Here is a 113,314-nt window from a genome sequence, read left to right as displayed (position 1 = left end):
GGACTGCAGCAGTTGAAGAAGGCAGCTCACCACCAACTTCTCAAGGGAAATTGGGGATGGGCAATAAATGCTGGCCTAGCCAGCAATGCCCACGCCCGATGAATGAAAAGAAAGAAACCTCCACCAACGTACAAACTTTTAATAGCATAAGTGGAGCAATGTTGAAATATTTAACAATGCTATGAGAACATGTGCTGACCCAAAATATGTTTAGGTATATATCCCACACTCATTGCACGCAGAAAACTAAATGTTCAATTTCTTAACTTTTATCACCAGCCAATGAAGATGCCAGGTGCCCATGAACAGGGTGGTCAAGATCCTTCTAGACCAGTCCAAATTTAGAGTTTGTTGTTTCTAATTTAAAAGGTTGGCTGCAAATGCATTAAAGCTGGTGCACAAAGTAGTAGAATCTGACTTGGAGTCTCTATATCTATGCAATGAATCCTCAAGCTAACTTGGATTCAGAGAGGAAAGCCACAACATTGAAGCTGGCCAACACCACACAGGAGGGAAAGCGGAAAAGCCATCCAGGCTTGTTAACTGCAACGGTGTATGAGCATATGATCTGCTCACATAAACCAGAGTGTGGTGTTTGTAATGTGAGAGCTAGGAATAGAGGGAACAACATTATGTGCGCCAGAAATTTGAATTTAATTAAGTCTAAACAATTATGATGCAAAATAGAAAGTATTCACCCCACTTCTTGGTAGTTTGAAGTTAAAATCAGGATCAACTTGCCACCCATTCAGCTCCCTTTTTTGTCATATTACTGGAATAGACTGGAGTGCAACTTTGAATAGATTGCTGGGAGTTGGGTGAATTAGGGGAAGGAGGATCTCCTTGGTTTTTACTAACATTTTAACCCTGTATAAATTGATTCCTACTCTACTACAGAGGAAGAATCTAGCTGTTTGGTGAGTATCTGGTAATAGTATACAAACTGGTGGTAAGGTTTAATAAAATATTTAAAAAAAGGAAAATAATTAATTGAATAAATTAATTAAGTAGTTCATTAAAACATTAAAGATGGCAGGACAGGTGATGTCACGGCTGCAGCATGTGGGCGCTCCTGTATGCCATTGTGATCCAGGATAACCACGTTTGCATTAAGTGGTTAGAGCTCGAGGAGCTTGGGCTCAGAGTCATTGAGCTGGAGGCTGAACTGCAGACACTGCAATGCAGCATGGAAGGGGAGCATTACCTAGACACTTTGTACCAGGAGGCGGTCACACCTCCTTAGGCTAGAGTCTTCTAATTTGGTCAATGTTCAGAGATAAGAGGGCGTGACTGCAAGTAAGGCAGGTAAGGGGATCCAGAGGGCAAGAGTTCAGGAGCACCGGCCTCTGCAATTGTCTGACAGGTTTGAGGTTCTTTCAGCTTGTTTGGATGAGGGTGGATGAGCTGCCTGACCATGGCACGTTGGTACAGGAAACCATTCATGTGGCTGGAGCAAAAAGGGATGTAATGATAGTAGTGGACAGAATAGTGAGGGGTTCTCTGCAGCAAAGAGCAAGAGTCCAGAAAGCTGTATTGCCTGCCTGGTGCCAGGATTTGGGACATCTGCTCAGGGCTGGAGATGAACTTGCAGTGGGAGGGGGAGGATGCAGTTGTCATGGTCCATGTAGGTACCAACGACGTAGGCAGGACAAGGAAAAAGGTTCTGCATAGTCAGGATGAGGAGCTAGGCAATAAATTAAGAAGCAGAAAATAAAAGGCAATAATCACTGAATTATTAGCTAAGCCACATGCAAATTGGCATAGGGCAAATAAGATTAGAGAAATTAATGCGTGAATCAAAGACTGGTGTGGGAGAAGTAGGTTCTAGTTTGTGGGGCACTGGCACTAGTACTGGGGAAATTGGCGGCTGTACACCTGTGGAGACCAGTATTCTAGTGAGCCACTTAACTAGGGATGTAGAGGGTTTTAAGCAAAATAGTGGGGGCAAGGCATCAAATTTGAGCAGATATGGTAAATCAAAGAGTAAAGACAAGAGAGAAAGTTACTAATATGGGGAATGATGAACAGACTGTGACAGAAAGGGATAGAGAGTACAAATCTAAGGGTAAATCAGCAGATAAGGTTTGAGGTTACAAAAATAATAAAAGGGCAAAACTAAAGGCTCTATCTGAATTCATGTAGCATTGGAAACAAAACAAATGAACTGATAGTGCAAATAAAAATAAATAAATATGATCTGATAGCCATTACACAGAGTTGGCTGCAGGATGACATAGATTGGGAACTGAATATTAAAGGATACATGAGATTTAGGAAGGACAGACAGCTAGGAAAAGGTGGTGGGGTGGCTTTGTTAATTAATTATGGTATTAGCACAATAGAGAGGGATGTAAAGGCAAAAAAGTCACTTGTGGAGTGGTGTACAGGCCCCCTAACAATACCCATATGGTAGGATGGAGTTATAAAGGATGTAATAATGGGAGCTTGTCAGAAAGGTACAGTGATAATCATATGGGCTTTTAATCTACATATAGGGGCATAGCTTTCCGGTTGGTGGGACATTCCAGCCCTCCCTCCTCAGAGGAGGTATCTCCAGTGGAGAGTTCAATTCCCATTCCCAGCCTAAGAGAAGGCTTCCTGAAACCTGCAGGCCCAAAAAAGGTTCTTCACTACAGAGTGCTGACCTGAAGGCTGTGAATCCAGACCAAGCAGTTGGTATGTATTTTGAAGTATTGCAGATCACACAGGCAAGTGTGATATGCAAGCCTACGTGTAAAATGACATGCAATGACATCAGGCAAGTGTCCCAACACCACCACACACCATCATGATATTTCATTGGGCGGGCACACAATGCTCTCCAATGTGCACCTGCCATTAATTAGCAGGCCACTTAAGGCCCTTGAGGTGCCAATTGATGGCAATTTTTTGGTGTCTGTACGATCTTCAGGTCGTCACATGGGCACAACGGGCAGGTGGGTAGGACACATTTGTATAAACCTCATTCACAGGCAGGATAAGAGGGCTCAATGGGGTCACGAGTGTGCTCTGTCAAATATTAATTTTTCAAAGTTACTGATACTTGCCTGTGTGATCTGCAATACTTCAAAACGCATACCTGCTGCTTGGTCTGGACTCTCAGCCTTCAGGTCAGCACGCTGCAGTGAAGAATCTTTTTTGGGCCTGCGGGTTTCAGGAAGCCTTCCCTTAGCGTGGGAATGGGAGTTGAACTCTCCACTGGAGATACCTCCTCTGAGAAGGAAGGGAGGGCTGGAAGGGGGAGGAGGCCAGGAGTGCACATTCAGCTTCCAGGGGAGCCAGCTTTGGGAGGACAGGCGCAGGCACAAAGGGTGCAGGGCCAAGAGGTAGTCCAAGGCGGAAGGGCCCGCAGAAGACATCACTATCCTGCTGCCAGGGTATACAGGTGGCGAAGCAGCTACCTCAATATGACTGAAGTGCAGTGCCAAAGGAGGCTCTGTCTCTCAAGGGAGACATTCAAATATATCTGTCAGATGATTGGGCCTGAGATCTCCCCTAACTGTGTGGGTAGACACCCCATGCCGTCAACTTCTATGGGGCCTCTGGTTCCTTCCAGGGGTCGGTGGGTGATCTTTGTGGTGTCTCCCAATCAGCTGTCCACACTTGTGTCAAGCAGGTTACAGAGGCTCTGTCCAGGCGTGCATTGACCTTCATCTACTACCGTTGAGACCAGGCAAGCCAGACACAGCAAGCCAGAGGCTTTGCGGCCATTGCTGGCTTCCCCCACGTCCAGGGTGCAATAGACTGTACACATGTGGCCATCAAGGCGCCAGCAGGTGAGCCCAGTGTCTTCGTCAACAGGAAGGGATTTCACTCCATGAACGTGCAGATAGTGTGTGATTACAGGATGCTGATTCTACAAGTCTGTGCAAGGTACCCAGGCAGTTCCCATGACGCCTACATCCTCAGACACTCCCAGTGCCGGGGCTCTTCAGTGCTCCAGCCCAGATTGATGGATGGCTGCTGGGTGACAAGGGCTATCTCCTTGGAAGGCGGCTCATGAGGCCTCTCTGCCATCCAAGAACAGAAGCTGAGCAGCCGTATAATAGGAGCCACGCCTCCACAAAGGCTGTGGTGGAGAGAGCCATTGGTCTTCTCAAAATGCACTTCCGATGCTTGGACCATTCATGGGGCGCACTCCAGTACCCCTAGATTGTGTGCCAGTGATAGTGGTCGCATGCTGCACTCTCCACAATCTTGCGCTGGAAAGGGGGGACACAGTGGACGATAAGATGTAGACAGTAAGACGTAGACACAGTGGCTGCGGCTGCACACGATGAGTCCAGCAGTGATTCTGAGGATGAGCACGCACAGGGAAACGCTGAGGGGGTACACGCTGACCCAGGCATATTCTAGGGAGGCAGGGACACCCGGCAGTCTTTAATCCAATGAACCTTCAGCTAGCGCACCACACATGGACCTCCAGGACAAGCCTGGGCTGCAGGATCAAAACTCGATACCCGAGTGCAAAATCTGCCTGGATAGGAACATTAACTAAGGGCCTTGTCAATAAAGCTGAATGTCCCACAAATCATTCATAACAAAAGAGGCGCCCTCAGCCATGGTGACATGCCTGAATTTAATATTGTAACAAAAGGAACTTATGAAAACAAAGTGACAAAGGTGTTCAATATCATACCAACTCATAAAGACCTCATTGCAGGCAAACATAAAAGCACCAAATAAACCCGCGGTGTGCCTTATGTTTACTTTTTCGGGTGCTACGTCTTGGTGCTGACTCCTCACTGGGAGTGGCATCTAAGACAGTCTGCTCACTCTGCTCACTCTGCTGTCCTGTTGACCTCACTGACCTTGGCGGCTGTCCTCTGGCCCATGGAGCCTGTACTGGCCCCACCTGGGAGGGAGCGGCCAGTTCCACAGCTGGCATCTCCCCAGTCATTGCAGCCTCTCTGGATGCAATGGTCACTGGCAGAGGGGCGGAGGAGCTGTCAACCCTATCCAGAGCACCCAGAGAGGTGCCCGCAGAGACAAGTGGCAGCTGCTGCACTGACGTGAGGTCACATCGGACCTCCCTGCTCGCCATGGGTGGATGGGCACCAAGTTGGCAAACTTGATGCCCAGACCATCTCCCACACTGGCACTGACCAGCTGAGGTCAATGCTGATTGCATCAGCAATAGTCCACATAGACTCCTCCACCACGGACACCAAGCCAAGTTAAGCCTCACGTATGTCCAGCAGATGCTCCCGCACACTCGGCCGCATTTCCTGCATTTGCTGCATCGCGGATGATTCCAGAGACACATCATCAGCCATGACTGAGCATATGCTTGGTCCCCTGCAGTCCTCCGACTGCCGGCACCATGGGCACTGTCTGTCTCTGCCAGCTCCTCCAGCGACTGTGAAGTGCTCTCACCGCTGTGCCCCGGGGCACAGTATCTGAGCTGGTGCCTGCCTGACAGAGATAGTGTGATACTGGTGAGTCTGAGACGTCAGGGCCTTCAGGTGTGAGAGGGGGCCTCAGCTGCTCCTCCTCCTGGTCCTGCTCCACTGATGCTGAAAGGAAGAACAAGGACATTGTCTCCAAGTAAACTGATCAAATGTCAATGTGCATCCCTGTCCCCCAAATCATTATGCACTCATCCTTCCATAAACAATGGTCAAGCCATGTTGCAAACTTCAATCACTGAACATTTTGCACTGCCATAGCTGTTGGGAGAACAATGGTGACCTCACTGCTGGGCAAACATACCTGACCGTGGCACCCCAGCCTCACCGACACCGGTGGACCTGGGCACATGGCGCCTCTCCAAATCTAGGGCCTCCTGCTCGAACCGGCTAAGCATCGCCTCCTGAGCCTGCCCTCTGCTGGTCCTCACCCACTCGGCGGCATCATGTGCATTCTTCTCCTGAAAAGGAGAGAAGAACATTGATTAGTGCTTCTTGTACCTGGATTGTCTTTGTGGATGGCCCACCCCAACCAGAGTGGTACATTGCAGGGCTCCAGTGTCTCCTAACCCCACTGATGCCGAACATTCATACAAAGATGCTCGGCCTGTCCCCCCCAGTCCTCACCTCCTTGGCTAAATGCTGCCTACATCACATTCGGTACCACACGGTCCAACCTTCCATAGCAAGGAGGCACACGGACGTGGAGCATAGAGGGCAGCGGTTCGATCAGTGCCCCGCCACCTTGAAGCTCCCCTCCTAGCATCTCATCACCCTGACTTGGACATGTCCTGGAGTTCCAGCACTGCGCCCAGGTGCAGCTCCTCCAGGTTACCCCCAAAACAGTGATGTGGGTCTCGGTGTACCACATGCTGCGGGGGCAGAACCCATCTCATCACCACCCTCTCAGGGTGACCTCGGCATGGGCAATATCTGCTGGCCCGCCCAGCGAAGGACACATGCTGTCAATGATTCAATGCAGTCACTACACTAGGGGGTTGGTGGAGGGGGGGGGTGGTACCAGGGGGGAAAGCCTACCTGCTGGGTTAAGTGACCAATGCCAACATGGCACTCGCCCTTCCCGAGCGCAAGAGGTCATTGAAGCGCTTGCGGCACTGGATCCAGGTGCGCCGCACCACGTCGCAGGAGCTCACCACCCCCGCCTCCTCCTCCCAGGCACGTTTGGTTATGTTGGGGGTTGGGGTGGGAATGACTCCTCCTCTCAAGGAGGGCAGCAAGGGAATCATCAGAAAAACGAGGGCCACAGTGCCCCTCCTGCCCTACCCTCCTGCCTGGCCTGCTCACCAGCAGCGCTCTGGGGAGCCATGTTTGACAGCCTTTGAAAGGCTGCAGCAGCTTTTTAAAACAAGCCACCGGTGGTGGGGGGCGGTGTGGGGGGGGGCGGGGGTGGGGGGAGGTGGGGGGTGGGATCACCGTTGGACCCGGCGGCCATTGCAGTCCCGCCGCCGCCCGGTCACTCCCGCTGTCCTCGGGAGCCACGTTTCACGCTGGGCGAGCCTTAATTGGCCCACCCGTGTAAAATGGTGGCGTGGACCAATCAAGGGCAGCGATTGCTCTCGCAGTGCCCACCCTCCAGCCAGAAAATTCTGCCCATAGACTGTAAAAATTAGATGGGCAAAGGCAGCCTAGCTGAGGGGTTGATTGAATGTTTTCGGAATAGTTTCTTAGAACAGCAGGTTCTGAAGCCAACCAGACAGCAGGAAAGACCAGGCCTGGTATTGTGTAGCAAGATAATGACCTCATGGTGAAGGTAATCTTAGGTGGCAGCGATGATAATATGATTGAAGTTTACATTCAGTTTGCGGGAGAGAATTTGGTGTCCAAGACTATTTTAAACTGATAAAAAGGCAATCCTAAGGGCATGAAAGCAGAGCTACCTAAAGTGAATTGGCAAATTATGTTACAGGATCAGTCAATAGAGATGCAGGGGCAGACGTTTAAAGGGGTATTTCCGATTACACAGAATAGATACATCCCAACAAGAAAGAAACATTCCAAGGGGAGGACCCACCATCCGTGATTAACCAAAAAAGTTAAAGATGGTATCAAAATTAAAGAAAAAGCATATAATTGCACAAAGGTGGGTGGCAGGTCAGAAGATTGGACAGAATATAAAAACCAGCAAAGAATGACTAAAAGGTTAATAAGGAGGGAAAAATTAGAGTACGAGAGAAAGCTAGCCAGAACAGATAGTAAGAACTTCTATGGATATTTTAAAAAGAAAAGGGTTAGCAAAGTGAGTGATGGTCCTATAGAAAGTGAGTCTGGGGAATTAATAATGGAAAATAAGGAGATGGCAGATGAATTGAACAGGTTTTGCACTGGTGTTATGGCACAGCCAACACTGAGGTGTTCAAATCCCAGAGGGAAGCTTGAGCCAGCAAAGAGAACTGTGATGCTGTGTATTAAAAATACCTTGATGACCACACCTCCACCCCCGCCCCCAGCAGCCCCCCCAGCCCCCACCACCACCACCACAGCAAAATTTGACAATGAGGGGATGGGTTTTATTGGGTAAGGAAAAGGCTTTTGCAGCATTTTTCCTCCAGGGTTAACCTAACGCCATCAAAATGGCAGCTGCTCGCAACTTTCCCAAAGCTGCTGTTTTGCGGGAGAGCCGTTCAATGGTGATAGCGTGGAGAATTGATGGTGCTTTCGGAGTTTTTGTCTGCCCCTCAACCTGAGGCAGTCCATGTCCAAATGCAGCAAGACCTTGTTGCAAAGGCTGTGGGCCCTGACAATATTCCGGCAATAGTGCTGAAGACTTGTGCTCCAGAACTTGCCATGCCCCAGCCAAGCTGTTCCAGTACAGCTACAACACTGGCATCTACCTGGCTATGTTGAAAATTGTCCAGGTATGTCCTGTACACAAAAAGCAGGACAAATCCAACCCGACCAATTACCACCCCATTAGTTTACTCTCCATCATCAGTAAAGTAATGGAAGGGTTCATCAACAATGCTATCAAGCGGCACTTATTTAGCAATAACCCGCTCACTGATGGCCAGTTTGGGTTCCACCAGGGCCACTCAGCTCCTGACCGCATTACAGTCTTGGTTCAAACATGGACAAATGAGCTGAACTCCTGAGGTGAGGTAAGAGTGACTGCCCTTGACATCAAGGCAGCATTTGACCAAGTGTGGCATCAAGGATCCCTAGCAAAACTGGAGTCAATGGGAATCAGGGGGAAAACTCTCCGCTGGTTAGAGTCATACCTAGCACAAAGGAAGATGATTGTGGTTACTGGAGGTCAATCATCTCAGCTCCAGGACATCACTGCCTCAGGCTAGTGTCCTAGGCCTAATCATCTTCAGCAGCTTTGTCATTAACCTTCCTTCCATCACAAGGTCAGAAATGGGGATGTTCATTGATGATTGCATAATCTTCAGCACCATTCGCGACTCCTCAGATACTGAAGCAGTCCATGCCCAAATGCAGCAAGACCTAGACAAAATGCAGGCTTGGGCTGACAAGTGGCAAGTGACATTCCCACCACACAAGTGTCAGGCAATTACCATCTCCAACAAGAGAAAATCCAACCATCGCCCCTTAATGTTCAATGGCATTACCATCACTGAATTCCCCCACTATCAACATCCTGGGGGTTACTGTTGACCAGAATCTGAACTGGACTAGCCATATAAATACTGTGGCTACAAGAGCAGGTCAGTGGCTAGGAATCGTGCGATGAGTAACTCACCTCCTGACTCCCCAAAGCCTGTACACAATCTATAAGGCACAAGTCAGGAGTGTGATGGAATACTCCCCACTTGCCTGGATGAGTGTAGCTCCTTCAACACTGAAGAAGCTTGACATCATCCAGGACAAAGCAGTCCGCTTGATTAGCACCATCCACAAACACTCACTGTCTCCACCACTGACGCACAGTAGCAGCAGTGTGTTCCATCTACAAGATGCACTGCAGGAATTCACCAAAGCTCCTTAGACAGCAACTTCCAAACCCACGACTACTACCACCTAGAAGGACAAGGGCAGGAGATCGATGGGAACACCACCACCTGGAAGTTCCTCTCCAAGTCACTCACCACCCTGACTTGGAAATATATCGCCGTTCCTTCACTGATGCTGGGTCAAAATCCTGGAACTCTCTTCCCAACAGCACTGTGGGTGTACCTACACCACCTGGACTGCAGCAGTTCAAGAAGGCAGCTCACCACAACTTTCTCAAGAGCAATTAGGGATGGGCAGCGAAGCCCACGCCCCATGAATGGATAATGAAAAAATATCCAGGCTTGGTCTGACAAGTAGCAAGTAACATTCACACCAGACAAATGCCAAGCAATGACCATTTCCCACAAGAGGGAGTCTAACCATCACCCCTTTACATTCAATGGTATTACCATCACAGAATCTCCCACTATTAACATCCTGGGGGCTGACTGGTAATCCAGAGACCCAGGATAATCCTCTGGGGACCTGGGTTCAAATCCTACCATGGCAGATGGTGGAATTTGAATTCAATAAATACCTGGAATTAAAAGTCTAATGATGACCACAAACCATTGTTGATTGTCGTGAAAACCCATCTGGTTCACTAATTTCCTTTAGGGAAGGAAATGTGCTGTCCTCACCTGATCTGGCCTACATGTGACTCCAGACATATAGCAATGTGGTTGACTCTTAAAAATGCCCTCTGAACAAGGGCAATTAGAGATGGGCAATAAATGCTGCCCCAGCCAGCGATGCCCACACCCCATGAATGAAGTAGAAAAAACTGCCACAACTATTTTTTCAATTTCTATGTTTCGACATGCGTGCCTTGAATTCAATAGTAATAAGACCACTGAGCCTTATAGGATTTTACAAAACTAGATTAAACATTTAGTAATAAGAGAAATGATTTTAAGCACATACATAAGTCTACAAATTGCTACTATAATAACTTCTAAATTCCCTAACTCCCAATTACACTTTTGTTAGGACAATAGTGAGATGCATAGAGTTTAAAAGACACAGGCAAAGAAACATGAACAATCCAATTCAAAGCGAGTTTCTTTAACTTCAGTTCTTTGAAATAGCAGCTTGAGGCATAGATGCTGAATGCTTTTCACACTTGTTAGATCCTAAAATGCTTACCTTTGCACACAGCCTTCACTCCTTTATACGTATTTTCCCCTTTGAATACAAATTCCCATTGTTTCACTATGTCTTTGGACTTTACCTTTCTAATAATAAAAATCTATCATAATATTAATTTTACCAGTAATATTTAGGAAAAATAAGCACACTGTTTCTGAACTTCACCTGGCTAGGGACACGTCACCCCTCCTTTGAAAACAAGCTAGTATGGTTTATTTAAAAATGCAAATGCTCCCTTGACACTTACGTTTACCTACTTAACATTTCAAACCTAGCTTACCTTATAACAGATCAAAGCTTTCAGACCAGCTGCCTTTAATTCAATTAAGTCTCTCTCCCTCTCTTTCTCACACAGACACATATATAGACACAGATACCATTATTTTATAATAAATTCCAATAACATTATTATATCTTTCTGACAATCAGTCTTCATGATAGAGGATACAAGTAACATCCCAGAAATAGCTGTAAATCAGGAAATGGAAGGGAGGGATGAACTCAGGAAAATTACATTCATTAGTTGTTTGGTCGTACAGAATTTGAGTATTGCTGAAAAAAGAAGTTTTTTCGAAAATTTTTGTCTTGCACTCATCCGGACAATCGTAAGAATACCAATGTCAGGGGAAGCAACAACTTTATACTGTATGAGAAGAGAGAGTGCTGATTGGTTGGAAAGTGGACTCTGGTAGAGGTGTTACCTTGGAGAATGTACCAGATAATGATGACTGAAAGTTAACTGCCAAGCATTGTTCGAAATTTTAAACCAGGCAGCTTGACTCTGGTCAAGGCATTGCCCCAAGGAATGAACCAGTGGATGGCTAAGACATATTTTGTTTAGCTGAAACAGGCATGATATGTGTACTTTTCTTTCTGTGTATTAATATATTAAGCTTCCAGTACACGCAAATGTGCCACATTGCAAACCCAGCTGACCATCTTAAATTGGTTGTCAGATTAATTTTTACAATTACAACTGCCAGGGAAGTGGTGCTGAGCAAATTGTCGGAGCTCTAGGCTGACAAGTCCTCGGGTCTTGATGGACTTCACCCTAGGGTCTTAAAAGAAGTGGCTAATGAGATAGTTGATGCATTTGGTTTTAATATTCCAAAATTCCTAAACTCAGGGAAGTTTCCATTAGATTGGAAAATAACAAATGTAACTCTTTTATTTAAAAAGGGAGAGAAAGCAGGAAAGTATAGGCGAGCTAGCTTAACATCTGTCATAGGGAAAATGTTAGAAGCTATTTTTAAAGACATTATAACAGGACCTCCATCCTCCACCAGGATGGTCTGACGGCTCTCCCCTTCTTCCTTGAACAGTGGCCTGAATAATCCCCACCCACCACCAATCTCCTCCGTCTGGCTGAACTTGTTCTCTCGCTGAACAATTTCTCCTTAAACTTGTCTCACTTCCTCCAAATAAAAGGTGTGGCTATGGGTACCCGCATGGGCCCCAGTTATGCCGGTCTTTTTGAGGATTATGTGAGACATTACTTGTTCCAGTCTTCCAAAGGGTCCCCTCCCACAACTCTTTCTTTTGGTACATCAATGACTCTATTAGTGCTGCTTCATGCTCTCGTCTTGACCTGAAAAAATTTATCGAATTTTGCTTTCAATTTCCACCCCTCTCTTGCCTTCACATGGTCTATTTCCAACAATTCCCTTCCATTCCTTGACCTCTCAGTCTTATCACCAGAAATGGAGACAATCTACCAATATTCATTATACCAATATTACCAACTCCCAAAGCTACTTCAGTGACAGCTTCTCATGCCCTGCTCCCCACACTCCATCCCATTCTCCCAATTCCTCCACCTCTGTTGTACCTATTCCGATGATGCTACCTTCCAAAATGGTGCTTATGACATGTCTACCTTTATTCTTAACCAAGGGTCTCCTCTCCACCTCCCCCACCACTGTGGTTGACAGAGCCCTCAACTGTGCCCAACACATCTCCTGCATCTCTGCCCTCACCTTTCCCCTCCCTACTAGAAATATGAAACGGCCCCCCCGTATCCTCACTTTTCACTCCACCAGCGTCCATATTCAAAAGATCATCCTCCACCGTTTCCGCCAACTCCAGCATGATGTCACCACCAAACACGTCTATGCCTCACCCCCCTGTGTCAGCATTCCATAGGGACCATTCCCTCCGGGACACCCTGGTCCACTCCTCCATCAGCTCCAACACCTCATCCCCTTCAACGTACCTTCCCATGGAATCACCCCTTTACCTCTTCCTTCCTCACTGTTCAAGGTCCCAAACACTCCTTTCAGGTGAAACTGCTTCACTTGCATCTTCTTCAATTTGGTCTACTGTACTCGCTGCTCCCAATGCTGATTCCTCTAGACTAGGGAGACTAAACGCAGACCGCTTTGCAGAACAGTCTGCAAGCATGACCCAGACCTTCCTGTCGTTTGCCATTTCAACACACCATCCTGCTCTCATGCCTGTTCATCCTTGGCCTGCCTCAATGTTCCAGTGAAGCCCAACGCAAACTGGAGGAACAGCACCTCATCTTCCGACTAGGTACTTTACAGCCTTCCGGACTTAACATTGAGTTCAACAACTTCAGACCACGACCTCTCTCCTCCATCTTTACCCCTTTTCTAATCCAAATTTTTATTTATTTATTCTGTTTTTTCCCTTTTTTATCCTTTTCCCCCAACAGCCTGCCTCTCACCACCCCACCCCCCCAGGACAGGGCCATCATCATTTATTTTTGTTTTAGTTTCACAGAGTGCTGACCCTTGTTCTGCTATTAATGCATTCTGCTACTTACCTTTGTGCCACCATCAGCATGTCCTTTATTCTTTAACACTACCATTAACACTCCCTTTGTCCTGTGTCCATGACATCTTTGCCAATTTCTCCTTAGCTCTCACCTATCCCTGACCTTTTATTTTGCTCTGCCTGCTCTACCCCATCTTAGATAGTATAAAATCCATCACATTTCTACTACTCTTTAGCTCTGAAGAAGAGTCATATGGACTTGACGGTAAATCTGTTTTCCTCTCCACAGATGCTGCCAGACCTGCTGAGATTTTCCAGCATTTTCTGTTTTTATTTCTGATTTCCAGCATTTACAGTGTTTTGCTTTTATTATAGCAGGGCACTTAGATAAACTCAAGGTAATCCGGCAGAGTCGACAGGGTTTTGTGAAAGGGAAATCATATTTAACCAATTTATTGGTGTTCTTTGAAGAAGCAACATGTGCTATGCATAAAGGGGAACCAGTAGATGTACAGTACAGAGATTTCCAGAAGGCATTTCATAAGGTGCCACATCAAAGGTTATTGCAGGAAATAAAAGCTCATGCTGTAACATATTGGCATGGATAGAAGTTTGGCTAGCTAACAGGTAACAGAGAGTAGGCATAAATGGGTCATTTTCTGGTCGGCAAGAGGTAATGAGTGATGTGCCACCTGGGATCAGAGCTGGACCTCAATTTTTTACAATTTATGTAAATGACTTGGATGAATGGTCCGAAGGTATGGTTGCCAAATTTGCTGACAATACAAAGATAAGTAGGAAACTAAGTTGTGAAGAGGATATAAGGAGGCTACAAAATGACATAGGTTAAGTGAATGGGAAAAGATCTGGCAAATGGAGTATAATGTGGGAAAATGTGAAACTTTCCATTTTGGCAAGAAGAATAAAAAAGAAGCATTTAATCTAAATGTTGAGAGACTGCAAAGCACTGAGATGAAGAAGGATCTGGGTATCCTATTGCATGAATCGCAAAAGGTTAGTATGCATGTACAGCAAGTAATTAGGAAAGCTAATGGAATGGTACTGTTTATTGTGAGGGCAATTGAATACAAAGTAGAGAGGTTATACTTCTGTTATACAGGGCATTGATGAGACCACATCTGGAATACTGTGTACAGTATTGGTCTCTTTATTTAAGGAAGGATATAAATGCACTGGAAGCGGTTCAGAGAAGGTTTACTAGACTAATACCAGGAATGGGCGGGTTGTCTTATAAGGAAAGGTTAGACAGGTTAGGCTTGTATCCACTGGAGTTTAGAAGAGTAAGAGGTGACTTAATTAACCTTTAAGATCCTGAGGGGTCTTGACAAGATGGATGTGGAAAGCATATTTCCTCTTGTGGGAAAATCTAGAACCAAGGATCACTGTTTAAAAATAAGGGTAGCCGATTTAAGACAGAGATGAGGAAATATTTTTTCTCTGAGGGTTGTGAGTCTTTGGAACTCTCTTTCCCTCAAAGGACAGTGGGAGCAGAGTCTTTGAATACTTTTAAGGCAAAACTATAAGACCATAAGACGTAGGAGCATAAGTAGGCCATTTGGCCCATCGAGCCTGCTCTGCAATTCAATGAAATTATGGCTGATCTGATAATCTTCAACTCCACTTTCCTGCCTTTTCCCCATAACCTTTGATTTCCTTAATGTTAGAAATCTGTCTATCTCAGCCCTGAATATATTTAACGACCCAGCCTTTACAGCCCTCTGTGGTAAAGAATTCCATAGATTAACCACCCTCCGAGATAAGAAATTCCTCCTCATCTCTGTTTTAAATAGACAACCCCTTACTCTGAGATTATGCCCTTTGGTCCTAGACCAGAAAAAAAGGCATGGAGCTGCCTCAGGCACATTGAAGCACCGTGTAAAAAGAAAGAAAATAAATATTTAATAAAACATGTCCCCTCATGTGACTCTGTCACATGAGCTGGGACATGTTTTTAATTTGAAAATAAAGTTTTCATTTAATGTTTATTTGCTTTAGGAAACCTCATCCCGCTCGTGGATGAGGTTTCCTAAAAAATGTAAAGGCTGCTTGGCCTTTTCCTCTGCCCGCCAACCTTTAGGTTGGATGGGCAGCGTAAATTTGAATTTAATTAGATTGTTAATGGCCTTAATAGGCCTTTTAATTATCAGCGGGCACGAGGCAACGCCAACGTGAAATATCGCGAGACTGCGCGATGACATTGGGATGCATGCCCGACGTCATCGTGTATCGTTTTAGACTCGGGCGTGTCGGGTGTGCGCCCGCACGCCAAGCATAATACTCTGCCCTATGTGCCTGTGTGAGACTTAATTGAATTAGAGGCAGCTAGTCTGGGTGATTTATGTAAGGAGAGAAGTTAGGTTTGAAATGTTAATGAGGTAAACATGGGGAAGTTTTAGAATGTGAAGTGTAAAGGGGGCAATATGCATTTTTAAACAAGCTAGTGTGGCTTGAATTCAAAAGTGAGGTGTAATGTATGCCTAGGAGTAGTAGGAAATAGCCTGTTTGTTTATTTTTCCCAAAGATTACTGGTAAAACTTAGTGCTATGAGAGATTTTTATCATCAAGATAAAGTCCAAAGACATAGTGAAACAATGGGTATTTGCATTCAAAGGGGAAAATATGTATAAAGGAGCAAAGGCTGTGTGTAAGGGTGGGCAGTTTAAGATCCAACAATTATGAAACGCCTTCAGCCTGTATGTACCAAACTGCTGCCTCCAGGGACTGAAGCTAAGAGAACTCACTTTGAATTCGACTGTTCAGGATATTGTTTACTTTGCCTGGGTCTTTTTAAATATATGTGTCTTACTGTCGCCTTAACAGAAGTGTAACTGGGAGTCAGGTTAAGTAGGGGATTTAGAAATTATCATAGTAGTAATTTGTAGATCTATGTATGTATTTAAAGTAATTTCTTCTATTAGCAAATCCAGTTTTGTAATAGGCTATAAGACTTGGTGGTCTTATTACTGCTGAATTCAAGACACGCATCTTGAAATTTATACAAATTGCAAAACGAGTTGTGGCAGTTGTTTCAAGTTTCCATTTGGGATTTGAACAACTCAGCCATTACCATCGTCTGTGCCATAACGGATACTATCCTTAACTTTTTTTACAACAGTATTGATCTTATACTTAACAATCTATTTTTATGAAAAAGATAGAAAAGACTAGGGACCTAAACACAAACTAAAGACCTTACTTTTACTTTAAAGACTAGAAATACTCACCAATCCTACTCGCCAATCAGCTGCTTTCCCTGCACTCGTGTCACGTTGTGGTTCGTGACGTCACTCGGCCAGTGGTCTCACTGCAGGTAGGTCTCTCAATTCGCGCCTTTTATTCTCTCCTGCTAGCCTCTCACTCAAAATATACTATTTTGAGCCTAACTACTGCATGCATTCAGGTTCTCGTGCACGCAGTCCTGAGCATGTGCTCAGTTTCCCCGCTCTCCACGCTCTTTTTTAAATGAAGGCCCCCCGCTCTCCACACTCTTTTTAAAATGAATTCTCCTTGCTAAAGTGGATAGATTCTTGTTCAGCAAGGGGTTGAAAGGTTATAGGGGGTAGGTGGGAATGTGGGGTTGAGGTTACAATCAGATCAGCCATGATCTTATTGAATGGCAGAGCGGGCTCGAGGGGCCGAATGGCCTACTCCTGCTCCTAATTCATGTGTACGTATAACCCGATGTGATTGTTTAAAATTTGGCATTCTGGTGGTTGTCCTGATGGGTGCAAGATGAAAAGCTTCCGCAACATGTCTCTCTTTTCAGCAGTATCCAAGTTCTGTGCTACCAAGTGACTGTTTTATCCCTGAGACAGAGGTACAATGGGGACAAAATTCGAGATGTCAACAATGAAGTTAAAATATTCTACTGTGATTTCCGAGTTTCAATTTCAACTAAAGTGAAGTGTGGTTTCTCTCTTTACCTTTTGTCTGTCACTCAGTCAAATACTTTTTGATACTAAAGATGTAGGTAAATAGAACCAAGTCTAGGCAAACATGCAACATACCCAAACAATCAAAAGCAATTGACTTGCATTACATTGTATAAATTTCCAATTTGACAACCCCTTCCTCATTTACTTCCATTGTACTGAGTTCCAAAAAGAACAAAACTTTGTTCCAGTGAAGGTTTCCCATTCACTCACTTTGCTGAGAATTCTAATGGATGAAAACACCAAGATGGAGAACGGATCCGAAAGGCCAATAGGATTTGTCTCCAGAACCCTCTCTGCAGCCGAGAAGGGTTAATCACAACTTGAAAATGAAGGCTTATCTGTAATATATGGAGTAAAGAAGTTCCATCAATATTTGCATGATCGACATTTCACCATAGTGTCAGATCACAAGCCGCTGTTGGGTTTATTTAGTGAAGATAAAGCAATCCTGCCGATAGCCTCTGCTAGAATTCAAAGATGGGCTTTGATCTTGTGAGCATATGAGTACACTTTTATGCACCGCCTGGGTGTGCATATAGCAAATGCAGACTCCCTACGTCGTCTTCTGATGCTTAGATAGCATCATACATGCTCCAGTGCCTCAAGAAGTTGTACATGTGTTGAATTTCCAGGACTACTCAACGGTCTGTGCGAAGCAGATAAAGAATTAGGCAAACAGAGATCCAATTTTATCAAGAGTCCGAGAACAGGTATTGCAAGGATAGTCAAATGCACAAATCTCTGAAGAGTTCAAACCATTCTATGCCCGTAAATCTGAATTAAGTTGTCAATTTGATATCTTATTGTGGAGACCAAGAGTTGTCATCCCTTCGCAAGGAAGAGAACCACTTCTGACAGAGCTTCATAGTGCGCATCCAGGCATTTCGAAGATGAAGACGTTTGTGCAAAGCTTTGCCAGGTGGCCAGGTGTAGACAGTGATATAAAAAAAGGTCAAACACTGCCTCCAGTGTCAGCAATAGCATAAGCTGCCAATTTCAGCCCTACTGCAATCATGGAAGTGGCCTGGTCGACCCTGGTTTAGACTATATATAGATTATGTAGGTCCATTTTTTGGTACCATATTTTTAGTGATCATCGACACACATTCTAAGTGGATGGATGTGTATGAAGTGAGGTCACTGACGTCGTGTACAACCATTGAGAAGCTGCACCAATATTTTAGTATACAAGATCCACCAGAAGTCATTGTTTCAGATAATGGTGCTGTCTTCACTAGTACAGACTTCCAGAGATTCATGAGCTTAAATGGAATTAAACATATTAAAACAGCACCAAATCACCCAATGGGGTAGCAGAAAGAGCAGTACAAACTTTTAAAACAAGCATGAAGAAACTATCCAAAGGAACATTAGAAATACGAGTTTCAAGCTTTCTTCTCAACTATCGCATGACTCCTCATGTAGCTATGGGTTCAACACCATCGGAATTACTAATGAAATGCTGCCTTCGTACAAGATTGAGTCTAGTATTCCCTAACTTAGAAGGGAAGGTGGAGAAGAAACAGAGCAGTTGGAAAGTGAACCATGGTGTTCACTGTAAAGATCAAAGATTTACTGTGGGAGAGACCAATTTTGTGCGAAAATTTGGAACTGGACCAAGATTGATTCCTGGTATAATCGTATCTGAAACAGCACCTTTGTCATGCCAAGTGGAAGTGGAAAACTGGATTGTTAGGAAACATGTGGATCATCTCAGAAGTAGAGAGATATTCTAACAACCAGTTACTCTACTTGAATTTGAAATCAAACCTTTGATCCCTGAGGTGCCAGATCAACATAGAATAAACATACCCGATGTCTCTGTCGAAGTAAATAATTCTGAGCTGCCATTGTCTAAGGATGTCCCTGATGCTGCAGTTCCTGGTTAAGTCGATCCAGTGGTAGAATCTCAAGTCATAGAGTTGCATCGCTCTACCCAAATCAGAAAACCATCTCAAAGACTAAATCTATAATTACATGAACTTTGTATATGTTATGGGTTAAGATAGTCTTGTAAATAAGAGAAGTGAAACAATATTAAAGGGTGAGGAGTATAATGATTGCAAGTAAAACCTTTCATACTGTTTTGTGGATCATGTGACTGTACAGATGAATCAGCCCTAAGCGCGGGTAATTTTGGGGGTGGAATTTTCTAGCCTTGGTTTTGTTTCAAGCATGAAGCTTCATCAGGAGCCCTGGAAATAAATTTTACTGTTTCTAACAAGAAACCTGTCTGGTACACCAAGTTTATTACACCCACCTTACCGCTGGCCTGGTAGGTAGAGACCTGCCCATGATCCCTCCACTAAAAGTGATGTGGCGCTGCCTGCGAAGCCTGGCACTGATGACCATGAGTACTGCCTGAAGTGAGGTTGGCAAATAAACCTCGAAGTCCCAAGTGAAGTACAGCTCGTCAGGCCCACATCGCTTAAGTTCAGTTGTGAAACACGTTCGCCTGCAATTACGCCCACATGCCTGGATGATCCAGCATGGGGGGATGATCCCGGTGGACAGGGATTATAATTATATGTAGATGTATTAAAATGATGTTACCGATGTCTCACAGTGGGAAACGCAGCCCGCCATTGGCGAGTGGAGTGACAATTGCAAACTGGTTTCACGACATGGTGAAACCGATTTTTGGCCTTCTTGCCACTTTGTCCACCCAGGCCCGCCATGATGCCTGATGCCAATGGGGTGAAAAATTCCAGTCATAGATCTGGACCATGGTACAATCTTAAAGAGGGTGCAAGGGCAGAGAGAGACCCGAGGATATTTGTTTACAAATCTTCTAAGGTGACAGGACATATGCAATTCTTGATTTATAAATAGAAGTTATAACTAGGGGAACAGAGTTCAAACGTCAGGAAGTTATGCTAAGCCTACATAAAATACAAGAGCAATCCCAGCTGAAGTACTGAGCAGAATCTTGTGAAGGTGACCGGTACCTCAACTTCAGGCTCAAGAGCCAGTGAGACCTCGCATCGTCTCTTTTCGGGAAGCTCACCGTATCTTGTGCAACTCAGGCGCTTACCAGGCGTGTGATGGGCTTTCCCCCGAGATCAAGGACTGGGGTGGAAGTCATGCCCACCAAGAGCTGCCATCCAATCAGAGGCCAATCGGGTCAGTCTTCTGTACTCAGCTGCCCCACTGGGGAAGGGATGGCTGCAGCCAGTACAGCACCCACCCAAGGCTTAGGCTGGAGGAGGAAGAGGTGAGTGGCGGGAGGAGGGGTTTCATGGGGTGGGGCACAGCGGCAAGGGCAGGAATTGACTCCCGGCTGGCCCCACGCTACCCTATGCCAGGTCCCTCAATCGGGCACCAAGTGCCTTTGAAAATTTGACTGTGCAGTGTTAGGGTGTTCAGGGCTGAAAGGGTTAATGTGCAGGACTGGAGAAACAGTGCCACCCACATGATGATGTAAGAGAGAGACACATGACCAAGAGTTGAGGAGGAGAAAGCTCATGGCTTAGACAGAGTCTAAGACCAGTAGTCTTGTATATCTGTATATAGTTATGTTCATCCAGTAGACCAATTATTGTTCAGATATATTCATGACTCTGCAATCATTCCTTGACCAGTCACAACCAACATACAACAAGGTCTCAGAGTTGGGATCTTGCAACAGACCTCTTCCTCAGAAGCCTACAAGCAGCCCTGCACGGGATTGCTTGTCATGCTCCCCACATAGCCAGCATCCCCTACCACCCACTTCTGGATAAATACCAGTGGCAGCAGGATGAGGCCCTTTATTGAGCATTAATTGTCTATTTATGAGCCTCAGTTGGTGGTGGAGCAGGAAGACCTTCCATGGGCCTTCCCGCCACTGACTAAATTGGAATGGAAATGGCAATAATTCAGGGTCCCCACCCACCATCCTCCCATCTCATTAAAGGCCCCCTCACCACCAAACTCTCCAGAGGGGAGGGCACTACATTCCACTATTGTGCCCAACTCTGGACTGCATAGTTTAGGGAGCAGGTGAAGGCTTTGGAGAGGGTAAGGAAATATTTAATAGAACGGTTCCAGTGATAAAGGAGTACAGTTACACAGTTAGAATGCAGACATTGAAGTTGGTATCCTCACAGCCAAGAATACTAAAAGAATATTTGATAGTAGTACTCAAAATCATTAAGGGTTTAGGTGGAGGGAAGAGAGAGAAACTGTTTCCAATGTTTGAAGTGTCAATAAGCAGAGGAAACAGGTTGAAGGTGATTGGCAAAAGAACCAGAGGTGACATGAGTGAAAAGTATTTTACACAGCAAGTGGTCAGGACATTGAATACACTGCCTAATGGGCGGAGAGGGTAGATGCAGATTCAATAAGGACCTTCAAAAGGGAATTGGATAAATACTTGAAAGAGTCAAACAATTAAAAGGATTTGGAGAAAGAGTGAAATTGGGACTGACTCAGTTGCTCTCTGAAATAATTGGTGCAGACTCAATGAGCCAAATAACCTCTTATGTGCCATACGATGACTCTATAATCATTCTGATTTTACATATCAGAGGAAGGAAGTGAGATATATTGCAATTTCTTTGAAATTAGAGAGTGAGATACTATAGATCAACAGGAATACAAAAAGACTATATTTCAGGTGCAAATTTGCATAAATAAAACCAAAGTATTCATCAATAACATGTTATGCTAAAACCATGCTGCTTATCAGTATGGAACACACATTTCTCAGTGACACTGATAAAAGTCCTGAACTCCTCCACTCCCTCACTGACTGGCCACAAGCCAGCAAGGCTAGAACATCAAGCAAACACTATTAGTTAAATGTTATCAACTGTGATGGAAGTTATAACTATTGTAATTACTATTTGATGATTGCAATGCAAATTAGCCCCCATAACAAGCAGCAAGCTGTAAAGGGAGGAGCTAATGAGTTTTGTAGGATCTTTCAGTATAAGGAGCTATTGGTGAGTCATTATAGCTGTGTCGGAGGTCCAGGCACACATAGAAATGTATTTAAAGACCGTAACCATATCTCACATTAGAAGCAACTGATACAAACTTATTTCTCCGTGGAAGACAGAGATTGGAAGAATGAACAACTCAATGCAAGAGGCCTTTAATGATGTTGGTCAGACTCTCTTACTGAGGAAAATTAGAAGTTTGATACCTGTAAACTTCTGGAAGGAAGTAAAAGATCTTTTCCAATTGGCCGGGCCTGTGGTAAGTTTACCTTTCAAAAACATGTTACTTTAAAAGTTTGTATGATCTGCTTCTCGAGAGAAAGAAAGTATTCCAATTGTGATGGCAATATTGTCAATGATCATACCTTAGTGGTAGTTTTTCCTCCCCCACCCCATTCCACTCCCCAAAATTAAACCTGTCAAATATAATGGTCAGAGAAGCAGAGAAAATAACAAAAAGCACTAGTTAAAACCTCTTCAATTCAAAAACAGGTATTGCAAGACAAATATGCTGAAATTGAATAATTTGCTTCGGTTACCTCACAGCCACATACTACCAATTAAATCATCTGTAAGGAATGTTTGAATTATCCATGCATTGCTCCCAACTTTCTGTGGAATTTTTGTCTGACTCTCTCTTCCAGTGAACTACCATTCTTTGATTTATTACCTGGTGTGCCCCTTCTCCCCTCCATCTCCCTCTCCCTCTCCCATGCCTTTAAGGCAGAAAGCAGAAAGGTGTGAACATAGGGGACTGGAGGAGGCCATTCAGCCCCTTGAGCCTGTTCTGCCATTCAATTAGGTCATCGCTGACCTGTGTCTTCACTCCCATCTACCCGCCTTGGGCTCTGTAACCCTTAATACCCTAGCTTATAACATCATGTGAACTCAGTCTCCAAGTACCCTGAACTGTCTCATTGTCCAATTATCCAGTAGGTTAATTTGATGGGGCCAATATGTTAATATTCAACAAAAAAGAACACCTAAAATACAAAAAGCTAACATTCCACATAAGCAGAAGTTAAAATGCAGTTTCTTTTCACATTTATTCAGGCATTTAAAATGACAAAAAAATATTTTGAACAATAGATAACTGAGTAGGAATTAGTTGCCCATAATTCCTGGAGGTTTTATCAAATATCGTCTTGCCTCCCCCCTTCCAAACTCCAATACCTTTATAACTAATAGATAAAAGTGTTCAAGCAAAATGAAAAGAAATACTTCTTTTTAAATGCTCCAATGATTTTTCTGCTAGGTTTTGCTCACAGCAGTGTCAGAGGGTTCAGACATTTATTCCCAGGAATCCCAGGACTACCCTAGAGGCTGGGCAGCCTTGGCAGCATTGTTAATGTATTTTCGAATGCTCCATGGACGCCACATTTTCTGCAGTTGCCTGTACCTGCTTTGGAGCAACACGGGACTGTCAGTGCTAAAGCTGTACTGCAAGCTCTGCATCAATGTCCAGCTGGCGAATGAAGTGTTAACTGTCAGGTGTAGCTCCACCCACCAATGTCCAAATCCGGTTATATTTTTAATATTAAGCAAGAGCTGATGGGGTAATCCTTTCCCAGTATGACAGGATGAAAAATTAGCCTTAACAGCGTTTTGACCAGCAGTGTGAGGAACCTGAACCAGTGCCTCCTTGACACCGTGTTACACTGCAGCCAAAATTTGATACAATATTTCAGATACTTCATCCACGTTGGCCTCAGATTTTTGCCTCTCGGCAGTGTGCATTCTGGTAGCCTTAGATTGCATGATTTGTGTGAATGCTGACAGTTATGGGGAGCAAAGCAGTGGGATCAGACTAGATGGCTGACAAAAAAAAGTGCAGACATGATGATGGGCTGAATGGCCCTAAATATACCCTTTTGACCAAACTTTTAGTCATCTGGCCTAATGTCTCCTTATGTGACTCGGTATCATTTTTTCATTTTATAACACTCCTGTCAACTGCCTGGAGTTGTTGTAGTGGCTGCCTTTTATCTCGTAAGATGACAGTTTACACTGTGGTGATTAAGTATGTGTTAGACATCGCCTGGTGTGGGTCAGGAACCCCACCCTGACAGTGGGTTGAGAAGGTGCAGGATTCGCTGGCCTCTGTTTTCTCGGGATCACCTTCTTGGCATGATGAGCTTTTCAGTCTCGCTTACCTCTTCCAATGCCCTTCCAAACATGAGCCTCCAGAGGTCACAGCCATCAGTGACTGTCTCCCAGTTGTCTGTGTCAAAGTCTGCCATCTTTGTATCTCACTTGTAGGTGTCCTTGTAGCAGAGTTATGAATGCCCAGTGACCCAATGTCCAGTTCGACGTACAGAATGTCTTTGGGTACATGGCCATCATCCATTCGATGAATGTGACCTAGCAAACACAGAATATGCTGATTTAGCAATGAGTGGAGTGAATGGTGATGGAATTGGCTCCCTCCAGGACCTCTGAGTTGGTGACCTTGCCCTGCCAAGAGATGCCGAAGATACCTCCGAGCAGCAAAGGTGGAAACTCTTCAGCCTTTTCTCCTACCTGGTATATGTTGTTGTAGTGAACTGATTTGTAATACGCCTTTGAGACCAGTATTATAATGTAAGATCACATGATCGTAATACCCAATAGCAGAGTAGCTTGGGCTACCTGTATGTGAGAGAGTCTTGAGTTAGTCACTGATGAGTGTAGACAGAGTTTTATGTTGTGAGCAGACAAGTATAGTTGTAGAGTTAGTTTGTAAATAAACAGTATATGTTTATTTTAACAATGATCTCCCGATGTTCTGTGCCTCTGTACCGACTCAGTCATTCCGAACAAAGTGTGCAATCAGGATCCTTTAGCCCCAAAAAACCAAGGGCACTGGATTCAACAAAATGGTGACAAGAAAATGAGGTAAAAAGCGAGCAAAACAAAGGGAATCAGAAGAACCGAAATCGGACCAACCTCACATGGTAATTGTAGGTAAAAGAAACTTTCCTTCTAAGCGTCGAAGCAATCCCCTCAGAGCATGCTGCAATTTGGAAGAGTGGAGCCTTCAATCCAACCTCGGACAACTGGTCTCACTATGTTGAACGCCTCGCATTCTTCTTCCAGGTGAAGGATATTGCAGTGGAGGAGAAGAGGTGTGTGATCCTTCTGTCCACATGTGGGAGTAAGACATATGGACTAATTCAATTTAGTGAACCTCATAAAGAATCATTATCAGCCCAAGCCATTGGTGACCATACAACAGTTTAGATTCAACTCCAGAATTAAAGCTGCGGGAGAGTCAGTTGCTTCCTATGTGGCGAGTCTGAAGCAATTGACTGAATATCGCGAGTTTGGTGCTTCTATTAATGATATGCTTAGAGATCGGTTGGTGTGTGGTATGAATGAAAATATGAATCAGAAGGGATTGTTGGCTGAAACAAATTTTGATTTTCAGAAGGTGTTGGAAATTGGTTTTGCAATGGAAGGTGCAGTGCGAGATTCAGAAGCCATACGAGGAGTGCAAAATGGCATTGTCCTCAATGTTAGGCAGAGAGCTTCAACCAAAGAAGCATGAAAGTGCAGAGCTTTGTTCCGAAGCAGGAAGCAGCCACAACTAGCAGACAAGTTAAAAGGGAAAACTTAGCAGCAAAAACATGGCATAATAGTGACAGAGATGGAAGTAGACAGCCCTGTGATGAAACACAGTTTTAAAAGTTCAAATGTTTCTTCTGCCATCAATATGGACACCTCATGAGAAATTGTAAAAATAGAATCAGGCAGACTGTCAGACAAAGGCAAAAACCCAACGAGATAAACAGCATTGAAAAGCCTCAAGTAATAGATGTTGATATCTATTCACTATATAACTTAAAGGTAGGAAGAACAGAGCCTATCTATGTAACCATGAGAGTGAATGAGAAGCCTGTCAGACTGAAGGTGGATACTGGTGCAGCTACTATGGTGATTGGTGAGCATACTTTTAAATACCTGAATCATGTAGATCGTAATCTGAACTTAGAAGAAACTAATGAAAAATTAAAGACTTACACAGGAGAAGACATACAAGTCAAGGGCATATGTGAAGTCACAGTAAGCTATGGAGGTCAAACAGTGAGATTACCCTTGATGATGGTAGTAGGCAAGGGACTTAGTCTCCTCGGTCAAAACTGGCTGAAAGGAATTGAATTGGAATGGAATGAAATCTTCCAATTAAAAACTAATGGATTTTCACAGCTACTACAAAAGTATGCCTCAGCTTTCAAGGAAGAACTTGGAAAAATTGAAGGGCTACAAGCAAAAATTCATGTAGATCTAGAGGCAACACCAAGATTCATGGAGGCAAGACCAGTACCTTATGCAATGGGGGATAAGGTAGATGCAGAACTGGACAGATTAGAAAAACTGGGAGTGGTACAACCAGTACAATTTTCAGAGTGGGCGGCACCAATTGTACCTGTTGTCAAACCTGACCGAAGCATTAGAAAATGTGGGGACTACAAATAGTCAGTCAATAAAGTTGCAAAATTGTACAGACACCCCATACCTAAAATTGAAGATTTATACACTAAACTGGCAGGTGCAAAAGGCTTACACAAGGTTAGATTTGAGTCATGCCTACCAACAATTGAAATGAGAGCAGGCATCCCAAAGGTTTGTCATCATAAATACACATAAGAGATTGCATCAATACACCAATTACCATTTGGATTACCTTCTGCTTGCGCCATATTCCAAAGAACCATGGAAAGTTTGTTACAGGGGCTGCCCCACGTTGTAGTGACTGGACTCACAGAAAAGGAACTTTTGATTAAGTTGGAAGAAGTTCTGAAACATTTTTCGCAAGTTGGAGTGAGATTGAGAAATGAAAAGTGCGCATTCCAAGCAAAAGAAGTAACTTACCTAGGTCACAAGGTCGATTCACAAGGCCTACATCCAATTGAAGAAAAAGTGAAAGCAATTAAAGAAGAAGCCACAGAGCCGAATTGAAATCATTCTTGGGGCTGATAAATTACTATGAATGCTTCTTGCCTAATTTATCGACAAAACTGGCATTACTGTATTGTTTGCTCAAGAAAAAACAAAGATGGTCTTGGCAAACACCTCAAGAAGAAGCTTTCACAAAAGTGAAAAAGTTGTCATGGCCATCTACACTTCTGGTGCATTTTTTGATCCAAAGAAAGAGGTGATATTAATGTGTGACACATCGCCTTATGGAGTGGGAGCAGTGCTTTCCCATCAAATGAATAATGGATCAGAATGACCGATAGGTTATGTGTTGAGAACACTTTAGTGCTGCAGAGAAAAAGTACTCTCAAATTGAAAAGGAAGGCCTGGGGCTGCATTTTCTGGATGGCGAGCAGCAGCGGGGCCCGCTCACCGACGCATAAAATGATGTGGGGTGACGCCGGGCATGCGTCCCAACATCACCGTAGGTCACTCCGATCTTTAGTTCGGCGGGCACGCACTGGAGTTGGCTGTGCGCCCACCAAACTCTTAACGGCCACTTAATGTCTTTTAAAAAAAAGTAACTAACCCATTTAATGGACCTGCCTGTTTAACCTTAAAGTTGGCAGGCAGGCAAAGAGCCTAGGCGGCCTTCAGAAAAAAACATGAAACCTCATCCACAGGTGGTATGGGTTTCCATGAGTGATTTAAAAGGTGTTTAAGATTTTTTTAAAAAAAGTAATTGACACGTCCCTGCTTATGTGTCAGTATCACCATGAGAGGACACGTCAGGAATATTTTTTTCTCCCTTTTAATAAAGTTTTCAAACTTGAGCCGAGCTCCCTGAGGCAGCACTTTGCCTCGGGGAGATCTGTGCGCTCCTTCATGCTCATGCACGAAAGAGTGCACTCCTGGCTCAGGGAATCCCACCCCTCCCGCAGAGGGACTGCATAGCGCTTCCGGGAGGACGTCACGCTGGGTGGGCCTTAATTGGCCTGCCCATGTAAAATAGCAGCGTGCCCCCAGCTGTGGATGCCAATTGGGAACCCCGCCCACAGCCTCACCCACACCCGCACCTGGACCCGCGCAATCCCCCAGCAGGGGGAAAATGCTGCTCCTGGTGATCATTTTTGGTGTTAAAAACCTTCATCAATATTTCTAGGATCATCATTTTACTATCATGATAGGTCACAAGCCATTATTAGAACTATTTGGTGAAGACAAGTCTATACCCCTATAGCCTCAGCAAGAGTATAAAGATGGGCATGCATCATGGCAACGTATGAGTATACGTTAATTCATAGACCCGGAAGTCAAATTGCAAATGCAGATGGACTCAGTTTTTTACCCTTGCAGGTAAAAGATGAGCTTGTTCCAATTCCTCAGGAAAACGTCTTGTTATTGAACTTCCTGGACTCGTCACTAATACGTGCTAAACAAATTAAAGGTTGGACCAAGGTAAGAAATCAAGTTCTTCGTGGCTGGTCACAGAAACAAAAATCTGATGAAATGAAACCGTACTTCCAGAGAAGATACAAGATAACCAGCCAAGAAGGTATTTTATTGTGGGGAGCTCCTGTGATTGTTCCTCCAAAAGGACGAAAGCCATTGTTATCTGAACTTCACAGTGCACGTCCCGGAATTTATAAAAAGGAAGCCAATAGCACGTAGCTATATGTGGTGGCCGGGGATGGATGGAGAAATAGAAAACTTAAGTGGGAAGTTATATGCAATGTCAAGTACAAAGATTACCTGCAGTGAAGCTCCCCTGGGAGTAGCCAGGAAGACCATGGGTATGAGTACACATTGATTATGTGGGATCTTTTATGGGAAAAATGTTTCTCCTTATCCTAGACGCTCATTTGAAATGGATGGATATTTACGAAGTAAGGTCACCCACATCTTCAGCGACAATAGACAAGCTACAATAGAGCTTCACTATAAATGGATTACCTGAAGAGCTGGTATTAGGTGATTGAACAGTATCCACAATTGCTGAATTTAACTGATTTACAAGCGTCATGGTATTGTTCATGTGAAAACATATCCATACCATCCTTTTTCAAACGAACTTGCCGAGGGACCAGTTCAGATGTTCAAATCTGGTGGGAATAAATTGTCTGGAGATTCGTTAGTGACTAAATTAGCACGATTTCTCTTCCATTATCGAACCACCCCTCATTTGGCAACAGGTGTCACACCTGCTGAACTGTAAATGAAACACCGTCTTCAATCGAGACTGAGCCTAATTATGACAAACTTTGGGTGGGGGGAAGGTAGAAAGAAGGCTGGACAATCAGAAAATGGGACATGATTGTCACAGTCGGGACAGGACATTCAATGTAGGAGAGAAGGTATTTGTGAAAAATCTTAGAGAAGGAGCACCATGGCTGTTCGGTGAAATAAGTACAGTAATGGGACATCTTTCCTACCAAGTTAAAGTCAAAGATTGAATAATAAGAAGACATTGGATCACATATGGAGCGGAGAAACCAAATATTCAGAAGTGATCCCAACAGTGCTCGAGAGTGAATCACATTTCCTGTTGAAAGAACTCAATCAAGTGCAAATATATTTGTAGGGCCGATTGTACCAGAAAGAGTCGAAGAAACAAATTTACAAGCACCTGCTGTAGAGCCTGATGCTCAGAAGACTTCAGTAAGGAAGACTCCAAAGCAAACGTCAGAAGCTGTAAAGCTGAGACATTCTACACACAAAAGGAAACCCCCAGAGAGACTGACTTTGTAAATAATTGAACTGTGTAAATAACTTGATATATTGAAAAAATGTAAAATGTACTTTTCAGTAAAGGGGGAGGGATGTAGTAACCTGATTTGTAATACACCTTTAAGACAAGGATTGTAATGCAAGATCATATGATCTTAATACCCACAAAGCAGAATAGCGTGGGCCACCTCCTATGTGAGAGAGTCTTGAGTTAATCACTGATGAGTGTAAACAGAGTTTTATGTTGTGAGCACACAATTATAGTTGTAGAGTTTAATTTGTAAATAAACAGCATGTGTATATTCTAACAACTATCTCCGGATGTCCTCCGTCTCTGTGCTGACTTGATCACTCGAGTGCACAAAGCGCGCATCCTGGATCCTTTAGCCCCAACAAACCAAGGGCATTAGATCCAGCAGTTGCCCAGGTCTCATCACTGTGGATGAGTGTGCTGAGGATGCAGGCTTGGTAGGCTTGCAGTTTGGTGTTCTCATGTCAGGTTTCTGTTGTGCCATACTCTCTTACTCAGCTTGGACATAACAGCAGCAGCTTTTGTGATGCACGTGTTGGTTTCAGCATCAAGTGACAGATTGCTGGTGATTGTGGAGTGTAAATGTGTGAAGCTATCAACCACATTTTCAATGCTGATAGATGGCAGCGTGCCAACAACCCAGACTCTGACATTTGTTTCCCTGATCGATACCAGGGACCACCTTCAGCAGCAAATGAACAGACTCTCTCAAGCCTGCAAGGAGTTTGGTCTGGCCACCAGCATCAGGAAGACAAATGTCATGGTCCAGGGTGTTGCCATACCTCCAGTTGTTTATTATGTTAAACACAGTTTATCAGAACAAGTTGTTGTTAATGTTCATAATGGCTTAAGTAGACATATCCTTAGAGGAAAGAAATCGGATGCAACATCTGTCTTTTAAACAAGCCTAAAAATAACCAATACAGGAGGAGGCATCAAAAACTTTGATAAGAGTGGGAGAAAGGATGAGGTAAATCAGGAACTATGATGAATGACGACAAAAATAGGTTTTAATAGCCATTATTGGCAAGTAGAAAGTAAGGGATGCCGCATCTTTTGTTTCCTGGGAAACAATGCAGAAATTATGCCATAATTCTAGTTCGATGCGATTTTAAAATTTCTTTTTATTTGTTCATGGGTTGTGGGCATCGCTGGCTGGGCCAGCATTTTTATTGCCCGCCTCTAATTGCCCTTGAGAAGGTGTTGGTGAGCTGCCTTCTTGAACTGCTGCAGTCCCTGTGATGTAGGTACACCCACAGTGCTGTTAGGGAGGGAGTTCCAGGATTTTGACCCAGCGACAGTGAAGGAACGGTGATATATTTCCAAGTCAGGATGGTGAGTGACTTGGAGGGGAACCTCCAGGTAGTGGTGTTCCCATCTATCTGTTGCCCTGTTCCTTCTCAGTGGTAGTGGTTGTGGGTTCGGAAGGTGCTGTCTAAGAAGCCTTGGTGAGTTGCTGCAGTGCATCTTGTAGATGGTGCACACTGCTGCTACTGTGCCTCGGTGGTAGAGGGAGCAAATGTTTCTTCCCCTTGCTTCAAAAGAAACTGTCCTGGAAAAGTCATCTTTTAGTGGCACAGCCGCTGATATAGTTTGACTGCAAGATTCAGAACTCAGTAGCTAAAAAAAGATAAGCTTAAAGCAGCAGTTTCCAGAAAGTTTTGGACAAGTCCCAACAAAAAATGCGTAGAACAGCTGTGCTCCTCCGTATCACTGTCCTCTTGAAATTGTTTGGTAAGGCAGACGCCTAATCAACAGTTGACCACATTTGCAACTCTGCTCTCTTGAACAAAAATAAAAGTCAAAAGATAGCAAATATTGTTTACATCATGTCAAGCACTACCATCAAAACATGCTCAAACTGGAAGCAGAAGAGTTTGCATTAAAACTCCTTTTAGTTGTGGCAACGTTTGCTCCTCCTCCCCCTCCTCTCCTGAGGGTGTCATCCTGCCATCTAGCTCCAGGCTGAATACCACACTGTGCCCTGTATTTATCCATCCAGGCACTGGCGGAGTTGTTGGGGTGAGGTCAGGTGGTGAGGGGTGGCTCAGGGAGGAGGACAATCTGGCTGTGTTTTTTTTCTAGGTTGGTTGAGGCAGCTGATGGTGACCTCCACTGCGAGAGAGCAGGGGAGCGTGAATGAAAGGGCATAAGTCAGCAAAGACCTGCCCACAATAAAGAAAGGACACTCAACCTATAAGACCATAAGACATAGGAGCAGAAGGAGGCCATCTGATATTTATATGAAGGCATTTTCAGCGAGAAATATAAACTGATACGTTTCACTTTTTTTCAAAAAGAGTAGCAGTCAAGTTTAAATGGTTTGATTTTGTAATATTTTAAATTTAATTTCCCTTTTTATATGCAGGTTTTGTCACAGCTGATGGTTTTTCTCATCGGTATTGTCAGCTCCATATTCTGTGGCCACTTAGGAAAAATTGAGTTAGATGCTGTTTGTCTGGCCACTGCAGTAAGTATGCTTGAAATTAGATTTTACTTATTGTAATGTACCTTTAGCAAAATAAAGACAGGCCAGACCCCCAAGTAGGGATGGCAGATTTCCTTCCCTAAAGGCCGTTAGCGAACCAGATGGGTTTTTACAACAATCGATGATAGCTTTGTGGTCGTCATTGTCAATCCCAGGGGCAGAATTTCACCCCATATCAGGCAGGCTCGACCGGGGCGGCCGGGAAGCTGACCACTACCCGCAATTGGCACCGGAAGGCGATTTCACCCTGGCGGGTCAGTTAAGGCTCACCCAGCGGGAAACGCGAGGGGCAGTGCTCAGCGCTGCCTGCGCAGGGGGAGAATGAGGGCGAGCTGGGCAAGCGCAACCTCCGCGCATACGTGTGACCGCGCGTTTCACAATCTCCCTCCTCAGGGAGGTGAGGAGATATGAAAAATGTAATCTTAAAAAATAAAAATGCAATGAAACACGTCCGCTCATGTGACACTGTCGACATGAGCAGTGACGTGCTATTAATGAAAAATCAAAGTTTTTATTTGCCTTTGGAAACCTCATCCCGCCCGTGGATGAGGTTTCCAAAAAAAAAGTGCAAAGGGCGCCCGGCCTATTCGCCTGCCCGCCAGCCATGAGATTGGACGGGCAGCAAAAAAATTGATTTTAATTAACTTTTTAATGGCCTTAACGACGGGCCTTTTAATTGTCGGCGGGCGAGCGAAATATCGCGCAAGTGCACGGTGACGTCGGGACGCTTGCCCGATGTCATCGTGTGTCATTTGACGCTCAGTCGGGTCAGGCACCTGCCCGGCAGTCCAATGAAAAGTTCTATCCCAGATTCTTTATTTTTTTTTAAAAAATGAAATAATTAAATTTTAACTCCACCAGCTGCCATGGCAGGATTTGAACCCACGCCCCCAGAATGCTAGCCTGGGCCTCTGGGATACTAGCCCAGTGACAGAAGTACTAAGTCACTGTCTTCCTTAAGACATCGTCTGGAGGTATGGGGCAGGGTTTTCCCGCCCTGGAGCGGGCACGGCGGGCAGGAGGGCCCCGGAGCGGCCAGGAAACAGTCTGCCGCCCGCGATTGGCACCCCCCCTCTTTCCCCCCCCCCCACCCCGGACGTGATTTCATACTCGCCGGCCAATTAACAGCCCAGCCAGCCAGCGTGAAACACGCGCTAAGTGCCTCAGTACTGCCGGGGGTGGGGGAGGGGGCAGGAGTGTGAGCGCAGGAGCTTGTGCAAATGTGGAGGGGGGGGGTGGGGAGCGCGCACTGAAAGCTCCCCAAAGGCAGGGAGCTGCCTCAGGGAGCTGAAGATTTGTAGAAACGGAAAGAAAGATTTTTAAGAACGAGAGAAACGTGTCCCCATGTAAGACTCTGCCACATGAACAGGGCCATATTTAAAAATGGTGTCTAAATATTTTTACTGTTTTTAAATAACGTTGGAAGCCTCATCCTGCCCGTGGATAAGGTTTTATAAAAAAATCCAAGGCCCCCTGGCCGATTTTCTCCGCCCGCCAGCTGTAAAGTTGGATGGGCAGCAAAAAGTTACTTCAAGTTAATTGATTAGGGGCCTTAATAGGCCTCTTAAATGTTGGCGAGGGCGCTGCCGACTCTTGTGCGCCCCCAACTGACCAATATGTCGTGTGAGCGCTTGATGGCGTTGGGATGCTCGCTCGCGCCATTACGCGTTATTTTACCCCCGAACGGGTCCAGTGCGCGCCCGCCCACGGGACATTAAAATCCTGTCCCTGGGTTCAAATCTCACCACAGCAGCTAGGGAATTTAAATTCAATTAGTAAACCTGGAGCAAAATGCTATTAATTTCATCAATAATAATCATGAAACTACCAGATTTTCATTAAAAACGGTTCACTAATTCCCCATCCAGGGAATGAGATTTTCTGTCCTTAACCGGTCTGGACTATAGTGACTCCAGACTAACATCAATGTGGTAGACTCTTAACCGCCCTCTGAAATGGCCTAGCATTACACTTAGTGCAAGGGCAATTAGGGATGGGCAATAAATTCTGGTCTTACTGGTGCCACTCACATGCCATGAAACAATAGCCATTTGGATAAGATACCTGAGAGCTTCAACTAACTGAGCAGCTGTATCTCAGCACAGGTTGGCACCTTCAAGGGGAAAAACAAAGACAATTTTTAAAAACCCAAATATCTATAAGAATACTGGTCTGAACCAGTCTTGTATACCTTAAAATGGAACACCAGTAAAACTGGAAAGTAAGGGTACTGGTCCAAAATGTTTTTCCTTCTGGGTAACCAGGCACCCAGTTATATCAAACAGCTTCAAGAAGTTGGCCAATGACCAACCATCTCAGGATAATGAGGGATTAGCTGTGAATACATCAGAGATGCCCAACACCCTGAAAATGAAATTTAAAAACTTTTGAAGGCATTTGGTCCACATGTAAGCATCTGTCCACATCATATTACTTTGGTAACATGGCAGTGCTTGCTGTTGTGGGATCACTTTTAAGAGACTGTTAGTGAAGAGCCACTGAAGGAAGTGATGCCATGGATTATATGATCTGAGAGTTGTGGGTGTAGACAGTCAGAGTAAGAGGTTTGTAAATATGCTTCTATGCTCATGGTGTGTATACATGATCCAGCTCAAGTTACAAACAGATAACCTATGTATTTGGTGTTTATTGTTTGCATTCTGTTCACTCCTACATCAGTCACACACTAAAGCAACAAATAATATAACTGTATCTGTAATTGGATTATTAAATGCTTTCTTAATTTTCTTCATTACCCCTGCACAGGTGATAAATGTGTCAGGTATCTCCGTAGGTGCTGGATTAGCTTCAGCGTGTGATACGCTCATATCGCAGGTAGGTGCAGAAAAACCCCAAACTGTTGTCCTTTAATAACCAGCTGGCAATCTTATTTTGTTACATCGGAGAAGAATGAATCTTTTAACATCGGTACTTAATAAATTTGCTGCTCATTGTGACGAGGTGTGGATTTCAGCTGCAAACGCCATTGGTACTTTGGGGCCGGGCAAGGAGAAGTCAGCTAGGGTTCCCATTCCTGATTAATATCCAGTGACTCGGCCCCAGATAGAGAGTATGAGCATTGGGTTGGAACAAAGTTGGACATCTATGTGTAACACCCCTTTTGGTAAATAGCCTGCTGATACTTGTGAAGCAATTTTAACCTAGGCCACGGAGTGAATGTAATGCTGATTTTACTGCTCATCTGATTTTACCGTCCATTTAGATAGGGAGAAAGACTGGATGGGGTGAAAATTTAGTGTTTCGCTACAGCCTATGGGTCTTTCACTGGATGTGTTAGGTTAAAATTACTCTCTTAATGCCAAAAAGAGGCTTGCATTTGTATAGCTTTTCATGACCAAAGAACATCCCAAAGTCCTTTGGAGCCAATGAAGCACTTTTGAAGTGTAGTTGTCATTGTAATGCAGGAAATTCAGCAACCAAATTGCACACAACAAGCTCCCACAAACAGTAATGTAATAAGAATCTGATAATCTGTTTTCATGATGTTAATTGAGATATAAATATTGGCCAAGACAACGGGTAGAAATCCCCTGCCCTGAGTCAAAATAGTGTTGGTGAGATCCTTTATATGCACCTGAGAGGGCAGGCAGGGCCTTGGTCTAACACCTCGCCTGAAAGACGGCATCCCCAACAGGACAGCACTCCCTCAGCGCTGCACTGGGGTGTCAGCCTGTATCTTTGTGCTCAAGATTTTTGAACCCAGAACCTTTCAGTCTCGCACGTTCAGAGTGGCCAATTGGGGAAGGTGTTGGGCAACACCAAACTCCCAGCAACAGTTAGCACTGTCAGGAATGGGGTAGAGAGAAGGGGAAAAGCTGTTTGAAAATAAAAGTTTTTTGCAATGGAACCAAGTATGTTGATGCCTTCGATTTACTGCATGTTGAGTTTCCTGACTTAAGTTGTATGTGCTACCTAAATACCTCACCATAGATGAAGGGGGCAGGGAGGGAGAGAAAGCTAAAGGGCCAGAATCCTGGGATAATCTTGCATAGTTGGAAGCGGATTGAGAAGCAACAGCAACAAAAATTTGCCTTTATATAGTGGCCTTTAACATTGTAATATGTCCCAGGTGCCTCACAGGCGCTTAACCAGACAAAAATTGGACACAGAGCCCCAGACTTTCGCTCCTGAGTTGGATAGTGCAAGTCGGGAAATCTCCCGGCTTGATGCACCCGCCCTGGGTAAAAGTGCCCCAAATAGCGTAATTTCTGCTCTGGGTGGAGCAGGCGAGGAATGGAGTTGGGCCAGGCACTCTGAGGTGCAGATCAGAGGTGGCCACAGGGAGCTACCAAGTGCTAGAATGGGCTGTTTAAAAGGCCTGCCTAGTTCTCTGAAACTTTGTCTCAGTTGTTTTGTTAAATATCAGGCCCTGTAGCTCTTCCCTCTTACACCCCATGACACCCCCATGTGCACTTAATGCCAGCTCATGCATACATCACATGGCCCCTCATTCCCTCCATGCTAATTTAATGTCAGCCTATGCCCCCATGGCCTCTTATAGGTCCATGCCAACTTAATGCTAAATGAGTGCCCCACCACCCTTTTTCCTTACATCATCCCGGTCAACTCATCCAGTATCCACCATAGAAAGACCTCAGGAGCCATGCTGAGATGAAATAAAATAATGATCTAAATATCCATTACAACTTTCACTATAACTTCATTCATGAAATTCCATTGAAAGCATTTAACTACCCTCAAGCACTTAATCCCATACAAAAACAATTATATTCATAACTCCACATCTAAGACAGCTAATCCTTTAATAACCTCTTTGATCTGTCAATCAAACTGTGAACTTACAGCCCAGTATGAAAATGGTGATCAGTTGTAGAAAGCAGCAAAGCATTAATAATGAGATAATGATAGCCCTTGGGATAATGTCAACAAACCGTTAGATTAGTTCTTTTCGAATCTACTGACAGGCAACCTACCTTTTAAAAGAAATAAAGGGCTGGAGACTTACATAACTTGACAGCTTGAGGTCTTTTTTTTACCTCTCACTGACACAGGCAGGCCTTTTTTTATTTTTAAAGTGCTAAGTTCAAATAGCCCTGCTAAATTTGGGTTTCCCACATGTGAGAGTCATTTCCACTACCAGCAAAAATGGGATGTCAGAAATGAGGCAGGATTTCCAAATCCTGGTCCCACCCACCATTTTTAATAGGTTCGCAGAGTCACAGCCCAAGTCAACGAACAGGACCTTAGGACAAATGACCAAATGCGTGATCAAAGAGGTAGGTTTTAAACAGAGTCTCAAAGGAATAAAAAGTGGTGGAGAAGTGAAAGGCTTAAGGATGAAATTCTTGTGCTTAGAGCTAAGGCAGTCAAAAGCACAGCTGCCAGTTGTAGGGGAAAATAAATAGGTAGCTTTGTGAAAAGCACTGGGGAATGGAATTAAAGGGTGACTTGGACAAGGGCAACTTCATATACCTTCTAGTCACTGGCTCAGAATCATTTGTAGCAAAGGCTTGAAACCTGGTTCACTGAATTTTGTTGAAGGGGTGACTAAATTGTTGGGAGAAGCTTTGGAATAAATAATCTACTAGGCCCATGGAATTGGTAACAAATGTATTTATTGAATTAAAAATTATTTCAACAGCAGAAAGCAAAAGGTGATAATTTCTTCTCCGCCGATGCTGCCAGACCTGCTGAGTTTTTCCAGGTAATTCTGTTTTTGTTTTGGATTTCCAGCATCCGCAGTTTTTTTGTTTTTATCTCTGTGATAATTAATGCATTGGTGCGAGGCAGTGAGTGAGGATCAATTATTCCTCAGGGCTCTATGCTCTAAGTGGAAACTGTCAGAACTTAATTTGTTTCCAGTGGGAGAAGGTTGACTGGAGCCCTGTTTTTAAAAAAATAACTTTCCTGATTTTCAGACATTTGGCAGCAAGAACTTGAAGCGAATTGGAGTGATTCTCCAAAGAGGGATTCTCATTCTCATGATAGCCTGCTTTCCCTGCTGGGCGCTCTTCATTAACACTGAACACATCTTGTTAGCTCTCCACCAATCTCCGGAAGTGGCCAAGTAAGAGTCCTTCTATTTTATTATTTAAAAAAAAACCCCAAACGTATCACTTATGTTTACACACTGTAGAAAGAACGTATTCTCTCAGTGTGTAAAAACTGGTAGAAATGTGCTGGATTGTGGAATGGTAGGACACCAGTTCCATTACATTTACTCTACGATCTCCATCGCAGGCAGAGGCAAGCAAGGGCCAAGTGGTTTTTCAGATAGTGAGTGGGGAGATGAGACAGTGAGTCAGACACATCGGGCAGAATTTTTCGCTCATTGGGCAGGTGAGCGCCCGACCTGACCAAGCGTAAAATGACGCACGATGATGCCGGGCGAGGGTCCCGACGTCATCGCGCACTCGCACGATATTTCAGTTGGCGGGCGCGCGCAGGAGTTGGCACTATGCCCACCGACAATTAACAGGTCTATTAAGGCCATTAACAATCTACTTGAATTAAATTTTTCACTGCCCGTCCAACCTCACGGTAAGCGGGCAGGTGAAAAGGCCAGGCAGCCTTTTTGCGAAACCTCATCCATGGGCAGGATGAGGTTTCGATTGTGTCACTAAAGGGCTTCTTCCTATCACCGCTGATATTTTTCAACCTGCAGGCTCCAGTCAGGGAGGGGGAAGCATCCCTCCTGATCCAGCACCCTCTACCCCATGAAAGCCCCCTCTCCCACAGTAGCAAGGGATGCTCCTACTGGAAGACCACACCCCACCCCACCCCATCCTGCCCCCTCAAAATCAACCTCGATCTCCCTTGCTGGCGCCAGCCTCATTGGCCCTGGTGAGTTGCCACTCTACTTAGGCCTCTGCAGTGATGGCTGGTCTGGGGACTGCTGCAGTTCCAGCAGTGGCCACTGCTTCAGTCATGGCTTCTTGGGCCAGTGGAGGCAGGTTTGCCCCTGACTTTCTTGCTGGTGGGTGGGGCCACCACTTCCATGTTAAATCCCAGCCGATGTTTCTACTTGTGGGGCATGTTATAATTATAAGGTAGTTGCCAATAGGGAATTTAAGAGAAATGTCTTTGCCCAGAGAGTGGTTAGAATATGCAACTCACCACCACAAGGGGTGGTTGAAGCAAATAACAAAGGTGACAAATAGATGAGGGAGACAGGAATAGCAAGTTATGTTGCTAGGTAAGATGAAGTGGGTGGGAGGAGGTTTGTGTGGAGCATAAAAAGCACCTGCTGGGCCAAATTGACTGTTTCCTCGCTGTAAATTCAATGTAATTTGATGTAGGTAGCTAATATGCTAAGCGCTGTTGGTTTGGGAACAGTGGAAATTGTTAAAAAAAAAAAATCAGCTTAGGAAATTGAAAGGGAAAAATAGGAAGAAAGTTTCGATTAGGTCTAAATAAATTAGATTTAATGCTCGATGGGATTTTAGGCACCCTTCCCTTTGGGGCGTGTTGCTACAGGGGAAATGTTGGGAAACTGAATTCTCCCCAAATACCATCCATAACCATCCACAGCTGGCTGGCTATGAACCTGTTAAGAGTTAAGTTCAGGTCAGTTCTTTTCTCTCGATGGGGGATCCTCTTCAACCAGACGAACTCCCTGAATAAGAACTGAATGTACTCCATTAAGCAGCCGGGTCTGAGTGACAGGCACTCCTGTGATTTGAACTCAATGATCTTATTGAGAGCTAGGTGCCAAGTCCTCAAATTATGCAGAACCAGGTGCCTGCTTTGGACGTCCTTTACAACTTATTTAGAACAAAATGTGAAGAATTACTGTATCCGATTACTTTCAAAAATGGTTTTAAACCACACTTCTGGGAAATAGAATAGCATTTACTGGTCAATTACATTTTAACCTTTATTGTTCTGACCATGAATATATTAATAGATTTATGTATTCACATGTCTTTCCAATAGGATTTTTTTCTAAACTGTTGCTCATAATTAAGATTAACTCTCTCAGTCATCAGTTCTATCAACACGTGCCTGTGTCGAATTTAGGGACACCATTGTTGTGTTGCTAAACAAAAACAGAAGTACCTGGACAAACTCAGCAGGTCAGTGTTGTGTTGCTTCCTGGTTGTTTATTAACCCTGGCTGCTTTTTTTTTTCAGGTTAACCCAGCTATATGTATGGATATTTATCCCTGGTCTTCCTGTAAGTAAATTATTTGATGTCAAGCAAGACTCATTAGCATAGGAACATGAGCGGTTGCAGATGAGTCCAATGAAAGAAGAGTTGCTCTGAGAAACAGGCAAATCAATGCCCTGTCTGGTGAGGCATTGTTTCATAGAGAGCAAATAGGTTCCCTAGTTTAGTGCAGAGTCTGAGCTGGTTAGACTGGTTAGCAGTAGGAATGCTATATTTGGGCTCAGTAGCCTTATGATAGGGCTCTTGCAGTCCTCCAGCATCTTACTTTATTGCCAATGCTCTGCTGTAATTCAGTGGTGAGCACTAAGTCAGAATGTTGTTGGTTCCAGGCCCACTCCAGAGACTCGCACACAAAATCGAGGCTGACACACCAGAGCAGTACTGAGGGAGTGCTGCACTGCCATCTTTCAGATGAGGTGTTTGAAGAACGGATGAGTTCTCTCTGGTGCCCTGACCAATGTTTATCACTCACACAACATCTAAAAACCAAAATTATTTACCCATTATCATATTGCTGTTCATGAGAGCTTGCTGTGTGCAAATTGGCTGCTGCGTTACAATATAATAGTGACTGCACTTAAAAGCTACTTCAGTTGGGTGGTTTGGGGACTACCTCAGAACATGAAAGGTGGCACTATATAAATACAAGCCTTTCTTTATACGTGTGTAGGTTTAGAGAATAAATGTTGGCATGCTATTTAATTGTGGGCAGCAGCACAGTTGCAGTTGATCCTGTCCTCATTCAAAGCCCACAAATGTGTAGTGAATAATAGATGCTCAGGGAACCTTGGCTCATATTTCCTAGTTTTTCCAAAGTGAACAGCAGTGCCTCCAAACACTGTCCCACTGCTTCACCACATGTTGGTAACTGAAGCCAGGATCTCCTCCGTCCATGTTTCAGTCCCATGCTGCAAGTGAGCAGGGGGATCGTGGGGTGGGAGGGGTGTGCATTTGACCACTAAGACTTTGGAGATGTCCTCTTACCTTTTAAACATAACCTCATTAGTTTGGATTCTTAATGCGAGAACCACTATCAACCAGTGCAATGACACAGTCAGTCTAAGGAACACGAGTCAAACAGGTGAGGCACAATCTTTGAAGAAAAGTGTGAATGAAACATTGGCTGGAACCATTTTCCCCCTGCAGGAGGTGAGGAAGGAGGCAGGCAAGCCTGAGAATTTGGCAGGTTGACATCGGGAACGATACCGGACGCCTTCCCACCTCCACTGGAAGTAAGCTCTGGGTGGGAAAGCCCATAGTCATCCTTCCTGCCCCAGCTCCACTCGAATCCCTTAAGTGACCAAGTAATGCCCACTTAAGGGCCTCTTCCCATCTCCACTACAATTTTCCCAGCCACTGATGGGCCTGCCAATGTGCGGCCTGCACAGCTGGTAAAACAGCTGGGGAGCGTGGGCGGGAGGTCCCTCGATCTGTGCTAATGCGCACATGATTGAGGATGTGTGGAAATGGGGCAGCGGGGGGTGGCCGCTGACAGCCACTGCTCTTGCCCTTGTTGCCAACCCTCCTGGCTTCCCTCTCCCTGTGACCCTCACCTCACGAGACATTCCACCACCACCCTCCCCCCACCACCCCGCTGCCACCCCACAACAGCACTTACCTGTTTCCCGGTCGCCATGCAATCCTGGGTCTTCCAGGGTCCTCAGCCTGGAGGAAGGTCTGTCGCTGTCCATTTAGCTGCCTGATGGGTAGAAGATACGATGGGCTTTCCTCCTCAGAGTTAACATGGGTGTCTTGCTGCTTTTACAGTGAATGAGAGCCCAACAAGAACAGACGATTCCGCCCATTATTTTCATCTAGATATTGGCCACTGCAACAGCTGTCGTTCTAACATTTTCCCTTTTTTTTAGGCAACTTTCCTTTATCAGTTAGAGATCAGATACCTTCAGAATCAGGTACAGTCACCGTTTCTTTTAATTTGTGTGTTGCAAGTGCTGTTAATTTAATCATTATTGCTGTAAACCGTGTGTGGAAGTCTTCAGTCTCATTTCCCTTAATTTAAAGTTCAGCTGCGATCAGGGTATAAGATTCATAAAAAATTATTGACGGTACGTAAAGGATGCGTAGCGAGTGGATATTGAAAATGGAAACTATTCCAGGTGGCATGGTGATGGAGCAGGTTTGCCCCTATGATTCCCCGCACGGTAAGTTCCTGATCTCAACAATACCTTGGTGGGGAGGCAGCGAGCAGAGGCGAGGTGCCTCCTTGCAGGGAGGGAGAGAAGGTTAGAGGCCAAGACATCCAGGAGGAAAGGGAGGGCCCCCACACCTCAAGCACTCAAAAAGTGTCACAGGTCTAGGTTGCCTATCAATCAGGATCGATGGAAACATTTTCCTGTTGGTGAGGGAGTCTAGGACAAGAGGACATATAATCTTAAAATCAGAGCTAGGCCATTCAGAAGTGAAGTTAGGAAACGCTTCTCCATATGAAGAGTGAGAGAAGTGAGTAATTGTCTCCCAAATAACGCAGTAGATGGTAGCTCAATTCATAGTTTTAAGTCTGAGGTCGATAGATTGTTGCTCGGTAAAGTTATTAAGGAATGTGGAGCCAGGCCAGCTGGAAAGAGTTAGAATAGAGACCATTCATGATCTTCTTGAATGGCAGAAGGGGTTCAAGGGGCTGAATGGCCTCCTGTTCTTATGTGATCCTCTCAGCCAGCCATGGTGTGCAGTGAAGACAGACCTCCAGAGGATAGGATATGAAAGAAGTACAAATCATTGTTTGAAAAGTTAAATTAAAATTTAAATGATCTGAAATTAGTCCACAAGTGGGCTATTCCCATCATTAGGGTCACGGTGGCATATTTTCTGCATTCCTTGGCCATCTATCATTGTTAGGTTTTCATTTTTGCCCTAAAGTATTCAGACATTTGTTCATTCTTAAAGTGGACTATGCTAGTCTCAATGCTACTGCATAGTTGCTGTTTTAAGGAATGACAGTGGTTTTTAATCTCTCCCACTGTGCTTATGATTAACGTTCTCTCCTTTGATTTCTAACTGGCCTAACACCTCCATTTCTCTGTAACCTCCTCACCCCCACAATCCTCTGAGATATCATCATTTTTCCTATGCTGGTTTCTTGTGTATTCCCAGTTTTAATTGCTCCACCGTTGGTGGCCGGGCCTTCAGCTTAACCCTAGGCATTTAGCTCCCTAAACCTCTCCACCTCTGTTTCTTCCTTTAAGATGCTCCTTAAAATCTACATCTTTAACTCTCACCTATTCCAATATCTCCTTAATAAATTTTGTTTGGTAACACTTCTGTGAAGTGCCTTGCAATGTTTTATTATATTAAAGCTGCTGTATAAGCCCAAATTGTTCTTGTTGTTGATGTAGAGGTATAGCTGAAGGTTGGTACTCCTGCACTAAACACAATTAAAGACAAAGCCTAGGCGCCATCTCCAAAGCCCTCGAACACATTGTTGCCTCCCAAATCCATGCCTATCTTCCCTGCATCTCCATGCTTGAACCTCTTCAATCAGGTATCCATCTCTGATGATGCGCTGAAGTGGCCCTCAACTCAGTCAAAATTGACATCCTCTGGTGTATTATCCCTGCCCATCCTGCTTGACCTCTCTGTAGCCTTTGACATGGTTGACCATATCATCCTCCTCCAATGCCTCTCCATCATTGCCCAGCTCAGGGGAAGTGCCTTCACTTGAACCTTTGTGTGTGCACCACTTCCTTCACCCCCATCACTTAACAGATATTGGGAGCGGAAGCTTAAAATGATTATTTTACACACCCACAAAAGATCCACTAATTTCCTTGGTTGTCTGCTAAAGACTAAGGTTTGGGCCCAAGGATACTGTTATCGCATCCAAACGACTAATGAAGTCTTCAGTTCTATGAAGGGAATTGGCAAAATTGTTCTAGGAGAATTGTTCATCCTGGTGAAGTGTTCAATTGCAAAAGGGAGAAGAACAAATTGAAGAGGATCGGATTAAGAAAGGTGGTCAGGTTGAAATAAGCAGCATCGGAGTAGAGAAGGCAAATGAAGCAGACAGTTAAATTGGAGTTCAAAGCACAATTAGGTAATCCCTTCTTTTTCCAGAGACATGAGGGGTGTGGCGAGGAATGGGATATGTTTGGTGGGGCTGATCTAGCAAAAAATAGAGAGGACTTCTTGAGCCTAAAGTCTTCCCTCACACCTAAAACCTCTTACCGTATGCTTTATTTGCGAGCTTAGAAAGTAAGCATCAGCGAGCTGATTAATCACAAGGGTCTTCCAACTGAGAAAGATTATTGCTTCATTTAAATTCTTTCTTCTTTTCATCTACCCACACATACTATTCCAGGCTACCTGCTCACAGGATCCTGATAATTCCATTCTTTAATTGACTGATGGAGGTTAGTAATACTGATCTTGGATGTCTTGTCCTCTAGAGTTTTCTCTCACTCTCCAAGGGGAAGTTCCAACCATTCCTTGTCACCACTTTTATGAATAGTCTATTTTTATTTGGTAATTTTCTAGATGGGTGACTTTGAGGGAACAGAATGGGGGCAAACACAGCACATTCCCAATTCTGATGCCCAATGTTGGCAGCAAACACTCCAAGAACAAGGGCTATTTTTTTTCTTTAAGCAACAATTTCCTCTACTCCTTGTGCTTGAATGTGGTGGTGCATGCTGGGGCATGGTTCCATGGGACTGCAGCTCCCAAAGGATACCACAGCCAGGTGACCTGCTTTCACTTATCACACCAATTGAATGTCAACAAGCTGCTTGACTATGAGGTTATATCATGGCTGAGTCCTTCACTATCTTCCTCTGACTAGCGCGCACATGCACACTCACTCACACATGCGCTCACACACATTGGGGGAAAACCAGTTAGCAAGCAAAAAAGGAAACACTAGCTGATTTTCTTTCCCTCTCCTAACTCCAGATGCACTGAGGTTAATTGTGTACTTCACTATTCCATTCCAATCTACAGATTCACCAGCATATTGCTAAGTAATAATCAGCTTTGTGCAGCTTTGTACTGTAGACTTGATGGGAGCAGACAATTGTCACTTCTCAATCTGCTTCCCACTGATTATGCTTTTCCACTCCTCTGGCACTTAGCTTCAGCCTCTTGCTGATAACAGAAGAATCAAGGCAAGCAGACTGTGGGGGTCGGGGGGTGAATATAATTTAGACTTAAAATGAAGTGATAAGATGGCGACATCAGATCTCATTGACAAATCAGGAGAGCTGTATAACAATGGCTGATTCGATGTAAACCATTGCTAACATTATAACAGCGATTGCACTTTAAAAGTGCTTCATTGACTGTAAAGCGCTTTGGGATGTCCCAAGATCATGAAAGGTACTATATATAAGTGTAGGTTCTTTCTTTATGTTATTGCCCAAAATAAATATTACCTCCAAAGAATTAAAAGATGTGAATAAAAGGTCAACATCTCTTTTTACAAAAAAATGTGAGTATAAAGCCCTTTTTTTTTTGTTTGTTTCTTCCACTCACCAGGCAATAAAATGGCTGCATCTGAGATGATGCACAGGTAACCTGCTCCCTGACCCTTTGTCATCGCTGCTTCCTCCTTCAGTTGTAGGAAGCATAAGACAGCCTTTGACTTTTATTCTCTCCTGAGTAAGGAGGGGACTGGCCCGCACTCTGCCTTCCTCCCTCCCCCTACCACCCCGCAGCACGGCTTTTGTTTTATTCGTTCATGGGATGTGGGCATCGCTGGCTAGGCCAGCATTTATTGCCCATCCCTAACCGCCCTTGAGAAGGGCAATTCTGAGATCAGATATATGCTGGAGGGAATGCAACCTGTGTCAGGAGCTTCAGTACACTGTGCCACCACGTCACATCCAGTTCCTTGTCTATTGGAGAGGTCGAAGGGCAGTACCAAGAAGAACTGACTTTGTTTTGTTCCCACGCCAGGGGATTATTCTGCCACAGATTTTCACTGGACTCATAGCCAACATCTTCAATGCTGTAGTAAATTACCTGTTGCTCTATGTGCTAACACTGGGTGTACTGTAAGTACCATTCCTTTATTTTTTTTTATATATATATATATCAAAAATTATAAATATATAAGCTACTTATATAAAATATTATATATATTTTAAAAATTACATATATATTGCTGTAGATCAGAAGTCACATATAGGCCAGACCAAGTAAGGATGGCAGATTTCCATCCCTAAAGGACATTAGTGATCCAGAAGCATTTTTACAATGATTATTTCATGGTCTACTGGGACCTGCTTTCAATTCAGCTGCTGTGGTGGGATTTGAACCCGTGTTCCCAGAGAATTGCCTGGTGTCTCTAGTCCAGTGATATTACCACTATGCTACCGTCTCCAGCACTTCAATTATGCGGAGAGAGTACAGAAGTTGGAATTGTTCTTCGAGAAGGGAGGGTTAAGGGGAAGTGGGTGCCCAAAATTATGGGAGTTTGATACATTGGATTTGGAGGAACAATTTTGTCTGACAGGAGGTACATGAGGGCACAGATTTAAACAATTCCAAGGAGAAATGTTTTTCTACACTCCAAGTTGTTACGATGCACATTGTTACGCTGTGCGTTGTGTATTATTCACTGCCTGAAAGGGTGGTGGAATCTTACAAGAGGGGAATTGGATGTATACCTGAAAAGAAGAATTTGGACAGTTAAGGGGAAAGAGCAGGTTAGTGGGACTAATTGGGTATCTCTTTCAAACAGCTACCACAGGCATGACAGGTCAAAGGACCTCCTGTGTTGTCTGATTCTTCTCCTTGGATTCCGCAGTTCAACTTTCAGCTGAAGTTATATTTCCCCTCACCTTTTAGTTTTGTTTCCTCTTCCTCCATCTTTACATCTCACAAGAACTCCTTCTGCACATTTAAATAGATGCATCTGTTTCTTTGACCGGCCTGTTCTGTAAACGACAGCCAGGAGTTATGCAATCATGACCCAGGCTGACTCACTTCAACCTCAGCAGAATGGACCATGGTTTTTTCAATCACAGCACATGATTTCACAGAATTGTTATAGTGCAAAAAGAGACCATTCAGCCCATTGTGTCTGCACCGGCTCTCTAAATGAGCATTTCACCTAGTGCCATTCTCCTGCCTTCTCCACATAACCCTGCAGATTGTTTATTTTCAAATAAGCAACTAATACCCCCTTGAATGCCTCAATTGAACCTTCCTCCATCACACTCTCAGGTAGTGCATTCCAGACCCTAACCATTCACCATCTGAAAAAGTTTTTTCTCAGATTGCTTTTGCTTCGTTTACCAATCACTTTCAATTTGAACAGAGGTGTTGTTGAGTAATGTGATTCCTAGACCAGTCAGTTTAGGAATTCACTGTGGATAATTGCCAAATGGAGGCAAGGTATTCAGCTACAGGAAAAAGGATGAATAAAAACATGTCAAGTAAATCCATTAAACTCCAGGTCCTATAGTTTTGAAAATACCTTCTCTTTGGCACTATGAATGCTGGGAAAAGGATTTGAATGCTGGGGCCAGCATTTTACTTTCGGCTTGCGGATAAACGCCCAATTCGCTGGAATGTAATATGATGCGCCCGCGCAATATTTCATTCGGCGGGCGTGCGCCAGAGTCAGCTGCGCATCCACCGATAATTGAAAGGCCTATTAAGGCCATTAAGCACTTGATTAACTTGAAATTTGTGCTGCCCATCCAACCTAATGGTTGCCGGGCAGGCGAAAAGGCCAAGCGGCCTTTACATTTTTTTAGGAAACCTCATCCACGAGCGGGGAGAGTTTCCTAAAGTTAACACTAATTAAATAAAACCTTTATTTTGGCATTAAAAACATGTCCCATCTCATGTGACACAGTCACATGAGGTGGGACATGTTTCACTCGATTTTTACTGCGTTTATTATTTTTATTAAAATACTTCTATCTCCCTGAGGCAGCTCCGTGCCCCGGAGAGATTGAAGTGCTCTTTCACACACGTGTGCATGAATGGCGCGCTAGACCCGACTCTCCCTCCTTCCCCCCACCCGCACAGGTAGTGCTACCGCTTGCAATCCACGCAGGGCGGGCCTTAATTGGCGTGAAATCGCGGTGCGGAGCCGATTGCGGGCGGCACCCCGACTGCTCCTGCCAAGCCCGCCCGACGTGGGAAAAATTCAGGCCTGGGAAAAGGATGGGAAATTCCTGCTTCCTAAATATGTTCCACTAGACCTTGCAATGGGCAGTGACAGAGAGAGAAAACTGCAAGGAACATTAAGTTCCTGCTCTGCGTGGGGTTGTTGGCCATCACTGGAGGTTCCAAGATTACATGTGCAGCTTCCCTGAGCTGCAAGTAACGTGTGGCGGTTTCTCAGTTGTACTTGTCTATTTAAAACCCATTTCTGACATATTAAACTTTCACTGAGTTGTGACCCATATTTGAAGCTATCTTTAACACATGAACTTATTGTTCCTCAGAGGCTCGGCTGCTGCCAATGTTGTCTCCCAGTACTGTCAGGCTATTCTCCTGTTTGGATACATTCGATGGAAAAAGTTATACGATGGGACATGGACAGGTAATTTACTTATTCATTTTTCTTCTTTTATTCATTCACAGGATGTGGGCTTCTCTGGCTGGGCCAGCATTTGTTGCCCATCCCTAGTTGCCCTTGAGAAGGTGGTGGTGAGCTGCCTTCTTGAACTGCTGCAGTCCATGTGATGTAAGTACACCCACAGTGCTGTTAGGGAGGGAGTTCCAGGACTTTGACCCAGAGACAGTGAAGAAATGGCAATATATTTCTACGTCAGGATGGTGAGTGACTTGGAGGGGAACTTCCAGGTGACGGTGTTCCCATTTATCTGCTGCCCTTGTCCTTCTAGGTGGTAGTGGTCATGGGTTTGGAAGGTGCTGTCTAGGGAGTCTTGGTGAATTCCTGCAGTGCATCTTGTAGATGGTACTCACTGCTGCTACTGTGCATTGGTGGTGGAGGGAGTGAATGTTTGTGGATGTGATGCTAATCAAGCAGGCTGCTTTGTCCTGGACAATGTCCAGTTTCTTGAGTGTTGTAGGAGCTGCACTCATCCAAGCAAGTGGGGAGTATTCCATCACACTCCTGACTTGTGCCTTGTAGATGGACAGGAGGTGAGTTACTTTCAGCAGGATTCCCAGCCTCTGACCTGCTCTTGTAGCCACAGTATTTATATGGCTAGTCCAGTTCAGTTTCTGGTCAATGGTAACCTCCAGGATGTTGATAGTGGGGGATTCAGTATGGTAGTGCCATTGAACATCAAGGAACAATGGTTAGATTCTGTCTTGTTGGAGATGGTAATTGCCTGACACTTGTGTGGCGCAAGTGTTACTTGACACTTGTCAGCCCACGCCTGGATGTTGTCCAGGCCTTGCTGCATTTGGACATGGACTGCTTCAGTATCTGAGGAGTCACGAATGATGCTGAGCATTCTGCAATCATCAGCAAACATCCCCACTTCTGACCTTATGATGGAAGGAAGGTCATTGATGAAGCAGCTGAAGGCGGTTGGGCCGAGGACACTACCCTGAGGAACTCCTGCAGTGATGTCTTGGAGCTGAGATGACTGACCTCCAACAACTGCAACCATCTTCTTTTGTGCTAGGTATGACTCCAACCAGAGGAGAGTTTTCTCCCCCCCGATTCCCACTGACTCCAGTTTTGCTCGTGCTCCTTGATGCCGCCCTTGGTCTATTTGTCACAACAGTGACCGTCACAACAGTCTATTTGTAAACAAATAGTGCTTTCCTTTGAAGACTTTTTAATTTATTGTTCCCCACGTCTTTCCCTTTCATCTCCTCCTCTCCTAATGCCACTCTGTGGGGAAATATTGCCCACTGGGCTTCTATCTTGCACAAGTGACCATGTTTCTAATGTGTGAATCGTTACAATGGCAACAGGCCATTCAGCTAGGGCCTCACTGCTAAGCTCAATGATCTCCTCACCTGACATCCACACACACACTGGAGTTGCTATTTCTGGTTGGATGTACAGTATTCCTGGAGATTCCATCACATGAATACCCACTGCCCTACCCCCACCATTGGTTCACCGACATGTCCATTAACGCGAGGCACTGCTTTCCCACGCTGATTGAGAAGTGAGACTCTTTATTACCTGACTGAACAATTCTCAATTTCAGTTTCCCATCTCCGACGTTTTCCATAACTCATAAACAAAAACATTCAAAGAAAATTTGAAAGAAAACACCATTTTTTTTAATGTCCTCGTGAATTTGGCTCCAGGGTTGGTTGGTGCAGTGACCTGGAGATTCATTCTCAATTTCTTAAGGATCCAGGACAATCTAACACGCAGGCATTTCCCAACGCTCCATCTTGGCAACTTAGGGGCTCAGCCTGCTCACTGAGGAGATTGGCTAGCTCAGTACAAACCACAGATTGAAACTAGAAACTTTGCTGCTCCACATGTTTCAGTAGCACAGCAGCAACGCATTTACATAGTAGCGTGTACCATTCTCCAACTGAGAGAGCAAGCCGCTGGTCTGTTCAGGGCCTTCTGCTTTGTTAATACTAAACCACCGATGCAGAAGAACAGCACAGATAACTCAATTAACATTCACTAAACGAAATATCATGGTGACATGGCTATGACTTAGATATTGAGCTGAGCTGAATGGGTTGAAAGAGCTCCCCATGCTCCTACCTCCCCTTCTCCTGATGTTCTTTTCAGTTATTTCAGGCTGAATTTTCCTGTTGGAAGCTGGAAGCAGGAATCAGGAGGCAGGTTCGATTCTGGTTTACCAACTTGCCTCCAACGCCAGCCTGCTGTGAAGTGCAATTTCCATGGGGCCGGGGTCTTAATGACCCGACAGACGAGTCTGCCACCCAATCAATGGCCGGGGGGAGGGGTGGGAATGGATGCGATATGCCAGAGAATTGGGCCATGTCCTGACCTGAATTGCAGCTGTGGCTGCTGTCTGTGCACGATGTTAACACAATGAGAGGATCTTCACGTTCAAAGGGGGCCAGGGAAAATGGAGAGCTGGGATCTGGAATAGGGCAGGGAAGGGCTGGGTACTAAAATTTGTTTATTGCCCTGTACTCTTTTGTCCAAACTTTCACTTTTCTGCATTAAATCAAACCATTTCAGTGCTGCCGCCCCTGTTCCCACCAGGCAGGTGGAGCTGGTCAGCTTCACAGAGCTCCTAATGGCTGCCTGACCCCATGAAAATCTCACGGAGTCAGACGGCGAGCTCTTAGTGAGCTCCCCATTGACCTCAAGCCACCTAGTTATCGAGGCAAGCGAACTCACTTTCCCTGTCCTTGGGGAAAATTGTCAGAGTTGGGAATGGAGGTGGCAAATGAGCATGCAGGCCACTGGTGCCATTTCTTTTGCCATCCCCCCTCCGTTTCATCCCACGCCGGTGGGGTGGGGGGGGTGGGGTGGGGGGTGGGGGGCGCGGTGGGGCTGGGTGGGGTGGGGGACGGAAATTTCTGGCCTTCCTGTATTGTGCCAGTAACTCTATTCTTTTCTTTTAATCTAGGATGGTCCACTGACTGCCTGCAGGAATGGGGAAACTTTGTACGCTTGGCAATTCCCAGCATGCTTATGCTATGTATTGAATGGTGGACGTACGAAATTGGAACTTTCCTAGCAGGTAAATAAACGAACATCCCTTCATCAAAATCTCTCGGCCCCCATGCATTTTAGCACTTTGAGACATCCCATGGTCATAAAGGGTGCTATCTAAACACAAGTTAATTCATTTAATGAGGAGTGCAAATTTTCTTTCAGGCATAGTCAAATGTAAATTCAAAGGCCCCTGACTGATGAGGTGGATTCGGGCCATTTCTAAACCTTCTGGCAAATAACCTTATCTAATATCTGTCCCTCGAAAACAGGCAGGAGTAAGCACCACCTATCAGGGCCATATATTGTTCCATTGCCACAGGCCATTATTCCATTATCCTTATTGTTCCAAGAGTTTTTGACGAACATGGTAGGGCAAAATACAAGGAAGTCCAAAACTAGACAACACAAATCTAAGGTAGTCACCAACAAATCCAATAAGGAATTCAGAAGGAACTTCTTTACCCAGAGCGTGGTGAGAATGTGGACCTTGCTACCACATGGAGCAGTTGAGATGATGGTAAAGATGCATTTAAGGGATCAGCTAGATAAACACATGAAGGAGGGAGGGATGAAAGGGTATGCTGATAGGCTGAGATAAAATAGGATAGGGGGAGGCTTGTGTGAACCCACATATACCAATTGGCCCAGCTTCTCAAGGGCAGTTAGGGATGGGCAATAAATGCTGGCCTATCCAGTGACACCCGCATCCCATGAAAGAATTTTTTAAAAATAGCCTCTTTATGTAAATCTATGTAATATGTAAAAAGAAGATACACTCAACAAGCATGGGTCCTTTTCTCCTGAATCACAGAGGTGTGCAACCACACTCTATATGAAAGGCATAATTTCCCTTCGGTCAAATCATGATGTACAGTTCCCTAGACAGTTACAAAGCAACTGCGGAGTTGTATATCAAAGTACAGGACAGGCGTAGGGTGTTGGATTATGTTCAGTAGGTCTGAAGAAGTCTTAGTAGTCATACATAGGTTAACTGTAAGTCTTTATTGACTCTTAGAGCTATTTACAAATATACAGTGAAGGGTAAAAGCTAGGAGCTGTCTCCATACTTGCTGGAACACACTGCCCTGTCCAACACTATTGACCCCGGGTGTGGGTCCAATGCTCTCTTAAATCACTATGTGTTGATACTGTACTCAGTCCCACATCACCCCTAAATGTGCCAGACCCTTATACTACAAGTAACATCAAGACTAAGACCCCAAAACAACAAAATCAGTGGAAGATAACTCTGAGAACAGCAATAAAGTCACTTGCTGTTTTATTGAAGTAGCACTTTTACTGATACAGAAAATGGCAAATGATCCAATCAAATTTATATTGTATTCCTACCCCGCAAAATATAATGGGCTGTAACTTCCTCAGAATGTCAGTACAGTGCTGAATTGCCACTCCGCGCCCAATTACTTACCTGAATTTTTTTCTGTGCCTGTCTCACCCGACCTTCCGACTCAGGCCGTGCGCGATCCAGGCAGCGCAGCTCGTCCTCAATGTCCACCGTAGAAGTCCAGCTCCATTCAGGTGAAGGCGGCCACACCCCTTTTTTACAGCACCAGCTGCTGTAAACCAGATAATTTAAAGGTCCCATTGAAATTTAAAGGTCCTTGACAGGCCAGGGAGATGATAAATGTCTAAGATACGTGGATAAGAGTCAGTCCTCAGTTGGGTGGTGGGAGGACTAACTTCGGTGGGGGTTTTCAGGGGTTGGGGTAATGGGCTACAGTGGGTGGGTGTTGGGAGGCTGTCAGTCCTCGGTGGTTGTGGGGGGGGGCATCAGGCCACGGTGGGGGGCGGTCAAACCTTGGCGGGGAGTTTGGGGGCTAGTGTCAGTCCTCGTGGGGGGATGGGGGTGTTGGTCATGGATGGTGGGGTTTGAGGGGCCGGAGCACAGTGGGGGTTGCAGACCTTTGTTGGGGGCGTGAGTGGGGCATGGGTTATCAGTGGGGGCACAGGGGGTAATGGGGAGGTCAGACCTCGGTGGGGTGGGGTGCACGGTTTCAGACCTTGGCGGGGGGCAGGGTCGGGTCTTGGTGGGGGCGGTGATGGTGGGTGCTGGGGGAGGTTGGTCCTCAGTGGGGTTTGTGGGGTGGCTTGGACCTCAGGTGGGAGGGTGGGGGTGGGTTGGGTTGGCTTGGGCCTCAGTGGGAGGGTCAGACTTCAGGGAGGGTCATGGTTCAGACCTCAGGGGGGAGGGGGATGGGGTGGTTTGGACCTTGGGGTTGAGAGGGGATGGGATGGTGTGTTTCAGACCTTGGGGTGGGGTGTGGGTGTGGTTTGGACCTTGGAGGAGGGGGTAGAGGGAGGTGGGGTGGTTCGGACCCCGGGATGGGGGGTGGGAGAGGGGGTGATTTGGACTTGGGGTGGGGGGGGTGGGTGCTGTTTTTGACCTCAGTGGGGGTGTGTGTTGGGTGTTCAGGCCTCAGGGGGTGAGGGAGGGTGTCATACCTCTGTGGGGATACAGTTGGGCCTTGGGGGGTGGATGGAGGGGGCTGGACCTGGGTGTGGAGGTCAGAACTTGGGAAGGGGTTGGGGGGTTCAGGTTGGGTTGGGCCTGCGGGTGGGTTCAGGTCATGTTGAGGTGGGGTTGGGTCGGGTGGTGTGGGTGTGGTGGTCAGGCCTCGGGCAGGTCTGGACATCAGAGCCGGGCCTTTGGGAGGGGTGGGGCGGGTGGCAGAGAGAGAGAGGAGTCACTTGCAGCTCGGGGGGAATCCCATGGGAAGTTGTGGGATGGGGAATACCATCGTGGGGTGGGGGTAGTCCCTGGAGGTCAGGGGGGTGGGGTTGTTCTGTGGGGTGGTTGCAACAGTTACCCAGAAGTTTAAAAAAAGGTTTTAAATTTTCTAACCTTTTCTGGAGTTGCCCAATCAGAACCATCCGAAGTTTGTGATTTAAATCACATTTTCGGATGGTTCCCAGCACAGGGCCCAGTGGAAGTTTGCGCTTCTGGGCAATTGCTGTGCAAACCTTACCTGTGAAGTTCCGAGAGGGGTTCCCCAGCACATGTCTGGGTTAACCCCACCACCCCACCCACCAATCTGACGCTGGGGAGCTCGGAAGTTACAGCCCATTAAGGAAACCCAAAGCCAATAGGATCTATTTAGTCATTCTCGATTCACTGAATCATAACGCGCAGGAGGCCATTTGACCCATTGTGACTGTGCCAGGTATTTGAAAGAATTATCCAATTGGATCCACTCTCTCTGCTCTTTCTGCAGACCCCTGCATTTTTTCCTTTGCAAGTATATGCCTAATTTACTTTTGCAAGTCAATATTAAATCTGCTTCCACCACCCTTTGAGGCTGTGCATTTCAGATTGTAACAACTTGCTGAGTAAAATAATTTCTTCTCATCTTCCCCCATCTTGTTCATCCACGAATTATCTGTGTCCACTGGTCCCTGACCCTCCTGTCAGTGGGAATAGTTTCTTCCTATCTACTCCAGCAAAATCCCTGACAGACAACATTGCAGATTCTGTGTCCACACTAGACTTAACATCTCCGCTTAGTAACCCATTTCATGAAGATATGAATCAGGAATACAATCTAATGGTTTGTGTGTCTTTGCTGTGGGGAGTTCATCTTGTTTCTTTTACCAGTTTTAGATAGTTGGGTAATTTTCATCTGTTGTTTCCCAAGCTGCAAACCAACCCCCCCCCCCCCCGCCCCCCCCCCCCCCCCCCCCACCCCCCTGCCCAACCACCACCAAGTTATTGGGAAAAAAAGCCATGTCAACCTTGGTTATCCAATTTCACTTTAATTTTCCTGGGAACCTTTCCCGCTGAAGGAAAAAGCACAGTGAAACAACCAGCCCATAAACAACCAAAATCCTCTTTAAGGTGTGTGTGTGTGGGGGGGGCCATGAAATGGTCTTAAATGGATCAATAGGACAAACAAGCTGGGCACAATACTCTATTATGACCACAGCCAATGTTAATTGCTGCGCAAACCAAATCCCAAAGGGAAACTGGCTTACACTTTTGTATTCTGAAAACAAGAAGACAACATAATGATCTCAGCAGTAAGAGGTCGAGTAACACTTTTAAAAGTAAAAGCTTTATTAATAAGAATAAAAAAATTCTTGAGCGCAAAAGATTACAGTTGCACAATTAAGGTTAGCCCTACAAACATTCCCACCAAAAAGACTGTCCACGCGGTCAGATCCACAAGTAAACACCTTCCAGGCAACACTCCCTCAGAGATATTTATCTATACAAAATCCAATAATATTACCTAAGGCAAACTGCTGTAGCTTCAATAAAGGCATATCGCATAACTTCCACTCTGCTGTGGAAAACCAAAACTTCATAATAAAACTGCTTTTTGTAGCCAAAGGTTTTTCTGGCTTGACTGGATGGTTGATTCAAACTGCATCTGTTCCCAACCCAGAGCTAACGGCTCCCAACTCAACAGCTCCAGCTGCTACCTTAACAGCTTAAACAGGTATATCTCCAGCTCAACGGTAACTCTAAAATACATTTTCCCCCCTTTCATCTCAGGTTCCAATGTTCTCACACCTCTTTGAAACTCAAAACCTCCCCAAAATAAAAATCTTTCATGTCTCTCTATCTTATCTTTGCTTTTGGGTCAATAAAATGTAATAACCCCCCTTGTATTTACCTATGGAATTCCTGCAAGATGTAAGCATGTTTCTAGGTACGTCTAACTCCCCTTTGATATTCAGACAAACTCTTAACTTATCTAAAAATGCAAAGTTAGATCTAACCTATTTACTTGTACCCCAATCCTAACATCTCTATTCTTTTCATGTTTTGACCTCCCCAGACAACTTGCCTCCTATTAATCTCTGCCTAGTTTAATTAAATCACACTTGCACACACATACTCATGCATGCACGCACGCACACACATATGCACACACACTCACACACACACAGACTTTTCCACAGAATAACAGAATATCCCCCCAAAATATCTTTTTAAAATCTATTTCGCACAACTTGGAAACATTAAGAATGAAAATGGCAAGTGCTGTATCTACTGGAGACACTTTGGTAGCTCATAAAGGAGATTAATATACGCAACGATAATAATTTGCTTCAGTTGTATCTCTCCACCAGGATCATGAGGAGAGTTTGAGCTTTGGTAGTTGTGTTTTTCTGCTATATTGTTATTAATGTTTCCAATGATCCAGTGTTCACAGATAGAGAAAGAACAGTTACATTTCCTGTAGTTTACAGCAACTTTACATTCAACAGTTCACTGCCAGCTTACAAGGGTTCCTGCATGTCCAGTCCTTTTGGCATTCTCCTACATCTTTAAAAAAAAAATTCTACCGCTTCCAGGAGATTTCCTTTGGATTGGCCAAACTAACTGACCACGCCTAGGAGACCCTGGGGACAAAATAGAATCATAGAAATTTACAGCATGGAAGGAGGCCATTCAGTTCATCATGTCCACGCTGGCCATCAAGGAGCCATCCAGCTTAATCCTACTTTCCAGCTTTTGGTGTGTAGCCCTGTCAGATATGGTACTCCAAGTGCATATCCAAGTACTTTTTAAATCTATTGAAGGGTTTCTGTCTCCATCACCCTTTCAGGCAGTGAGTTTCAGACCCCCACCATTCTCTGGATGAAAACATTTCCCCTTGGATCCTCTCTAATCCTTTTACCCTAAATCTATGCTCCTTGGTTGTAGACCCTCAACCAAGAGGAATAGAGCCTTCCAATCCACTCCCCTCATAATTTTATACACGGCAAATAAGACCTCGTCAAAGTTAGAAGACCAGCCTTCAGTGTCTGAACAGTGTTAGGTACATATCCAACATGCTGGTTCAAGTTCTAGAGCGCGGTCCCTGGTATCAGCTTAAAACAGGGTTGATTCCTGACTCTGCTGGGTTACTAATCACACATGCATTTGCAGGGAGTTGCCGTTAGAAAGACAGATGGTGATACTTTTAGGGACAAAGGAATAGGGGTAGGACATTTGGCCTGCTCCATCTTTCAGTTAAATTTATATCTTAACTCTATCTACCCACCCTAGTTCCATGACTTGAAAAGCCCTTCCTCAACAAAAATCTCAGTTTTAAATCTTTCACTCTTGGTCCTAAGGGATACGCAGATGGATGGGGAGGGCTGGGGATGGAGGAATGGGGCATGGGGGTGTTGGGGCAAGGAGGAGAAACCGAAAGAGGACCATCACAAAACTAATAACGCTTCATCCCTGCAAGAACTTCAAAGCAGCAGAGGCTGGATGTAATCTGCTGACTCCCTCTCTTGGTTACAAGAGCTATATCACCCAGAGGAGAAACAAGTGGTTCATAAGAACATTAGAACGAGAAGCAGGAATAGGCTGTATGTCCCTAGAGCCTGGTCTGCCATTTAGTCTGATAATCAGATTATTATTGAATGATCTTCCAGAATAGCTTGCATGCTCCTCGCTAATATCAAGGAAAAGTTTGATCTTTTAATATTTTTCCCTGTAAATTTTGATCTCTGCAACAGAGTTTGACTGTAGTCTTTCCTGTTCTTAGGGCTGATTAATGGAGTTGAACTCGGAGCACAGTCTGTTATTTATCAAGTGTTAACAGCGGCGTACATGGTAAGGCTGAGGATTCTGTACAGCAAGCCACTTACACCGGCAAGACATGTTTCAAATTTTAAAAATAGATATCTGTATCCCAAAAGCAAAAATGTGAGGCTTTAAAGAACATGTACTTTTTTTTTTAGCTTATTAGATTATTATTTAATTGAATGCCAAGCTGCTCAATAGATGGATTTTAATCGAAAATTACTTTCATGTCATATATGGCTTGATCTACTCTCTGTCTAATTCCACATTTTTAAAAATATATTATTTCATGGGATGTGGCTGTCACCAGCAAGGCCAGCATTTGTTGCCCATCCCTTGCCCTTGAACTGAGTAGCTTGCTAGACCATTTCAGAGAACAATTAGGAGTCAACCACACTGATGTGGGGCTGGAGTCACGTGTAGGCCAGACGGAGAAGGGATCACAGATTTCCTTCCCTAAAGGACATTAGCAAAACAGGTGGATTTTAATTTTTTTTATTCATTCATGGGAAGTGGCGTTGCTGGCTAAGCCAGCATTAATTCCCATCCCTAAATGCCGTTGAGGAGGTGGTGGTGAGCTGCCTTCTTGAACCACTGCAATCCATGTGGTGTAATTATACCCACAGTGCTGTTAGGAAGGGAGTTCCAGGATTTTGATCCAGTGACAGTGCAGGAACAGCGATACATTTCCAAAACAGGGTGGTGAGTGGCTTGGAGGGAGTTTCCAGGTGGTGGTGTTCCCATCTATCTGCTGCCATTGTCCTTCTAGATGGTAGTGGTCATGGGTTTAGAAGGTGCTGCCTAAGGATCCTTGGTGAATTCCTGCAGTGCATCTTGTAGATGGCACACACTGCTGCTATTGTGCGTCAGTGGTGGAGGGAGTGAATGTTTGTGGATGGTGCCAATCAAGCAGGCTGCTTTGTCCTGGATGATGTCAAGCTTCTTCAGTGTTGTAGGAGCTGCACTCATCTAGGCAAGTGGAGAGTATTCCATCACACTCCTGACCAGTGCCGTGTAGATGGTGGACAGGCTTTGGGGAGTCAGGGGGTGAGTTACTCGCTGCAGGATTCCTAGCTTCTGACTTGCTCTTGTAGCCACAGTATTTATATGGCTGGTCCAGTTCAGATTCTGGTCAATGGTAACCCCCAGGATGTTGATGCAATTCTACCACATTTGATAGCTTCATAGGGGAAGATTTTCCCCGCGTCGGGTGGGCACAGTGGCAGGCCCAGGATTGGCTGCCCGCAATCAGGCCCCAACCACGATTTGAATTGGGCGCTGAAACGCTCAGTGCTGCCCGGGTGCGGGGGAGGGGTGGGAGGAGAGCAAGCGCAGAAGTTTGCACATGCACGTGGGTGCACTCACAGAAAGCTCCTTGAAGGCAGAGAGCTGCCTCAGGCAGCTGAAGATTTATAACATTAAAAATAAAGATTTTTAAAATAAGGTAAACATGTTCCCCCCCCACCCACCATGTGACTCTGTCTTTCTCGCCCGCCTGCCAACCGTAAGTGGCAGGGAAAAATTCACTCTAATTAATTTATTAATGGGCTTAACAGCCCCCTTAAGTGCTGACGTGCGTGCTGCTGACTCCCACGCACCACAGCTGACTGGAATATCGCGCGAGTCCACGATGACCTTGGGATGCTCGCCCGCGTCATGGCACAATTGGATGTGCGCCCGCGCGCCGAGTTGAAAATTCAGCCCATGGTTACCATTCCTGAGACCGGTTTTCAATTCTAGGGGAAGAGGTTTTCCCATCACCGAGCGTGGGCAGGGCCCGCTCGCCGACGGGTAAAATGGCGCACGGTGACATCGGGCGGGCGTCCCCCACATCAGTTAGATTATCAGTTCGGCAGACGTGCAGCCTTAAATTTTTTTTTTTTTTAAACCTTTATTACGTTTTTCACAGCTTAAGCTATTCTCCCTGAGGCGTCTCTTTGCCTCAGGGAGATTTCTGCACTCTTTCGTGCACATTCGCGAAAGAGCGCAGGCCCTGACTCAGGGAGACCCCCTCGCCCGCACAGGGCGTGCACGGCACTTCTGGGTGTGCTTCACGCTGGGCGGGCTTTAGTTGGCCCACCCACGTAAAATGGCGCGTGCGCTCGATCGGGGGAGCTGATCGGGTTCACGCTCCCTCCCGCCAGCCCCCACACAACCCTCCCGACAAGGGGAAAATTCAGCTCCAGATTTTATTTATTTTTTAAAAATTTATTGAACTTAAATTCCACCTGCTGCCGTGGTGCGATTTGAACCAATGTCCCTCGGGCATTAGCCTAGGCGTTTGGATTACTAGACATTACCACTACGCCACCATCTCCCCATGAGCTCTCAATCTTCCTGGCATTGCCACATCTGAGACTGGTTTCAAGTTCTCGCCTTCTAGGTCCTGGGTATTAGTTCAAACCTATTTCCAATCCCCACTTTAAAAATTTGAATGCAGATTTTTTTTTTAAATCCCCAAAATAAACAGCAGAGTCGCAGTAAAAGTGTCCATGAAAATAGCAGCCTTTCACTGGGGAAAAAACCCAACTCATGTCCTTTAGGGAACCATGCTTATCCAACCTGGACCTGTATGCCACTCCAGTCCCACACCGATGCAATTGATTCCAAATTGCCCTTTGAAGAGGTCTAGCAAAAATGTCTAGCACCGATTTCTCAGAACAACAAAGGGTGGGCAATAAATGTCCTCCTAACCACTGACACCCATGTTCCTGAGAATGAATAATAATTATTGATGAACTTATTTACTGCTGTGACTGAAATTAGATGGCCACAATAAAAAGGTGGTCACTCTTTCTTTGCAGGTGGTCCTTAAGGATAGATCGCTCAGTTATGTTTTTCTTATTGGCAGTTCCCCACAATTACTGTGTGGAATAATCAGCCTGGCCTGCTTTCCTGCATCTCCCATGAGTTGTAGAGGTTTGGAAATTGGAAATATGTCTACTGTCCATCACAAAGCTGACTGGGGATTGTAGTGTAGGGATCCCAGGGGCAACAATTGCCAAAGAACTCAATTGATGAGAGCAAAGGAAAATCATCTTGTATAAAACATGCATTTTTGCAGCAAATGTTAAATGAGAGGGCTGACTTGTATTGGGCATTACTGAGAACTTTGGTAATGCATGCACTCGTTGAATGGCTTATTAGTGCGAATGTGCTATTGAGTAGAAGAACATGGTTTTGATCCAGACATTGGGTTTGATCTTGACTTTGTTGATAACGCAGAATCGCTGATAACCAATGAATATGAAAACCAAGTATTGCTGAAAAAAGAGACACGCTGTCGGAGCTTTTCATCTTGTACTCATCAGGACAGACGTAAGAATGCTAAGTTTCAAAGGGAGCAACAATTTCTTCTGAATGAGAAAAGGGTGCTGATTGGTTAGCAAGTTGATTCTGATTGGTCAATGCATTGCCATGGGGAATGCACCAGAGAACTGCTGTCCTTTAGGCTTTTGATTAAATCAAAAAAGGCGCAATACCTGGACATGTTCCTTTAGCCTGCAGAGGACAGGTCCCTGCGTATGAATGAGCTTCGTGTGAATACAAAGTGAATGATGCCATGTTTGCCAGAGCAGGCAATTGAGTACACTTGGCCACTGACTCTGTCTGTCCTCAGCTTGCGGCTCTGGCTGGCTTCCCATTGGTGCAGGGCATCACTGACTGCATGCTGCACTCTGTACATCATTGCATAGCAGCAAAGTTTGGATCTTCAGGAGGAGCAAGATGCAGAGCACAGAGCTGCTGCTTCTTCAGAAGAGGAACATGATGTGCCAAATGCACCAGCAGTAGTGCACATTGCCCTCACCGTGGCAAAGTTAAGTCCCCACCAGTACACCATCCATCAGTCACATGGCAAACCCACTTCCATTGGCGAGGGCCTGTACGCACTCCTGTGATGGCTGCATCTTCTTTTTCAATAGTTGAGGATATCATCCCAAATGCCTGCACCATTATACCACACATGTTTGAGACAGGCCCCTCTGAGGTCTCTGTTAGTGTGCAGAGTGCAGCTGTAAAATCTGCAAGTACATCATACACTCTTTGCTGATGCTTAGGAAGGATCCTCTTCATCAACAACCCCCAAAGTTCAGCATCTGTGTCCAGTTGAACAATTCGAATATCTTGCATCCTCCAACTCCGACTCGCTACCGCTGCCCCTGTCTCCACCATCTCCTCTTGCTCACTTGTGAGGTACAAGTCACCGGGAGAAAACCAGCTATCTTCCTTACCGGTCCCACAGAGGTGTGTGCCTCTGAGCTGATACACGCTCAGCATGAGTCCTGTGGTGGTGCAACCTCAGAGGGAGTAACTTCCTCTGAGGAGCCATTTTTGTCATCCTGGACCACCATCTGCTGGATCACCTGAAGGTCCTGAGCAAGATTAAGGGCATGAATTAGAACTCTCAAGGTAAGAATGTTTCATTCGATTAAGCACGTGATCATATTGCACTGTCTGCTGCAGGTCAGTATGAGTGCTGTATAGCGTGTGGGCTTTGGGTGATATTTAATCCTGCTGCCAGGTAGATAAGAGGCTCTCATATCCAACAGCCAGGCACCCAGTGCTGCCTCCTCTGCAGATGTTAATTGCAAGGACCATATCAAGTTCTCTGCCTCTCCCTCAGGTTCTGTGCTGACTTCTCCCAGAAGGGGGGATAAAAGAGACCTCTGAGCAACAGTAATGAAAATCAGTTCAGCCATGATCTTATTGAATGGTGGAGCAGGCTTGAGAGGCCGAGTGGCCTACTCCTGCTCCTAATTTGTATGTGTGCATATGTTGAACAAATGAATGGAGAATACTTGTTAAGGGTGGCTATGATGGAGAGGTGTGATATTGCATTGAGATGAGGGTGATGATCAGTGGTGGATGGACAGATGAGGATGTGAGGAAGTGCATGGACAAAGGAGTCTGGGTGCACCTGCCAGGTAGGTGGTGTGAGGGGCCATGTGTTGGAGCAGGCTTGAAAAGGCAGAATGAGGAGTTTAGTGTGATACACACCTCAGGCTGAACATGCCACTGTAATCCCCTTTCCTGCCCTGGTTAGATCATTAACAACACTGAATCCAGACACCACACTCCTGTTCATCTCCTGCACAGCCTCTAACCTTGCCTTCTTGCTTTCACTGATAAGGCTTCTTCCTCCTGTCATTAGGGAACAGAATCTCCCTGCAGGCTCTTATAGCCCTGAGCATCACATCCAGGGAAACATCATTAAAATAAGGCACAGACTTGGAAAGTTGGGATTTCATTCTGACAGTTGTCTCCAATGAGAAAGTATCTAACCATCACCCCTCAACATTCAATGGCATTACCATCGCTGAATCCCCCACTATCAACATTATGGGGTTACCATTGACCAGAAACTGAACTGGACTAGTCATGTAAATACTGTGGCTGCAAGAGCAGGTGAGAGGCTGGGAATTCTGCAGAGAGTAACTCACTTCTTGACTCCCCAAAGCCTGTCCTCCATCTACAAGGTACAGGTCTCCAGTTTCCTGGATGCGTGCAGCTCCAACAAAACTCAAGAAGCTCTACACCATCCAGAACAAAGCAGCCCACTTGATTAGCACCCCATCCAACACCTTAAACATTCATTCCCTCCACCATCGATGCACAGTGGCAGCAGTGTGTGCCATCTACAAGATGCAGTGCAGGTACTCACCAAGGCTCCTTTGACAGCACCTTCCAAACCCACAATCTCTACCACTTGAAGAACACGGGTAGCAGATGCATGGGAACACCACCTCCTGCAGGTGTTCCTCCAAGCCACTCACTATCCTGACATAGAACTATGTCGCCATTCCTTCACTGTCGCTGGGTCAAAGTCCTGGGCCTCTCTTCCTAACAGCACTGTGCAGTATTTCAAGAGGGCAGCTCACCACCACCTTCTAAAGGGGAAATTAGGGATGGGCAATAAGTGCTGGCCTAACTAGCGATACCCATATCCAATGAAAAATGTTTTTTAAAAAGGCTCCTCCTTTTGTTGTGTCACTTTCAAAATCCATCAACTATCATCTTTGCAGTCCCTTTAAGAACTGGAGATGAAATCAAGTCTGTCATCAAGCCCACTTAACCGAAACATGAAAGCCAGATGAGATTGCAGAGGCTGGGCTAAAAAGTAATTGACAGACTTCTTTCCAGGTTTCCCTGGACCCCCAACCCCACCCCAGTATGGCATCAAGTTGAAATCCCGCCCCCGCCCCTTCCCCCCTCATGCTGTGCCTTCCTTGAGGTCTCACCCTCCTGTGCCCAATGGGCCTACCCCCAAACTCTCACCATTGGTCGCACAACGTGTCCATCCTTATCATTCACCCCTTGACTGACCAATTGAAAAGCAAATTGGCACATCATTATCTAATTGTGGCTGTCAATCATACTGCTTTCCCCACCAACCCATCCCCTGTCTAATATCTTTGTAAGATAAGTGTTGCTCACTGGAGATGTACTAGAAATTCTTTAATCCTGGAAACACCAGGCCGATCCGGGTGGGATACAGATATTGTTCCATAGGCACCACCAGCTCTCTAATATCTTGCCCTAGTAGCCTACTGCTTAGAAACTGAGCCGTTAGCGCATTATTTCATGGGATAGTGATCTGAAGCAAGGACTCTGCTAGATTTTATTCCTCCCTCATGGGTCCAATCATAGTATCTTCACAACCACTCTTACTAAAGTCAGTTAGCTTCACATAGGTCAGGGATTGATTCCAGCTAAGATGTTCCTAGTCCATGCATATGGCTCAGAACAACAGTACTTCATGCATTCCCAAAATGAGCACATTCTTCCTCCTTCCCCATACTATATGGGCTCATCACAATGCTGGTGGGTCACCTTGATGTCAACCAATATTTTTGCTACATTTGGAAGGTGGTTTTACAGCCAGATGCCCTTTCTGCCACGTAATCTTTCCCAATTATCCAGGTCGGGGAACCAGAGCATGACCGACCAGGAGTTTCCCCCGCTGTAACTGCCAGTCATTTGTGTATTGGAAAGGTTTACAGATTGATATTCAACCTGTTTGACCATGTTACAAACACAACTTCCTTGGACTTCAAATCCTGGAGGGGGACGTGAATCCAGAGTTTCTAGTTCAGAGGCAGGGACACTACCCACTGCACCACACGACCTCCCATCCAATTGAGTGCACCGGTGAGCAGAAATCATATTCACAGCAGTAGCATCCAGATGGCATTTAAAAAAAAAAAGACAGGACAGTTGATGTTGCTCCTTGCTTTGCAGATCCCTCTGGGATGCGGTGTGGCTGCTAGTGTCCGTGTGGGTAACGCACTGGGTGCGAGGAATCCAGAGGAAGCTAAAACCTCTGCTACAGTTGCGCTGTCTTTCGTTGGTGAGTTTATCATTTAAAGCTTTAGTGATGAACTTGTTAACTGAAACAGCGACCAGTCAGATGATGTAGTGCATTTTAACCATTTTTGGCAGTCAATTTGAGCACTAAAGAGGTGAACGGTATCATACAGCCGGGTGCAACTATGCTGGTACATCTTAATTTTCTGCCAGTTATACTAGATGCATGTATTGGGCATTCAGCCTCTTCTGGAATGTCGGGGCACAACTTTAAACGCACAACAAAATTGTGCGATGATGCAGGTGTGCATGTCAACTCAAAGCAGTCAGCAGTGCACTGGTCAGCACCAATGGTACAAAGGACAGCAGCACCTCAGTAGGCACATTGGAGCACTGCCTCAGCTTCCTCTACAGGCTCAGGTTTTCTGACCACATACACTCAAATGATAAGGCTCCATGACGAGAATACGAAATCTGGGGACATTATTGACCCTAAGATAGTTGGAACCACAAGCGAGTAGAGGCAATATTGACCAATATATCATAGAGTCCTTTCTGAAATGGGAGTCTTTCTTTTAAAGAGCAACAACAGGTCAGTCAGCACCTGCAAAGAGAACAGACAGGTTCGTGATGATTCTGGTGTAAATACTTCACTAGAACTTGGGAAATGTCTTAATCTGACTTTGTCCTGCTTTTTCTATTTTTATTTATTTTCGGACAGTTCCGTGTTATCAAGCGCAGCCCTTTTAAATATATCCTGGCCAACATGTATCCCTCAACCAACATCACTAAAACGGGTTATCTGGTCACCCTGCTGTTGGTGGGATCTTGCTGTGTACACATTGGCTGCCCTGTTCCCTATTTTACAACGGGTTCCATGTTTTTAAAGAACAGTCCTTAATTGGCTGTAAAATGCTTTGAGGAGTCTTGAGTTTGTGAAAGGTTTCATGCAAATGCAAGCATGTCCCTTTTTAAAATAATTTATTTTGCATGCATTCCAACAGGATGCTGTTCCTTGCTGATTGCAGGGATACTGGGATCTTCAAGAAATGTGTTAGGTTACATCTTCACTGCTGACAAGTTAGTAAAACTAATTTAAATGTTTAAAAATTCACCGGCCTTCACTTCATAAAGAATGAATTCAGCAACATCTAAATCCTCTCTGACACCCCTCTCCTTTTTGCAGGGACATTATTCAGTTGGTTTCAGACGTTGACCCAGTAATTGCTGCTTTTCACTGGTTTGAAGCCATAGCTGTGAGTATTTCAACAACATCCTTATTTATGGAACTATTCTGGTAATGGTCTCCACCCCTTAAAGCATTGATGTTTAAAACAGGGCAGTTGCTTATGCCAGCCAAGTCTTCCATTTGCTTTAAAACCTCCACTTCAAAGTTGCTGGTTTAAGCATCTTAATGTTTGGCTTATTTCAGACAAAGTGACCAATGCAAGGAGGAAATTCTTTTACCATTCCTGTGAATTTATGAGTACAGATTCAGCTATCCAGTAAAGGAGGATCTCAGTAACATGGGGCTAATTTTTGTTACTTTCTCACAGTCATGATGTTTACATCAGCAAATGCTCAAAATAGATTCCAATTGTAATTGAGCTGTCTGTAAGTCATGAACTTGCCTGGCCCCCAGGAAATCAGTGTAAATCTGTGGAGAGAACTGATTTTCCCCTTTGAATCCCTTAAATGAAAGTCTTTTTGAATGATTGCTGTTGCCTCAACTCATTTGCTGCTTAAACCCCCATCCTTGCCTTTGATACCATTAGACTTTCCATGGCTTTCCTGGGCAGCCTACCCACCCTGTACCCTCCAAAATTTTGATTTCCTTTAAAACTTCAGTGCCCATATCCTAACTCGCACCAAATTCTGTTCATCCGTCACCCTGCACTTGGTGACTCACGCTGGATCCCTCAATTTAAAATTCCGTTTCTTGTTTCCAAATCCCTCCAAGGTCTTTCCCCTCCTCGTGTCCCTGCAGCCTCCCTCAGCTCTGCAACCCACAATGCTGAGCTCCTTCAATTCGGGCCTCTTGTGCATCACTGACTTCCTTTCCCACTCCATTGGTGGCTGTGCCTTCAGCTGTCTGGGCGTTAATTTCAGGTTAATGATACTGTTAAGATACACAGGCATTGTTTCACTAAATACCTAGAGCACGTATGATGAAAGACCGAGCCTGCTCCTGGGCCTGGCCAAGGTGGCCATCAATAGGTCCAGGCAGCGGGTGGTCGAGCAAGTCGTCCAGCCGGACTGCTGCCTCTCTTTTGCAGCTACGTTCACAGCCAGGTGTCCCTGGAGAGGGAGCATGCAATGTCCACTGGCACACTTGCGTCTTTCCTTGACCAGTGGCACCATGGGGTCTGGAGTGCATCGTCAGCCCTGGGGCTTACATTTTAATTTGATTAGCTAGCTTCCTTTTGAAGTTTTATTTTTGTTACCCATTAGAGGCTGTCTTTTGTTAGTTTGTTTTGTTTTGTTTTATTGATTTACGTTCTTTCAAAACAGCACATAAGAGAAGACTGAGCCTGCTCCTGGGCTTGGCCAAGGTGGCTATTAGCAAGTCCAGGCTGCAGGCAGATAAGGGGGTCGTCCGGCCTGACTGTCTGCCCCTCTTCCGTGGCTATGTTCATGGCCAGGTGTCTCTAGAGAGGGGACATGCGGTGTCAACATGCTGGCACACTTGAGGTCTTCTGTGACTGGTGGTCACTGCGGTGGCTGCAGTGCATCATCAGCCCCGGGAACAACATTTTAATTTGATTTGTTAAGTTTCCTTTAAGAATGTTGCCTTTTGTTACAGTGCCCCTTTAAGGGGCTGTTAACTAGTTAATTTGTTCGTTCCCATTTGCTCGAGAGAGTATGAGGAGAGACTGCTGGGACATGTGGGGAGGAGGCAGGAAGCAGAAATGTGTTATACTGCATTCGGTAAATAAACCTATTATCAAAAAAAGTATTAGTGTCTAGTTTCATACTTCAACTGGCTTGAGATGGAATTAACACTGGGCCCAAGCTATGGAACCCCTCCCTCAACCAAGCTGTCACTTTGCTTCTCTCTTCTCCTTTAAGACATTCCTTCATCACCCTGATACACAATTTTTTAAATATCTCCTTGTGTCTTGGTGTTAAATTTGATAAACATTCCAGTGAAGCATTTTGGGATATTTTGCTACATTAATGGCTGCTAAGTACTGGTTTTTGTTGTCTTGGCCATGTTTTAGGTTACGGTTGACACACTCATCTCCTTGAATGTGAGAATGAGAAGTGATCTCATTGAAACCTACAAAATACTTAAGTAGGAATAGACAGGGTAGATGCAGGTAAGATGTTTCCTCTGGTTGGGGAGTCTAGAACCAGGGGACACAATTTCAAAATAAGGGGGGAAGCCACTTAGGACCGAGATGGGGAGAATTTTCTTTACTCAGGGGGTTGTGAATCTTTGGAACTTTCTATCCCAGAGGGCCGTTGAAGCTCAGACACTGAGTATGTTTAAGGTAGAGACTGATAGATTTCTGATTAACAATATCATAAAGGGTTAAGGGGATAGTGTAGGGAAAAGGTATTGAATTGCTCAATCAGCCATGATCGTATTATATAGCGGAGCAGGCTCAACAGGATGAATGGCCTACCCTTGTTCCTATGTATGCTGTGAACTTCTGGCTACACAATAGCCACAAGTGTTCCTTACAGCAGGAGACAGAGCTCTGCATCTGCTTCTCTGCCAACCCAGACTCTGCCAATCATTCCCGGATATTTTTGCCATTCCCTCATACACCTACTGCGGACATAGTCTTGGTTGAGTGGGTAGCACTGTTGACTCTGATTCAGAAGGTTGTTGAGTTCAAGTCCCACTCCAGAGACTTGAGCAGAAAAATCTAAGCTCCAATGCATTGCTGGGCTCCACTGTCAGAGGTTCCGTCTTTCAGTCAGGCGATAAACGGAGGCACCATCCACCCCTTCAGGTTCCCACAGCCACTCCCTTAAAGAAGATCAAGGAAGTTACCCCCCAGTGCCCTGGCCAATATTTATCCCTTAATCGACATAATTGAAAACAAATTATCTGGTCATTATCACATTGCTGTTTGTCACATAGCAACAGTGACCACCCAGTACTTCACTAGCAGTAAACTTGTTTGGGATGGGGTGAAAGTTGCTGTGGAGATACAAATTTGGCTTTCTATTATGTAAATAGCCATATCACCTGCCCTTAAACAGTGGTTTGACCACCCTTTGGGTGAACGGCTCTAAAAGAAAAGCATACTCCCATTTCTCTTAATGTGTCTTCATCAAAGTCACTTTACAAGATAATGAATTGTTAACATGTGTTTTGTCTGTCCCGCAGACTGTAAGTGGTGGTGTACTAAGAGGAGCTGGGAAGCAAAAGCTGGGAGCTATCGGTAACCTAGTGGGTTTCTACTCAATTGGGTTTCCCCTTGGTGTCACACTGATGTTTGCTGCGCATCTTGGTGTCCTAGGTAGGAACTTATCTCAAGTATGTTTAGATATTTTCTCCCAATTATTTTTGTTTCCCTTACCCTCCATTGAGTCTGTCTGTCCCAATATACTATATTTCTGATGTGAAAGCGAGTGACCAACCTTGCTCCCAACTCTCCTAGAGCACTGACCTTGGGCCAGCCAGATGGGCTTGGACTCTGATTTGCTTTCCTTCACCTCTGACCTTTACTCAAAACTTGGCCCCCGACAGCTTAGCTGACATCAAGAGTTTGACTCCATGACAAAACCACTGATGCTTTGCATGCTCTTCAGTGGCCTTTACACTTCTTCGCTTCACAGCTGAAACCCTCAAGGAAAAAACAGATGTTTATGAAGCGTTGGTCATTTTTAAAAACATTCATTCTCGGGCTATGGGCAAGTTTAACCCCCAAGAACCCTTGAGAAGGTGATGACAGGCTTCCTACTTAAACCATTGTAGTCCGTGCAGTGTAGGTGCCCCCACAGTGCTGTTAGGAGCTCTAATGTTTTGACCCAGCGATGGAGATGACATGGCGGATATATAACCAATGTCAGGATGTTGAAGGTAATGATCTTCCCCATACATCTGCTGCACTTGGTCTTCTAGGTGTTGGGTTTGTGGGTTTGGGAGGTGCTGGCGAAGGAACCTTGGTGAGTTATTGCAGTGCATTTTGTAAATGGTATACACTGCTGCCACTGTGCAATGGCTAAGGGGATGGATGGGGTGCTCCTCAAGTGGGCTGCTTTGTTCTGGGTGGTGTTGAACATTCTGAGTGTTGTTGCAATCCTGATCACACTTCTCAGTTGTGCCTTGTCAATTGCAGGAAGACTTTAATATCATTGGACTCAACTGATCTTAACTATTGTCAGTGGAGATGGTGGTATTAAAGTCAGGACAACGTCCAAGAGCAGAGCCAATTGATACGTGTGGCTAGGATTTCATTAATAGAAAGAATAATCACAGAATGCACAGCCTGCGTACTCACTGCACCATTATGATTTTTGCAGGTCTTTGGTCTGGACTGTTCATTTGCGTGGTTGTCCAAGCAGTCTTCTTTATAATTGTGATTTCCAGAATGAATTGGGACAAAGCATCTGATCAGGTGAGTGCAGCTCAGTTAATAATTACACCGATTTGTAAGCTTCTTTTCTCTGCTTCCTGTTGTCCCCTCATATCACATACTGTGTCCCCTGTCCCACACCACCCCTCCCCTCAAGGTGGGAGAGCAAGCAGCTAAGAAGCCCCCTGCCTCCCAACAGCATTTGCCAAAAGTCCCTCTTCATATGATTGCTGGAAGTTGTCTAACCTGCCTGCAACAAAATTCATTCATTCCCAAGAGGGTCACTAAGTGGTACAATGGGTGAGCAAACTACCTGCTTGCCTCTGGAACTGAACTTTGAAAGCTGCTGATGCCAATGGGCTCAGTGTTTCTGTTGTCGTGCTGAACCAAAACCAAAATTTCCCAGGCACTTGAGATTGGCCTTTATGTTGGTCTGAACTCCAACACCCACTGAAATGAATGAAGTTTCCTTCAGGTACAGCAAAGCACTCACAATATGCAGCACTGAACTATATTCTTTATTGCTTGTAGGTTTCTGCAATAGAACCAAAATATGCAGTTAGAGCAAATATAACTCATAGCCAGCGATATCATATTTAGGCAGTCTCCCTCTGTCTCACTCACTCATCAGTGTTTACAAATCATTTTGCTCTGTCAGTAGTCACAATGCAGTTTCAGGCTCTGGCCTCTAGGTGGCTTCGTTCAGCAAGTTAATGAGCAAAGGAATAGGAGGAGGCCATTCAGCCCCTTGAGCCTGTTCTGTCATTCAAATAGGTTATGGCTGATCTGTAGCTTGGCTCTATCCACACACTTTGGTTCCATATACTTTAACACGCTTGCCTACAAAGGTTCAGTCTCAGTTCTGAAATTTGGCCATCATCATGTGTATAGATATATTTTTTAAAAATTGTCAACTGACTGTGGGCAATGTCAGGGGCAAGTTTAAAATGATGCAGAAGTAGCTGTACATTGTACAAAAAGTTTACTTCTCCTTTAACTGAGGTTTTGTGCTCCTTTTGAAGGCTGTGGTTAATGCAGGGATGAAGATAACTGTGGACACCACTTGCAACCCCTCTAATCCTCAGAATGAGGATATGTCAGCAGGTATGAAGAATTGAAGGTGAACCTTTACTTGATTTCCCATTAATGCATAAGTGAATTAACCTATAATCTCCTCATAGTGCAAAACCAATGCAAGAAAATGGTGTACATTGGTGCAAAATTCAGCGTTCATGAATTCCTTTCAGATTGTGTTTATTGTGACTGTTTATAAAGTCTGGTTATGTAAATAAGGAAAGTTGAGAGAGGGGGGAAAAGGGTGGACATCCTCGAATCCTAAAAATTTTGGGATAAGGTTTCTGCTTTGGGCACAATCACTGAAAACCACCAAGGAAAGTGCTGCAGTGGCAGGGTAACAATATTGATCTCTTTAAGAGCCAAGCTGTACAGATGACAGAACAGTTGTTCAACAACTCTCCTGAGACCAACCAACTCAGGTGGGAAATGTTTACCAAATGTGTAAATCGTTTGCGTGCTCCTCACAAAATCGACTCTGGAAAGAGGAGTGCCATCTCAAGAAGGAGAAACTACATACCCGTGCTGAACATCCTTGGTGGAACAACGATTCTTCAAAGAAAGAGGAAGCCTGCGTTAAGTTTGGACAGCACCGAACTGTGGTCAACAGAGAAATTTGATGTGCCAGGCGTAAGTACAAAATTGAACTGGCCAGGACAGAAAACCCCAGGAAATTTTGAAGGTATATTAAATTTTTTTTTAAAAAAAGGGTAATACCAGGAAAGCGACTTTGCATATAGGGGTAAGTTACTGCTGGATGACTAAGATGAAGTTGAAGCTCTAAGCTCGCAGTTTCAGTGTGTCTTCAAGGAAGAATCAAGAGCACCTGAGTACGAATCTGTAGTACGTGGGCAGCCTTACAAAGACATGCCAGATGTTACAATTGCAATGTGGGGAGGCAATGGTGTAGTGGTATTGTCACTGGAGTAGTAAACCAGCGGCCCAGGGTAATACTCTGGGGACCTGGGTTCGAATCCTGCCATAGCAGATGGTGGAATTTGAATTCAATTAAAAATCCAATGATGACCATGAAACCATCGTCGATTGTTCAACCCATCTGATTCATTAATATGCCTTCTCTCATGTGACTCCAGACCCCACGGCAATGTGGTTGACTCTTAAATGCCCTCTGAATAGCCTAACAAGCCACTCAGTTATAACAAACTGCTACAAAGGCACAAAAAAAGGAATGAGATTGACTTAGGCACTAGAAATTGCAATTGTAGCCCTGAAGACCCTGCAAAGTCCTCCTTGGGTTAATGCCAAATTTGGGAGAGCTATCTCATAGACCAGCAACATAGTCATCCTTGTGGAATCATATATTACGGATAATGTGCCAGACATCACCGTCCCTGGCAGGACAGGCCTAACAGAGGTGCCAGCACAGTGGTACACAGTCGGGAGGGAGTTGCCCTGCGAGTCCTCAACATTGACTCCAGACCCCATGATAGCATGGGCAGGAAACCTCCTGCTGATTACCATGTACTGCCCTCCCTCAGCTGATGATTCAGTGCTCCTCCATGTTGAACATCACCTCGTCCTCACCAACCTGCCTGCTGCAGATGCATATGTCCACGACAGTATTGGTAGGAGTGACCACCGCACAGTCATTGTGGAGACGAAGTCCCGCCTTCACATTGAGGATACCCTCCATCATGTTGTGTGGCACTACCACTATGCTAAATGGGATAGGTTTCAAACAGATCTACAACTCAAGACTGGGCATCCATGAGGCACTGTGGGCCATCATCAGCAGCAGAATAATACTCGAACACAATCTGTAACCTCATGGCCTGGCATATCCCCCACTCTACCATTACCATCAAGCCAGGGGATCAATCCTGGTTCAATGAAGAATGCAGGAGCGCATGCCAGGAGTAGCAGCAGGCATACCTAAAAATGAGGTGTCAACCTGGTGAAGTTATAAAACAGGACTACTTGCATGTCAAACAGCATAAGCAGCAAGTGATAGACAGAGGTAAGCGATCCCACAACCAATGGGTCAGATCTAAGTTCTGCCATACCCAGTCGTGAATGGTGGTGGATAACTAAACAACTCACTGGAGGAAGAGAAGGCTCCACAAATATCCCCTACCTTCAATGATGGAGGAGCCCAACACATCATTGCAAAAGATAAGGATGAAGCAATTGCAATAATCTTCAGCCAGAAGTGCCGAGTGGATAATCCATCTCAGCTTCCTCCAGAGATCCCCAGCTTCACAGATGCCAGTCTTCAGCCAATTTGATTCACTCCATGTGATATCAAGAAATGGCTGAAGGCACTGGATACTGCAAAGACTATGGGCCCTGACAATATTCCGGCAACAGTACTGAAGACTTGTGCTCCAGAACTTGCCATGCCCCTAGCCAAGCTGTTCCAGTACAGCTACAACACTGGAATCTATCTGGCTATGTGGAAAATTGCCCAGGTATGTCCTGTACACAAAAAGCAGGACAAATCCAACCTGGCCAATTACCGCCCCATCAGTCTACTCTCGATCATCAGTAAAGTGATGGAAGGGCAGGGGTCATCAGCAGTGCTATCAAGCGGCACTTGCTTAGCAATAACCTGCTCACTGATGGCCAGTTTGTGTTCAGCCAGGGCCACTCAGCTCCTGACCTTATTACAGCCTTGGTTCATCATGGACAAAAGAGCTGAACCGGTGAGGTGAGAGTGACTGCTTTTGACATCAAGGCAGCAATTGACCGTGTGTGGCATCAAGGAGCCCTGGCAAAACTGTTGTCAATGGGAATAAGGGGGAAAACTCTTCGCTGGTTGTGGTCATACCTAGCACAAAGGAAATGGTTGTGATTGTTGAAGGTCAGTCATCTCAGCTCCAGGACATCACTGCAGGATTTCCTCTTATGCCCAACCATTTTCAGCTGCTTCATCAATGACCTTCCTTCCGTCATAAGGTCAGAAGTTGGGATGTTCGCTGATGATTGCACAATATTCAGCACCATTCATGACTCCTCAGATACTGAAGCACTCTATGTCCAAATGCAGCAAGACCTGGACAATATCCAGGCGTGGGCTGACAAGTGGCAAGTAACATTCGTGCCACACAAGTGTCAGGCAATGACCACCTCCAACAAGAGAGAATCCAACCAACGCCCGTTGATGTTCAATGGCATTACCATCACTGAATCCCCCAACATCAACATCCTGGGGGTTACCATTGACCTGGAACTGAACTAGACTAGCCATATAAATACTGTGGCTACAAGAGCAGGTCAGAGGCTAGGAATCATGTGACGAGTAACTCACCTCCTGACTCCCCAAAGCCTGTCCACCATCTACAAGGTACAGGTCAGGAATGTGATGGAATACTTCTTACTTGCCTGGATGAGTACAGCTCCAACAACACTGAAGAAGCTGGACACCATCCAGGACAATGCAGTCTGCTTAATTGGCCCCACATCCACAAAAATTCACTCCCTCCCCCATCGACACACAGTAGCAGCAGTGTGTAACATCTACAAGAAGCACTGCAGGAGTTCACCATGGCTCGTTAGAGAGCACTTTTCAAACCCATGACCACTACCATCTAGAAGGACAAGGGCAGCAGATAGATGGGAACACCACCACCTGGAAGTTCCCCTCCAAGTCACTCACCACCCTGACTTGAAAATATATCGCCGTTCCTTCACTGTCGCTGGAAATCCTGGAACTCCCTCCCTAACAGCACTGTGGGTGTACCTACACCACATGGACCGCAGCAGTTCAAGAAGGCAGCTCACCACCACCTTCTCAAGGGCAACTAGGGATGGGCAATAAACGCTGGCCCAGCCAGAGAAGCTCACATCCCCTGAACGAAATTTTAAAAAAACCAAAAAAAATTAAGGGTGTTGAGAAATTCCGCCATAACAATGATGCATCTAAAGCTTGTGGCCCTGATGACACCCCAGACCACATGCACATAAAATTGTTGCAAGGAAGCTGTGGCAATGGTTACACTCTATCTTTCAACAACCCATAAACACAGGAGAACTACCCACCAACTAGCCATGAGCTAACGTCTCTGCAATTTACAAGATAGGACCGCCTACCGATTCAGCAATCTACCGACCTAGTTCACATCATTAATAGTCAGTTAACGACACTTCTTGGGCGGAATTTTCCCAAACTTCCACCAAGTGCCTAGCAGGCGGGTGAAACGGTGGGCTGCCCGCCAACGGCGAAGACGGGTTTTCATGCCTCTCGTTCCCGAGCCCACCTCACTGTTTTACACACTCTCAGGAAACAAGCCGCTTCCATTGTGGGCGGCTCCTCATTTGCCCGCCTTTGCATCACACCAGGCGCCATGTTTAAAGGTCAGCCGCAAGCACAGTGCTTGTTGCTTCCAGCTCACCGCTGCTGCCCAGGAGACATGGTCGTCAAAGGCAAGAAGACTGCAGCCCCCGCAGTTTGACGACTGGTCCTTCAAGTGACTGCTGGATGCTGTGGAGGTCCGCCGGGATGTCCCGTGCCCTCCGCTCTGGCCACAGGATGGGCAGCAACGTGACCAATCTGGATTGGGAGGCGGTGCCAGCGGCAACACACTGCAAAAGAGGACAGCCGCCCGGTGCCGCAAGAGGATGAATGATCTCCTGGCGAGCCTCTGGACTCTGGAGCTGCAAAGGCAAGCTCGGGAACATCAGGAAGGGATGTCTGATTATGAGGGGCATGGACAGGGTGGATAGGGAGCAGCTGTTCCCCTTAGTTGAAGGGTCAGTCATGAGGGGACACAAGTTCAAGGTGAGAGGCAGGAGGTTTATGGGGGATGTGAGGAAAAGCTGTTTTACCCAGAGGGTGGTGACGGTCTGGAATGCACTGCCTGGGAGGGTGGTGGAGGTGGGTTGCCTCACATCCTTTAAAAAAAATTCCTGGGTGAGCACTTGGCACGTCATAATATTCAAGGCCATGGGCCAAGTGCTGGCAAATGGGATTAGGTAGGTAGGTCAGGTGTTTCTCACCTGTCGGTACAGACTCGATGGGCCAAAGGGCCTTTTCTGCACTGTGATACTGTGATTCTGTGATCTCCTCCATTCACGCTTTTCATCATTCTCAACTCACACACTTACAAATCCAGCACACATCCACAGGGCCCTCACTTATTGCCAGTTCGAGGGACATCACCATTCACTCTTTCACACACGCCGTCATTACCCTCACTCCATCCATAGGACCACCCACACAGGCTAGGCACATTTACCATCTGGCCTGGCAGGCATCCTGCTTACACTTTCTCCATCTCTATCCATGCAAGACAAGCTGGCACACAAGAGAGACGTTGCAGGCCAGTGGCAGAATGTCTGAAATCAAGGTCCTCGTGGGCTTTGGAAACAGCCGTCCAGCTGGCTGGTGAGGATCTGGATCGGTCCTGTACTGACAGTGAGGTCGGAGATGCTCTACCAAGTGAGGATCCAGCAGTGCAACATCCATCAGACAACCATGTTGTGAGTGATGTGTCCTCTTTCACAGACCACTGCCATGCATTAATTATCTCTCCTGGCTTTCGCAGGCACATCTGCCAAACAGTTGAAAGAGTCCATGACCCAGGGCCTCCAATCAAGCCCCAAAGAAACCTCTGAAGAGGAATCTGAAGGCACCCTCCCTGAAGTCCTGTCACATCCTCAACCACACCCTCCACCAGCACAGAGACACACACCTCGGTGGAATATAGCTTTAGGGTAGCCTCGGGACCACAATCTGATGAGCACATCGCACTTTCTGATCTGCAGCAGGCAGTGGCAGGGACTTCCCAGATCCCCGGCACTCTGTGGATTGCTGGAGGTTAGAACGTTTCTGAATCCAAATCTCAGATGATGAGCCTCTGGACTCGGTCATGTCATAGTTGCTGGAGCTGCAAAGGCAAGCTAGGGAACAACAGGAAGGGATATCCCAGTGCACTCCTCAGATTGCAAGGCACAATGGAGGAGTCTGTCCGCCTTCATTCTGAGTGTTGACCTCGGTCCTGGACCAAGGTCTCCATCCTACCAGTGTTGACCAGATGTGCGCATGGTTTCCAACGCACCGAGATCAACACTGGTAGGCTGGAGACCTTGGTCCAGGACATTGCTCCTGCACTGCTATGCGGGCTTAATTCCATTGCTGATGCCATCGTTGGCATCCAACAGTGTGTACATGAGATGAGTGCCAGGCAGCTCAATTTCACTCCAGCGGTGCTTGTTATTGTTTCCAGAATGTAGCGGGCAGGCGCCACAGAATTCACTCATTCTCTCTGTGTGCTCTCAGCATCCTCAAGGGGGTGCTGGCCCCATCATTTCAGCATCTGTAACCACTGATGCTGTGCTGCAGCTTCTGAAGGGCTCAAGTGCTGAAGGCGGACAAAGCATCAGATGCTTCTAAAGTTTCATGGCTGCATCTCTATGATATGACCCTGATCACTGAGCGCAAGTGAGCTGTCCTCAGCCAGACAGGAATCAGATATTCTCGGAGGCTGTGTGAAGATCAATTGAGTGTCCTCTGCATGTTGTCATCATCCTCCTGCAATCGTGCAACTATTAGGGCCTCCACTGCATCTCCATACAGGAGCATTATCACAGAGGGTATTCATGCTGCCATAAGCCAGACTGGAGTCAAACGTTCACAAATACGATGTGAGGATCTATGGTGTCTCCTCACTGCATGTCATCATCATCCTCCACAAATCTGGCAGCTATGAGAGCCTCCCGAGCACACCTGCCTCGTCTGGCCTCATCCCTGTCATCGTCGCCTCCGAGGACCTCCTCAGCAGGTGATGATGTTGCATGACACCCTCTGCGGACTGTACTGGAGGGCTTCCTCAGACCAGTCCAGGCACCTGAGGCCACCACACGGGTGACTTCAGCCACAGCCTCTGCAGGTAGCCCTTGTCCCCGAGGAGCCAACCCTGCAGCTTCTGTGGACCCTGGAAGACTCGAGGGATCTGTGACTGACTCGGGATGTAGGCGTCATGCACACTCCCTGGAAACCGTGCACACACCTGCAGGATGCATTCCTGGTGGTCGCACACCAGCTGCACATTCTGGAAGCCTTTGAGGTTGAGGTTTCCTCAAAAGTTCAAAGGCTGCCTGGCCGATTCGCCCGCCCACCAACCATAACGTTGGATGGGCAACGAAAAATATAGGTTAATTCATTGATTAATGGCCTTAATAGACTTCTTAAGTGTCAGTGGTAGCGCTCTCACACGCGCCCGCCGAATGAAAAATCACTCAATTGCGCAATGATGTCGGGACGCTCACCCAACATCATCACACGCTATTTCATGCTCGGGTATGTTGGGTGCGTGCCCAACAATATATCTTGTGAAGGAAATTCATCTTTTACTACACACACACACACAAACACACACACACACACACACAAACACACACACACAAACACACACACACAAACACACACACACACACACACAAACACACACACACACACACACACACACACACACACACACACAACAGAATGAGCAACAACAGAGTTTTATGCAGCCCTGGAGAAGGGAGGCTCTGACTGTAGAAGGCATTTATTCCTCATTTTCACAGGTCATAGCACAATATGAATAACTTTGCCTGTAACTCATATTGCACCAGTCATTCATTGGGTTCAAATCTCCAGCCTTCTATAACTTTGCTCGATAGTGTCTTTCAATGTGATTTTCCTTTACAGGACTGAATACGGAGGATCCTGTTGTCGTTGTGTTGACCAATCTTAGCCAAGTGGAGATTAACACAGACACGGAACAACTGAGAGAAGAGTCCGCTGCACTGGAAATTGGTGTTACCACAGTTGGAAAAATCTTGTCCACAAAACAACTGATAATTCGCCGTGGACTAGCTTTCCTTTCAGGACCAATTATACTGGCAATTGGACTTGCGCTACAATTAACTATTGCAAAGCCCACATAGACCCTTGATGAATTTAGTCAAGAAAAGCAGGGATCAAGGTGACATTCTGCAGCATGGGGAGCAGCCAATGGATAACAAGACATCCGAGAAAGAGTCATATTGGACTCAAAACGTTAGCTCTATTTCTCTCTCCACAGAGGCTGCCAGACCTGCTAAGTTTTTTTCAAGCACTTTTGTTTTTTATTTTGATAGCGAGATCACTGTTAACTTGGGACATCAGTTGCTACAGGGAAACTCCAGTCTCCTGCCAATTATTTAATAAATAGAGTATTGTTGGCAGTGTGCAGGCATCTGATAGACAGATCCCAACTCATAAAACTTTGAATAAACAGGGATTCATTGATAGCAACCATGACTTTAAACTTGACACTTTCCAAATGTTCATTAAATAGAGCATCATTGGCAGAACACATCAATAGTTAACAATTTAGAGAAAACAGAGATATCCAGATCTGATTGTTGTTGATTTATCTTAATTATATTTAAGACATTTGAATCCAGGACTTGCTTCGGGGTCCCATGTCCAATTTGTAGAAGCCTAATGCCAGATTGCCAGATTCGGAGAGGTCGAATAGTGCCAAATGACACCATGGACACACTTATTAGACGTTAACAGATTTCCTATGCTGTTGCTCACCGGTAGGTCAAATGAAGCACTTCAACATGTAACACACAATGTATTATTCTGCTATTAAGGCAGAGCTGTTTTTGAGCTGCTCTGTCCTCTTTTGGCCACAAAGTCCAATTGTTGTAGATCCTCAGATTAACTAGAGGTCATTTGTTGTTGGTGTGGGAATTTTGGATAAAAACAAAAAAACTGTGGATGCTGGAAATCCAAAACAAAAACAGAATTACCTGGAAAAACTCAGCAGGTCTGGCAGCATCGGCAGAGAAGAAAAGAGTTGACGTTTCGAGTCCTCATGACCCTTCAACAGAACTAGGTGAATCCAAGGAAGGGGTGAAATTTAAGGTGTGTGTGTGTGTGGTGGGGGGGGTTTGGGTGGGGGGAGAGAAGTGGAGTGAGGTGGTGTGGTTGACCTGACCACACCACCCCCCCTCCACTTCTCTCCCCCCCCCACCCAAACCCCCCCACACACACCTTAAACCAGCTTATATTTCACCCCTTCCTTGGATTCACCTAGTTCTGTCGAAGGGTCATGAGGACTCGAGACGTCAACTCTTTTCTTCTCCGCCGATGCTGCCAGACCTGCTGAGTTTTTCCAGGTACTTCTGTTTTTGTTTGGGAATTTTGGAAGTTGACAGGGGCTTGTAAATTTCTGGCTCTAGGTCAGTAGGCAATGGCACAAAGTAACTTTGAAGAAGGGATGGAACCTCAGACCTTCTGAGTCGGAAGTAACGCTATTCCCAACTGCGCCAAGAAAACACTTTGCAGTGCTTAGGAAGCTGTTGTGTATTCGCTGGTTTGTTGTACATCTCAAATATTTGATTTACCTCAGAATAATGCAGAGATGATATTAGCCCTAAGTCTACAGTAAGTTTATTTACAGTACTTTAAAACAGCTCTTCAATTCCAGGTGCCTCCACACATGTCCACAGCTCGCACTCCACAGATCTTTCTCTCTCTGGAAGCTTCTGTTTAATTTTGCTCTCAAAGGGTCCACCCAGGCTTAAGCAATCAAGCACAATGAACATAGCTCAGTGAACAGACTAACATAATCAAACACAAATCAATCAAGCCATTGAACACTGCAAAAGCCTTGACAGCACCAATGTACCCGCCTGAAGAAGAAAAAGACCATTCTGCCAAATGTTGGACCAATGGGTGAGAATATTTGCTTGCATCTACATTACTCATCCCTTGCTGAGAATAATATTGTATAGCAAAATGATTTTAAAGCATTCTCAGTCAGCAATCACTGTGTAAAACCTCAGAGTAAATTAACAATAAATAATTAAAATAATTCCCAATGCGAATATGATTCACGCCAGAGTTTCTCAGGGATTGACGCCATAGTGTATGATTACCGAATATAGTTTGGGGATAAGGCTACATCATCATTATAGTAATGATTCTCCCTTCAACCGCATTTTCCACTGGATCACAGGTGCTGCTAAAAAATATCACAGCGTTTTATTCTGGATGGTGTATTTCTACAAAAATTATGTTTTTAAAAAGAAAGTTTCTAAATGAGTGAAAGTCACCATGCAGCGAAAAACAATCAAATAGAGTCAAGTCCTTGCTGATCAAAATCTTGTCAGGATTCATTCCTTCTCAGGAGGTGCCAGTAACGTTTTTCATGTAAGCGGTGTGTTTGCTGATATACCCCAGTGTGATGGGACTGTGGGCCGCATGTACAATTTCCTGAACAGGTAACTTCGGAATGAAGTATTTCCACATGTTGGTGAGTTTTGGTTCAAATTCACGATCCTAATCATTCCACCATTGGTGGTCCTGCTTCAGCTCCATCGACGCTAAGTTTTTGAGTACCCTTCCTTAACATCATCTCCTTTCTAGTCTCTCTTCCCTTTAAGACACTCTTTGAAATCTATCTCTTAGGCCAAGCTTTTGGTCACTTGCCTTAAAAGTTTCTTAAGTGGCTCAGTATCAGAGTCAGGATAAGGGGACAGCCATTTAGGACTGAGGTGAGGAGAAACTTCTTCACCCAGAGGGTTGTGAATCTTTGGAATTCTCTACCCCAGAGAGCTGTGGATGCTCAGTCATTGAGTATATTCAAGACACGGGCCTGAATCTTCGGCTCGGCGAGCGGGGGTGGGGCCCGCTCGCCAAGGCGTAAAATGACGCGGAGTGACGTGGGCTGCGTGCCCCCTGAAATGTCGAAGGCCTATTAAGGCCATTTAAAAAGGCAACTAAGCAATTACCTGAGCTGCCCATCCAACCTTAAGGTTGGCGGGCAGGTGAAGAGCCTAGGCAGCCTTCACATTTTTCATGGGGCCTCATCCACAGGTGGGATGAGGTTTCATGAATGATTTTAAATTTTCACACAAATTTTTATTAAAATTAATTCACACGTGCACACCTCTGTGCCTCAGAGATTTCTGTGCTCTTTCAGGTGCGTGCATGAAAGAGGGCGCTCCCAACTCAGACACCAGCACCGCCCCCCCCACCCCCCCCCACCCCCCCGCCAACGCTTCCAGGTGCGCGTCACGCTGGGTGGGCCTTAATTGGCCCGCCTACATAAAATTGCGGCACGGACCCGATTGGGGGTGCTGACTGGGTCTGTGCCCGCCCACGCCCTCCCCCACACAACCTCCACCACCCCCCCCCCCCCCCCCAACTCCCCCAAAGAGGGGAGATAATTCTACCCATGAGATTGATAAATTTTTGGAATTTAAGGGAATAAATGGAAATAGGGATCAGGCAGGAAAATGGAGTAGAAATTGAAAAGCAGTCATAATCTTATTGAATGACAGGGTAAACTCGAGGGGCTGTAGGAGCACTTCTGCCCCTATTTCTTATGTTCTTAAAAAGAAAGGGAACAGAGATATATTGTCTTCAGTAAAGCATTAATTGTAATAATAAACAAAGTACAACAACTATGAATACTGTGGGAGGGCAAGTTCTGGCAGGTATCTGAACTTAAGTTATATTGAGCCATTAGGATAAGTGGACACAGGTGCAAACTAGTAAATTATGATGAAATATTTCTTCACACGCAACGAATAGAATAGAATTTCACACAGTTGTGGAGGCAAAACTTATGGAATCTTTTGGAAAGGATTGAGTGAGAGAGAGGGAGGAAACATTCAAGATGCATGAATTAACATGGAGCGAATTGCCTTCCTCATCAAAAGACTAAGGGCTGGATTTTACAGGCCCCCATCGATCGTGTTTTCGACAGAAGTCCATGTAAACTAGGCCAGATGGCTAGCCCACCCCATCCACCCCCCAGCTGACCTCCATAGTACGCTAGCTGGACGGGTGCCAAAATTGGCAGCCCCCCCGCCATATGTAAGTAAATAATTAAGGGGAAATTAGGCTTGTCAGCAAGCTTATTGACCTGGATAATACTCTGCCCATAATATGACTGGCATGGTCAGGTGGGCGGGAGCAGGTAGGCTGGTTTTTAAGGCCAAGATGTAAAAGGGCGGGAAGGAAAGGGGGCACTTCATTCAGCCGGTCTCCTGCGCACAGTGGGGTACCCCTCCAAGGTATCGTCTCCCCCCAGCCCCCAGTTCCTTCCACGCCACCTCCCCTCCAAAACCTGCCCGCCCCCCCCCCCCCCTCTCTTCCCCCTTCTCTGGATTCTAGGACCCCTCCCTGCACCCCAGGCGTCACCTTTCTGTGGCAGCCATCGCCCCTTTTCTTGCTCTTTCCTGCAAGTCCTGGCAGTGCCCACTACCCGGCTCTGGGACTGCTGGAGCTGCTGGCCAATCTGATTGGCCGGCAGCTCCTGAGGGCGGGACTTCCTTCCACTGAGGGGTGGAAGTACCGCTCTCAACCACTTTAGGCCACCCTCAGCTTGCTATGGCTGCGTGTCAGGCTCCTTCCAGCCGCGTCTGCTTCTGGCTGACTTTCCTTCTGAGGGGAGGAGCAGTTCACCACCACCATCCCTCGCCCACCCGCTGCTGCCCACCCCGCCCCCGCTATAGTGCTGTGCTTAAGTGAGATGAGAGACTGGAGAAGCTGGGCTTGTTCTCCTTGGGACGGAGAAGGTGAAAGGGAGATGTAATGGAGATCTTCAAAATTATGTAGGGGTTCGATAACACTAATGGTGAGAAACTGTTTCCACTGGCAGGAGGATCAATAACTAATTAGGACACAGATTCAAGATAATTGGCAAAAGAACCAGAGGAAAGATAAGGATAATTTGTTTACTCGGAGAGTTGTTACGGTCTTAAAGGGTGGTGGAAGCAAATTCAATAGTATCTTTAAAAAGGAACTTGGATGAACACTTGAAAAGAAAAAGAATTGCAGAGCTATGGGGGAAGAGCAGAGGAGTGGGGCTAATTGGATAGCTCTTTCAAAGAGTTAGTACAAGCATGATGGGCTGAATGACCTCCTTCTGTGCTGTCTCATTCTATGATCTTGTAAACTATAGTGTAGAGTTAGTGGAATTCCAGATGAACTGTTCTTGACTGTTTCCCTTGTCTTATCATCTTTTGATAGCCAGCATTTAGAGTTTATTTAGCTATGGTAGCTCCAAAATACATCTTATTCTTGATAAATATGTTGGCCTTGCCTATGAAAATTGTGCTTAGATTGAAAACTCAGTGAAGCAAGAATTTTCCAAGCTTTGCCTCACAGTCTAGTTAATAATTAATTCCGCAATTCATTTTAAAGCTGAATGGCAGAAAACATCTGTCATGCTTTGCCCAATTTTGATTCGACTCCTTCATCTTGCTGCCCTCTCTGGAGGTCACCAGATATTGGTGGTGGAGGGGGCGGGGGGGTGGCATTTGAATGATCCTAACTCATCCAGCAGAAAAAAGCCACAGTTCCCCCACTGACTTTTGCTTGAATAAATTTCGGGACTTTTTATTTTCGTTGTTCAAAAGTGTGAAAAATCTCCCTGACTTTAGTCCTAAATTTGCCTTTTGTTTAAGTGACACACACTTTGTCATCCTTAAAGCTCAACTAGTCTTCCTGATTTACCCTTTCTATTCCGTTCGCTTTTCGTCCCTCCTCGCTGGTAGATCCCACTTACCTGGCTTCTCTGAAAGACCGAAATGTCAAAGGTTCTCCAGATTGTCCTCATAAATTCAAATTCTCTGACATTCAGTCTCATGGTTCTTCTAGGTGTCAGCTGTGTCTCAGTGGGTAGCCTGAGTCGGCAGGTTGCGAATTCAAGTCCCTTTTGAGAGACTTGAGCACAATCTCGAAGCTGAAACTCCACCGCAGCTCTGAGTCAGTGCTGCACTGTCAGAGGTGCTGTCTCCTGGGTGAGGCACAGAACTGAGGCCCTGTTTGAAACGAAAACAGAAAATGCTGGAAAGACTCAGCTTGTCTGGCAGCACCCGTGGAGAGAGAAACAGACTCAATGTTTCGAGTTCACATTATGACTGTCATTGAGAGCTCCGAAGAAGAGTCATACGGACTCGAAACGTTAACTCTGGGTGGCATTTTCCCCCCGTCAGGGGGGGTTGTGCGGGATTGGGTGCGAGCGGACGGATTCCCGATTGGCGCCCCCGATTGGGAGCACGCTCCCATTTTATGTGGGCTGGCCAATTAAGGACCGCCCAGCGTGACATCCGCCCGGAAGCACTGTGCGCTCCCTGTGCGAGTGGGGGGTGATTCCCTGAGCAGGTCCGTGCAATCTTTCGCGCATGTGCACAGAAGAGCACACAGATCTCCCTGAGGCAAAGTGCTGCCTCAGGGAGATCGGCTGAACTGCTAAAAATTTATTAAAGGTATGAAAAAATTTTCCTGACATGTCCCTTCATATCCAGCCAGGATAGGTTTTAAAACTGGTGTTACAGATTGACTACCAAATAAAGAAAGCTCCTGAAATTCATTTCCACCTGTTGTATATTTTATATCTCGGATCTATGCAGAGATGACACTAGTTTGCGTGTGTGTGTAACAGGATTTAGTTACATGCTTTAAAATCTCACTCTAGCTTCTGGTTTTTTCTGCAGCTTTGTTTGCTTTTCCCTGAGTCCACACCTAGGTGTGACCAATAAAGCACAGTCAGCATCAGTTGCAAGCAGGTTCACATAATCAAACACAGAACAATTGAACACTACACCACACATTGGCAATTCACAAAGCCAGCTTTAAGCCCAGGTGGCAAGTTAAACCTTTACTTGTGTATCTATAGTTGTTTGAGGTAAACAGAATTTGTAAACCTATTAAATTTAACTGCTAGGATTAATATCTACAGTGAGGCAGCATTGTTAGGAGATCCTTCGTCACCTGGACTGTAATGGTTCAAGAAAAAGGCTCACCATTAACTTCTCAAAGCTCATTTAGGATGGATCATAAATGCCGATCTTGTCAGCCATGCCCATATCCTGAGAATGAATAAAAAGCAAATAAACAAAGGTCACTGGACATAAGTAAATCTCAGTAACTTTACCATCGAAGCAAAGATTTTGCTAAGTCAAGATTGATTTTAAAAATGACCATTGAACCTCAAGCCATTTCATCAGGCATAATACATGAATACAACTCTTCAGTGTAGTTCACATGACACAAAGGATATTGAGTATGTCCTTCACCTTTACTCTACCTTAAAGTGGACACCAGTCAACAGTGCAACAGTAAAGAATTATTCATTCATTAAGATTTGTTGTTAGCTGCGATGGAAATTTTAAAAACTGACATAATTAATAATTAATTTCTCAAATGAAGCAATCCTACAAAACCATTAAGCCTTATGTGTAGATGGTACAACTCCTGCAGCTTTTAAAGGACAATTGTTAATAATTAAACAACCTGGTATGGCAGTAGATTGTAACCATATATTACATCAGAAGGGGGTGATGGAACCCAATGGAGGAGGTGGTGGGTGACATGCTTGGGATGGGATGGATCTGTTGAGAATGAAATATCCAAAGGAGAGAAGTAAAATAATTGGTTTATTTTCCCTTTACAGTGAAGGATTCATCAATGTCAAATTTTTGGGATTGCTATTTTCCAAGATATGGGGGCGGGATTTTGGCCTTGATTTACGGGCACAATCGGCAGGCCCGGAAGCGGCCGGGAAACGACCCGCCACCAGCGATTGGCCCCCGACCGAGATTTCACGCTGGCTGGCCAATTAACGGCCAGCCAACGTGACAGGCGTGCTGAAACGTTCAGCGCTTCCGGGGTGGGGGGGGCGGGAGGAGGGCGAGTGCTGAAGTTAACGCGATTGTGGGGGAACGCAGCATTAAAGGTCCTCGAAGGCAGAGAGCTGCCTCAGCGAGCTGACGAATTTAAAATCAATAAAAACAGAATGTAAAATCTGGAAGCAATGTCCACGCTTCAGAATGAGTCACCTCAACATATGGGTGTTGAGAATTATGTCCACACATTTTTATCTTTTTGTTAATTAATCTCGGAAACCTAATCCTGCACTTTGGATGAGATGTCCTCAAAAATGCAAAGGATTCGCCCACCTGTCAACTGTAATGCTGGACAGGCATCGAAAAATCCCCGCTAATTGAAATTTTAATGACTGTATTTGGTATTTCCATAGGTATAGGGTTGTCTACAGCGTGTGACACACTCATACCTCAGGTAGGTGCAGCTAACTCCAAGCTGTATAAGGAGCAGTGATTTCCACTTAAAGGGGCAAAAATTGTTATGTTATATCAGAGAAGAATAAATCTTTAAACTTCAAGACTTGGGAAACGCAATTCCTCGTGTGCATTTGATCCACAAAGATCAGGAAAGCGCCAGATACATTTTCTGATGTGTCCTGAATTAGTTGATCTCAGCTAGTGCAAGGCTATTGCAATTGATCTGAACACTCTTGAGCTGTAGGTAGAAATCCAGGGATCCTGAATCAGCAAGTAAGGATGTCAGAGGTGAAATTCACTTGGCGGGTGGCATGGAAAGGTCAATAGCAAATCAGTGATATATTTCACAGTCTGCCTACTTACACTGCATAATGTGAAACAGGCAGGTGATTTGCTATTGCTCAGTTTGCATTACCACTCCAGGTGAATTGCATCCTATTGAGTGTCTTAGTCACAGTTATAAACTCTTCCCATTTTAAGCAACGCCCTTGGTACAATAGTATGGTTAGCCTAATTTGAGAAAAATGCTCAAGAATATAGACTGGAATTTTCCAGTCCCTCATGCCAGTGAGATCTTCCAGTCCCGCCAATGTGTATTGGTGTTTATAAGAAAAACACAAAGTTGGAATGGATTGAGAAACAATCGTGTCTGACTGATGTACTGGAATTCTTTGATGATGTAATTGAATTTGTTGCTTAAGAGAATTCAATAAATATAATATACCCGGAGTTTTTATTTTAAGGCATTTGATAAAGTTCCTAGTGTAAGTGTTGCTTGTCCAGAGTTCTGTTTTCTCTCCTACAAACATACAAACAAAAGAATTAGGAGCAGGAGTAGGCCATTTGGCCCCTTGAGCCTGCTCTGCCATTTATTAAGATTATGGCTCATCTGTTTGTGGCCTCAACTCTACATTCCCATCTCCCCTTGATGACCTTTGACTCCCTTGTTAGTCAAGAATCTACCTACCTCTGCCTTAAAAATATTCAATGATGTTGCCTCCACTTTTCACTGAGGAAGAGTTCCAAAGACTCACGACCCTCTGAGAGATGAAAAAATCTTCTCATCGCCATCTTAAATGGGAGACCCCTTTTTTAAAACTGTGTGACCTGGTTCTGGTCTCTTCCATAAGGGGAAACATCCCTTCAGCATCCACCCTGTCTAGTCCTCTCAGGATCTTATATGTTCCAATAAGATCACCTCTCTTTCTTCTAAACTCCGATTGATACAGGCCCAGCCTGTCCAACCTTTCCTCATAAGATAATCCCCCCATCCCAGGTATCTGGCATACTTGCACTGAACACAGTTCAGAGAAAATTCACTAGGTTGCTGGGATGAGAGAATTGTTTTATGAGGAGCGATTGAGCAGGTTGGGCCTATACTCAAAGGAGTTTAGAAGAATAAGAGGTGATCTTATTGAAACATATAAGATTCTAAGGTGGCTTGACAGGGTAGATGCTGAAAGGACATTTTGATCTACAAGGGAGTCAAGGGTTATGGGGAGCAGGCAGAAAGTGGAGTTAATGCCACATCAGATCAGCCATGATCTTATTGACTGGGAGAGCAGCCTTGACGGGCTGAATGGCCTATCCCGGCTCCTATTTCTTTTTTTTTCAAAATGATGAACATGAAAACATAAGACATTTGCTTTCAGTAAAATATGATCATGTTAATTTGATTACATTTAGATGTAAAAGAGTTTGATCAAAATTAAGCGGCCAGTGTGTATTATTTATCATTCATTTCCCTTTGACAGTTTTTGACACAGTGAAGATATTTCTCCTAAATATTGTCAGCTCCACATTCTGTGGACATTTAGGAAGAACTGAATTGGACGCAGTTAGTCTTGCCTCAGCGGTGAGTTTATATTCAGAATATGCACATTTATTCATCATAATGTATCCTGTATAAAATAGTGATGGAATTGCATTTCTTCCGATCAGTTTGAAGCTTAGTGCCTTTACCAGCTGATGAAATGCTCCTTGTGAAAAAGCCTGGGCGTTACCTGCTGCTCTCAGTGGAAGGACAATGAGAGAGCAGCAGTTGCTTCAGTGGCCCTAGGCTAAAGAACAGAAACACCAGCTAGGAATCCCAGCTCATCACCATCGTTAATAAGCCATCCTGGAAGTCCAATGTGTGTGCACATTGGATGAGAATGAGATTGGGCTCAGTCTGAATGCTCTTCATGGGCAGATAATCCTTTGGCAGCCGCTTGGATCACACATGAGTACTGTCACTTGTGCAAGGCATTCATGAGCTGCTGAGGTCCAAGGAACTGTATTAAAACCAATAACCTGCACTTATGTAGCACCTTTAACATAATAAAAGTCACATTGCTCTCCACAGGGGAATAAGCAGGCAAAAGGACTTGACACTGAGCCAAAGAATGAGCTATTTGAATAGGTGATCAACTGCATGGTCAGGGAGGTAGGTTTAAGGCGGGTCCCTGCAGGAGGACAGAGGGAGATAATGAGGCAGGGATGTTTAGGGTGGAAATTGCAGAGTTTTGGATCCAGGCAGCTGAAAGCACGGCCGTCAATGATGGGGAAAAGGAAGCAGGGGATGCACTCACTACAGGAGAACCGCAAGAGTTCCTGCAGGATTGTAGGGATGGAACAGGTAACAGAGATAGGGAATGGCAAGGCTATGGAAGGATTTGAACACAAAGATAAGAATTCTAAATTTGAGGCACATGTGGACAGGGAGACAATGTAGATCAATGAGCACAGGAAGATGTATGAAGTGGGGTTGGTGTGAGTTAGGATATGGGGAGCAAAGTTTAGGGTGACCTCCAGTTTACGGAGTTTGGAAGATTGGAGTCTAGCAGGAGAGCATTGGAATTGTCGGGTCTGGAGGAAATAAGGGTATCAAGAGTTGCTACCTAATGGGAAGGAGGAGAGAAAAGGGAAAGAATTAAAAGCAGTAAAAAAAAATCACAATGGTATTTTATTCATTTACATTAAAATGTCCAAATTTGTAGCACGTTGGTGACATCGAGAATGATGTTGCTAAATGCTTTCTTTTCATTTTATTTCTCTTGAACAAGCAATAACTATATCTGGTATTTCCATAGGTATAGGGTTGTCTACAGCATGTGACACACTCATTACTCAGGTAACTCTTTTGAGTACAAACCCATTTCCATCTGTTTCAGATGAAGTTACATTGTTTCATAGTTTGCCATTGTAAGATTTGAACTCTTGATCTTGGGGTTACAAACCCAGTACCATAACCACTTGGCTATTTAGGCCAAGCTCTCATTACCCACGTAGGTGCAGCTAACTCCAAGCTATATAAGGAGCAGCGATTTCCACTTAATGGGGCAAATATTGTTATGTTATATCAGAGAAGAATAAATCTTTAAACTTCAAGACTTGGGAAACGCAATTCCCCATGTGCATTTGATCCACAAAGATCAGGAAAGCGCCAGATACATTTTCTGATGTGTCCTGAATTAGTTGATCTCAGCTAGTGCAAGGCTATTACAATTGATCTGAACACTCTTGAGCTGTAGGTAGAAATCCAGGGATCCTGAATCAACGAGTAAGGATGTCTGAGGTGAAATTCAATTGGCGGATGGCATGGAATGGTCAATAGCAAATCAGTGATATATTTCACAGTCTGCCTACTTACACTGCACAATATGTAACAGGCAGGTGATTTGCTATTGCTCAGTTTGCATTACCACTCCAGGTGAATTGCATCCTATTGAGTGTCTTAGTCACAGTTATAAACTCTTCCCATTTTAAGCAACGCCCTTGGTACAATAGTATGGTTAGCCTAATTTGAGAAAAATACTCAAGAATATAGGCTGGAATTTTCCAGTCCCTCATGCCAGTGAGATCTTCCAGTCCCGCCAATGTGCATTGGTGTTTATAAGAAAAACACAAAGTTGGAATGGATTGAGAAGCAATCGTGTCTGACTGATGTACTGGAATTCTTTGATGATGTAATTGAATTTGTTGATTAAGAGAATTCAATAAATATAATATACCCGGAGTTTTTATTTTAAGGCATTTGATAAAGTTCCTAGTGTAAGTGTTGCTTGTCCAGAGTTCTGTTTTCTCTCCTACAAACATACAAACAAAAGAATTAGGAGCAGGAGTAGGCCATTTGGCCCCTTGAGCCTGCTCTGCCATTTATTAAGATTATGGCTCATCTGTTTGTGGCCTCAACTCTACATTCCCATCTCCCCTTGATGACCTTTGACTCCCTTGTTAGTCAAGAATCTACCTACCTCTGCCTTAAAAATATTCAATGATGCTGCCTCCACCTCTCACTGAGGAAGAGTTCCAAAGACTCAAGACCCTCTGAGAGAAGAAAAAATCTTCTCATCACCATCTTAAATGGGAGACCCCTTTTTTAAAACTGTGTGACCTAGTTCTGTCATAAGGGGAAACCATAAGGGGAAACATCCCTTCAGCATCCACCCTGTCAAGTCCCCTCAGGATCTTATATGTTTCAATAAGACCACCTCTCATTCTTCTAAACTCCAATCGATACAGGCCCAGCCTGTCCAACCTTTCCTCATAAGATAATCCCCCCATCCCAGGTATCAGTCAAGTGAAACTTCTCTGAACTGCTTCTAATGCATCTATATCCTTTCTTAAATAAGGAGACCAAAACTGTACACAGTACTCTGGATGTGGTCTCACTAACGCCCTGTACAACTGTAGCAAAACATCCCTACTTCTATATTCCATTCCCCTTGCATTAAGCAATAACATTCAATTTGCCTTCCTAATCACTTGCTGTCCCTGCATGCTAACTTTTTGTGATTCATGTACCAGGACACCCAGATCCCTCTGTACATCAGCATTCTGAAATCTCTCTCCATTTTAATAATATGTTGCTTTTCTATTCTTCCTGCCAAAGTGGACAAGTTCACATTTTCCCACATTATACTTTATCAGCCAAATTTTTTGCCTACTCATTTAGCCTATCTATATCACTCTGCATACTCCATATGTCCTCTTCATGACTTACTTTCCTACCTATATTTGTGTCATCAGCAAATTTAGCAAAATACATTTGGTCCCATCATCCAAATCATTGATACAAATTGTAAAAAGTTGAGACACCACCATTGATCCCTGTGGTACTCCACTTGTCACATCTTGCCAACCTGAAAATGACCAATTTGTGCCTACTCTCTGTTTCCTGTTAGCTAAACAATCCTCTATCCATGCTAATACGTTATACATACACCATGAGCTCTCATTTTGTGTAGTAACCTTTGATGTGGCACCTTGTCAAATGCCTTCTGGAAATCTAAATACAACACATCCACAGGTTCCCCTTTAACCACATTGCTTGTTACTTCCTCAAAGAGCTTCAATAAATTAGTCAAACATGATTCCCTTTCACAAACCCATGTTGATTTTGCCTGATTGCCCTGAGATTTTTTTAAGTGCCCTGCTATAACCTCCTTAAAAATAGATTTCAGCATTATCCTTATGACAGATGTTGGTCTGTAGTTTCCTGCTTTCTGTCTCCCTCCTTTCTTGAATAGAGGAGTCACATTCACTATTTTCCAATCCGATGGGACCGTTCCAGAATTTAAGGAATTTTGATGGCCGGGATGAGGTTTCCGTCAGTGATTTAAAAAAACATTTAAAAATTCCGAACTAATGTAACACGCCCCTGACAGGGTCACATAAGAGAACATTAACATTTTTGATTTCTTTATTTTTTTATTTTCGAAAAGCTTCAGCTCCCTGAAGCAGCTCGGTGCCTCAGGGGGCTTTTACCGTGCACGCCTGGGCGGATGGGTGAAGTTCCGTGCTCACCCTCCTCCCTCGCCCCTGCCACACGGGCAGTGCTGAGCGCTGCAGTGCGTGACTCACACTGCCTGGCAATGAATGGGCCAGCCAGGGTGAAATGCTGGTCGCGGCCCCATCGCGGGCGGCATTCCGATTCGTGGCCGGTCCCGCTCGCCCCCGCTGGACCCGCCCGACCTCTGGAAAATCCTGGCCATGTGACCTGCTTTCGAACACATGTCAGGTGAGATGCGAGGCTCCTCTCTCGGTGCTCTGTACTCAAAGGGCTGGTCTGAATTGTCATTCCCCCAATAAAATCCTCCTTCACACCGAACATGGAATTCTACGCAATGGGCGGAATTTTGCTGCCCAGTCGCAGTGGGGGTGGGGCCATAAAGTGCAACAAGCCATTTGGGAGTCCATTGACTTCAGCAGGACTGTAAAATCCCGCCGCCGTAAAATTCTGCCCCATATGTCACTGGGCTATTTCACGAAGGAAGATTTGAAATGTCAGACTTCCAGAGATGCTAAATGTGCAATCAGTATGAAATTAAATCCCAACAACTAGCAGGTATGTTATATTTAAAGCAATATTTAAATAATACAGATTACGGAACGCTTTGCACAGCAAGTGTTATCCCTGTCGTGCCCTTCCTTCACCTTTCATGGTGATTTTGTCCTTTGTTCAAAGGCTCAGGTTAATGCAGGTATGATCAGAGATGGGGACACCACAAACAGTGCCTCTGGTGGTCAAACCGAGGATATCGCAACAGGTAAAAATAGAATGTTAACATGTAAGAGTTTGATACGTTGGTCCAGATCTTCCGAGGAGTGGCAGTCTGTGTCGGATTGCCGCTCAGTTGGAAAATTCCTCCGACTCGACGCTTCTCCGCATTTCTTCTGGGACCTTCTGAGCCCAGCTTTTCCAGAAATGCGGAATGCAATGTCCATCGGGGAACTCCATCAAAGCGGAGTAGATTCTTGGGAAGACAGGACACGATCCGTTTTTACTAGCTGCATATAGTAAGCTCAAAGCTCAATGGTGAATGAATGAACGAATAGGCAGGGTGATAGCATGGGTAGATGGGTTGGGTACGTAGATTCTTAGGTGGGTGAGTGGATAAGTGGGTAAGGTGGGTGACATGGGTAGGGTAGGTGGGGTAGGTGGGTGGGCAAGGTGGGAAGGTGGATGAGTGGGTGGGTCGGGCGGATAGTCAGGTCTGTCGACAGGGGTGGTCAGATTGGGGGCTGGTCAGTTCTGGTCCTGGGTTAGTCAGGTGGTTGGGAGGGTTGTTGGGGGAATCGGAGGGGTAGTCAAGGGATGATCAGGAGGTTGGGTAGTTGGTGGGGAGGGTAGGGGGTGGTCAGAGTCTTGTCGGGTCGGGGGTAGTCGGGTCTGGAGGATAGGTGATCGGGGGTTAGTCAGGGCGGGGATCGGGGGGTAGTCAAGGGGTGATTGTGGGGGGTTAAGTAGTTGGGGGGAGTCGGGGTGGTTGGAGGTAGTTGGGTCAGGGGGTAGTCACGTCGGGGGAATAGTCAGGTGGTCAGGGGAGTCATCAGGGGGTCAGTGTGAGTGACTGGGGGGACAGTTCTAGAGTTACCCGAGAGTTAGACTAGGTTTTAATCTGTCTAATATTTCTTGGGCAACCATCCAGGTAAGTTACATTGGCATGGTCTGAGGTCTCCAACTCTAACTCAGAGTGAGAGACATTCAAGGGAGGTCCCAGGGAGCAGAAAAATTGCCCATCAGAAGTTGAAACTTCCTGGGCAATTTCCACATAGGTCAAAATGTCAGGACTTCTGCAGGGTCCTGACAGGCATCTTTGGCTGTACTTCCAGTCTCTGATGATCCAGAGACTGGAAGATTTGGCCCATTTTTATTAAATTAATCAGTTATAATTTAGTTCATTTATCAAACTAAATTGTGCTACATGAAATTCCCACCATCAAAAATAATCAGAAAATCTGCTATAATTAAGCCACTGATGCTGATTAACCTCCTCGTTTAAAGTCCAACCCCTGTTGGAGATCAGTGAAGACAACGATAACCACAGATCTTTGATTTTAAAATTAACACATGGATACAAAAAGTAGAGACACATAAGAGAGGTGAGAGGCTGGTTCTGTTTTCCTGCCATTGTCCCAGAATTGACGTTTGGCCATCTCTGATTTTCCGCTACTCTCGCTACAGCACATTCTAGTAAATCTCCAGCAGGCTTTGGCATCCTTTCAGTGCTGTGCACAATGATCTAACTTAGTGCTGCAGCACACGGCAACCCGATAATTGTCAGCATTCCAAATCATTGCTGTGACTATTTATTTTTAGGTTTCATCTAAGCAATGTATAATGACCAATCAATTTAAGGAATTCCCACTGCAGATAACACACTATGGGACTGAATTTCCACGGAGGTTTAGTTTAGGTTTTGCACACTTCTCTGTCAAATGCATTAAAATTTTCTGATGGTGAATATGTTGGGTGGCTCTTCCTCTAGGCTACTCTTCTGCTTTAATTCATAAGCTTAGGGAAAGCTCCAATTACAGGAGGCAATAAACGGCTCATTGAATCATAGAACCTTACAGCACAGAAGGAGGCCATTTGGCCTAGCATGACTGTGCTGGCTCTTCAAAAGAGACTTCGCACCAGCTTTTTCCCTATAATCCTGACAATGAGTTATCTTCCTAAGGAATCTGCTTCTCTTGTGCTGAAGAAGTGCTGAGGCTCTTGGGGTTGGATTTTCATAGGGATTCATCCAATTGTCCACTATAATTTCAGTGGAAAATCCACAGAAACCCAAGGGAAACATTTTTTTTTTTCCTTTCATGGGATGTGGGCATTACCGGCAAGGCCAACATTTGTTGCCCATCCTTAATTGCCCTGCTAGGTCATTTCAGATGGCAATTAAGAGTCAGCCGCATTGCTGTGGGTCTGGAGTGACATCTAGGCCAGACCAGATAAGTACAGCAGATTCTCTTCCCTGAAGGGCATTTGTGAACCTAATGGGTTTTTACAACAAAAAATGATCGTTTCATGGTCACCATTACTGGGATTGGCTTTCAATTTGTTAATTGGATTCAAATTCCATCAGCTGCCATGGTGGGATTTGTATCCACGTCCCAAGGAGATAGCCTGAGCCTCTAGGTTCCTAATCCAATGACACCACCATCTCCCTCTATATAAACACAATAGTTTTGTCATTGACACACCATAACCTGCAAGTTCTCTTCAAGCTACAGACCATCTTGACTTGGGTATGTATATCACTGTTTCTTCATGACCACTGAGAAAATATCCTGGAATTGTCTAGTCAATACTTTTACAAGGACTGCAATGGTTCAACTAGGTGGTCCACTAGCATTTCTCAGGCCCAGTAGGGATGGACAATAAATGCCAACATGACACCATTGATCACAGCCAGAGAACAAATTAATAAATGGAAAATTCTGCATCATTAACAAAGTGTTAAAAGAGGGCACAACATATAGTTCTCCTTAAATGTTGCTCAGGAAGTCATATTTTAATAGGTTAGCAGCACTTGAGCTGCATAACTCAGACCGGCCTGCGGTCATTGATGGTCAAATCCATCAATCATGTGGTCAGTGAACTTTTGCCAATTTTTGGTCAGCTTGCTAACTGTGTAGCCATATATCTTGTGATCATGTTTCTCAACTAGCAGCTCACTGGTAGCTCAACTCTCAGTTGGATTATGGGGCGTTCTGAACAATAAGTAGAAATCTGAAAGGAAGAGGAAAAGCAATGTATACGTGTGTGCAGGTTAAATTACTGTTAAGTGATATGTTGAGGTGGCCCCTTAAACTTTGTCAGGAGGACTACACAGTCAACCCTTTGCGTACAGTGAGTCGGGAACCTCTGCATTGAAGTAATCCAAAACCAGGAATTCAGGAGCTTAGATTGGGCATTGTGCTTTTGGTAGGACATATCTGCTATATATAGATCAAATGGTATTGTCAAATGGCTGGTAAACTTGGAGGAGATCCTTTGTCTAATCACCAGCCCTCCTATAAACTACTGGATCAACTGGTGCTATCATGTACTTACAACCTTTCAATGTGACTTCCTTCACAGAAGCGGACACAGAAAACAGTGCAGTTGTTTTGATGCCCAATGTTTTGCAAATGGAACGAAAGATAAACAAGGACCGGGTGACAGATGAGTCTTCCATTGCGGACACTGGAGTGACCACAGTTGGAGAAATCCTGTCCACAAAACAACTGATTATTCGTCGTGGCCTAGCCTTCCTTTCAGGACCACTTGTACTGGCAATTGGACTGGTGATACACTTCATTCTTGCAAAGGACAGGTAGACCCCAGTGAACAATGGAGAGACAAAGCAAGATTATTTTCTGCAGCATGAATGGTAAGATTTTGCCCAAAGGACAACAGAGGCCAAAGTTCACACAAAACCTGTTGCTACTGATGAACTCCAGTCAACCGTCAAATAAATAATAAAGAACAAATGATTAACAATGATCAGTTGTGAACAGATTTCCAAATGTCTCATGAACAGTTGAAATCTCAGCTGGATGGTGTTAAGCTGTTAGGTTCAGTGGCCTTGCCAGAGTCCCAGTGAGCAAGCTTGTGACCAGGGTGTGGACGTCCAAGACTATATAGAAACAGCATGACTTACTCACACCCATTGGCAAACATCCCAGACTCCTTCATCACTCTCTCTGGATATATTTTGTTCCACCAGCTGGAAAAACCCTCCAGAGGTGGGGATGCAATACTATGCAGTCGTTGGGAGCAGAGCTGTCCATGGGAGTCTTCGACACTGAGCATCAAACCCCATGCAGTCTTATGGCTTCAGGTTAAACATAAGCAAGGAAACCTCTTGCTGATTACCGCCGTTCTAAGATGTTAAATCAGTATTGCTCCATGGTGAACACCACATGTAGCAAGCAGTGTGTGTATGGTGGTGTGTTGAGAGGAGCTGGGAAGCAAAGACTGGAGGCTATTGGTAACCTAGTGAGATTTTATTGCATTGGTTTTCCCATTGGTAATCAGTAAGGGGCATGCAAGGAGGCATGACACCAGAGTGAGATGAAGATTGAGTGAGTGGTGAATTAGGTTCATGTGGGAATTCAGGAGAAAGGTGTGTAATACATAGGAATTATTCTAAGTTAATTAAGTGAGTATTTAAATTAAGTTAACTAAAAAACATAAGTAACAATGGATAGGTGTTAAGTTGCAGCTGTGGAATGTGGGTACTTTTGGATCCTTGACAAACACGTCTGCAGAAAGTGTAAGCAGATAGAAGAATTCTGGAGCAGGAAGCTGAACTGCAGACACTGTGCACCAGAAGGGAGAGGGAGAAATACCTAGATACTTTGTTCCGGAAGATGGTCATGCCTCTTAGAGTAGGTTTGTCTGTTTTGGTCAGTAGTGGGAAACAGGAGGATGTGACCATGAGTGAAGCAGATAATGGGACTGAGAAGACAGTAGTGGAGGAGCCTCAGACTTTGCAATTGCCAAACAGGTTCAAGATACTTGCAAACTGTGTGGATGAAAGCAAGATCTGCAAGGTGGATAAGCAAGCTGGCCGTGGCACCATGGTACAGGAAGCCATTCAAGCTGGGGCAGGTTGGGGGGGGGGGGGGGGAAGCAAACAGGAATGTAGTAGTAGTAGGTGCTGTTATAGTGAGTTCCCTGCAGCAATGAGTGAGAATCCAGATTGCTGTGTTGCCTGCCTGGTGCCAGGGTTCGGGGCATCTGCTCAGGGCTGGAGAGGAAGTTGCAGTGGGACGGCATGGTACCAGTCATCATGGTCCATGTAGGTACCAACGACATAGGCAGGACAAGAAAGGAGGTTCTGCATAGTCAGTATGAAAAGCTAGGTATCAGCTTAAGAAGCAGAACCTCAAAGGTAATAATCTCAGGATTATTGCCTTAGCCATGTACTAATTAGCAGAGGGCAAATAAGATTAGAGAGATGAATGTGTGGCTCAAAGGCTGGTGTGGGAGAAGTGGGTTCCGGTTCATGAGGCAATGGCACCAGTACTGGAGAAAGTGGGGGCTGTAAAATTGGGACAGTCTCCACTTGAACCATGCTGGGACTTGTTTTTGTGAATCGCATTTCTAGGAAGTAGAGAGGGCTTTAAACTAAACAAATGGGGTGAAGGGTCAAGCTTGGGCAGATGTGACAAATCAAGGGATAGCTTCAAGGTAGGATACCATAATAGTAATATGGGAAATGAGGATCATAAAATAGCAGGAAAAGGGCAGAAAGATAAAACCAAAAATTCACCAGTAGTTAAGACTAGATGTTACAAAGGTAACAAAAAGAGCAAATGAAAGGCTGTGTATCTGAATGCACACAGCATTCATGACAAGGTAAATGAATTGATAGCGCACATTGAAGTAAACAAATATGCCCTGATAGCCATTGCTGAGACATGGCTGCAAGATGACAAGGATTGGGTCCCGAATATTATGGGGAAGATGATATTGAAGAAGAATAGGAAGCTAGGTAAAGTTAGAGGCATAGCACTGTTAACCAAAAATGGCATTGGTGCAATAGTTAGAGATGATCTTTATTCATGAGATCAGGATGTAGAATTGTTTTGGGTAAGTATCCAGATAAGTCCCAACTATCTGGCCCAAGTCTCTGACATTGAACTTAGTATCTGAGACATTTCTGGAGAGCTTGGGCAGTGAAAATCAGCCCATAGTAAGTTCTAGGCAATTTCAGCCTGTGTGTGAGTCAAGACTTCCACGGGGTCTTGATTTGTATCTGCCAGCATTAAGTCCAATCTCCAATGGCCCGGATACCAGAAGATTTGGGCCTATATATTTTGAAGAAGAGCAGTGAAGTTCTCTCCGGTGTCTTGGCCAATGTCTATCTCTCAACCAACAGCACTAAAAACAGATTATCTGGTTGTTCTCAGAGTTGAGTCAAAGTTGTTGTTGTACTGCACTGCAAGTAAGACTAACATATGTTCAGCTGCAGGCAGCCATTATTGAACTAACTTTATTGACATCTCCCCAACAGAGAGGGCAGTATAACAAAATGCTCAGTTCTTACAATATACTGCAGATGTCACTATCCCTCTAGTTTGCTTCAATCTTCCTGGAGCTGCTGATTGTCCTGGACACAGCAAAGACTAGGGGACCCTGATAATGCTGAAAGCCAGTGGACCAGAGCTAACCACTCTCCAGCCCAACTGCTTCAGTACAGCTGTGGAACTGGCTTTACCCAATAACTTGGATGCCAAGGTGCCTCTTATTCGCAATACACAGAAAAACAATGTAAAGCCAGCCAATTACAGCCCTAATAGCTTCCTCACAACTTTTATTGGCTGTAACATTCTATGTAAGATGGGCTTCCATCTGTAACAAAATAGGAAATTGAAGTATGGCACTGTGGAGTGTGACAGGCAGAATCTAGTGAATGTGTGCTGTAGGCAAGACTTCATTGATATGACAAACGATTTCAAAATAACGGAGTTAACATATAAAAATAGCAACAGAAATACTTGTAAACCTGTACTGATATCACAGATACAGAAATACTCACCACCAAGGCATCAATCCATTAGTAAGTAGCACATAATGGAAATACTTCTGCAACTAAATGAATAATTTCCCTGGAAAGTTAAAACAGGGATATTAGAAAGATTTCACATGATTCTGAATCCATTTTGTAAATGTGTATTGATGAGTTTGATGTTTGTAGATGTTTTTCTTTACTAACTTGTCATCAAAAGCTCTGGTTGAAGTTCTAGATAACGTTTTTGAAAGGAAGTCACAGTTCACTGCTTCTGTTTTGCTCTCTTTTTACAACACACAAGCTACTCAACCACACCGCACCCCCCCAACCAGTAAACCGCACCCCCCCCACCCGACCCTCACCGTCCCCTCTCTGCTATACTGGATGTCGACTCCCTGCCTGGGTAGAGTTTGATGGACACTATCCCTCCCCACTTCACTCCTGAAACTTACTCCAGGGAACGCTATCCCAGTTAATCCCAGCCAGCGAGTGTCAGCCTATTTGACTGTGGTGGGGGTGTCATCGCAGTTTGGTCTGTTCCTGTCCTCACTCAGTGTCCACATCCATGCTCTGGATAACCATAATGAGCAGCACCCATGGCCGATTTTCCCCTCCTTAATCCAGATTGTTGAGGCGGAACTTGAACTGACATCCCAGCTGAGATCAGTTAATTCAGCAAAGATCTGACATCAAACATGGGGTCATTCTATCTATAAAATATACAATAAAAGCAAAAAGGGCTGGGAAGACTCAGCAGGTCAGGCAGCCTCTGTGAAGAGAGAAACAGAGTTAATGGGCATGATTTTATTGTGGGGTTCGGAACCCCGAAGTTAGAACCAAACAGGATCCCGAGGAACAGCACCTCATCTTCCGACTAGGCACTTTACAGCCTTCCGGACTGAATATTGAGTTCAACAATTTTAGATCATGAACTCTCTCCTCCATCCCCACCCCCTTTCCAATTCGCCCCTTTTTTTCAATAATTTATATAGATTTTTCTTTTCCCACCTATTTCCATTATTTTTAAATGTATTTCCATCCATTTTTTTTATCTCTGCCTTTTAGCCTTTTTTGATTCCTTCACCCCACCCCCACTAGGGCTATCTGTACCTTGCTTCTCCTGCTTTCTACCCTTAATTAACACATTCCTTAGATAATATCACCACCTTCAACACCTCTTTGTCCTTTTGTCTGTGACATCTTTTGGTTATCTGCACCTATCCCTGGCCCTCCAACCACCTCTACTTGCCCCACCCTCCCCTTAAACCAGCTTATATTTCACCTCTCTTCTATTTTTACTTAGTTTTGTTGAAGGGTCATTCGGACTCGAAACATTAACTGTGCTCCTCTCCGCAGATACTGCCAGACCTGCTGAGTTTTTCCAGGTATTTTTGTTTTTGTTTAGGATCCCGAGCCCACACTTGCTGGCAGCAAGACCGACTCAGCAAAATTCCCAGAGGCTGCATCCTAAACAATGTCCCATCACTAAGTTCCTAAGAAGTCACCATTGCCCAGAAACATAAGTAGAACAGATAGATCAATACCTTGTCTTCAAGAACAGGGCAGAGACTGCTCAGTATGATCCCAGAGAGCTTCTAAGGGCTCAAAGCAGTGGTGTGAGTGAATACTCACCATTCACCTGGTATAACCACAACAACACTCAGCACCACTCAATATGTGACTGTTCCCCTGCTATTAGACTCAATACCCACTCCCTTCACTGTTTCCACACTGTGACTGCAATATGTACGATCTACAGGATGCAGCAAGCTGCTAAACTAACATCAACAACATCTCCACCTCCTGCGACTGTTGCCACAGAGAAGGAGAATCCTGGAGTTCCCTTCCTAACACTACTGTGGAAACACCAGCACCGTAAGAACTGGAGTAAGGAGACACATCACCAGGGAAACTAGAACAAGGCAATAAATAAAGCACTAAAATATCCCAAAACAATAGAACTTTTTAAAAGCCAACTGGAGGTGTCTTGTGCATAGACATCAGTCAAATAGCCTGTCAACAATTACTCTTTAGGCTAATACACAACGAAAGTCCAATTGGGAATTTTACAGAGGATGCTGATACCCAGGGTGCTGTAACCCAATGAGGAGCCAAACCCTTCAGGAGGGTTTAAGAGTGCAGAACATTGGAGAGATTGTTTAAATAACCACAGTTTTAGTCAAAAACAGAATTACCTGGAAAAACTCAGCAGGTCTGGCAGCATCGGCGGAGAAGAAAAGAGTTGACATTTCGAGTCCTCATGACCCTTCGACAGAACTAGGCGAATCCCAGGAAGGGGTGAAATATAAGCTGGTTTAAGGTGGTGGGGGGGGGTGGGGGGGGGGTGGGGGGGCGCGGGGGGTGGGGTTGGGTGGGGGGAGAGAAGTGGAGGGGGGTGGTGTGGTTGTAGGCAAAAGCAGTGATAGAAGCAGATCATCAAAAGATGTCACAGACAGCAGAACAAAAGAACACAGAGGTGTCGAAGTTGGTGATATTATCTAAACAAATGTGCTAAGTAAGAATGGAGGTATAGCTCTAGTGGGGGTGGGGGGAGCATAAAAGATTTAAAAATATTTTAAAATAATGGAAATAGGTGGGAAAAAGAAAAATCTATATAATTTATTGGAAAAAAACAAAAGGAAAGGGGAAGAAACAGAAAGGGGGTGGGGATGGAGGGGGGAGGTCAAGACCTAAAGTTGTTGAATTCAATATTCAGTCTGGAAGGCTGTAAAGTGCCTAGTCGGAAGATGAGGTGTTGTTCCTCCAGTTTGCATTGGGCTTCACTGGAACAATGCAGCAAGCCAAGGACAGACATGTGGGCAAGAGAGCAGGGTGGAGTGTTGAAATGGCAAGCGACAGGGAGGTTAGGGTCATTCTTGCGGACAGACCGCAGGTGTTCTGCAAAGCGGTCGCCCAGTTTACATTTGGTCTCTCCAATGTAGAGGAGACCACATTGGGAACAACGAATGCAGTAGACTAAGTTGGGGGAAATGCAAGTGAAATGTTGCTTCACTTGAAAGGAGTGTTTGGGCCCTTGGACGGTGAGGAGAGTGGAAGTGAAGGGGCAGGTGTTACATCTTTGCGTGGGCATGGGGTGGTGCCATAGGTGGGGGTTGGGGAGTAGGGGGTGATGGAGGAGTGGGCCAGGGTGTCCCAGAGGGAACGATCCCTACAGAATGCCAACAGTGGGGGTGAAGGGAAGATGTGTTTGGTAGTGGCATCATGCTGGAGTTGGCGGAAATGGCGGAGGATGATCCTTTGAATGCAGAGGCTGGTGGGGTGATAAGTGAGGACAAGGGGGACCCTATCATGTTTCTGGGAGGGAGGAGAAGGCATGAGGGCAGATGAGCGGGAGATGGGCCGGACAAGGTTGAGGGCCCTGTCAACGACCGTAGGTGGAAAACCTCGGTTAAGGAAGAAGGAGGACATGTCAGAGGAACTGTTTTTGAAGGTAGCATCATCAGAACAGATGCGACAGAGGCGAAGGAACTGAGAGAATGGGATGGAGTCCTTACAGGAAGCGGGGTGTGAGGAGCTGTAGTCAAGGTAGCTGTGGGAGTCGGTAGGCTTGTAATGGATATTGGTGGACAGTCTATCACCAGAGATTGACACAGCGAGGTCAAGGAAGGGAAGGGAAGTGTCCAAGATGGACCACGTGAAAATGATGGAGGGGTGGAGATTGGAAGCAAAATTAATAAATTTTTCCAAGTCCTGACGAAAGCATGAAGCAGCACCGAAGTAATCATCGATGTACCGGAGAAAGAGTTGTGGAAGGGGGCCGGAATAGGACCGGAACAAGGAATGTTCCACATACCCCATAAAGAGACAGGCATAGCTGGGGCCCATGCGGGTACCCATGGCCACACCTTTTGTTTGGAGGAAGTGAGAGGAGTTGAAGGAGAAATTGTTCAGTGTGAGAACAAGTTCAGCCAGACGGAGGAGAGTAGTGATGGATGGGGATTGTTCGGGCCTCTGTTCGAGGAAGAAACTAAGGCCCCTCAGACCATCCTGGTGGGGGATGGAGGTGTAGAGGGATTAGACGTCCATGGTGAAGAGGAAGCAGTTGGGGCCAGGGAACTGGAAATTGTTGATGTGACGTAAAGTGTCAGAGGAATCACGGATGTAGGTGGGAAGGGACTGGACAAGGGGAGAGAGAAGGGAGTCAAGATAACGAGAAATGAGTTCTGTGGGGCAGGAGCAAGCTGACACGATCGGTCTACCGGGACAGTTCTGTTTGTGGATTTTGGGTAGGAGGTAGAAGCGGGCTGTCCAAGGTTGGGGGACTATCAGGTTGGAAGCTGTGGGAGGCAGATCCCCAGAGGAGGTGAGGTCAGTGACAGTCCTGGAAACAATGGCTTGATGTTCAGTGGTGGGGTCATGGTCCAGGGAGAGGTAGGAGGAAGTGTCTGTGAGTTGACGCTCAGCCTCCGCGAGGTAGAGGTCAGTGCGCCAGACAACAACAGCACCACCCTTGTCAGCGGGTTTGATGACGATGTCAGGGTTGGACCTGAGAGAATGGAGTGCAGTAAGTTCAGTGAGAGAGAGATTAGAATGGGCGAGAGGACCAGAGAAATTGAGACGACTAATGTCACGCCGACAGTTCTCAATGAAAAAATCAAGAGAAGGTAAGAAGCCAGAGGGAGGGGTCCAGCTGGAGGGAGAATATTGGAGGTGGGTGAAAGGATCCATTGAACGGGGAGAGGACTCCTGCCCAAAGAAGTGAGCCCGGAGACGAAGACGGCGGAAGAAGCGTTCAGCATCGTGCCGAGCCCGAAATTCATTAAGGTGAGGGCGTAGGGGTGTGAAACTAAGTCCTTTGCTGAGCACTGAACGTTCAGCATCGGAGAGGGGAAGGTCAGGGGGTATAATGAATACACGGCTGGGGCTGGGATTGGAAGATGGGGTGGGGACGGAGGGACAGGCAGGGGTGGAGGGTCCTAGATGGGTGTTGGTGTCGATGAGTTGTTGAAGCTTGCGTTCCTTAGCACTTGAGAGAAAGAGAAAAAGTTTCTTGTTGAGGCGTCGGATGAGACGAAGAATAAAATGAAACTGGGGGCACGCGCAGCTTTGAAAAAGGGTACGGCGGTGCTGCTGGAGGGAGAGGTCGAGTGTGTTCATATAGCGGCGCATGGCACTGAGTGTGGATTTCAGAATGTGACGGGAACAGCAGTCCGAGAAATGTTTTATGTCCCGGAGATCCCTGTAATCCTGGGTGGGTTCGACACATGAGGGGTGGAATTTCAGTTGAAATCCACGTGGGGTAGTTCGGAGATGGAGACAGTCACTGAGAAAGGAGATATGGCTGTGAAAACGAGTTTTAGTAAACACCTTGTCAAACACCAGGAGAGAAGTGGAAAGCAATGAAGGTGAACAAGACAAAAGAGAGATATGGAAATCTTGTCACAGAGACGAACAGAACTTCTTCAAGGAGGTAGGCATTAGCTACCCACAGCTACCTTGACTACATCTCCTCACACCCCGCTTCCTGTAAGGACTCCATCCCATTCTCTCAGTTCCTTCGCCTCCGTCGCATCTGTTCCGATGATGCTACCTTCAAAAACAGTTCCTCTGACATGTCCTCCTTCTTACTTAACTGAGGTTTTCCACCCACGGTCGTTGACAGGGCCCTCAACCATGTCCGGCCCATCTCCCGCTCATCCGCCCTCACGCCTTCTCCTCCCTCCCAGAAACATGATAGGGTCCCCCTTGTCCTCACTTATCACCCCACCAGCCTCCGCATTCAAAGGATCATCCTCCGCCATTTCCGCCAACTCCAGCATGATGCCACTACCAAACACATCTTCCCTTCACCCCCACTGTCGGCATTCCATAGGGATCATTCCCTCCGGGACACCCTGGCCCACTCCTCCAACATCCCCTACTCCCCAACCCCCCCATGCCCACGCAAAAGATGTAACACCTGCCCCTTCACTTCCACTCTCCTCACCGTCCAAGGGCCCAAACACTCCTTTCAAGTGAAGCAGCATTTCACTTGCATTTCCCCCAACTTAGTCTACTGCATTCATTGTTCCCAATGTGGTCTCCTCTACATTGGAAAGACCAAACGTAAACTGGGCGACCGCTTTGCAGAACACCTGCGGTCTGTCCGCAAGAATGACCCAAACCTCCCTGTCGCTTGCCATTTCAACACTCCACCCTGCTCTCTTGCCCACATGTCTGTCCTTGGCTTGCTGTATTGTTCCAGTGAAGCCCAATGCAAACTGGAGGAACAACACCTCATCTTCCGACTAGGCACTTTAAAGCCTTCCAGACTGAATATTGAATTCAACAACTTTAGGTCTTGACCTCCCCCCTCCATCCCCACCCCCTTTCTGTATCTTCCCCCTTCCTTTTGCTTTTTTCCAATAAATTATATAGATTTTTCTTTTTCCCACCTATTTCCATTATTTTAAAATATTTTTAAATCTTTTATGCTCCCCCCACCCCCACTAGAGCTATACCTCCATTCTTAATTAGCACATTTGTTTAGATAATATCACCAACTTCGACACCTCTGTGTTCTTTTGTTCTGCTGTCTGTGACATCTTTTGATGATCTGCTTCTATCACTGCTTTTGCCTACAACCACACCACCCCCCTCCACTTCTCTCCCCCCACCCAACCCCACCCGCCACCGCCCCCCCCTTCCCCCCACCACCTTAAACCAGCTTATATTTCACCCCTTCCTGGGATTCACCTAGTTCTGTTGAAGGGTCATGAGGACTCGAAACGTCAACTCTTCTTCTCCGCAGATGCTGCCAGACCTGCTGAGATTTTCCAGGTAATTCTGTTTTTGTTTTGGATTTCCAGCATCCGCAGTTTTTTGTTTTTTGTTTTTATCTCACAGTTTTAGTCAATGAGTTAAAACTATTGGACTCACCAATGCAACACCGAGCAGCTTTAGCAGAGTTTACAGCCTGTTCTGGATTACTGGCACCCAGTGCATTACCCACAGGAACAGATGAAGCCACACCATGTCCCAGAGGAATCTGCAGGAGAAAGAACAGTTACTTGTGCATTATTCTCTATTTTATTCAAATTAATCTCTTGCTGAAAGTAACTGCTCTGCCAATATACCTGTGGGTGGATGTATCACCAAACAGATCAGGAAGGTCAAATGTTCAGTCCCTCCTTTGTGCTGAGTTACCTGATCTCAGTTGGGAAGTGGTTGGTTTTACAATTAACCTCATTACCCAGCAACCCCAACCCCACCCCCTTCATCACCCTCCGGCTCTCTGGAAGGAACACTTTCAGTTAAAGTTTCTGTTCCTAATTACTTTGATTCCTTCCTTTTCCTCGTTCTCCATTCCTACATTCAAATTGCCTTCTGATACTCAATATAATACCTTCAAGGCTTCATCCCTCCTTATCTCTTTATCTGCTTTCAGCCGGACAACCCTCTGAGGTCTCTGTGCTCCTCTAATTCTGGTTGGTTTTTCACCCTGAGGGTGGTGGGTGTCTGGAATTCACTGCCTAAATTGGCGGTTAAGGCTGAAATGCTCAACTCATTTAAAAGGTACCTGGATCTGTAACTGAAGCGGGGTTAAAAATGAACGACTAGTTTCTTTTTTCTCTCTTTTTGACCATGCAGACATGATTGGCTGAATGGCCTCTTTCTGCGCCATAACTTGTCTATGTTACACAGTTTCTCCTCCCTGGTTATGTCACTCGAGTGTTGATAGCCATGCTGTCTGCTGTCTAGGTGCTAAACTCCAGAATTCACTGTCCTAAACATTTCCCGTCCTCCACTGTTCCCTCCTTCAACATACTCCCTATAACTTTACACCAAAGTCAACAAACAGCTATTGTAACTCCTGGAGTAGATGTCTTTCAACTCTCACTGTCAGAAGCAGGGTGTTTTATTTTCACATTTCTACATAGCTGGGGAGTTAAGTACAGCTTGAGTTTCTTCAGCTCTCACTAACACGGGCAGACTTTTTTTTATTTTAAAGGGTTGGGATTTAAACAATTTGACAGATTGACAGCCACACAGGCCTTACCCTCCCTTCATAAGCATTTATATCTCCTCCGTAAATTCATGACTCTAGCACTTGCAGGTTAAGGCCCAAAAACTGGGGTCTGTTTGAACTCAGCCCCATGCGTGAGTCAAGCCTGCATCCTTCCCCCATACCAGCAAAAATGGTATCTGTCGGAAGCAGAGACAGGACTTCCATATCCGGGCCAATTGCCTCATTGTTAAAGGTCTAAGCAGTTTCCACGACTCCACAAAAATCAGGCCCGTTAATTCCCCTTTTCCTCTTCAGTGATGCTGCCTGACCCGCTAATTATTTCCATCATTTTCCACTTTTAGTTCAGCTTCCAGAATCTGCATTAATTTGATGTTGTACTAGTTAACCTGATAAACGTGGACTGATGAATGGTGCATTTACCAGTTAGCCGAGGTGTGCGTGTACATGCCCGTTTGCCCGTGTGTGTGTGTGTGTGTACGTATGTGTGTGTGTGTGTGTGTGTGTGTGTGTGTGTGTGTGTTATCTATAATGAATTACTTACAGGAAGACCAGGAATAAATAGCTTCACATAGAGTTGTGCTAATCTGTAAGAAAAGTAAATGATGTTAGCAATAGGGAAAACATAGAACATCACCTCCTGTAACCAAAGGTAAACTCAAACCGAGGTAGCAAAGACATGCAGCACCACTGAAGTGCCAACACATGCCCCCGTGGCAATGAAGGCAGTTGGTTTGCCCTGGCACATAGCGGAGTCACGACCAGGCCTCTGTGCGAAACACAAAGAAGGAAAACAAAGTATCATAGAAATGGTCACCCTAGGCAACTCTGATACTTGTACTAACACCAGACTGGTGCAACATTCATACCTTCTTTCTTGCATTATTTTTATCTCTTTTGAATTTTAAGTTGATTTTCAGTCTGATCAAGAACACAGAAGCATGTGACCTGTTGCATTTCCCTATCGCTGCTGCTGCTCTGGATGTCGGGCGGTGTTCTGTAAGATGGTCGACTCACCATTTCATTGACTCCCTCTCTATTGAGTAGACCAGCTGGCCTCTGCTTGACACTGATTCAGCTGAGATTAACCCCTCACTATATGTAAATGTGCAATTTGGAACCTCCATCCCATCATTCCTTGACCCAACACTCCTGTGTTCGCTAACACACTCTGTCATTAGACCACTGGACCACCTCCTTTCTTTCACTCAAATACTGTTATTTTATTCTCTTTGTAATAAAAAATAAACAAGACTTTCATATGGCCACTGCAGTAGACAGTTTGAAAGCCAATAAAATGTGCTCGGTGTTTATGAAGATAGTCCAACAGGGAAAGCAGCTTATCATGAGAATGAGAATCCTTCTTTGGAGAATCACTCCAATTCACTTCCAGTTCTCACTGCCATTTGTCTGAAAATCAGAATAAAAGTTAAAGTGATTTGGATCAATGTTGACTGTTACATCCCATTCTGATGGATCCCATTTTTCTCTACAAGGACTAACTGCAACAACATATTAAAAAAATGTGTATTAAAATGTTTACCTCACTTAATCAAAGTCATTTTGATTAGATGCCATTTGTGTTTAGCATTTAACATGTCAGGTTTGTTCAGACCACAACCTAAGGAGCATAAGGTGGACTTGAACCATTTTATTTACTCTACAATGGAAAGAGAATTCAAGAGGAAATGAAGATAAAAGATGAGAAAACCTGGAATGATAAAAGACCATTTATTCTGTCAAGCCTGTCCTTTCATTGAACCATCTGTACATCATTGATTTTACCCAGTTCACTTCAAACCTAAGCGAAGCTTCTGCAAGTTTTCTCATTGCCAAGAGAGAGAAAACAAAGCTCAAGAATATGTTTCCCATATTATAGCTCGCATCATGATCCACCTTGGGACCCAGGATGGAATTTTGCGCTGATCCCTGTGGCGTTAAGCAAGGTAGGCTGGGAAACTTAACCATGCAGGAGGCCAAAAAACAGCTTCCCGATGGCGATGAAGCTAAGGCATGAAGCTCTAGGAAGTTTGAAGGCGTGTCAAGTTTCCTGATGGAAAGCATGGGAAGCCCTTTGCACGTGTCTGCATATCATGCATGCTTATTAAAAGGCAATCTTGCCAGAATTAAGTGCACCTTTCAAATTAAGTTATTGGTGAGTGAGAAATACGTGCCTTCAGATTCACGACTGCATATAAGTGGTGTGTAGCAGGCATGGGAGTGTAGCCGCTGCTTTTTCCTCTTTGGGGAGCAATGATTGTGATGATTGACAGGCGATGTATGAGATCATGGTGGCGGCAGTCAAAAGGCAATGGGACAGGGGTGTCCAAGGCATGGAGGGAAGGAGGCAGGGAGGGAAAAGTAGGGAGGTTATGTTGGATTTATACAGAACCTTGGTGAGGCCACAGCTGGAGTACTGTGTGCAGTTCTGGTCTCCACATTATAGGAAGGATGTGATTGCACTGGATGGGGTGCAGAGGAGATTCAGCAGGATGTGGCCTGGGATGAAACATTTAAGTTATGTAGAGAGATTGGATAGACTTTGATTTTTTTTGTTGGAGCAGAGAAGAATGAGGGGTGACCTGATCGAGGTGTACAAGATTATGAGGGGCATGGACAGGGTGGATAGGGAGCAGCTGTTCCCCTTAGTTGAAGGGTCAGTCACGAGAGGACAAAAGTTCAAGGTGAGGGGCAGGAGGTTTAGGGGGGATGTGAGGAAAAACTTTTTACCCAGAGGGTGGTGACGGTCTGGAATGTGCTGCCTGGCAGGGTGGTGGAGGTGGGTTGCCTCACATCCTTTAAAAAGTACCTGGATGAGCACTTGGCCCATCATAACATTCAAGGCTATGGGCCAAGTGCTGGTAAATGGGATTAGGTAGATAGGTCAGGTGTTTCTCATGTGTCGGTGCAGACTTAATGGGCCAAAGGACCTCTTCTGCACTGTGTGATTCAGTGATTCTGTGATCCTGTGATACTCTTTCAAAGCACAGGCAGGATGGGCTGAATGGCCTGCTTCTGTGCTGTAACATTCTCCTGGCAGTGAATTCTGAGCAACATTGGCAGATACCTGGAACCCTGACAGCTCCCACCCTCTTGGATACAGATCCCAGTAGGGGACAATGATGAGGGGAGGGTAATTAGAGCCTTTACCCACCGCACCACCCAAAGTAAAAACACAAGAAATTTGTTTGGGTTCTGTAGAAAGTTTAATTCCACCTAAGATATTTTTTCACCTTTAATATTAGTTTGCTTTACGAAAGTTTAATTGACTGATTGTTCCTTTCCTGTTCACAGGGTTAATCAATGAAGTTCAACTCGGAACTCAGAGCACTATTCTCCAGATATTATTAATAATATTCAGGATAAGGATGAAGATTCGGTACAAAAAAGACTTGTATTTATTTCGTGCTTTTCATGACCACTGAATGTCTCAGTGAAGTGCAAAACTTACACATCTAAGGCATGTTTAAATAAAAAATATAGCAATTTTAACACAGAAAGGGGACAAAATCACTCTTAGCACCTGGAAAAAGCATTAAATGAAGGTTAAATATTCTCCTCTTTTAACTGCTCTTACAATGAAGGACTATTCCATTCT

The 113,314-nt window shown here is 45.2% G+C and overlaps 1 protein-coding gene and 1 long non-coding RNA gene across 6 annotated transcripts; both read left to right on the top strand.

Annotated features, from left to right (window-relative positions):
• Nucleotides 1-21,967: 21,967 nt before the first annotated feature.
• LOC121283156 (multidrug and toxin extrusion protein 1-like) lies at nucleotides 21,968-80,722 on the top strand. 5 transcript variants are annotated; one of them, XM_041197329.1, is made up of 19 exons: nucleotides 21,971-22,146; nucleotides 22,263-22,402; nucleotides 32,166-32,267; nucleotides 35,052-35,120; nucleotides 37,909-37,971; nucleotides 38,186-38,334; nucleotides 40,400-40,442; nucleotides 42,305-42,349; nucleotides 46,344-46,441; nucleotides 48,851-48,948; nucleotides 51,905-52,018; nucleotides 58,500-58,567; nucleotides 65,777-65,885; nucleotides 66,847-66,922; nucleotides 67,029-67,098; nucleotides 70,185-70,317; nucleotides 71,324-71,418; nucleotides 72,399-72,480; nucleotides 80,102-80,722. In XM_041197329.1, the coding sequence occupies exons 2-19, from the start codon at nucleotides 22,274-22,276 to the stop codon at nucleotides 80,338-80,340; spliced, it is 1,782 nt and encodes a 593-aa protein (XP_041053263.1). In that variant the 5' UTR covers nucleotides 21,971-22,146; nucleotides 22,263-22,273; the 3' UTR covers nucleotides 80,341-80,722. The 5 variants fall into 5 exon arrangements, with proteins under 5 accessions (XP_041053265.1, XP_041053263.1, XP_041053266.1 ...); XM_041197331.1 differs by having other exon boundaries at nucleotides 21,968-22,402; nucleotides 72,399-72,496; nucleotides 80,102-80,239; XM_041197328.1 differs by having other exon boundaries at nucleotides 21,972-22,402.
• Nucleotides 80,723-83,600: 2,878 nt separating this feature from the next.
• Nucleotides 83,601-98,709, top strand: LOC121283157. Its single transcript, XR_005944202.1, has 3 exons — nucleotides 83,601-88,483; nucleotides 90,240-90,340; nucleotides 98,330-98,709. It is a non-coding gene; the product is annotated as an uncharacterized LOC121283157 (long non-coding RNA).
• The last annotated feature ends 14,605 nt before the right edge of the window (nucleotides 98,710-113,314 follow it).

This window comes from Carcharodon carcharias, chromosome 10 (genome assembly GCF_017639515.1).
Source record: "Carcharodon carcharias isolate sCarCar2 chromosome 10, sCarCar2.pri, whole genome shotgun sequence".
NCBI classification, from domain to species: domain Eukaryota; kingdom Metazoa; phylum Chordata; class Chondrichthyes; order Lamniformes; family Lamnidae; genus Carcharodon; species Carcharodon carcharias.
Note: the sequence above shows the minus strand (reverse complement) of the source record. Positions and strands in the feature narration are given on the sequence as shown.

Excerpts from the sequence above, each read along its gene's own strand:
- LOC121283156 (XM_041197329.1), top strand. The coding sequence starts at position 22,274 with ATGAACAACTCAATGCAAGAGGCCTTTAATGATGTTGGTCAGACTCTC. Across the intron at positions 40,443-42,304 it reads TATTTATCCCTGGTCTTCCT|GCAACTTTCCTTTATCAGTT; the intron begins GTAAGTAAATTA and ends CCTTTTTTTTAG. Across the intron at positions 46,442-48,850 it reads GTGCTAACACTGGGTGTACT|AGGCTCGGCTGCTGCCAATG; the intron begins GTAAGTACCATT and ends ATTGTTCCTCAG.